Genomic DNA, 139,412 nt, shown 5'->3' with positions numbered 1-139,412 from the left:
TAAGACCGCCATTAGGCCATCGGTTGCATCGGTCTTGTCGCCGGAGTGGGTGGTGCAAAAGAAGGTGGGATATATCCGACAGGCTTGGGTAGTGGTCGGATAAGGAAGAGACGTTCTCCTTTTTCTGACGTGAAAATGGGGGATCTTTGGTAGTGGTCTACCAACTGGTCGATAGAATGGAACCTAATTCGAATGTTAATCAGAATGTAATTGGACGACTATGAAATGAATATAATCCGATCTTACCTCCGCTGACCGATGACATACAAAGCTCCTTCGACGTGGACTCGGAAATGCTTATTGCGACCGGGTGCTTTCAGAGACACGGAGTAATCTCCAACCTATTATTTACAAATGAATTAGTAAACGTAAACTCTAAAATAGTTTTTTTAAAAAACAAATTACGTTGGTTTCAGATGATCGCACAAGAAAGTCTCCATCTTGACCATACTGATTAAGTAGATTATCGCATTCAGCTCGGGTGATGGCTCCGTAAAACCAGGATTTTTCTTTCAGGTGAGGGAAATTAGGATCCTGGCTCAGGCTAGCAGATACGGCGGGAGGTGTATTCAAACTCAAGGCATCCAAACTTCGCCCCATGCCGTCTACTGCGTTACTTCCGTTGTTCGGCATTGGGGGCAAATTGCTGACAGGAGGCCCACCTGGAGCACCATTACCACCAGGTGCTCGTTGACGGAAAGGTTCGGTCAAAAAGTCGCTAATCTCCTAAAGAAACAAGAAGAACAAGTTTTATTGTAACGAGCATAACGTTACCAATAATTAATTAGTCACGACGAAATAATACCTGAACGTAGTTCTTTGGAATCAAACCAATTGAACCATTGGTGTTCCGGGCTCGATACCAATCCGGATCTGCAGGTGGACGATCAAGAATTTCAAGTCTCTCGCCTTTAACGAAGCTTAGTTCTTCGTTATTTTGTGCAGCAAAGCTGTAAAATATATCAAATACCAAAATAAATTTTAATCCAAATTAATGACTAAAATTCGGCTTACCTGTAAAGAGCAACTACGACATCCAAAACATTCTCGGCTGCTGAGTACATGTGTTCTCCCGCAGACATAACCATAGCTGATGCAGCCGGCGGTGCGACGCTTGCTGTCATGTTTGCTACAGGCTGCTGCTGCTGTTGTAATGAATCTGGGAGGGTATAATTTGATGGAAACCATCCAATTTGGTTTTGGTATTGACCTTTCCACCAACCATCACTGCTTTTTTCAAGCACGAGCACCTTTGTTCCTAATAGATGCATTGATTGAAGTGTTAGTAAACATACTAGGGGTGTCAATGTCAATTTGCAACAAGTTACCTTTCACAAGAGACAATTCATCAGTTTGCTGAGCAACATAATTGTAACGAACAAGCGCCCAGCCTTGGTGAGGCCCTGCATTGAGATCATGAGCTGGATAATGTGATGTATCAGGAGAAGGGCGCTTGATTACTACTGGAGAATCAACTTCTCTCACAGGAGAGCCACCGGGACTGTTGGAGGATTTGTTAATGCTATTCCCTTTTTTCACTCTCTTCTTGATTGAGTCAAATATAGATGGTTTCTCCTTCTTCACATAATTGCTAGGGACATATCCCCATTGGTGTTGAGAATTTTGAACTTTCCACCAATGTTTTGAGTCATCCAGCAATAGAAGTTTGTCATTCTTCCTTAAACTCAACTCCTGTGATCCTTGGGCAACATAATCATACTTTGCAATGACATAACAGTCTTCAATGGCTTTGCCTGAAACGAATGCAATAAACCAACATATAAACATCAACTAATGACAACTGCATAATGAGTCACCCTATAATAATAAACCAACATACCCATTTTTAGACTGCTAGACATTATGTTGTGCGACCCTTAGCGGACACCAATGAGCAATCACTGCCCAAAAATGCTTTGATTTTGAGCAATACTCAAGCTGAACGATGCAAATTCAATTCAATGACTCGTCTTTATCGATTTTAATCCTCGAAAAACTTTTCGTGGGCAGGGCCAGTTTTTAGTTAGCTGCCATGTTGAATACGATGCCTGCTGAGTTGCCATTTACTTTAAAGGCTAGAGCGGAGCTGACGAGAAATAAAATGTGAAATTTACATTGTAAAAAAAGTTTAGAATTTGTAGAGGATTGATCCATCAGTTGATGTTTATTTATTTTCCGGTAATCATATTCAGTTTACATTAAATTCGAAAATTTCTATGCGTTTCCAAATGCGGGTTTAAAATAACAAATAATTTGTCTTGAAAATGGTATTGTTTTATTGTGCATTGACGAATTAAGCGTGGCGCAATTTAATCAAGATATTATTCCATAATGTCGCGCTTTGCTCATAAAGTCCGATCGGGAATAATAACAACCTCTCAATACTCTTTCACCCTGATAACTTTCACGCCCATGCAAGAGCCTCCAGTTATCAATTATCATCACGGTTCCTGGTGAGAGACGAAACCGATATTCGTTTTCTTTTTTCTTTACGAGCGTCGCCATGGTTTTTAGATAACGATAATGGGTACCGACTTCCTCTTGTGGGATACTAGAAAGAGGCGACCGATCTAGCATGTTGAACCTGAATAAAGAATAAATTTAATTAAAATAGAAACGCATTTTTATTCAGACAAAAGTATCTTACCGAATCTGTTCCAACTTATGGCTCACTGGATGATGACGGAAGATGGGACCCCAAGAAGAGAAATGCTCACCTGGTTCAATATACTCGGATTCCATATTTACGTTGGACAAATAATCGTAGGCAGAAGGATCAAGCTGTTTTAACTGTTTAGCCACGTGAAATCCGTCTACCAAGAAAGATTCGCAACCCGTTCCATTGAAATGAGTACAATGAAAAACCAAAAGCCTAAAACAATGAACGGATAGGATAGAAAAGGATAAATTCAGTTCAAAAATTAAATCAACAAGAAAAGAGGGAAATCCATACCCTTGCGCTTCAGTAAAATAAGTGTTGTCTGTATGGGCTTCTAAATAGCCGTTCAGGTAACCCGTATCCTTATGGTCGAAATTGGTACCGGTTTCCCAAAACTTTCCAAAGACCGTGTGGGACATACGGCAGATACGCTCGATAACCGCGCTGGTGTCAAGTTTCGTTGGTGGTACTTGCTCTATTTTGACGAAGCCGTACTGAAAGACCCGGCGATATATTTCACGTAATATTTTATCATCACTCATCAGGCGTTGATGCGAAATGGGCTCTAAACCCAATAAATTCACGGTAGTTCCATCCCATGTAGTCAATCGGTCCGTCTCTTCTTGTAGTGCTTTGTACTTCCCGTCGTAAGTATTGCTAACAAGCCACGGGATTGAATAAGATGACTTATGCCCATCAGACCCTATGAAACAAAGCAAAATAGGAGAGAAAAAATTTGTAATTATTGAATTTCTTGTTCTATGCAGTTATCTCAAATGGGAGGACTTACAGCAAATGTGCAATAAACCGTCGCTCTGTGAATAAGTTGATATCGCAATTTGATCACTCAATTTCAGGATATCGTTGTTTCTTTGACAGGTGACGTCGTTATAGCATTCTGGACACCTGCATAAAGGGGAACATATATCGAACAAGCTCCACGTCACCTTTGGCGCGCTGCCGACCGCTCAAATAGAAAAAAAATGCTCCGGATGTGATATTTTTATAATAACTTACCTACAGTGGTCTCGAAGCCAGATGGGATGCAGCTTCAGTGGTTCGCTAGTGTTGGGTAAATGCACATTCAGCAATTTTGGCCGGTCATAATGCTCGTTTTCTAGTAATTGAAAGCTTGGTTGATTATTATGTTGACCATAATTTTAAAAAATGAGAAAAATAAATCTGAAAAAAATCTCTTTACAAATTTCCATCGAATAATCATAGAAAATAATTGACTCTATATATTAATCATTCTGTATTTAATATGAGTTTAGAAAGCAAATAATATTTTATAACTGAAAGAAATTTTTTTATGCTATTGAAAATGAATAACATAGCGATGACGATTACCGAAAATTACTGATTTAGGTATAAGATCATTCTGGGGTGTAACTTACAATAAAAATGTCCCGCTATGTCGTGAGATAAAGACCGGATCTCACAAAAGAACTGTTAAATCTATAGTTCTATACTAGACCTACCTTGAATCTGAAGGTTACTTCCAGAAGAATATTTGCACAATATTTTCAAGGGGACTCTTTTAGTAGGCAGTAAAGTATTCTTTAAAAATCCAGAAGGCAATTTGGGCAGGATGGTTTTGAATTTTAAGATACTCATTTCTAAGCATCAAATAATAATGTTATAGCTTGTTTCTACTTGGGTGTTCACTTACAACTAAAACTGTAAGTTCACTGCCACTGTATCTACATCTGGATTATATGGCAGTTTTATTCAATGACCTAATAAAGATATCAAACATTTGGTCAAAGAACCAAACAAATTATCAGAAGCAATTCACCTTTGGAACTTGGAAGGGGGGCAAAGAACGCAACAATATGTGACGCACAGAAGGTATTTTACCCACAGATAGGCATGACAAGTGATACAATAACTTCTTAATACCCTTGAATGGACACGTAGATTAATAGCTGTTGAAGGTTATCTAGAACTACAAACTTAGTTTGGGAAAATACCTTTGACAAGGTTTTTACTTTAATCCACTTTCAAATTTTTTCACGTTCAGGATATGCAGACGAAAATGAGATGGCGGTATTTACTAATTACTATTCCTGTTCTGTATGTGTTGCAAACTTGCCGCTTCTACAAATGAATCCGTACTGCACAGTCGGCACTCTATAGTCAGACTGTCAAGAGTTTTTAAAAACATTTTTTTTGCTTAAACAACAAAATCAACTACAGGGCGTGATCAGGCTTTATCTATGCTTGTTAAATATTTAAAGGGGTTCGTTGTAAATCTTCTGTTTATCCTCTGTTCATCATGCTGTGAGTTTCTAAGCGAATATGAAATTATAAGACTAATATGTGCTTAATACGGTTGTAGTGTCCCAGTTCGCTTATAAGAATTAAGCAGTTAATTTAAGTTTAAGTAATATCTAATGGGAAAAAATGATACGGCATTCAGTCTGGTAACAATACTTCAAGTCAAAATTGAACCCCGTAATATTTTGTCAATCCATGGATCAAAGGTAATGTTATTTAATATTGATCGTAATGATGTAGTCGATAAAGATAAGCGGACCCGTTGTTTAGTCCCGCAGCCATGTAGCCTCCATTGGGAGAGAAATCCATCGTGTTTATACGAGCAGTGCCCTTATTCCGGATTGGGAAATTCTTGAAGACCGTCATTGATGGAAAGTGAGCCAGTCTGACGGCATTTTCTTTTTCGGAGGAAAATATGGATACAATTTCAGAACTTGGATGAAAGGTAATGCCGGATATCTTCGTCACTAAATTCAGAATCACTGCAAAATAATAAAAAAAAATTATTTCACGGAGAGATTTTGGCAAAGAGAAATAGGCATTTACCTTTATCGGGTTTCGGGAGTGAATTATTTTCTAGCTGACTAGTGTTGTACAAGTTAACAACACCAGAAGAAGAACCACAAGCGAGATACTGCTGTGTGGGTGAAATAGCAATAGACGTTCCCTTAATACACCCATCATCTACGAACTTATGGACACACACTTTAGCGTTCATATCCCACACATAAACTTCACCATTTTCTGGGAGAAAAAAATATTATTATTTAAAATTTTGAATGATTCGAGTATTTTTTTTTTACCTCCATGACTATACAATCTAGTGCCATCTATGTTAAAAGTCAAGGCATGCACTTCTCCATTCATTTTTAAAGATGTAATCCATTCCTTAGAACGTGCGCTCATTAAATGAATATATCCATATTGACCTTGATAAGCTATTAGCTTCCCGTCGGGTGAAAGAACGAAGTCCTGTAAAATACAACCGAATAAACACTTTTAGACACTTGACTTGCAACATTAGAAATGAAAATTTTTTACTTTGTACGATCCCTTTTCCATTTGCTTGTTATGGGGAATGATTGTGTTCCTTCCATTCACCAAGTTATGTACTTGAATATTGCCTGTCACGCTCGAGGAAGCTATGACTTCTTCCCCATTCGCCGAGAAGCGAGCCTTGTGAATGGGAAATTCCTTGAAGGTGATTGACTGAATTTTAGCATTCAAAGATCCGCCAACCTAAATTTAAAAAATAATAATTACTTATAAGTAACTCACATAGCATATGACAAGTGTAATATAACATACCTGGAAAAGTGTAAGTACTCCAGAATTTCCTCCTACAAGAGCAACACTTTGCTTTTTATGGAATTCGACAGAACTGATAACGCGTCCTTCTGCTCTAGTTTCTTTATTGATATCTAACATTCGCGAAAATTTAATTATTTCTTGCGGCAACGAAATAGAATCCTTCCTTAAAAGATCTGTGGCGGTCTAGATATAAAGTGACAAAATAGTATCATTAAGAAGATCATGCAACTCCAGTTACAATTTAAGTTTTACTTTGGTCAGATCCTCTTTTTCATCGTCACTGTCCTGGTCTTTTTTTCCCTTTTTATTCTGTAGTTGAGCCCATTTAGGAGTAACCTGACCATGAATAGATGCAAACCTTTTCTCCAGGACCTGTTTGTATACAGTTTCTGAAGTGGCCTTTTCACCAACCAGTCCCTTTTCTTTTTGAAACTGTACATTTTTACACCTATTAAAATACAAATAAATCAATATAAAATGACAAAACAATTACTTTAATAAATAGTGTGATATCTTACTTTAAATCTTCATCATCTTCATCAACCCAGACTGCTTGCCTTCCTGCTGTTGAACTTAAACCTAGATTTTTACCATAGACATCTTCTGGAAGGGAATCTTTCGCTTCACTAGATGCTTTGTTGGAGATTTGTTTTCTCAATTTTTTTTTGGAAGCAGAACTTTTGCTCGTATCTTTTTTAGACTGGGGTTCTTGTTCCAGTTTCTTAAACAATTCCCCAAATAGCAACTCTTCCAGTCTCTTTTCTTCTCTTTCCCTATAGTCAATGCCCAAGACTTGAGGTTTGGATTGTTTCAATTTCTTACTTTTTGGCTCCTCATGAAGATCTTCATTTTCATCAACATTTGGTAAATCATATCCATCCAGGGCTCCAAGATCCAACTGAAACTCTGTAGACTCAACTTTTAGTTGCTCGTCATTCTTCGCTGGTTTCGGTTTTGAACTTTTTTTTTTAAATGTGCGTCCCATCTTAAGTGTTATTTCTTCGTTTGTTGCACCTTAATAAACACGTGCTTGATGGCTTGGGTGCTTCTAAACTTGTAATTTTCAATTTGAACTAAATTCGTCTGCAACAGTCATTCCAAACTCCACATCCACTTTATCTGAAATAGGTAAATAGTGGGAGCAAATCCCAAGTTGGCTAGACTGGACAAGACTGGACTCGCCAGGGACTCGCAGGAATGACTGATGAAGTAATTGGTTAGCAAATTAACCATAAAAATAATGAGGTAATATGATTTATTACTTTTGTATATTATCAAATAGACACCAACGAAAATTACTTCTGAATCTGAATTTTATGACTTGTCCGGCTGCATTCTAGTTTCGCGCATTCTGATTAGTAGGCCTACAGCAACCTACTAATGTATCCTACCAAGTTACATTCCCTCTGATATTTTTCAATGAAAAAAGAATCTTAAACTCTACGATATGAGACTTTAATTTTTTTATTTCCGTTGGTGAATGAAATATTTGAAATAAGAATAAGAATAAACGCGCAAACATCTACAGATCATAGAATTGGAATTTAGAAAAGTGATTAGTTAAGAATAGTGTGTCGATCATAAATATGTCGACGTTGTTCTTGAACAGTTTTCTTCCACTTATCAGTAGTTTGGCCAACACGGTTGAGCACACCTGCTCCACTTGCCCTTAAAGGTTGAGAATGGGTTTCACTTTCATCCTGTAGGATAAATTAGTTAAAAAGATGATTGAAGGAAGAAAAGGGAGAAATTTATAGAATACCTCTTCATTATTATGTTCTTGATATTGTGTAGTGGTTTTCTTGTTGAGAAGGGGATCAAGACAAACAAGAAACAGCATGTATATGACTAGTAGAGATATTATCCAGATAACAATAATTACAACAACCTGAAATTTAAAAAAATTAATATTAGAATAGTCTACAATACATTATGTCAACAGTTTTTTTGCCTTGATTGTTGTTGTGTTCCTGCTTTCGTATTTGCATTCACATCGTGGACAAAATTCTTTTTCCTTTCCCTTGATATCATCCCCTACCCTTGGGAGCACAACATTTGTACAATCACATTTGTTAGGTGGAACATTTTCAATGTAAAGTTTTCTATGTGACTGAGTTCCGTTTACTACGGCGGTATCTGGACAAATGCACTTGCATCTGACATCCTCATACTGTGCATTCACCTATTAGGACAAAAACAAACAAAACTAAAATCATTAAATTTCTAAGCAATGTTTTCTTAATAGTAAACATAAAAATCAATACATCACTGATGAATGAGAAGATGAAAAGGACGAAAAAAGAAAGAAACAAACTCTTTCGAAGTGTCATAATTGCAGCAAAATCCGATACTGATTTGTCGGAAACAAAACAGCTGACAGACTGTCGACCACAGCTTGTGGCGCCAACTGGTTTGCTATTTAAAAAAATAAAAAAACACTGTAATTATGTTCAACGAGGAAATGGGTCGTTCAACATGTATTACAACAATAAAAATTTAAACGTTACTGTGTAAGAGAAATTTAATGACTTATTCTTTTTAGTTCTAAATAAACTTTTCTCCATTTCCGCCACTTAGGAGCCCCCATCTGACAACACTGTTTTGTTCCTAGCGCGCCATCTCGAAATTCTACTGTTACCTAAAAACGTGCCCAACTCTGTCGGCTGCGAACTGCGAAGTTTGGAGGACGTTGTACTCGAAGTAGTGGAAAAGATTGTGTTAAAAGAATCAAGAATTCAAACTATCTGAGTGCACTGGAATATATAGGTATGGCCCATTTCAATCTCATTTAAAATTATGAACTGCTAATGCTAATTGCGGATTTTTTGTGATTTTTCCGAAATCCCAGAAATCGTGGGACGTTCATTTTCAGAAGAAAACGATGGCGGATGATTTACCTTTTCGAGCAGAATATGCAAAGACGGGTCGAGCTAGTTGCAAGAAATGCAAAGAAAACATTCCTCAAGGCACTCTACGACTTGCTGTAATCTTTCAGGTAACATTTAATTTTTTATTGTTTGGTTCAGGACTTTGTACTCTAGTACAGTATTGTTGTTTTAGGCTGCCAAATTTGATGGAAAAATGGTTTCGTGGTACCACTTTGATTGCTTTTTTGAAAGGCAACGGCCCAAATCAGCTGGTGACATTGAACATTTTGATCAATTGCGCTGGGAAGATCAAGAGAAAATTAATCAGATGCTCAAAAGTAAAACATTACTAATATTGCTATACATTGTATTTAGTTGATTTCTAACTATTTCCTTTTTCCAAAGAAATCAGTGAAGGTGGGATTGCTGAACCAAGTAAAAAAGGAAAAGGCAAGGGGAAAACAGCTAAAGTTGCTGAACCCTTTTCTGATTTTCTAATTGAGTATGCAAAATCTGGGAGAGCTGCATGTCGAGGCTGCTTAGAAAAAATTGCAAAAGTATTATAATCATTAAGTGCAAGTTCTAAGACGATCCATGTTCAAACATGTCTATAATGTTCAAATTGTAGGATGAATTGAGGATATCAAAGAAAGGATACGACACCAAAGGAGGCATGAGACATGGACAAATGTTGGATATGTGGTACCACGTCAAATGTTTTAAAGAGCGACGAGAAGAATTAGAATTTGTTAGCGGAGTGGATACAATCCCTGGATTTAAAGATCTAACTGCCGACGACAAAAAAGTTCTCTCAAAAGAACTCCCTGCTCTTTCCGCTAAGTATTGACAAGAATCGAAATTTGGAAAATCATGTATTATAACGGTTTCTTTTTTCAGCAAACGAAAAGTTGACGGGGATGCTGTCGACGGACCTTCGGATGCAAAGAAGATAAAGAAAGAAGAAAAAGAAAATGAACAGCTCAAGGAAGAGATCAAGAAGCAAAATAAAATTCAGTTTAAATACAGAGACCAGTTGGAATCTCTGACAAAACAAGAACTCCAGATTCTGCTGGAATACAATGATCAGCAAATTCCTTCTGGAACATCTGAAGTACTTGCACTTTTTATTAATATTTTTATTTTCTTCTGAGTGTTAATCAATATGTCGCATAGTTAAACTATATGCAGCTATTTATCTTTTTAGATGTTGGACCTTCTTGCCGATGTAATGGCGTTTGGAGCTTTGCTTCCATGCAATGAATGCAAAAGTGGACAGTTTTTCTACAAGTGATTAAAATAATAGAAATTTCAAGTCGGTAAGCCTTACCTATATAGATTTTCGTCTTCTTCTGCAACAGGAGTGGCATGGGTTATCAATGCTCTGGAAACATGAGTGGCTGGACGAAGTGCCCCAACTCGACAACAACTCCCGAAAGGAAACCATTCAAAGTTCCATCGGACCTCTCGGAAAATTACTCATTTTTGTAATAAGGCTGTTGTTGCCATACATTAAGTTACTTTCTAAACTTTATTCTTCTATAGGAAAAAGTACAAATATGTTCCCGGACAGAGGGTAATCCCAGCGCTAACTCGCACTATTCGTATGAATCCAACCGAAGAAGTGAACGTGAAAAAAGAAAAGTAGCTATTTACTCAACTGGATAACGTGCTAGTTCTGTCTATTAATGTTTTCTTTTTCTATTAGATCCGATTCGAAACGCCCACCCACACTAGAAGGCTTGAAATTCATTCTTGATTCCAAGCTTGAAAAGTCTAAAGAAAAAGTCGAAGCTGAAATAAAAAAATTACTAGGTTCTGTAGGTTCGCGCGTTACCGAAAAAATTGCAGCCGTAATTTCCACGAAAGGTTAGAAATTTGAGTGGGTAGTTTCTCTTATGAGATTAAGCCTTTATATGTGGTATTACTGTTTTACAGACAATTTAAAAGAAAAGGATTCAAAGTTGAAGAAAGCGTCTGAACTCGGTATTCATGTTGTAGACCTTAGCTTTTTGGATGCAATCAAAGCAAGCACTGGCGAATCTGCCTCATCCATTATAACGAAGAAAAACATCGCACCATGGGATTGCCACAGTGTAAATATTTTTCTTTTATTGCCCTAATTTTTGAGATTTTTTTTTAAACTGTAATAAATCTAGATCGAGAAGCGTCTTGGTTTGGACGAGTCGGGTGCCACGAAATCTTCTGGAAAATCGAAAGGCTCAGGTTGGTTGGACTGTTTATTACTTTTAATGTTTCCCAGTAAAAACTGTAGTATAACAATGGGGGAGTCATACGCTTTAAACTTGCAAGTAAATCAAGTTCAAGGTCACAACTCAATCCTAAATTAATTGAGTCGTCTGATGACTATGAAGGGATCCAAGTCTGCCCTCATAGACAGATACGCGACTAACATATTTGTTGATTTATTTCACGCTAAAAACGAAGCTGAATCTCGTAACTAAATTGTGTTTTCGTTTGCAGAAAAATCTGGTTCAGGCATGTCAGATAAACTGAAGCTGAAACTTAAAGGAGGAGGGGTAGTTGATCCCGATTCTGGTTTGGAAGATAAAGCACATGTCCTGAAGACGAAAAATGGTCTGTACAGCGTTGTACTTGGGATCGTTGACATTCAAGGTGGAAGAAATTCTTACTACAAACTTCAAATTCTTGAACACGACAAAGGAAACAAGTAAATTGGCTTCGCTTCCCTCAGTGGCAATTGTAGATAACAACTATAATTTTTTTTTTTTTTTAAATTCGACAGGTGGCATGTATTCCGTGCTTGGGGTCGAGTTGGTACAACGATTGGAGATACCAAGCTAACTAAGATGGATACCAAACAAGAAGCAATAGAGGATTTTGTTGCTCTGTACGAGGAGAAAACTGGGAACCTTTGGGAAAATCGAGATAATTTTGAGAAGCAGCCCGGAAAACTCTACCCTCTAGATATTGACTACGGAGAGGTATTTTCTATTTTTCTTGTGTCTTTTTGAAATTATGTAATGACATCAATTTTTTTAAATGTGATTTCCACACTTACAGTCAGAAACAGATTCACGTATGACGATCGCCAATTCGACATCGAAGCTTCACCGATCTATTCAAGAATTGGTCTGCATGTTATTTGATGTCGAAGCCATGAAACGGACGATGGTAGAATTCGAATTAGATCTAACCAAGATGCCTCTTGGTAAACTGAGCAAGAAACAGCTGGAAAAGGCGTACGGGATTTTAAGTCAGGCTCAGGAAATGTTGGATTCGAAAGATGTATCGAAGACTAAATTCCTCGATATCTCGAATCAGTTCTACACACTCATTCCGCACGACTTTGGAAGAAAAACTCCGCCTGTTCTTAGCGATAACGAAATCATTAAGGTAATGGATTAACTCATTGTCCTTCCAGCATGATGTAGTATAATCTCGATTTGTTTTCTAGTCTAAACTGGAGATGCTTGAGAGCTTGATGGAAATCGAGGTGGCCTTCAGCTTGCTGAAAGCCGGCGATGCTGTCAAGGATAAGGATCCCATCGATGCCCACTATGAGAAGCTTAACACTGAAATTGAAGTAACAATATTTATTCCTTTCATGTTTTGTATTGCGTATCATTCCTTATTTTAAATTATCTCTAGGTTTTGGACAAGTCTTCCGAAGAATTTAGTGTTATTCAAACGTATGCAAAGAATACTCACGCATCAACTCATACTCAATATACTCTCGAAGTGGAAGAAGTAAGTAGAAGAGAAGTAGTTTCACGTTAGGACTAGCAGTTAACCTTTTCGTTTTCTTTCCCAGGTATTCAAGGTGGTTCGGAAAGGAGAATCGAAAAGATTCCGTCCGTTCTCCAAATTACCCAATCGCAAGCTCTTGTGGCACGGATCTCGTGTTTCCAATATGGCTGGTATCCTATCTCAAGGGTTGCGTATTGCCCCACCTGAGGTAAAATTATATTTATTTGTTATATATTTGACTTTTTTCTTGATTAACTATCGTCCTTTCTTTATTTTGGGTGAATTTCGATAGGCTCCAGTCACTGGTAATTTCTTCTTGGCTACTCAACTACATCGCGATGATCAAATTTGTTAATGCTTTTGTTGTTTTTAGGCTACATGTTTGGCAAAGGTATTTATTTTGCTGACATGGTTTCAAAGTCTGCCAACTATTGCGTCACTTCAAAGAGCAATCCTGTTGGTATGTTGTTACTCTGTGACGTAGCGCTGGGCAAAAGGTATAACTTTGTAACTTACACTCCCTCTAAATTTCTAATTGAAATGTCGATTTTTTAAATTAGTTACGAGCGCAAGGAAGCCGATTACATTGAGAAACTGAAAAAAGATTATCAGAGTGTTCTCGGAGTCGGCAAGACTGAGCCTAATCCCGATGAATTTAAGGTAATTAATTCAAACTTTGGTCTCGTACATGAATGGAGCACTAAACAGCTTATCGTTCGATAATAGATGTTGGGCAACGTCAAAGTTCCACTCGGCAAACCTGCTGCCACGAAAGTTAAGGGATCGTCGTTACTGTACAATGAGTACATTGTCTATGATGTCGCACAGGTAATCAACTTCATTACAATGACGATTTTTGTGTCAAAATCTGATTTTGATGTTTGGCTTTAGGTGAACATCAAGTATCTTATCAAAACAAAATTCCACTACAAGTGAAAAGACATTTTTGAACTCCAAACGTTTTGTTAATCACAGAACCATTTCGCATTTTAAGTTTTACCAATGATCGATCAAATTCCCTCCTGTTTTTCCCTAATTAATTTGTTCTGTTCCTACCTTGAAGTTAAACAAGTTTCTTGACAGCAAACCTTAAGACGTTGTTTTTTTTTATTTTGATGTACAGTACGTATAAAGGATAGCTGCCAGGCTGCAACTGGTAAGAATGATCCTTTATTTCTTTAAATCCTGTCCATCGAAGCGTACTGTAAATCGCAGTCTCCGTCAAGTCGTTTTTCTTTTCCACGTGCTCTTCATCTAGATCTGGTTGGCGAGTGTTTATATCCTCTCACTGTTTCTCTCACTTTCCTTGTTTCCGTTCTCATATCCGGATGTTATCTTCATCGGTCCCTGCGATACCGTTAACAATGTTGACGTTTGAGATCGAAACAACTTGGCGGTGACGGGTGTCGTACTACTCGATTGTTTCGGACCTATTCTCAGCCGCCAGATTTGAACGATGGGAGAATCTTAAAAGTCGTGACAGTTTCCAATGTATTCGATGAAGATGTTACGTAACAGAGATGTATCAACAAAGAGGAGACGGGCAACAGAAATAGCGGCAGCCTTGGCATATTATTGTACACGCGATGGGGAGGGTCGTCTCGGGCTTCTCTGAACTAGGAATCGAATATATTCTGTATAAATATATACACTATGAATGCAGGAATGGGGAGAAAGAACAACACGCTGCAAAGACGATGATGATGAGCGAGAAACTCGATGGAACAACCTAAAAGAGGGGGGGGGGGAATGAAACATCAGCAGCAACAGTCTTTTCAAAAGTTTGGGGTATTCGTTGAAAAGATGATAGTGATTAGGATGACGACTCGACAGTGCAGTGAAGAAGAGAAATGCCGAGAGCTTTTAATTGGTTGCCATTGTGTATACATTAGTAGTACTGTGTCACTCGTCCGCACCAGAGTTGCGTATCATAAACATTTGCTGCCGGAATCGGAACAAGGAAAGGGGGGGGGGAAGAAGGGAATCGTGAAGATCTGATCTAAACTTGTTAGTTCTTCCTACATTTTCAACAACCTCGTCGCCTATCCTTTTCTCATTTTGGCGGAGGATTATATATCCAGTTTTTAGTTTTTTTTTTTTTGTTTCGATGAGTCAAAGTGAAGTGAAAAAGGTCTGGGGTAAAAATATGAATGAACAATTTACAAAGCGAAATCGACCGGCAATCATTGGAAACATTCACCGATTGCCGGAGTGACTTTGCTGTTTGTATTTTTTCTTCTCTTTTTTTGTTTTCTATTGATCCACTTGTCGTTTGATGATCGCGCGATGCCGTCTCTCGTCGAGAAGATGAAACAACAGAGAGTCGAGATTGGTATACAACAAAAAAAAATAACGTAACAAAACAAACAAGCCACTTTGGCTCAGCCGACTTATTATTGTGTGTAGGAACTTTTTTTTTATCTTCTTCTTCTTCTTTTGTGACAGACTGTCGCTTTTCTCCGTTTTCTTTCGGGTCGGCCCGGCTGGAAACCCGTTCATCTGTTGAGCGATGACTTGAGGGTCCACAGCAGCAGCAACACTGCCAAGTGAAATAACCCGAATGTCATCACTCCCGGCGCACCTATTATCACCGGATTACAGGATTAATTATTATAATTTGATTGTTAATTAATTGACAGTTGATGTATACCTTGACTCGAGGAAGAAGGAACTTCTTTTTGGTGACTTACGGGGCGAGAGAGATTGGTGCTGGAATCGCGCGGAGCGTCGCTCATGTCTTTTTGGACGTGGGCGGAGTTTTAATGAAGTGTGCATTAGCGTTTTGATAAATTTAACAGAGTTTTCAGTGTGGGCGAAGAGCCAAGAAAACTGGGGGGAGATTATGAAAATAGAAAAGATATAATAGAACCTACTTTTTGTCCCGGCGCTGTTGCCGTTTGCCACCTGCTTGCCCGTCTGTAAATCTTCTGTCGATTCTAAACAACCAGATTGGTATAAATTAGACACGAACCACAATTGTTTTTATTATGAGCTTTATTTTTCGACTAATTCTTTACTGTACCTGTGCTAGTCAAGACTTCACTCTTGGTCGTTTCGCCGGTCTGCTGGACGGTTTTCACCAAGTGGCCCGTCCGATCAGTTTCTGTATAAACAAACGGTTGAATTGGTGAGTTTATTTTTTTTTTATTAGATAAAAAAAAATAACTACAGTGATGGTTTTATGTCACGTAAAAGCTCATATGATTTGACAGCAGTAACGGCAGTTGCCATAGTTGTTCTTTTTGCGATCCCAATAACGATAATAATAATTCATTTTTTTACAGTTGGAAGAACCCGGAAATGGCATTCGGCCTTCTATACAGCGGAAATCCCGACATGGACTGCGTAGTCTGCGTATTGTAAGGTCCGGAATCAGAATTCGTCATCCGACGCGGAAGGGAAAGCGGAACGGGAGTCTAGTCTGATTATCCACCAACCAACGACAGAGTAATATTCCCTTTTTAGTGAGCAATTCCTCGCGCCCATCTTATCCAGCAAGTTGATGGATTATTATTACGAACCTATTTGTGTTCGACAAGGCTGGTGACTTTGTGTATGGACAGTCACAGGCTCCTAGTAGCCTACGTATATCGGCACTCTATAGTGGAGCGAAGAGAGCGCGGGACCCATTATATTACATTGATATCTAGGCCACAAAAAGTTGATTCACTTGCTGGGCGTCTCTTTTCCTCTTTTGACTCTTTGCTCTTGATCTCTTGTCTGTGTCCGAGAAGCCCCCCCGCCATGGATAATAGATGGTACGAGCGGGGCCGGAGGGTAAAAGAGAGAGAAAAGAGAAAAAAGTGGAGGACGCAAGGAGCGGTATATAGCAGACGGAGCAAGCTAAACTCGATCAAGCAGGATGCTCTTCCCATGGGTCGGCCCCCATTAGGAGCTGCGCGCCGCTATAGACTGGTATATCAGTCCCGTGCGCTGTTCGTCTTTCTCTATCTCTCTCTCGACTGCGAACCAAGTGAAGCGAAATAAATATCAGAAGAACCTTCCTCCTACACGGACCGAAAAGAAAATAAAAAAGAAAAGCAAGCGAAAAAAAAAAAGAAGTAGAGAGGTATAACCTAAAGGCTTTATTTCGGCTCCTAGATGTAGCTGGAAGAAAGAAAGAAATTCAGACAAGAGAAACAAAACGACAGTTGACTCACGTGAAGCGCAATGAGATTTTAGCTCTAGCTCCTTGACTTTTTCTTATTTCTTTTTTGGCTCCTCTTCTTTTTCAAAGGATCTTTCTTTTGACTCTTTTTATTATTATTATTTTCTTTTTTGCTTTGGCTTCTTTCAGCTCTTGTCTTCTTCTTCTTCTTCTTTCTACATTCAATTCCGACAGCAAAGGTCTGGAGTACTAACGAGAGCCGTGCTGATGTTGTCATGCCCTTTTGCCTCTACCCGCGCGCTCCTCGGCGATGGATATCTTTCACTTGCGTATGTCTTCTGGTGTACTCTTCAACGGGATATACGCTAGATACTACCACTCTATAGACTTATATATATTAGACTGATGTGCACGCTCACATCTGAAAAAGTGTGAAGAATTCGGAGCTTTATCTTTCGACTCCCCCCTCTCTCTCCACCAGGAAATTCGTCGTTCCTCTGGGCAACCTCCCCCCACGTCTTTCTGTGTGCCACGACGGAGTAATCTGATTCAGTCGCCACTTCACTTTTGTTTCTTTATACCAGTTCTTCTTTCTTCTCTCTCTTGTTAGCCCTCATGTTTCCTCCTCTGTGTGTGTGTATGTTAACAAAAAGAAAAGAAAACTTATTGCCCTTTTGTATTCACGGAGAACGTCCGTCTTATGAATATCCAGCGTCTGTTTTTTTTCCTGGTGCGGAGTTGGGAGAAAACGGAATCGGCACGGCTGCACGTAAGATGCTTGGCTTGGATGTCTACTACATCTATTACGTTGGCGCTCATTTTCCCGTGTGTACCAGGGAATAAATCGTCGGGGATCACTTCAAGCGGAGGATGGAACGACCGCTGTTTAATCGCATTGTCAACGAGCTATTAAGGAAATAAGGAAGGAAGCGGGAGATCTCTCCCAGTCGTATCAAGGGGGGACTATATAACCTCTCGTCGTTGATCGATTATGATTCTCAATTTCTGCTCGACTATCTTTACTGCCGGCCGAGGGATCGGCTGAACGACATGCGCCACTTGGGCGACGAGTTTTTAGTTCCAGGAAAATGATGAGCCAAACTCAACTTAGACACACTCGACGGAGCTGATTGATCCGGACTCTCTAGTCAAGACAGCCGTATGTTTATTGCTCTTATATACCGTCGTCGTCGTCGTCCTTTTGTTCTAGTTTGAAGCGAATTTACAATAAATGATGAGCAGAACCGCTCGCTTGTTTTCACCCCTCATCCGACAGCGAAACAGCCAGACGTAATGGGCCCATTATTCATTCATTCAAAACGATGATTCTACAAATCGGAAATGACATTCGAATCGGTTCCGTCTCATCATCGCAAATGCATACGAATATACCCTTTTTGGGGTGAACAGTTTATAAATGAATTTCTTGCTCATTTGATGATGTGTGTGGCTGGGAGCTCTGGACACTTTCCACTTGGTAATGATTTTTTGATTTCGGCGCTTCTTAAATACCTTCCCCCCCTTGTCCTCTCTCCCTCCCTCCTCCCAGTTTGCACAGATAGATTGTCTGTGTGTATAGGACTATACGCAGACAATGTATATAGACACTCCATCAGCCGTGTGATGATGAAGCTCGTGCACTGCTGCACACATACTATCCCCCCCCCCCACCCAACTCCCGCTCCACCCCGGCGTCCACCTATAGACTTGCGCCCGAGCTGCGACGGTGGTAATTAAGGCAAATGAGAGTTAACAAAGAGACAGACAGGGAGAGTGATAAGAACAGGAAGACCCTGTTATGTGAAATTCCTGGACGTTTATACATACACACACTCAGACACACAGTTTGACGGAAACTCTCGGCTCTACACTGCTGCTCATGTCAAGAGAGGCTAAAGAGTTGAACAAACATGACATTATCAACTTGTATGCGTTGGTGTATACGTGTGTGTATGTGCCAAACTGGTTCATATCTTTGTATCAACATTTCCGCCGGCGATTTCATATTCCCGTGAATCAGGAAATGAGCCTATTGGATTGCGATTACGACGAATTTGATGAAGAGCCGTAATAATCAGCAGGCCGTCCTATCCACACATCATCAATATGCTCGACGTCAACAGGGGGAGGAGAAAGAGAGATCGGATAGCGGCTGTACACACGTATAACGAGCCTGTGTGTAGAGATATCAATAACAATTTTTCTTTTTTTTTTCCCTCTCCCATTCTTTATTTTTTCTTTATTTCCTCGTACGTCAATCGGCGGATGTAACGGTTGAAAGGGAAGACCGGGAGGCCGAAAGGGGGAAATTGGGAAATAAAAGTCCATGTAGGCCTGTAGATCCCATAGTGTATAGACGTATATCCAGTACGAACAGAGAGAGAGAGACATATCCGTTCGATATAAGGTCGTTACTCTCGTTAGCCCTACAGATATCGGATCCAAGCCGCAGCGTTGACATCGACAATGCCGAGGGTCGGCGGATCAGTTTAACACAGACCCGATGATGTTGTAGATTTACATTCGTAATATATCAATTTTGGAATCCAATAGAAATACAAAAGGGCCGATTAACGGTCTGTGACGCGACCTTTTTTTACGATCATCGTCGTACGTATATATAATTGGCCTATATAAAAGAAGCGCTCGCATGCAGCGGCTTATACATGATAGACGGATCAGTCGACAAAAAAATTATTGAATCGCTGCTTTTTTTTTAAAACCCGGATCGCTTATTATTTTCGCCGCCCTTATCCGCGCACTCTTCTCGGTGATGAATCGATAAATATTCCGCTAGCTGGCTCCTTGCTGTATACACGCATTCAAAACGGGGAATCCGGTCTTCTCTCTCTAGCTGCTGGATGCTGTTGTCTGTTGTTGTATATTATCCTCTTTTGATTCCCATGAGCTGTCGGAAGCGATCAGAATGGCCCATTGTATCCTGACACACACCGACCGTAGTAGTACAGACAGCCTCGGCGTCTTGTCTTCATTATTCACATATCGCAATGAATTATTGAAGAAGATTCTTAAGACCTTTGGATGCTGCTCGGTTTTATACGAAAATCGAGAGAGAGAGAGTAGTTTCTGGCTTTTTTTTATTTTCACGATCCGCTGCAAACATCAGGCAGACGTGTGGTGGTACAACGTAGTCGTAATCGTACGTTACATATACACACAGCCCGCGCATCTATAATGGAGAGAGTTTAAGACTTCCGACGTGTTCGCCGATGGAGTTTCCTCCTCCTCCCCCTGCTGTTACCCGGGCCGGGCGACGTCAATTCCGACTTGCTGTGTCAAGTCTCGTTATACCGCTGCGACTATTCGACACGCTTTAGGCCGTGAAACGACGTCAACCTCTCGAGACTTGGTTGCTGTCGACAATAACCTTCTTCGCACAGCTCGAGAGAGTTAAAGCTCCGCGTTTATCTGTGCATGGTGTTCTTGTATATAGGCCTGGCTGCGTGTGTGTGTATAACGTCGGTAAATATGTGTGCGCAACACATGTACTCGAAAGTGTACTTCACTGTATATCTATAGAAATGCGATGGAAGGGCAGCAGCAGTTGGGCGGAGCTTCAATTTTTTACGGAAGCGGCCGATATCAACCGCGCCCTTGATCGATTTTCAATCAAAGGCGCGTGACTCGAAATCCCTGGGTGATGTATGTGTATAAGGCAGTCGCTATATAGGGTCAGTCACTCAATGCGCATCGGTTTCCATCTCTTTTTCACGGTCCGTTTTCAATTTTAAATGGGCGGATGGGGGAGGGGGAGTGAGCGAAAAGTCAATGAAATCAACTCACGATAGATCTTGATGGTGCCGTCCGTCTCTCCGCGCGGGTTCTTGGCGACGCAGCGGTATCTTTTCATTCATTGCCGCATTGAATGAAAAAAAAAAAAAATTCAATTTCAATGTTAATTTTTCCTTATCGAATTAAGTGCTGACACATAAAAAAAAAGGAAATGAAATAGAAACTCACGGTCCGTAATCTCTGACGGTCAGGTGGCGAATGGTCAATTTCAAATGGGTCATGTAAGACGAGGGGTTCATGTTGGGAGTCGAGAACGGGGCATCTCCGGCAATGTTTTCTATAAAGAATATATAGTTTAATTATTATTGTGAGATAATCTACGTATTTTTGTAATTTTTACTTTTCTTGTCGTGAAATCCTCCGTTGTTGGAGGAGACCGTGTAGGAGGAGCGAGTTCCGTTGGACATGTGCTGTTGCTGGACTGCGGCTGTAACTCCGTTGATGCTCTCGATCCTGTACTTTGTCGGATCGTGAAGGACTTGGCCGTCCGGTCTTGCCCAGTAGTGCAGCGCAGCCGGGTGAGCTTCCAGCCAACATTCAATCGTCACTGTGGCGCCCAGTGGAGAGCCCACCAACTGCTGCGGTACCCAGACCATCGGCGGGACTGTCCATCATTTAAAAAATAAAAAAATTGAAATGGTATCGTATAACCATCGTATCTTATAGCCAAAGTCGTTAGACGAGAGAAATTTATCACACAACAGTTTCCAACGTTATCTAACGTCTGACGGCACTCTCAGTTGCCAGAGCAATTAAATATAGGAGGAGGTGGGAGTTCAAACTATTTAGTATTTAATAATAATGAATCAATACGTATTAAGTCTGCAAGCTCCCTTATGCCATTTGCGATTTGGGGATGTTCAACTTGAAATGCCCTCGGGATACGATCATTACGAATTCACTGTGATGCGCAATGTCGCTGTCTGCTCCCATTTTCGTACCGTTCCGCCCGTCCTCTTCATTCGCCCCCGTTTACGATACATCTCCAGCAGCCCCTTTTGGCAAAATAACGCACACAGAAATATATCTAGAGCTGGTTCTCCGAGTAGGACGTCATTTGATTCCACGGAACTCAAATACCGCACTGCTCCGCCCCTGGTAAATACCGTACGAACTAGACTCGACAACTTTTTGCCTTTCTTAATTCTCTTGAAGTTTTTTTCATTTGTTTTGTTTTTCGCCGCCAAATGCGCTGATCTTTTCCGCCAAGTCTCATCCGGTCTTCCGCGGATGTTCATATCAGATCAACCCCAACGGAACAAAAAAACTATTTCCCTTCCGTTAGTCTAGCGTCTCTCCCGTTTGCAAAGTGAAAAGTGTATGTGAGTTGTGGGCAAAAGAAAAAATTCCCATTCAAAAATCAAACAAATCCCTTTGGAAAGAAGCAAACCCAAAACTAAACACGGCCGTCTGTTGCTAAAAAAATGAGCGTCTGCAGGGCACATGTGTGTCAAGCCGCTAAGCGGCTTTAGTAGTTACGTTATTCAACGAGACGAGTTTACAAATAAAAAGCGTCGAAAAGTCAACATAGAGTCAACATAGAGAGTCGAGAGATAGAGAGAGAGAGAGAGCAATCCTGTAATGTAAGTTGAATGTCTGAGCAAATAATAAGAGAGAGAGATGAGAGATGTGAGACTCACAGTCGACGCTGACATAGATCCTCTTGCTGACCGTCGGGGGTACACCGTTGGAGGCGATGCAGAGGTAGACTCCCATATCCAGTCGGCTGATTTTCTGCAGTTCCAAGCTCGAGCCTTCCACTTCCGTGCCTTATTATTACATCAATAAAGCCAGCTGGTTATACACATTTAGTTTTAGACTTTGGAAAATCTGGCCAGCTCTAATAATACATATATTATACGTCATTATCTTGATCAACATCAACTCGACCGCCGGAGATTGACATTAGCGGGTTAGATGTCTACTCTCGTCTCAGAAGAGCACAGCACACACACAAAACAACATACGGCCAAACAAAGAAAAACAAAGGGAAAAACTTGTAGTACTAACTGGAGAAGCTCTTGTTGGTGGAGATTTTGCGGCCGTCCTCCCGGCGCCACTTGACCGAAGGCGTCGGCGACCCACGAGCCTGGCAGGTAAGGCTCAAGTCGCTGCCTTCTCGCACGATCACGTCCGAGCTGCTGGCGCTGTCCTCAATCGTCGGTGGCACTGTGCGTAGTCACATTCGTCGTATTTTTAATTCATTTCGGAAATGACATTTTTCGGTAAAAGTCACCAAAATGGCGCGCGTTTCAAATATAAGGAAAAGGCCTTTTTTATAAACAAATAATCAGATTAAATCTTACCGACGATGTTGAGATAAGCCGACTGGGTTTTCGCCTGGGCCGTGTTGATCTGACAAAGGTAACGTCCTCGATCGGCTTCTTGGACATCGTTCAGGTGTAAATGCCACGTCCGGTGATTCTCGTGAGACACTGAAACCGCCAGAACAAGTCCGCGTTGCATTAATTGTTATGGAATTTCATTCAGATGTGTATAGGCCTACCTCCGACTCGAGGATTTCGCGTAATTACTTGATTGTACACCGTCAATATGGCGGACCGTTCGAAATGAATCCAAGCCACCTACATGGAAAAAAGTTTCGCCGTCGTTCCAAATAAGAAACATTCAAGTTTGAATCAAATTTGGCCATCGACATTCAATTTAAAGAGAGAAAGTGCAAGAAAAATGAAACAAAAAACAAAAACAAACAAACAAAGAAATTGAATCGACGAAAGGAATAAAACAATTTTGAAGTAGCTGGTCTTATAGTCTTATTGATCAAGTGAGCAGCGCTCAAGGAATACGAGATGGGTAGTATATATACAGCAGAGTCTCTAAAAGGAGGGGGGGCATCGATTTGTCAAACTGCTGTCCGATAATGGGCTGTTTGAAATTGTTAAGAGAGAGAAACCCTTCCGCGAGTGCGAGTGTTGATGGCCGACTATAGAATAAGAGTCTACGAGGAAGACGTGAAGGAGTTGAGGATAGAGCGCCGGCAAAGTGCTGAACTGCTGCTGCTGTTGGCCGGACAGAAGCCGAATGCGCGTTCTGTTAAAGGCAGCAGCAAACTAAGTTATCTACTCTGCTCAGCAATATACGTAAGAGGGCAAGGCAGAGGAGACTGATGCTGGGAGGAATAAGGACAGCGGGAGCAGAGAGTCGTGGGGCAGCTGATTCGAATGTTCAACAAAAGACGGACAGCCCAGCAGTGTGTGTGTGTGTGTGTGTCGTATGGTGTATACATATACTGTGTGTATACTCTCCCGGGGGGACTTGATAGTTTGGATGGAAGAGAAAGGAAGAGAATAGAAACGAGTCAGAGTGAGAAGTTGCACAGGCGGGCAGAAGATTCGAATCGGGCCCACGCCCATGAAGTGTCGACGACAGCAAAGAATGACCAAGTCTAAAACGTCAATCATTTGATTGAGGGGGAATAGTCTATATAGGCCGCGGTTCATGCAGTTTGAGGCTATATAGACAGGCGGGTGGACTGGGGGGCGGACGGACGGGAGGGGAGCGAGTTGAAAGTCTAAAATGTCTAACAAAAAGAAAAAAGGGAAATATAAAAGTCAAAAGAGCAGAAGAAGAAGAAGAATAAAAGAGAAAGAGACTTTGTAACTGGTGCCCAAGTGTCGAACGTGACAGGAGAACTTGACGTCTCGGCCGACGGGTACCGTGATGTTCTGTACTGCGTCCACGAATTCCGGCTCCAAGTGGCCGCTCACTGTGAATGTCAAACAGAAATTGTCTTTTACATTTGTCGATGTCGTCGCCTCCTTTTTTACTTTTCGCTTCTGTGTTTGGTATTCAATTCTTAGATTTCTTTTCTTTTCAAGACTTTGAAATTCGCTTGAAATTCACGAAGAAAAAAAAATCCAGCGACAATAGAAGGAAGGAAATAGATCATATACGTATATACACATGCGGCGGCCATACAAAATGATTGTACGTATTCACATTATTGTAGACTCTAGAACCGTAGAACGTAGGTCTAATATGTATAATTGTATAAATGAAAATACTAGAAAGGGTGAAACCTTTGGACGGCCAATTAATGTAAAAACAATGTCGTAAAGTAGAAGGAATCACCTTCAAAAGAAACGAGGGACAGGTTTCCATGGCAATGCACGTCAACCACAAAGTACAGCAAATTGTAAAGCATTTTATTCCGGTGGAAGGTTCATTTGTTTCGAAAAAAAAAAGGTTATAACCTAAAATTAAATGTCGCTATAAAATGAAATAAAGACTGGGGCGCACTACATACTTGGAAATTCTGCGCAACAAGACTATAAAGGAACAAGGAAACATTTTCGCCAAAGTTTCGTAAAAAGATTATCGAGAGGAGATTTATCTTTCAGAATGAGCGGGATAAAAATAATAGGCTATAGAATATTAGCCAGAAAGAGCTTAGTACCTATATCTAGACTTTATTTTGTTTTAGATTTTGGACCGTTTTGGACGTCATGTACGACGTATAGATCGTTGAAAGATGTATAGATTCGCATCATTCGTCGCAGTCGAGCGCAAATAGATGGGCACACGGGAGAGCAACACATTTAGTCGTAACATATAAGCCACAGAACATGTGTGTACACCCAGATGAGAGAGAAACACGGAGAGAAACTAATCGCATTTGAATAATTAATCGACTGCAGAACGAGCTGACGCACAGTTGGAGCTAGATAGAAAGCAAGTTGCCATCTGCCATCAGGTCGCCAGGGAAAACAATAATATCTTGTGAGGGCGAGAGAGATGCGCTAGGTGAAGTTGAAGACTGGGTGGGTGGAGTACCGGCCTCGTTTTCGTTTAGCCTATTGCGTTGTCATGGTCAAACAATATGTATGCTACACCGGGCGTATATATAAATTCGAGCCAAACACGTCCTATTTACTGTTCAGTTTACATAAGTTGGAATGCCATTGACTTTAATAGGGGGGCCTATATTTCCAACATGCGTTGATCTCGTTTATTTTTTAGTTATTTAAACATAGTCAATTCAAAACAGACGAATTGCGTCGGGGAACAAAAATTTCGTCTTTATTTGATAAGAAACAATTTTGATACTGAAAACGTTCATGGGAATTGAGAGCTCACGCTTCAATTCGCCAATTACATCATTCCATTTTACCTGGGCGCTGCTGTGCGCCCCGTGTAATTGAACAACAAACGAGACGGACTGATGGGTACCGCGTACAAGAAGAAGAAGAAGAAGAAGAAAAAGTTTCTCCAATGAAACGATGGATAATAGACTCTTCTTTTCTGACGATCAATAAGACTTCTATTCATAATGGGCTGTAACGGAATCCACCGTCTAAACCTCTAGAGGTTGGTGTATTATGCCTCGAGTGTACACACCTAACGAGTAGCAGAGCAAGGAGAAGAGGGCTATATAGCCAGCTAGCTTCTGGAAAAAGGACGTGGTAGAAGCGCCAGGAGTCAGAAGAGGCAGTCGAGGAGTAACAAGATCTTTGAAGATAACAAGGACACTGAGACCTGCTCCTCTTCTTATACGTATATATATAAATACTACTACTACCCTACTTCTATACTCTACTACGAGACTCTAATGTCGGCTATTATGTACACCCAACGTTTGGGGTATGGGGCCAACATCGGGTCATCACCCCCCTCTTTTGTTCTGGGACCCGGCGGTGAATTTCCCTCATATACTAGCGATATTTTTACACAGTATTCATCTATACTTTTGTAGTTGGAAGTCAAGAACTCAAGAGTCACCTAGCTACCCTTCCTTTTAATTTCTCTACATCCCCATGGTCTTTTTGGGTTCCACTTTTTGGCCGTCTCTTTTTGCGCACTTGGCGACGGGACTTATCTCTCAACTCGCACCACTCCAACATGTTCCCTTTTCATCGCCCAGACTCCCTTCTTATTTCTTTTTCCTACTTGTGCACAGCAAAAGAAGGAGGACGCGGTTCTCCGACGGCAATCAGAATCTGCGTTCCCTGTGCGCTGATGCCGGAGACCGAACGACATGGTTCCGAATGGCCGGTTGCGAGTGCGGCTTTTCCGAATCAATTGTCGATATACTATAGTATACTCCTGATGAAATCAAAAAGGATGCGTATAGTACTATATAGTAGATATATATACACACACACTCTGGCAGACACAGGCTATATAGTCTACGAGATTATGTGCGGATGCAGCGGTCATCCATACGCAAGCAATAAAAAAAAAGGGAATGCGCAATCGAATTTCGATTCTTCCATGTGCGATCCGTTCCCGGTCTATTCGGACACACACACGGTATCAACGTCGATCGCGGCCAATTTCACGAACTAGTGAACCGAGGAGCCGCCCGGCCTCTGAGTTCGCCTCGCCGGTCCACAGGTATACACACGTCGAGGAAGAGGAGCAGCAGCCTCATTCCGCACGAGCGCATGCAGCAGACGACGGTTCACGGTCATTGCGCTATAGCAGTTGACGTTCTTTTTTGGGGTATTGCGTATCTCCAATGATTTTCTATTTATTGGCTTTTCATTGCTCTTTCCCGGAATTGTCACATCAATAAAAGAAAGCTGGCTACACATTGGCAAGACTAATACAACAGCGATATCCTCTTCAATTGACGTAATACGTATGTTCTAGAAGGCTTTGGCAGCGATCACATCTTTAAACCCTTGATCGAAAGATCACTCCTTTGATCATCTGTGGAACTTGATCGTATAGGCTGGAGGAAGATTGACGACTGTTGCAGGACGAAGCCAAACAACAGGACATAACAAACATTTAGCCAAAAATCTAAAACATTTTTCTGTGAACTGCTGAAAATGTTGTACCGAGCGCTAATGAGTTTTTGAATTCTTGACAGCTGCTTTGAAAGCTGTAAGAAAGTGATCACTGAATTATATCCACATGACGTAATTTATTATGATTCACTAGTATTTAAGCAATTTACTTGCATAACTGTTTATTTTTATCGTCTTAGGATGTCTTGAGAGGTTTATCAAAGTCCAAGCGCAAATTATTACGTGGAAAAGAAAACATTCAATATTTCCGTCGGGTAACGCGTATACGGCGTTAAAAAAAACTGATTTTCCTTAACCCACGAGAGCTAGTTGGGAGCCAAAGAAACTAATACAGATATTGGCATTTGGGAGGACTCTAATAATACACAGCGATCCTCGTCAATTGCTTTAATATGATGGAAGGCTTTTGCAGGATTACACATCTAGCTTCTCCTTTAGTCTTGCGGCTCTGTTTGGTTTTGTATCTTAGTATATAACTTGAGGACCATAGCGTCGCCAAGCTCTTTGTCATTTCGAACGCGTTTTAACGACCCGGATGAAGTGCGATGATGGCTCCTGCGCTGCGCTCCTTGTTTGCGGCTTATAATGCAACCTTGATGTGGCTGATGCTGCTGCTGCTCACAGTTTAGCTTGATAAGTCATCGCGCGTAAGTTGTATAATATATCACACATTCCCGGCTGCTGGCTGCTGAGAGGAAGAAGAAGAAGAAAGAAAAGAATAGAAGATAGAAGAAGGTGATGATGAAAGATAGATGCGGCTGCTTGGGCTCCGCGGGAGGAGGAGGCCAAAGATGATTTTAGTATGCGGGGCGCGCGTGACGCGAAGCTGCTGCTGGTGAGGACACGCTCAGCGGATTTCTAATATGTTACACCCGATAGATCCTAGAGATTCCTCTTCTTCTTTCCAGCGCGGCGCAAGGATCACTTTCAAACGTGTAACAGACGCCCGTCGATTTGTCAAAGCTTTTCATCCTTGCGCCTTTTTGCCTTTTTCGGTGTCATATTTTTCATTTTTTTCTCTTTTCTTTTCTTGAAAACATTTTGAGATGGAACAGAATCTTTTGTTGTGATTATGGGAATAAAGCAAACGGCTAGACACGGAAGGATTCGTGTGACATTTTTCGTTATTTACAAGGGAATTCCACCGATCCAGCCGAGCGAAACAAATTTGTATCGTTCGTTTATTTCCCTTTTTTTCGTTTATCCTTCGCGCTAACAAATGACTTGCTCATGTGTGTATAACCTTTTTGAATTCGTCATTTATTGGTATCCCGGCTGAGATGCTGTGTGATGTGTATACATTTTTGACACAAATGTTTTTTTTTTATTCCCCGCGTTTCCCTTTTAATTCAAACCAACAAACGCTGCTGCTGTGTGCGTGTTGTCAATTTTCTATTTGCGGAGATTCTTCAGTCTGAGAGAAGATGTTCAAATGTTTAGTGAGGCCTCTCTCTCTCTCTCCTTCCTAGCGTGGATATCTTTGGCGACGTCAGAGAAGAAGTGGTTTTCGACGCTCAACTTGATAGTGTGTATAATGGTGCGCGGAGGAGTGGAGAGGACTCTCCAGTATCAATCAAATGGAGCCCTTCAAGCGCCTCACTCCCCTCTCTTTTCTCCTCTAGCTCCTTCACGATTGATTGAACTCTGGCGATAGCGCAACAAACGGTAGTTGGAGATTGATTCCTTTCTATTTCGGCGAGGATTTTGACGACTTTTTTTTTGGTATTATTGTGTAATGGGCGGAGACGGGAAGGGAGTAACAGTATATAGAGTGTGTCTTGGGCTCTTGGCTTATACGAGAGGAATAACCTGCGTGAAAGTGACGAGGTTATATATACCGGCGACAGATTTCGGTATATATAGGTGCCGTACAAGTGACCACGAATCACGACGAATAGAGACTGCGATCGAATTGATTGATATATACCTTCATCAAATCCCGGAATAACTATGTATATTATAGCGTCATATAAAGGCTTATAGATATAATATCTAGAGCATTTGCATAGATGAATGCGATCCTGCCCTGCAGTGGCTGATCGAATTGGGAAAATAAAAAGAGTCTCGAAAAGATTAGGGAATGACTTGAAATTTCCAGTTGCGCTTTCTCGCCTATATGGGGCCTTTTATTCGACGCAAAATCGGCTCATTTCCATCTGCCTATATGGATTAGATTATCATTGTCAAACTCTATTGAATGTCGGTATTGAGAAACGGTTTTTTGTGTGTTGCTGGTGAAGAGAAAAAGGAAAAAAACTGGTGAGCGTATACATCGATCGCCATTGGGCCATTCGGCATCAGTCAGACGAGTCCCAGTCAAATGTATCTATAATGGAGAGACGTTTGGGTTTGGCATATTGCGTGCAAACCGCCATAACGCGCCCCATTTCTCTCTATTAGGCCGACACCCGATCCTTCCACGACTGAGTGGATGGGGATATCGTGGCTGGCTGCATCTGCATCATCCCGCCACCGGCAATAGGTCAAAATTCTTCGCTCCGAATAACATGTGCAGACAGCGACCGAGTGCCACGACGCATCAGCGGCGAAATGAAAAGGTTATGAGATGCGATGATAGGGAGTATCATAGCAGCCTAGCTCGCCATCACTGCCTAATCTAATAGTCATCGATTTTAAGCGGACACAGAGCGTATAGTACATACGCCAGACTAGCTATCTATATGGGCGCAGCGCAAAGAAGCGGGTGGTTGGCTTTAATCATCATCCTCCTGTCGGGTGGAGCCATTTCCGCCAAAACATAAATCGGAAATCTTGATAAAATGATCTCCTTCATGAAGTCGATCGTCTATATGCGTCAATTGAAAATTGATTGATCCTCTATACTATATACGAAAACATGTCGGCGCTGTTTATACCTGTCACGATCTAATACAGATTGCAAAAGGGTCATTTCCTTTGATGATTATGGCAAACGCAATTGCATTATTATGTTGTATGCTGTATTATAATAGTACACGTCCTGTTTCACGTTTAATTAAACGAAAGTATTGCATAGTTTTCCGGTGCTCAGTCTTTTGTTTGTGCATTATTCCTCTCGATTTCCCTTAACGTTCAAGCGGCTGTTGCTACGAAGAACAAGGAGAGAGGCACGTCCAGCCCTTCAATCTCCTCCCAAGTTAGCCACTGCTGCGCATATTGCACAGCAGTTAGCTTCTTTTTTTCTTCGCCTGTTTCTTTCTCTTCTTCTACTTTTCCTTTATTTTTAAGACGATGTCTAGTGATACTAGAGAGCGGAGAGGAGCTATTCCTTACAGCCGATGGCCACTCAGGCAAGGAGCTTTGATGGGCTCGTGGGGAGGCATGAAACCATTTACGGGTGCCGCAACGCCAATCAAAGGCTCCCGGTTATATCTATACTTGTGTAACTCGGATAGACAGAGAGAGAGTAGCTAGCGAATGTTAGCCCTCGAGAAAATCGCCCCCGCGTCATTTGAAATACCGGGCGCGCTTATTCCGCCCTACTTAGATTTATGTATTATATAGCCGCGGCAGTTGCCGTCTGCTTGGGTTGTTGATACAACCAATTCCACCCACACTACCGAGCAATTAAACATTCTACGTACGTATATTAAGGTACTATAATGCCAGCATCACTCTATATGCATAATATCTATACGCCGCTGGCGGATATGGGCGAATACCTATAACAACTCGTCAAAGTTCAACATGTATGACCGCGTTTCAATATTAGTCAAACGTCTAATTAGTCCGGATACTAAATACGAACCCGACCGGATCTAACGAGCGCAACCCACGGAATACATATAAGGATGGAATCAATTCGAAAGAAAAACAGAAATAACATTTTGCATGGCCTCTGATGGATTACCTGCTGGAGATGTGGCGAGTAACAGGAGACCGACGGCGAGGAAATAGATCGTCGTCGTCGTCTTCATTTTGTAGAATCAAAACTTTTTCTTCCTTTTTCTTTTTTGACTTGTGCTGTGCGGGGGAAAAGAAAAAAGGCTGCGGCTGATGTTCCGCGTGTGGGCGCTATGTACCGACGACACGCAGCCTACCGACGCTCGCGGCTTCAGACGTCGTCGTGTCGCTTTTTGGGATTTAACAGTTCAATCGGGGGCGACGGTTTTTGTACGGAGGCGCTGTATCAATATATCAAGAGAAGTTGATCTCTCTCTTCTGCGACTCGGTGTATAGATGTGTAAGCACTGGGCTGTGTGACAACTCGACTCCTGACGGGCCGAGAGACTGGTAGTGAATGGAGTCTGGCCTCCGTCGGCTGCCTCTCTATATGGCGCGCACACACGGAACTCGAAAGCGCGGAGCCGCTCAGATGGAAAGGGAGGAGCCAGTTAGGATGGAAGCTCCTGCTTTTTAGCTGTGCATAATAGCATGCATACATATAGTGTATAGAGAGAGAGACCATGCAGCAGCTTCTCTTTTACATCTACGACTGTATACATCTTAAATAGAGGCAGAAGAAGTGGCCCATCGCCTATTATGCCCACTAAATCGTTTGCTTTTATCGACAGTCGAGCTTCGGATTGGGCAACTTTCCTTTTTCCTTTTTCTTGACTTTTCCTCCTCATCACTTGAACCGAAACGGGGAAAAAAAACAAGATCTCATCATCAACTTCTGCTGTTGTTGGGCTCCTTGGCGCACTGGATTTCAGACGAACGTTATATTCTAGCTCTACATCTATATATACTAGTACATAAGGAATTTCCATAATAATCAGATCGTGATTGAGATGTAGGCCTATATCCCGCGGCTTTTCATTCCCCCCCTATCGCCTGTGATAACGAAGAGAACAGCCATTTCCGACGACTCAACAGGCAAAAAGCGTGCTGCTCCTTCCGGCTTTCTCTTGCTGTGTACACACATAATCGGGGCGCGATATATGTGTGTTGCGTCCCGGCGTCTATATAGACTCCTCTTGTTCTGGCTGATGCCTTGATTTCTCGTACATATTATATCTGCAATCTCCAGACAGCCAGGCTAATAGGCTTGCCGCTATACACACATAGAGAGCTATTTTCTAAAAAAGAACATGTGCTGCTGCTGTGTTGTTTTTTCGGTCGATTTCGGTTAGAAATACTTCGTGATCGCGCACGATCGGACGGGATCATCACTGTTGTTCCGGCTCCGTCCTCCTTGTCATCAGCTCATATGATCAGTGAAACGAAATCGAGTGTAGAACCGGTGACGCACTTTATGGATGGTTGCTGTCATCTTAAAAAGTATCAAGATATCGTCGGACCCGTCGATCTTCGGAAAATAGAGTCGAAAGGCATCGACGTAGAAACGACATTAATGGGCTGTCAGGGATGTCGCCATCGACTCGGTTGGGTTCAAAAAGTCAAGCGCGCAACTTTTTGATCCAAATTCAGATTGGAATAACCAGCATATTACATTTAGTTCAGAATCTATACTGGCTTATAATAGTTGAGTGGAAATGTTTTCTAATTAATGTTAGATAAGGGAAGATTGAATGACAACAGCGGGGCTGTGTTCATTTGATCCGGACGCAAATTGGCGGACGGACAACATATTATACAAGCCACCGCATCAGTCAAAAAGCCAAGACACACGAACCATGCACCTTTCCTTTATGCCATATCAAACATATAGGCTATACACAAAATATATATAACCTATATAGCATCATGTCCTATAGCTCCCCGTGCTCGGCTGGATGCGATAGATGTGCATATAGCCTCTTGTTGAAACCATAGATGAGTGCAGGATCTGGCTGCTGCTGGTATAGTGTGACAGCCAAGATGGCACGAGATAGATATACGTGCTCCGGTTGTATATATACCTACTCTAGACGACTGTATATATATATGTGCTCCACTGTTGTGTGTGTTGTATATACACATACGTATACACACACCACCCGCTGCTCTATTCTCCTCTTTATACATTTGTGATGGGCTACAAGAGTCTTTTCAACGCTCAACGATGGATGATGATAAAGCACAGAGGACCGGAAACACTCGCATGGCCACGCAACTGTGATCACCGTGATTCGCCACGGACGACCCACGGTGCAAGATGACAGCGGAATATCTAAAACCACACCGTGTGTGTGTGTACCACGACCCACCTTTTCAAGCCCGCTAAACATTTGTAGTCGCTGGATATAGTCGACGACGTGAATGTGTGCACAATTGGACAGCATCTAGATGACGTCGCGGTCTATTATTCTCGTCTATACTCGATGACTCAATCTGACGTGTATACACCTACACTCCTGTTACTCGGAAGAGAAAATGAAAAAAGAAAAGAAAAGAAAAAGTGAACGGTAGTTTGTCGCTAAATTAGCTTTGCTTTCGTTAATTTGTTTATCATTTTTCTCAGGCGCTACTGCTTAGATGACTAATGAGTATTTTTGGACATTGTTTTATTTTGATGACCGCACAGTCGCACACTGCATGGAAATCTACGTCATTTTTCCTGTGTTTTATTACATAACTGTGAACTGGTCATTGTTGTTGTTGCTGTTTGGAAGGAAGATATTAGAAATGAATGAGGAGTCATCGCGATCAAGTCCAATGACCATTGTGGATGGAACGGATGTTGGCCGGCAGCTAGGCCACAATGACGATGTCAAATGGTGTCATTTTTCAATGGTAGGAAAGATGAGAAGCAAATGCCCCTACACAGCAAGTGCGACTGTGTCATATCTATCTGGCTTCCCTAAAGCCTCTCCTGTACTTTGTATTATTTGTACCATATATAGACGGCGACTTATTCTCTTGTCTCGCGGCCAACTTATATTCACGTTAAAGTCATTTTTGTTTCCTCCCTTTTTTTCATTTTTGGCATTTTATTTTAAATTCTTTTCCTGCCTGGCCTTACCTTTATACGTCTTTGACGACTTCAAAATAAGGAACTTTTATTTCGGCAGTCCGATCACGTGTCGACCGTTGCTTCTTGACTACGGGCTTATGGTCGATTCGCCGGCGCTCGTCTCCGTCGCTAGGCGCTTCAGGATTGGAACCCCCCCCCCCCCCCCCCCCCCAAAAAAAACAACAAACTTTTTATTTTTGTCAATCTTTTCTCACATATGGGATACATAACCTTTACATACAGGTTTAAAAGCTTATCTACTCTTCCCCCCATCATCTCAAGCTATAAATGGGATCGTTGGATCGTCATATTTTTTTTTTGTATTTGCTTCATTTCCTTTTTGTTATATAATAGGTCAATCTTGAACAAAATTTTTAATCCGGTCAATAATTCTCTTACATAGGAAGGAAAAGTTTGCCATGGAAAAGGCCTTTTTTCAAAGAAGGGCGCGATAAAAGAGTACGCAAGAACGCAACTGCGCATCATGCATGCTGAGGTTAGATAAGAATACGAAGAATAGGTATTTGAAATATAAAGATATCTCTCTCTCTCTCTCTCTCTCTCTCGAAAAAATCTCCTAAGTTGACCCGAACCAAACGCTCCGTTGTTCGCCCAATATATCCTTTTTGGCTTGTTTGCTCGCCCAGACGGAAAGCAGCGTCTATGGAGAGAGAACTTACTACTGTTTCTTCTTCTTTTATTTTATACTGTGGGCTTTTTTTCCCACGCGTTATATCCTCAAAGTCATGGATTATTCAAAACGCCACTCGCTGACCGACAGCACATGTCCGCGCGACGGCAAACCCTGGGAAGAGGAGAGCTAGAGGACCTGCGGACCGTATACAACTAATACACAGAGAGGCGGAAGCAGAAAGAGAAACATCAGTGAGGGGACCCAAGGAAAAGAAAAGCCAAGACTTGATGTTGGCAAACTGCTGACCAGAACAGAATCAAAAGACCAACAGCCAGTACAAGCAAAGGAGTCCGTGTAGAAATAAAATCACGTAGATCCTAGCTAGCTGGTATAGTAGGTACACACACAGAGTATAAAACTATATACAGTCTCTGCTGCTCTCTCTCTCTCTCTTATTTTCTCTTTTTCTCGGACATCTTTAAATGAAACACATGTAATATAGGGCTCCGACAGTTGACGGTGGAGTTCTTTGCTGAATTCTTGTTAGAATAAAAGTTTGAAAATTGTCGGAAACGCGGACGCGAGTTGAACTAGACGTTGGGATAGTCTGCGTTTTTCTAGCGAACTTTTCTCTCTTTCTTTTAGAGTTGAAATGCTGTGCATGTGTCTAACTGCAAGATGCAAACTGAAAGGCATATTATTACATACGGTGCATGTATCTATGCGCAAGTCTCATCCCCTCTGGATATATATATCAACTTGAAATCCATATAAAATCGGAACGATGTACTATATGAGCAAGTCGGTCTAGAAGCCGCGACTCTCATCACTTGGCATTCAATGGCGACAATAAACCAAAAAAAGAACAGAAGAATAAAGGGCCTATCTTTCTTTCATTTTGCGCGTCGATTCAAAATGCTGTTCGATATAATAGCGTGGGTCGTGTATACATGCACAGGGCAGTGTAAAGAACACACGGAAGATATATGTCAAAAGGGCTGCGCGCATAACACTACAGGCGCCACTATGCACGGTCGGTTCAAGTTGTCACGTATATTCTAAACGGCACCGAGGCGTGCGCCCGGCCACTCGACGCAGCTCTACAACAGCACGGAACATCATATCGCTATCTGTGGCGCGTGCCAGAACTGTGTGCGCCAGACGACAGGGAGGGACTCCTCCTCATCGACACACCGAAAACACGCGGAGGCAACAACACAACAAGCTATATAGTGGGGTCATCATCGATAGACCGTGAACAGGTGCGGGGTGTTGGGCGCGGTAGATGCGAAATGAAACGGAAAGGAAGCGACAGCTGCTGCTGCAGTTCATTCCAAAGCGCCGCTATAGAGGACACGTGGTGGCGGTGAGATGCCAGCGGGGGCTTTTTGATGTCGTCAACTCGATAACACTTAAGACACTCGGCGCTGCCGTCGTCATCCCGGCCAGAGAGTCAAACGGGAAAAACTTGACTTGAAAATCCAATCAGTTTTTTTTGTCTTTTTCTTATTTTTGTTTGTTCCGAGGAAAACGAGGAAAAATGTTCTTCCATGATGCGCGCTGTTGTTTATAGGCCAATATGGATAATGATGTTGCGCATCGAGTCTAATATAGCGCGCACGAGGGATGGATGCGTCTCGGAGGTTATGTCAAAAATAAGGACAGGGGGACGATTCTTTCGTATAAAAGAGAAAAAAAAGATAGAAAATGAATGCAATATGCAAGCAAATCGCATCTTTGGCGGCGAGCGCGCTTGAATCGGCAAGCGCGGCCAACGCGACGAGAGCGGCAATCCGCGGACAGCATCAGGGACGTGAATTTGCGCTTTTCCATGTACAGCGAGGCACAAAAGTTCGATGGAGATTGCAGTGCTGGTAAAAGTTGAACGGCGGCATGTTGCCTTTAGAACCGCAGACGGAGGGAAGCGACTATATGCTGGCGAGGTAGAGAAAAAGAACATGCAGCTGCTTCTTATTTCACAGCCGAAAACCACAGCAGCATAGCATGTGTATAGCAATATACTTGTAGCGGGCAACAGTATGCCGGACTGCTGGCAGATATAGCTCTAAAGGTCTTTGGTTGATTCCATTCGTGTATAGTCCCTCCTTTTCGGCATAGTATACTGGCTCATGTCCCGCAGCAGCATAGAGAAGCTAACCCTCTCCCGCAATGTACCCGCGCCCTACTCTTGTACTGAAAAAGATAAATGCATCATGTTGAACGCGCCGTCTTCAAAACTCAAAGGTCGTAAAGTTTCCGTCAACTTTCCCTCTCCTCGTATGTACATGTATAGCTCCATTAGATCCAGGATATAATGCCGGATGGACTTGTAGGGACCATTGAACAGAAATATATCTTCTCACGTTCTCTAGTTAGATCTAGGCTAGATGAGCGGAATAAAGCAAATTCTCTCTGATTTTGTAATTTCGGTATTTATTTATGTTTTCTTTAACGGGCCTGACGGCTCGGCTATGCTAAGGCCGTGTATTGGACTCTCAAAGTAGAATTCCAGTAAAAAGAATGGGCCTAGGAATCGGCAATGCACCAATGTCTAGCCATTGACCTTCTGTTGAAGGAGGAATCGGTGGGAAAACAAGAGGGCTTTGAGCGTGGATATCGATCGATAAACTTGTATAATTAAACGCATTCCAGCCAACAAAGTTCACAACCCGTATCTACATGATTGTCGATGAGACCCGCCAATCTTTCCTTCCTTTTATTTCTGCCTTGTTGGGTAGCCATCGTGCTGTATACCAGCTCCTTTTCTTTTCTTTTTCTTTTCCGCAAATGCCGCCAGCAAAGCAAAAGTACAGCTGCGCTCCAGACGGAAAATTCTTGATAGCCGATGTTTAGCATATCGAGCGTGATATATCCGTACATCTAGATTTCTTATATGCAGGGTGCTGTGGACCCAAGGAATTTTGAGAATCGGCTCCTGTACGGACCGCCAGGCTGAGATTAATGCCTCGCCGTGCTGGCCGGTATCAAAAGGAGTCGGTTGTATTGTGCTCTCTTGTTGTATTCTATTATATTACCGAGAACATCTTGATAGATAAAGATGGCCGTCTTGACGTCGAGTCAAGAGACTCGTAGCAAAGAAACATGGGGCGTCTTATATCCTGCGTGTACATGTTTGTAGTTACGGGATGATCACCTAATAAGATGGACTCATTTTATCAAATTATCGCCCTATTTATTACATGCAGCTGTGGGCGTCTGTGCCTTTCTTCAGGGGAAAACACTCAGCGGCATCCGATGACATTGCCATTTCAATAAATCAGATGGAATCAAGAAAAATCGCCAACTGACGGGTTTTAGATGGGGCTGAATATTGAATCAAGATATCTTTGCGATTCTATAGAGTAACAAGAAACTATTCACATGGAGCCAACAGCTATATATACTGGGTTCCGTTCGGTTCTATGTAACCATTGCAGCTGTGCAAGGATCTCTCACCCATCAGTGCTGCGTAAGAAACAAACAAGATCAGCAGAACAGCGCAAGGAAGAGAAGGGCAATTATTCGCCTTGATCTGGCCCCGGGGTCCACTTAGTCAGAACTCAGAACATCAGCAGCAGCGCTACCCAAAGACCCAGTATATACACACGCACCCCGGCAGTTGGCAATCGGCCGCACTGACTGGTAAAGAAAGGAGCGGTATATATCCTACGTTTTTCTACGTATATATAGACGATATATAGAAGCGCATCATCACGGTCAGAGCAACACTGCTGTTCGCCTACAGCGTCGTTCTGTGTTATGGAAAGAGACGGATGTTGAAGAGGTTATTGAGAGGGAAAAATCTTAGATATTAATACAAACATCATCTGCAGTTACATCGTTAACTGATAAGACCAGACACCCCGTAGGCATTTCAACTACTGTGAAGACAATGTATATGTTGCGTTGGCGCTTAATGATATAAATTTATTATAGAAACGATAAGTGTATAAAAACGTTCCTTTTATTTTTTGTGATTTTTTCTCTTCATGCAGAGCCCCCAGCTTTTGGTTTGAAACCTCATCCAGCAAGTGCTCGAAATGAAATGTTTACTTTTTGTTGATTGCTGATCATGTCAAGTACATTTTCAACAACTGTTTTTTACCGTTTTTTACTTAAAAAAAGGCATTCTAAATCGTTCTAAATAGTAACTTTCAGTTACAGAACGCTAGAACTCTATAGTGTATTACAGATAATACAGAATATATATAATAGGAAAGTGAAAAACATTTTTTGCAAAACCAAATTTACCAGGGTTTTGTTTATTGCAAACTCTGTCAACTATAGGTACTTAAACGAAAGGGGTTAAAACCCATCAAAGAATTTCGATTGGAAATGGTCAGGATTTTGAATTCAAAATGTCTGTCTCAAGATAAATTAATTAATTGGGGACTTTGCCCCCACTCCTTCGCTTTTTCCAATGTTAATTCCTACGTATCAAGTCCCATCTGTATCGATATACAAGGCCTTGATACATAGGAAACAAGGAAAAAGCGAAGGAGTGGACAGAAAAGGGGGCGAAAAGCACATATTCGGCAGTCGGCAACGCCGAATAAAATGCCTGAAAAATATGTCGAAATGGGGGTATCACGAAAATCGTGATATCTAGGACATCTTAAAGAATTATTAAAAATCCTTTTGGATTCTGAAAGAGGGATAAAAGGGCTACATTTTGTATAATTAGTTTTTAATAGAAGCCGAATATACGCATAAAAGCGATGTAGTCGGAGGGGGACTGTTTGGGTTTTCGTGATATTTCACGATTTTCAACCGTGATTATCTCGTGAACGGGAAAAGATAAAAATCCGGACTTTATTCCGTTGGAATTGCCTTGCGATTCTGAACAGAATATACCTAGTCCGGATTTTTAGAGTCCTTTTCCGGATTACGATCCGAAAAGTACCTTCACCAGAAAGTGGGTATTTTGGTCTGGTTGAGTGGGAGATCGCTTGTTGTTGGTTAAGATAATTTAAACACACTCCACTAGATGGCCTTCGTGCATGTGTGTACGTCCGTGTGTGCGACGTCTATGTGCGTCACTATAGAAACGTCTAAGAACGTCGTAGTCGTAGAACCAAGTCGCACACAGTCTCTCTCTCTTGAAATTTACTAACTCTGTGTATTCAAGTGAACCCAATCACTAGTGTCCCTGTGTGTAGAACTAAAAGGTAATCAAGTGTTGTATTAAATATGTGTGTAACGTATTTGTGTGTAATCAAGTCCGCCCTAATGTTGATGGCAGAGAGATGCCCTAATGTTGATGGCAGAGAGAAGCCCACATACTGTTTGTGATGGCTAGCTTAAATAAAGAAAGTAAAATGAAACGCCCTTGTTATTTCTATCACCAACACTTGTTTATTCTACAACACGATTGCCCCATTTCACATTCAAAGGTAAAGATGAATCAACTTCGAATTTCTTATTATCAACACCCGTTAATTTTAACAACTCTATTTGACGGGAGAATTTTTCTTACTACACTTATTCTAATAGCAGAAATACTTGCACCGGAATCCACAAGTGCAATTAATTCACCAACATTCTCAACAAATACCTTTACAAACGGGAGTGGAGGTCGACAGGGTATGTGGGCGTAGCCGGTGAGCAAGCACAGACCCTGCCCCTAGCTTCCGGCTGTATCTTTTCCCGATTTTGTTGAGCAGTACTGGGAGATGTGGCCAACCACTCCACAGTTGTAGCATTTCCTTTTGCTTTGGTCGACCAATCCTCCTCCGCCACGCTCACCTCCGCCTACTCAGCCACGATAACCTCCGCCTCCTCCACGTCCGGCACCACGACTCTCAATCGCCAACTTATTGAATTGTGCAGTCAGTTGGTTAACTAGCTGGTTGCCAAATGTTTCTAGAGTGGTGTTCAGAACAGGAACAGGAGGTAAGAGTGGTGTTCAGAACAGGAACAGGAGGTATAGTCGTTGTGCTCGGTGAAGCTGCTGGTGGAGCTAGTGGCGGAGCTATTGGTGGTGGGAAAACACGCGAAGCAACACCAAGTGCCTCTAATGCACGAATCAATTGGATAAATTCCGTGACGTTCGCTGGCCTGTTCGCTGTTATGGCTGACACATGTTGCCAATTAACGAGGCCATCTATAAGGAAAGCTACCATCTTCTCGTCGTTAAGGGGGATAGGGGCAACACGTAATAATTTATGCTTATCTGAGGCGCACTTGATACATGATTCATCGACTTTCTGTCATATCTCTTCTATCAACCTGAGCCATTCACTAACATGCAAACGGGGTGAAAAATTTGTAGTGAACGCCTCAGACCAATCAGCCTAGGTTACGTGTGCATGGCCTATGTGGATATGCCAATCTAACGCTGTCTTCAACAGACGACTTGCTGCTACTTGAATACGCTGTGCTTCTGTTCATCTTTATGCCACGGCTACTTTATCTACAAAATCTTGAGGAAAATCCATTAATTTACCCTCAAAACACGAAATAGACTTGACGGCTGCCACTGCTACACGGGGTGTTGGTACTGCTGCTGCTGCTGCGGTACCTACGGCGTTGTTTGCCAGCTGCTGTACCAAGCTCACCGATTGCACAAGCTACTGGTCTAAGGCGTTTAAGAGCTGAGTCGCTTGATTTTGGGCAGCTTGTGTGATGACAATAATAGCTACAGCGGTTACTTCGAAGATAACAGACACACTTGTATTAGAATACATGCATATTATACATCAGTGACCATACAGATGAAGATATCCAGGTAAAAAATGAGAAGTGATACAGTCGGTAGACATTATAGGGTAGAACAATGATATAATAGGTTCGTCTGCTAATACAAAGTTACAATGTAGTACTGAGCATTAAATATTGAGTATAAATATAATATATTAATATTGAGTAATGAAATATTTATTCGAACTCCACCTTTTACCGAATTTAGTTCCTCTATAGTAATATCAGAACAGAATAATCCCCTCATAAATTTGAGTCAAACGTTAAAAAGAATGGGGATCGTGGCTGAGTGACGTACGAGGCAATTCACATCGCAGTTTCGCGTGTCAATTGTTTTGATGTCCGCCATTTTCTGAGGTTGTTTTGCGTTGTCAGTATCCGCTGAAAGTGTGTTTTTCCAATACAAAGCGAATTTTGTGAATAAGTGTTATTTTTTAAATTTTTTTTTGTGTCAGTTAATTGCTACGTATCTTGGTTAGTATGCGTAGCAATTTGTGCCTCGAGATCACATTCCTTGTATTAAAAAAAATGTTTTCCCCTTTTTTTTATTTTTTTTTCGCTACCAAATCTTCAGAGAATCGGCCCGAGGGAAGAAAAGGGAGAAAAGAAAAGTATGAAAAAGGGGGGAACCAATACTTTCCCCGATAGAGAAGAGAGACCTGACCGCAAACTTTTTTCAACTAGATTTCACCGGTCCGGACGTCGGTCTCGTCGCTCATCTCACGCTCTCGCGAACAGCGATTTTTATCTGGACTAAGGCGCCACCCAAAACATGTCCCATCAACGCTCACTATTCACTAATTTTCAACCCATTTAACCGGGACTAAGATGGATAAGAGAAATTGGACAGTCGTGTCGAGATCCTCCAGACAGGAAACATCATCATCACGTCGTTGGCGGAAGGAGCTCACCAAACCATCACTCTTCTCGACGCCCTTATACGCTCCCAGCCTCGGAATAAACCCAGTCTCCGTTGGATCTCATAGCCAAAGGAGGAGATCAGGATGAAAAAATCGCGATACGCTTCAAACTAAGGTTCTATTGGTTCCTAAAGATGTTTAATCTTCCTATTGTTTTCATAAATCTCTCCCCCTCCAATTTATTTTTACTCACCTTGTATCTCTATATCCAAGGTTATAGCCTGCAGCGATAGCATATACAGCGTTATTAATATATCTATATCAATAGCCTACTGCGTTAAAAATCCACCCCTTTTTCCTCCTACAAAATATAGTCACCCAACCCTGAGGGGAAGTCACCAGTACGACGTTAGACTAATGTTAAGATAGCAACCGATTCAGTACCGATAGTGAGCTATTGCGAAGTGGTTATCAGTTAAACACCAGTTGTGATTTATTTAAATTTTTCTTAAAGAGACACTTAATTGACATTCGGATTAAAAAGAATTAAAGATGTTGTTTCTTTCTTCTTTTTTTTTTATTTTTCTATTTTTTTTACTCTTGACGTTTCTGATGAACTCCCCTTTAAAATTACCGCCAGTCAACATTTTGAACCTTATCTTTCCTGCGTGAAATGAATCTGAAAACAGGCCGACCAAATAGAAATGTAAACGAAGCGGATGGGGCATGCGATAATGAATGGCTGATGATTGACATTCGGGTGGATTTCTCTATTCAACGATGTCAGAATTTGACAATCAAAATCCGCCTTCGTGCTACCATTTATTTGACTCTTCATCCCTAAAATTGCTGGGGAAAATTTTTTTTGATGGATGAGAAAAATGTATTGATTAAAGGCTGCTTCGAGATTTTCTATAAGCTTTTGCAGATTTACGTTTTGAGTAATCGTTTTCATTATGATTCATCTACATGCCGTAGAGGGAATAGGCACATTGTCTGTGGTAATTTACACCTGTCTTAATAATGTTTCAAACGATTTCCCAATCATTTGTGTTCTTAAGACTAACCGACTTATTTGAATAACGAACTAAAAGGTGGAACAACTCTATTCTAACTTTCTGAATATTATGAGACGTTCATTATTAATCGTTGAGTAGTAACGGATTACGATTATTTCTGTGATATATACTTGTCTGAAACTGTTTCATTTTGCCAGTTTTTATTTTTCTCAGTCAGGGTTCATTAAATAGCTAAATTGTAGAAACCATGCAGATCAGGCCTGTTTTTGTACCACGCAACTTTGTTTGTAGATGAACAATCAATAACAAGAAACATTTTCAATTCAGCGTATATATTCTACAGAGAAAAAAAGTAAAATTTAACATAAGGAACCAAAAAAGCAAACTTCTGATATGTTATAAATGAATATCTTACTTAAAACAAAAAATAAAATTAATTTAAGGCAATATTTTTTTCTAATCTACGAACAGGAATATAAGGAACATTTTTTATTTTTGACGTTTTGTTTGCTTAGCACAGCGAAAACTTCCGTCAACTTCAAACCACTTTGCTTTTGGATTGCCGAAACAGTGGCAAAGTATCTCATTTGCGGGATTTATCCAGTAGTATTGACAATTTATTTGTTCTTTGATGTTTTTTAATTAATTGAGAAAACTTGTTCCCAATCGACAAATATCCAGGAAAAGGGTCGTTTTTTTGCATTTACTATTTTTTCTAACTGATTTGTCGATGCGTTGTGAACAATTCGTCGGGAAATTGATCGTTGCCGTTCCTGTTCCTTCCGCTTTTTCTCAGCTTTCTCCAATTGCATGTTTCGTTCCTTAAGAATTGCGATTTCTTCGAGTTCATAATTTTATAATTCACCAATGACGGCTTGATAATTTATGGACCAAATCTTTTCCTCCATTTGAGAGTTCCTATATTGAAGAATTTATTAGTGCCAACTAGAGAAATGATTATGAAATAAAAAATGGTTACCAAATATTTCTGACGAAATCTTTCAATCATCGTTTTGGTGTTGTAGAAATTGTTGGCAATTACTTCACTAACTTTAAATGCTGCGCCTTATGGAGTGTAGTGGGAAATGCAACCTTTCCTTATCAAAAGTTGTTTATTTTCTTTTTTAATCCATCACGGGGTCAATCCATGTGAAATCGACCAAAGCGTGTGGCGACCAAGTCGCCGATTTTGTTCAAAATTTTACTAGTTATAGGTCTATATGTTAAGTTTTATATGTGCAAAGCATTTTTTAAAAATAAAATACAACAAAAATTATGTAATATTTAATTTTTAACGTTTTTATTTTTCCGCGTTTTGCGCGTTTTCTGTTTTCCAGTTTAATTTCCTCAGTTTTCGTTATATATTCTTAAAAATTACTTGAAAGTGAAATTGTAGTGTAAGAAACAAAGTTCACTTTTTAAAACTAAAAATTTAATTACAATTAAGTTTTTGTTAAAGAATTAAGTGTAAAATGGACCCTTAAGTGTAATTCAGATTGCTAGAAACCCCCCTGGAATTTAAGAGATCCGATTATGCGAAATGAAAGTTGATATCGTCAACTATATTCCTTGAAAGAATCGCCGAGGTTTTTTTAAAAAATTGATCATGCTGTGTCCATTCAAAGATTAGCCATTTTTAGGATTGTTTCGTGTTTTCTCGGCCATTTTTCATAGAGTGCGCGTCGTCAAAAACCGCCAAGGGCATAAAAGGGGGAAAGTGATAGAAGGGTTGTGTCCATCACTTTCCCCCTTTTTTGCCCAAAGGAGGAGAGATACCTTTTACCAAATCTCACGTAAAAGTCGTTCGAGATGGATACCTGCTACTTACTGGCAAACGCGTCGGCGAAACTCTATACCGACTCAACTTTTTTAATACGAATACCAGAGATGCCAGCCCACATCCAGTCGTCGCATCACTCTCAGCTCTCACGGAATCATCTCCAAATTCCATTCAAGAGTGGCATCAACGCCTTGCACATCTAAACTACCAAACCGTTATCAAAATGGCACACAGTGACGCAGTAGTCGGGCTCAACCTCCCAACCGGAGCTCAGCTCCCAACAGAGAGCTGTCATGACAACACAGGATTCTTGATTGCTTTGAAGGATATGACGGTAAATATACTGTGATGTGTGTAATCACATCTTCTAAAAAATTTTAACTAAAAAGCGACATCAGATCTTTCAGTATGGATGATGCGCTATATAAATGTTACAATACAATACAATACAATGATTCTGCCGCGGGTAAACTGAAGCGGAAATCGTTCAACCTAAGCTCCACACCCAAATCCTCCCGTATTGATCAATTAATCTCTTGGGACGTACGGGGCCCTGTCAAAGTCCCAAGTATCAGAGAAGCTTTGTACTGCTCCAATTTTCGAGACGACTGCAGTGACTATCAAGCTGCATATTTCCTGAAGGCAAATTCAGAGGTCGCCGTGCAGAGATTTTATCAATCTACTTCACACACAGACTCGGGAGCTGGAAACATTTATGAGAACCGACGGTGGAACGGAATACGGGTCGAATGAACTCGAGTCGTGGCTCCGAAAGAATGGAATCAGACACGAGACCACCGTCTTCCACACACCGCAGCAAAATAGACTAGCAGAGTTAATTAACCACACTTTATTTGAAGGTGTCAGCACACTCTTCACCTCCAACAAATCTTCTTCCAATCCAATGACTGTGCAAATCAACGTGGAAATCTTTCCCCAGATCGGCGCATGCACCCCCGATTTGGCATACCCCCGATTTGGCGCACCCAGAAACCAAATCATATACTCTTTCACAGAAAAATGATGCAATATGTGATCTCGAAGATGCGGCAAACCACGGGCAAGCAACGGAAGTCGACCTCGTCAGACCATCACCATCGCTCCCATATCAACATGCACAACAAACTACGCCGACCACACCGCCAGCAAAGAAGCGGAGATCAGTTCGTATTCGAACCACCGAGGAAGAATCTCAAGTGATTTGCACTTCCTCACTACCAACCCTTCGTCGCTCCTCCCGCGCGCCACAACCAAAGCAGCATGCACGCAGCTTTCACAGTTGATACTGCTCTCACCCTGGTGGAAGATCCGGACCAGTACCAGGATGCCATGACCAGTAACAAGTCTTCAGTATGTAAGGCAGCCACTCAGAGGGAATACGATTCGCTAATAAAAAACCAGACATGGGAAATCATGTCGCTTCCCACCAATTGCTCGTTGTACGGGCTCGGTGGACCTTTAAGATCTAGCCGGCGTTCAAGGCGTCTGAGAAAATCTACAAAGCCCGCTTCGTCACTAAGGTGTATTCTCAATGTCCTAGCATCGACTACAAGGAATCTGAAATCTACACTCCCGTATTAAAACATGACTCTTTCCGCGTCATGTGCTCCATTGCCGCGGTCCACGATCTTGAATTATTTCACCTGGACGTACAGACTGCGTTCCTATACGGCGATTTGGACGATGAGCTATACGTAGAGCAGCCCGAAAGCTTCGTCGAACTCGATAACGAACATTTAGTCAATAGAAACATTTTCGGACCACGCGTCGATCGAAATTGCTTAAGGGGGCGTGAGCGTTCTGCCTTTCTGTGTCGGCCGAGCGTGAATGAAAGCTAAGAGTCCGAAAAAGAAATAGAAGTGAGGAGGATAGGTGAAATTTCGCCCGTTCTAGGGAGCGTGCAAAGAACAATAAGTGTAAAACTTTTACGACTCAGCTCAAGGATAGAAAGGTCAGCGGCAGCATAAACATAAAATAAGGAGAGGACAGTGTTGGGTTTCTACGTATTAACATGTCTGGTTGCCGACGGTGACTGGTTGTATATCCCTTTTAACAGGTTGGCGACCAGCGGGTAGGATAATGGCCACGCGATTAGCCGGATTGAATTGTTCCACATCAGAGGGTGACTCTCCCCCAAAGGAGAGTCAACAAGTCTGGACTGGGGTGAAGCACCCGGGGAGCGTCGTAAGAAACTTCCATGACTGTGGGGAACCAGGGTTAACAAGGCCAAAATGGTGTTACGAGGACTGCGTCCGCCTCCTCTCTTAACAACTTTGACAGGACAGATTGAATTATGTTTAACTGGGGGAAGCAAAAACCGGCCAGGTTCTTCCAGCTGAAGTTGAAGGCGTCCACCTTCCGCGATAGAGGTTGGGGAAACCACTTCACGAAACGAGGGAGCTGTCGGTTGCATTCTGACGCAAAAAGCTCCACTTGGACTTCTCATATTGACTGGATGCTCCTGAACGCCTGGGAGAACAACATTCAATCACCTGAAGAGAGGGGACGTCGTGACTCAGCCAATTTATTCAAGACACCTGGGACAAAAAGATATAATAGCGTTCAAACACAAGTTCCTACCCTCGCACCAATTAAGCAATACGAAGAGCGATTGACCAAAGAGTTTTTGATCTACAATCAGCAAACTTCTTTGACTTGGCATCAAGAATATCAGAAAAGCTGGAATCAACGGATAAATTAGAAGAGTCAGAGTCTGAGCTAGAACTCGAATCCGAAACTGAACTTGACATAGAACCGAGAACGTTTTGATCTCTTAGATTAAGGAGACATGTTAACTAAGCGAGAGCGAAAGAAGATCTGAAGTTCTCTGTCTAAACATGTTCAGATGGCGTTTCAATTACGCCTACGTTTTTCCGTTCCCCACCTTTTTGGCCTTTCGGCCTATTCATGTTTGCTGATAAGCACTGAATTATACAAGGTCACACACAAGTTTATGTCGAACGTATTTTACAATACAATTTCGTAGATATCCGATATGTATTTCAAAAGATATGCAAGTATTCCAGGTATCAGCAGTTTTGTGTTTTCAAAACTTCCTGGTTATGCTATTACATTGTCGGCCTTCCCGCTGTTAACACATTATATGCACAAACACAGAAAGACGATCAGCGTGGGGAATTAACCAATCAGTTTCTTAGAAGTGATTGTTGGTTTTTTGGTACTCGTTAATAGTTTTTTGGTACTCGTTAATAGTTTTTTGGTAGTGGGTTTAGTAGAAGATAGCTTGGAGGTGGTTGGTTTAGCAGAAGTGGGTTTGGCAGTGGTAGATTTAACAGAATTGGGTTTGGGAGTGGTCCGTATAGTAGAAGTGGGTTTGGAGGTGGTTGTAGTTGCAACTCCACAACAAGTCGCTACTTGTTTGGCAAAAACATCCAACGCGGGGAAGAAGTCGTGGCTCACTGGCAAAATTTCGGAGGCAGGCAAAATAAAACCATACGTGTCAGTGTCCGCAAGTTCAAAAGTATAACTATACTTGATGCCAATAGATTTGGCCCAGTCGTCCGAACCACCTTAACAGAAACACACTCCAACTGAATTAATAATATTTACATTAGTAATTACGTTAATTATAAAATACCTGCAGCTGCATAAAGTAGAGCGGCTGAATTACCAACGGAAAATTTGTATTTAACGAATTTAGAAACTGCTTTGTTGGCAAGTGCCAACATATCGTTATAGTCAGGTGGATAAGCAACGTCATACCCCCATGGAATTAGTGCGTACTGTCCATAGCTATGCAGGGTAAGGTAAAGCTTAAAAAAGCAGTATTTAAATTTATGCATTTGAACTCATAAAAGTACGAAATTTTAAAAATGTTACTTTGATTTGATTGGCCTTTCCCAAAATGAAATTTGAAGTGGCATTTGTTTCAGGTTCGGAGAAAGCTTTGGTCCCTTTGTAAATATCGGAACATGGATTTGTGCTGGTGCCAAGACCACCCCACTACATAATTGGTGTTAAACGGGAATTAAGACTAGACTTAACTAGAGCTTTTAAGGCTTAGAAAATATTTTTTTTTAAATTAATTTTTTTCTAAAATATTTGGTAAATATATGAATAATTGTCATTTCGTGCGCTGAGACTTTGTTAAAAATTACTTTGTGATCCCACCCGTTAAATTGTTCTAATTTTAACTGACTGTCCATTAAAAAAGTTTTCATGTTTTAAAAAGAATAATAACCTAGCCTTAGTTATAAAAGCCTTAAAAAATCTCTACTGTAGCCTAAGCTTAAAATTGGTCAAAATAGTAAATTGAATCAAAATTTCCATGGTTAGGAATAGAAAGCTTACTTTATAACCAAAGTTGCGATTGGGGTCAACGCCTCGACAGCTTGATGAACTTGTCAACGAACGAGTTTTACGCCAAAGCCGATCAGTAACAAATGTATACTCATAACCTTTTAAGAAGAAGTAATTAAAAAAATCTATTAATTGCAGTAGAAAATGTGTGGATACCATCTGGATTCACGACGGGCATTATGTACCAGTCGACATTTGTCAGAAGTTTGGCATTTGCTGGCACTTCCACAAGTTGTTGAATAAAATAACTAGCAACTGCTGGAGCAATCCACTCACGAGCGTGAATTCCTAACGTTTTTAAAGTTTCAAAACTAAATATTATAGTGTATCTTACTGAAGACGATAATGAGACAATAGTCTACCTGCATCGATCCAGATAGCGGAGTTTTTGCCAGGAGACGAAGAGTTTGAAATGCGAAGAACGTATAGCGGTCGTTTTTCGTAAGAGGTGCCAATGTTAATTAAGGAAACAAGGCTTGGATAAGTGACAGCCAGATAATTCATGTAACCGTATATGTCACTCAAGCGATGGTAGCTAGTCCAGGTCATATTATAAGCTGTTGAGAAATACATAATATATCATTATTTCATTATTTTGATTTGATTTCAAGGCCCATTTGATGCCTAGAGATCTAATTAAGACGAAGAAACAAGAGCTGTTGCTGGGTCCCGCAAGGGGCACGAGGTAACAAAAATGATTAATATGCCGCGACAAAAAGGCGAAATAATTGTTTCACAAAATTGTCATATCATATCCCAATCAATAAACTCAGGAAAGGAAACCCTTTTTGTTAGCGGTTGGAACACCCATAAACATTTCAATAAAATTAGACCCCCCTAAATAAGATAAAATTCATAAACTCAAACTTTAACTAAAAATGTCTACTGAAAGGGTTTTGTCATTCTGCATGCGCAGGCAAATCTGGTGTGCAAATACGAATAGGGACATATTTTTTAATATTTTTTTGCCTTTTCTGTTTTTTTTTTATCTTGAAAGTCGCTTTTTTATTCCTGCCTAGTGGAGTGGTGGATCTATGGTTAAAATAAGAACTAATAATTCTGATCAGGAAACTTCTAACTTTGGTAAAATTTCATCTTTTGTAGTCATATGAAGTAAAACTAAATTGGAACATTACATCTAGTCAGAAATGAATTATCTCCTAAAATATAAATAAAATTTAAGGTGAACAGATTGAATAATCAATAATTTAAGTTACAAAAATTCAAGCATTCATTACGTGCTGTTTTGGAATTGCGGATAGTTGCGTTCGAATTTTGGTTGTTGATTGCCTTCTGTAAGTCACCGATTGTGACGGCATATGGAATATTAGCAACATCCAATTTATTTTCCAATTTGATCTTTAATTCAGGCGGAATCAACAAATCCATGGAGGTATTATCCAATTTTGCTTCATTCAAAATTGTCAAACCTTTTTTCAAATGATCAGTATAGAAAATTTGGTAAAGTTTTAAAAATATATAAGAATTACCGTATGTTTCACAAATTTCCATAAGGATCTGGTTTTCTTCATTTGTGCTTGGTGTTATTCTCCACACTTGAAATTTGGAATAGGAAACCACATTGTTTTCTGTTGGGGAAGCTGGAAAGGTGACAACAAACCCGGTCAGGGTGACAAAAAAACCAAAAAGTATTCCTAGTGACATTCTGTTGATGTAAGTTGGACAAACAAAATTGCAATCGAATATAAACATTTTCTGTAGGGAACTTTTTGATTTTACAATTCAATCTTTTTATTAAAAATATTATAGGTCTATTCTGCATTAAATTTCATTACATCCTTCCTAAACTTTCTAAAATATATATTAAAAAAAAAATTAAATATTCCTTGAAAACGTTTTTTTAATGTTCAAATTTTCTATCTCAATTTTTTCCAAAAATTGCGCTAATAACACTAAAAGGAAAAAAATTTCGCCCACTCAGCTGCTGTTGAAAATTAGTTAGTGCATGGATGATCCCAACGCTCAGTAAATTGACTTTAAAAAAAAAATAAACATATAACTAAGCCTTATCCATAGTAGAACAAGTTATCTCTGAGATATCTTAAAGACAGTAAATCATCTTCTACTAAGCTATCTTTACAGTAGTCTATTGTCAGGCATGAAACATATCTACTCGGATATCTTTAATTTATCTTTGACATGTATATGACAGTGACTTAATATATCATTTCTTCATATTAATTACCCCTTTCGTTGTATATTTCATTTTTCATTTGTAATAACTACTTGGGGGAGACCGGAGTAACGCGGGACAGGTTTTTTTTCTCGCATATCTCCCGATTTAATAACCCTATTTTATTAATTTTTTACATTTGTAGCTGTGTATTTCACATTCAAAGGTACCCCCCCCCATATTTTTATTTAATTAAAGAGTAAACCGTTTACCCGTCGGAGACGGCTAAAGTTTAAAAAAAATTGTGGGTGGCCTATTTTGAGGGGTAAGTGAGGACACTAGGGTGGGTAGGGTGGGACGTTTGCTTTATAAGCCTTAAAATTTGTTAAATTTTGTTTAAATTGAAATCGTGTTTCCCCACATCGATTCTATATGTATGTAAAAAAATTAATGAATTATCGTGTATTTAAAAATTTTTATTTTACGAAAAAAGCTTATCTCCGCCCTCAAATCTTTCTGCCCATCTGAACTGCAGTAAAATTTGCTGCCCCAAATTTCTCAAAACATCTCTTTTTTATGTCTATATTTCCTAAAATAATGGGTCAAAAATTCAATTTTTTTGTAAACGATAAAGAAATGAATAAAGTTTCTATCCATGTAATTTTTTTTTAATTTTTACCGTAAAACCTTACATGGCGGCGGAAAATTTTACAAGCGAAAAACCGTTTTTTTTAAATTTTGTCAATAACTCCTACAGTTATTGGCAAAAACACACCAAACTTGAACCCCGATTAGATAACATGTTTTTACATGTTACACTAAAAATAATTAAATTTATTAATATTTTCTATTTTCCCCTTCACTGTCCCTCTTGACACGGTGTCCCGGTATCATAATAAAATTTTAAAAATAAAACGCTGATTTTGGGCGATTTTTTAATTATATTTTTGTGTTTTTCTCGCGTCGCATGGAGCGTATCCTGCCCCGAGGGAAGAATAGAAGAGGGAAATGCGCCGAACCCCATTGTTCTTCCCTGTTCTCGTTCCTCCATTCTTCCCCCGGGCAAGCGCCCCTGCACCACGTAAATTAATGGCCTTTTTTAAAAACAAATCGCCAAAAATTAGCGTTTCAATAAAAAAATTTTAAACTTTGCCCAATTGTAGATGACTACTAGTACAGTCAATCTGTAAAAAATGCATAAAACGTGAAACTAAATTTCGATTTTCTTATATTAAAAGATGTAATTTTTAGGAGAATCTGCAGTTCAAAAGCTCCCGAGAAATTCGTTGGGGAAGATATTAAAATTAATAAAAAACGATAGGATGAAAAAACAAATTTTCATTTCATTTATTGTGAAAATATTTCTAGTTTTTTATGAAAACCAATAAATGAGCTTTGTTAATCAACTAATTTCCTACATTATAAAGTAAGTTTTAACTTATAATACCCTGTCCATTAACGGGATGTTCTTATACTTAGGGCTCGGCCTAAAAATTACCCTTCATCTGATTAAAAAATAAAAAAAAATTGTCGAATCAACACCCTAATGACAACGTCAAAAAATTTCGTCAGTTTATTCCGACGAAAATTGGATTTTTGGGAGCGCCGAGAAAATTTTCTTTTTCCATAAGGTTCTGTCGTGCGTTCCCATACTTTAGGTACCCACTGTATAAGAACCAAAAAATTATCTATAGTGTAGATATGCTTCGGTAGATATAGCACGTATATTTTTAAAATTTATTTGGTAAAGTAAAAGTGTTAAAATTACACTTATTTATTCAAGAGTAAATCATAAAGTGTAACTGGTAAGAATTCGCAAAATAACATTTAAAAATTAACAGTTATTGAATGATACATTTGAAACTTGCCGTAAATGGTTAAATAGTCGTCTTTGGAAAGTGATTTGGCAAACGAATGTCTTTTCGTGTAGTAGCTACAAACTGCAATGAATTATACACACAGCAACATCCCCTTCTTATTCTTTTCGACTACAGCATTTTCAGCTATGCACCTGTTGTTGTTTCTTTTAAACTAAAATGACGTTCGTATCCGTTACAGATGTGATGCTCCTAGACTAGTCGGCCACAGCCAGCTTACGACAGACGTCAATGCATTGTCCACACCCCACATACTGTATCATCATTTCGAATAAAAAATGGATTATCTGCAGTTGAATCTAGCATGTGTTTGGCTAGTTGAACACTTGCGTAGATATAATATACTAACGGTATGTATTTTCTAAGGTGTTTGGGAGTTTTAAGGTGCAGGGGAGACCAGGACTAGGTTATAAGGGGATTGACTTAAACTTCTGAAAAAAATAATAAAGTACGTTGTTGGATAACGACTCAAAAGCTGGACATGGTTTACTCAAATGATCAGGGAGAATTCTAATTTTCAAAAGAAGTTGTAAACTAGCTTGATACGTGACGAGATAAACGAGAAAAATGAGGTCATAACTGAAATATTTTTCAAAACGACGAAATGACGACGATAGACAAAAACATAAAAATGTATTGATCACACCTGAATTATAATTTTTCTGTAAAAAAAAATATGAGGAGAAACGACCATTTTACCTAACTTAGCCCATAGTACACTGTCCCAAAAAGAAGTTGATTCTTTAAAAATGCCCCATTGTGAACAAACCACTTGACATGAAATTTATATTAATAAACAGAGTATTTTTATTTTATTTTTCAAAAATATAGAATGGGTCATTCCATCCTAACTTAAATTTTTCCGTCGCGGAAAAAAACAGAATATTCTGTTTACAGCACGTTTCCTATAGACCGAACATGTACTGTGTAAATTATCAAATATTTTAAGCAAACAGGAAGCTGGATAATCGAAATTGAAGTTTCCTTTTTTTCTGTAATTTTTTTTTTCTTAACGGAATCGAAAAACAAACTAATTTAAAAATTTGAAATAATTCAGGCTTTCTGGTTCTATTTTCGAAAATTAAATTATCTTTTAATAAGTTACCATAATTCTGATTTAAAGTTTTCAACTTTAAATGAATTTTGATGAAATCTCTAGTGCGGGCTTGCGGCAGAGATTTGAAATTTTTAACAGCAGGTATATAACAACAGCATAATTCTCCATAAAAAGTTTCATTTTGGGCCAGATTGTCGTGAATTAGTTATGATTTATTTAAATTTAGAAGTTAGCCCTATCCTTTAACACCCTTGCGCAACTCCCAAAATGCATATCCATTGGGGCTCCTCCTTCTAGAACTTTTGTTATATGTTAAAGGATAGGAATGGATCAGTTAGACATCCTGTGTTGCGCATTCTCCGCAAATGCGAAAATCTCATTTGTGTCCAAGTTGGTCTCTGTCGCCTACAGCGTCTTATGGGAAAACCAACTTCTCCTCGGTAAAAAAATTGTTTTCTTATCTATGACTCTGATTTCCTCCCCTTTTCTTCCAAGTGAATACTTTATTCATTTCTCTATTACCTAATTTTTATTTCTAACCCCAATTCGATCTAATTAATTTTTAAACGCTCTCAGCAGTGTTACTACATCTCAAAATCTTCCTCCACGAGGAGAGAAAGGATTGTCTTTCCCCCAAATAGCAATCTTTTCCCGCCTCATAGACGAAAAAGAAAAGGTAAAGATGTCGATGAGGAGGCTAGTTATCTTTGTATAAAGACATTGTTCCCGTTTCTGGTTTTTTAACCACACCCAACTGCGGTGCGCATTTATACATCAGTAATTAAATTCCTCCCTCTTCCCTCCCTAAAATCAGGAAGAAAATTAATATGGGAGGGATCAGGGATGGGAGAAAAGAAAAATAAAACAAAATTATTATAACAATCGGATTTGGGCCAAGATCTCGGCCCACATTCATTTTCCCCATCTTGGCCCATCTCGGCACAGATTCATTTTCCACAACTCGGCCCAGATCTCGGCCCAAAAGGGGTGGATCTCTGCCCAAAATTGGGCGGAGCCTGAAGAGAGCCGTTCGGACCTTTATAAGCGGCCTCTGGTAGGCCTAAAGGTACCATTCTTCACTGGGACGTGCAACGAGACGGATGCCTGCTGAGTCTCTACCCACTAGATCTCGGACCACTGGATCTCGGCCAACTTGGATCTCGGACCATTTGGATCTCGGCCCACCTGGATCTCGGCCCACCTGGATCTCGGCCCACTCGGTTCTTATAAGAGCCAAAAAATTAGAAAGGCAACTTGCTCCGCAGAAAGGCAACTTGCTCCGCAGAAAGGCAACTTGTTCCGCAGAAAGGCAACTGGCCTGACCAAAAAGGCAATTGCCTTTTTGGACTCACCTTTTTTTAAATTTGCCTTTCTGACTACCAAGGATAAAAACAAAATTTATTAATTTATTCTCTATTATTTTTTATTTTAGATTAAAATTTCTGCTTCATGAAAAATACGGAATAATAATCGCATTCAGACCGCCTTTTCATCCGACGTCATTATTGTTAATTACATAGATTTTCGTTTTGTCTTCAAATAGTATTAAGGTCTCTATGCTTGGTGACAAGTTTCCCTGCAGCAAACTTCTCGGGCGGCGATTGATCCTTCTTCCCTATAGACCATTTGAAAGTCTCAAAGTATGGGCAGAGCAAAAAGTCTGCAACAAAAATTTGCTGTGGCAGTCAGACCAGCCATAACTACGGTGCACACTAGTCACAAGTCGCACGACTTTTTACTCTGCGGATACCTTTAGAATTTAAAAGGGAAATAACCAGCTATAGTTATGGCTAACTCGGGATTTTATGGTTCGGTATATAACGAAACCGTATGGAGATAGACCTAACGAAAGCAGCGTACTCAATGGTAAATTTTAATGGACTATTATTCATAGGCCTACTATTATAATATCATTTTCTGATTCACATTTTCTGCTCGCACTTAACAGGATTTCCATGTTTGTTGCATGATACAGAAGATGAACGCAACGAAGAGTAGTAATCTGTCTAAAAGCTGCTGTGATTACTTGACTAAAGGCAATAGGATTCTCATCGAAATTCTCGAAATGCTATAATACATTTTTCTTTCAAATTGTATGGTCATTGTTACTGCATTTAACAAACCCGGAAAAAGACACTGCGTGTATCATTAATCCGCTTGCTTATGAGAGAGCGAAAGCATCCCGGCCGTCTCTCAATCTGTTGATTTATTTACTTTTTGGACGGCGGGACCACATCCAGTCGGTATCAGTCAACTTGAATATTGTAACTACTGTTTAGGATTTGAAGGTCGCGCACGTTAAATCTTTGATGTTTAAATTCTCGAATATGTTTACGTGCTGAATAAAATTAATATAGGCTAGAAACTGTAACTTTATATTCATCTCTATCATTTCATTACATATTCAAGATTTTAGACCATGGTGACCGTGGCGTACAATTTATAATTATTAGCTACAGGGTTCATTCTATAAAGATTTCCGTTTCTCGTTTTAAGGACATTCGCTTATTTATTGGTTGTGTTTTCAGATTCTAATTTCTTGTTTTATTAATTTATATCCAAACTCGACAGAGTTTAATTTCACATCATGTATGGTGTCCAGACAGTACGCGAATAAGAGAAAAAATTTTATTGTGAAAAAAGTTTAGCTCGTCCCAAAAAAACAAAATAAAAAATCTAAAAAAAAATGTTTCCTATACAATGTCACATTATACCAAGAACAATAAACAACGATTGAAACGGTTGGAAAACGTGATGTAACAAGGAGTCTTATGTTGGCTCATCAAGAGTGTTTTGGTATCAGTTAACTGAAGAAAAGGAAATGGAAAGTTCTTGTTCAAATCAACACTCTTGTACTTGATGTCATCGAGGAATTGCTGGTCGGGTGTGGAGATACGACATCCTTTCTGAGTCGCGTTTTCTAGTCGCACTTACCAGGATTTCCATGTTTGTTGTTTTACTGACACGGAAGTCGAACCTATAATGTGATGAGAATAATTTTCTGTCTAAATGCTGTAAAATAACGCTCAATACCTGACCAAAGGCAAATAGACTGACCATCGAAATTCTCTAAAAGCTCATATATTTTTCTTTAAAATGTTATGCTCAACGAAATTATTATTAAATAACAACAACCTTAAAAAAAACACTAAATGTATCATTCATCCTTCTTGTTTATGAGAGAGCGAAAACATCTCGTTTCTCAATCTGTTGATTTTTAGATAGGCAGAGATATAGGACCGGTCGAAATATGCCCCGAAGAAATAGGACCCTTCGAAAAAGGACCAATTTAAATATTTTTAAGTGGGCCTTTTGCTCCCTTTTATTTCTAAGTTCCACAAGAAACTTAAGAAATTTAAAAAAAATTCTAACTTATTCTCCATGAGAGAGAAGGTGGAAGAATTGTCACTACTTCCGCCACCCTTTACATACTTTGCCGTAGCTCAAACCATGATGAGTGAAATTCACATATTGCCTTCTTGTTATTTATATTCTAGTTTAATTTTTTTCGTATTCTACTTTATTTTTCCAGAGCACTAGTTTTTTTCTGTGGGCTTGATGGGAGTAGGCTATTTACCAAGACTTCCTGTTCCTTACCAAGACCGCGTTTCCCACCCTTAACCCGTTCTGAAGTTATCCCCCTTCAAAGTACCCTAAATTGTAAATAGCTCTACGGAGCGTTCCCAAACTTAGGCTCGATTAAACCTACCCTTCCCTTGATAGGAAAAATCTAAAAAAAATCGGCTTAATGCTACCCATAATGGCTACGGCCAAAAAAAAATCGTCGCAATCCGACGAAAATTTGATGTTTGGGAACGCCCGAAAAAAACGCCTTTTTCCATAAGGTTCTCTCGCGCGTTCCCAAACTTTAGGTAGGTACTGTAAGGTTAAGAGTTGTCTTCAGAATTAGAGACTTGTCAAACGATTGTCTTTTAATAAACATGATATCAGTTTGTAAAAACTCTGCCAAAACTAACTAAATTTTACCCTCGTCCCACTTCATCTACGCCTACACCTGAACCTACAGCCTCCATTTCAACGAGCAACAGTAACGCCCGAGATTCTGAGAAGTCAGCCGATGATATTGATTTATCAATATCACTAACCATCGATAGTGATAATGGAGCTGATAGTGATGATTCATCTGACGACAGGATGTCTCTTTCAAGTGTTTATTCTAATGCTAGTCGCCCCTGTTCCACTCTTGTCAACGTGACCGACTCCGAATGTGTTTTAATGAATATGGATTGTAATCAATCATCTGATCCCGGCTTGTGGCTTCAGCCCTTTTCATCCGAACTAGTTGACTTTTAGATTGAAAAGGGTCCAATTGCTTGTCAAAATAATGACGAAGGCTCTCTTGAAAAAAGGTGGGAAAAGGGCCCGCGATACAAATTTTTCCCAGGGCCCGCCGAAATCTAATCCGACGCTGTTTTTTATGGTAATCGCTGCAAACTGCAATGAATTATAGACACATAAATATTTTGTTAACATTCTCTTCAAAAACAGCATTTATCCAACTATTGTTCGCTCTATCCAACCTGTTGCTTTTTCTTTAGAACCAAAATGACATCCATAATACAGATATGACACACGGCCGTATAATATGGAATAAAAAAAACGGATTATCTGCAGTTGAATCTAGCATGTGTTGGCACTGTTGGCTATGTAACTGAACACTTGCACAAATAAAAAATGTCTTTTTTTTGTGTATTTATGGAAAATTGTGCTTTACTCTGTTTATTGGTGGTAACCTAGATGTTCTTTTGCAGGTAATACTACTATTCTACTACTCTACCAAATAAAAACACAAGTTAATTTTACTATTACTAAATACCATTAAAAATTACTACGTCAAATATAAACGGAAGGAGTGCGAGGAATTTTGCTTTTGGCTGCTAAGCCTATATAATAGCGATTAAAATTTCAGAAAAAATATGGATTTTGGTTTTGGTTTTTGCCAATGTGGCAGTCTTCCTCTAACACCCAAGCGGTTTAAATATCAACGCCCCCCTCTTTGTCCTTAGGTTCTATTGGGGAAACCTAACTCAAATCCAGCCTTAGCTTTCGAAAAGAGGGTGATCTCTTTATCCCTTCAAGTATAGTCCCAGGTAGCAATCGTATATCGTATTGATGTTCCAAAAAAGTCATTTTGATATCCCTTTTATGACATTAAAAGTCGAATTTGGGATATCATTTTGACATTCCACGTGTCACTCTTTTATATGTCCAAAAGACATCCAAATTATCATGTCAAGTTTATGATACCTTTGGATGTTTAAATAAAATACATTAGATGCATTTATATACGTCTAAATACATTAAATATTAGTAGGCGATACCTTATATATCACATATCCACTTTAAATAACATAAATAGTATGAATTTCATGAATAACAATGAGAAAAAACAATGTTCTCTCACGAGTATCGTACTCGGATCTCCAGCATTTCAGACGGCTCTTCTACCAATAAGCTATTACCATTAAACTTGTTTAGGAAAACGTACGAAGGTATTATAATTATTACGGAATTGGAACTTAAAATTTTTTTGTAATTGAAGATTTCTTTGGGGATACGATAGGATTGGTCGAAGTGAATGCACTCCGCAACGTCCAATGGAAATCCAATACGGACGTTGCGGAGTGCATTCACTTCGACCAATCGAAATCATTTTTTTCTTTTTCCTATGCGCAAAGCACATGAGGCGAGCCAAATACAAATCTGCTGTTCACGGCACCCCTTCACACAGCAACGCGCCGCTAGGGTGTCGGCTTGACCCATACCTTTAGATACTAATCTAATAAGATCTATATTTGCAACGGTTCCAGAGAAAATTTTTGAGAGGGGGAGTTAACATGGATTTCGTGCTAATTTTCGTTTGATCCTGTCTGTGGTGAGTGAGCGTAGTCAAACTTTTATTGTTACGTATTTTAATGAAAATACGTCACATTTAACAACGAGTCTACGACTCAACCAGGCAAAATTTGGAGGTTTTGATTTTGTGGAAAATAGCGACTAGGCTTCGGAGCGAATGGCAATGTAGACCATTTTACAAGTGGTCCGCAACTCAAATTTACTTTTTATTTATATTTTGTTTTTTTTTTTAAATTTTTCCTTGCTTTATTTTCCTTTTTTACTTTTGAGATAGGCTTTCCTTCAAGTGAAAATAAAAGGGTAGGGAGGGTAAGAGTAGGGATGGGTAGGGGGGGGGGGTTCGTTCGCGGCTTCGCGCGCGCCCTTCATATAGCCTGTAAGTAAATTTCCTTTTTTTTCCTTTTTTCACTTTTTTTTTACTTTTTTACCTTTTTATTGTAGTAAATTTGAGTTGCGTTCCCCTTGCCATTTTATTTTAAATTCAACGGAAAATTGAATGGCGCAATCGGCGACTTCGAAGCTATTATAATTTTTTAGATATGACTTAAAACCGGGGGTAGTAAGAAATCGTTAAACTTTTTGGGGTTTTTACAGCAATTTCTGCCGAATGAGACGATCTAACAAAATATAATTTTTAGAAATGACGAGCTAGTCCCATTAAAATATTCTAAGCCGTTTTGTTACAGTACCCACTCTAAGTTTGGAAACACGACGAGTGTTTCCGCGCTTTTAACACTGAGTCCACCACTCAAAGAGGTAAAAAATGGGGGTTTTGGGGGTTTACAATTTTTGGAAAAGGGTGACTAAGGCATCGCAGCCAGTCCCCGTATAAACCATTTTGTGCGGAATTTTACGGAAAACCTTATGGGTGAAATCCGCAATGTTCTAGCTAGCATAGTTTTTACGTTATTTAATGAAAACTAAGGGACCCCCCAGAAATTGTAGCGTTTTTCTGATTTTTGACATCAGTTTTCGGGCAAACTAGACTTTTAAAAAAATCTTATTTTTCAGAATGAAAGATTTTGCCCCCCTCTAGAGACATCTCGCCCCGTTTTTTTAACGTTTATTAGCATGGAGATATTGGCAATTGAAAATCTTGAAAATTTTTCGTCATTTTCTGAAGATTTTCACCATTGACAGACGTCATTTCGCCACGCCATCTAGCGGCCGATTAAAAAAACAAACAAAGGAAGATCTATTCTTCTGGCCAATAATTTTTTTTCGAACTCCAGCCATCGATAGCCAACCAAGCCCAGCTGTTAAAATCGATTCCATTCTTTTCTCAACAATCAATGAAAAAAATGGGGGGGGGGGTCCCTTAGTTTTTATTAAATAACTTTAAAACTATGCTAGCTAGAACATGACGAATTTCACCATTGGGTTTCCGTAAAATTCCACACAAAATGGTTTATACGGGGACTGGCTGCGATGCCTTGGTCACCTTTTCCAAAAAATGTAAACCCCCAAAACCCCCAATTTTGGCCTCTTTTCGTGGTGGACTCAGTGTTAACACGGCAGCTTACGGGTCAAAGTGATGTTCCCCTTTTCACGTTTGAGTTATCGCAAAGAAAACTTGAAAAATACTCTTGTATTAGAGGGAATAACAAGCTTTCACCATGTTTTTTTTTAAATCATGGTCAGTAGCACTTTACTCGCAAATTAGTAGATTTTAAGTTTGGAAACATTGGCGCTTCCGCCATTTGTTTCTAGGGTGTGGCACTTAAAAAATTGCCAAAAATTCAAATTTGCGAATTTTTACTTGAAACTTGCACAAAAGGTAGATGACATAGTCATCTACAATTGAGTAAAGTTCCAATTTTTTTTAATTAAACGCTGATTTTTGGCGATTGCATTTTTGCGACAAGCAAACGAAAGCAGCCTATGGTATTTTTAATGGACTATTCTTCATACTATTATAAATCCACTTCGTGCAGGACTTTCAGGATTTCTTTGTTATTTTGTTTTTTATTTATAATTTAATTTAACTCGTTAATTTTGAAACGCGAAGATCACTTTCGTTCAATTAACGTAAGGGAGAATTTGTCGCTAGGTGGCGAGTTTTGGTTGGATGGAGTGGGTGGGTGGAGAAGAGGGGGTGTAGAGCCAATGACTACTTAAGAACCACCGGAGGCGTTTTAGTGCCAATAAAGTTTTAGAACTTGGTTTGGAAACGGCTTAAAGGCCATGTAATTTTCTGGTTCAATTTTCTACTCGCACTTAACATGATTTCCATGATTTTTTTTTAACTGATACAGAAGTCGAACGGCTGAATGCTACGTGATGAGACCCGTGATGAAAGTAGTTTTCTGTCTAAATGCTGCTGTGATTACTTGACTAAAGGCAATTTTAGGCTGCTCATCGAAATCCTCTAAACGCTAAAATATATTTTTCTTTGAAATTGCATGCTTAATGTCAATATTTAACAAAACCTGAAAAATTACGTGTATCATTAGTTCTCTTGCTTATGAGAAAGCGAAAGCATCCCGTCAGTCTCTCAATCTGTTTATTTTTGGACTTTTGGACGGCGGGACCACACCCAGTCAGTCTCAGTCAACTTGAATATTGTAACTACTGTTTAGGATTTGAAGGTCACGCACAATAAATTTTCGATGTTTCAATTCTCGAATATGTTAACGTGCTGAACAAACAGATAGAGGCTAGAAACTGTACCTATATATTCATCTCTCTCATTTAATTAAATATTCATAAGATTTTAGACCGTGGCGTTCTGGCGTACACTTTATAATTAGCTACAGGCTTCATGCTAGCTATATAGATTCTCGTTTGCAGGACTTGTGAATGCTGCAACTGAATTACATAAGTTTATTATAATTGGTTGAGTTTTCATATTCTTTTCTTGTTTTATTAATTTATATCCGAACTCGGCAGAGTTTAATTTCACACTTACTAGAATTTCCATGTTTGTTGTTTGACTGATACAGAAGTCGAATGTCATGTAAAAGGTCATGAGAATAATTTTCTGTCTAAATGCTGTCAATTCGCTTAATACTTGACCAATTAAGGCAATAGACTGCCCATGTAAATTCTCTAAACGCTCTATAATATATTTTTCTTTCAAATAATATGCTCAACGTAATTATTATTAAATAACAACCTTGAAAAAAGACACTGTGTGTATCTTTTATCCTTCTTGCTTATCAGAGACCGAAAGCATCTTGTTTCTCAATCTGTTGATTTTTGGAAGGCGGGACCGAACCAAGTCAGTCAACTTGAATATTGTATAGCTACTATTTAGGAAATTGAAGGTTGCGCTCGTTATATCTTCGGTGTTTCAATTCGTAAATATTTTAACTTGAACGAAACAGTCAAAAGCTAGAAACTGCAACTGGGTATTCATCCCTCACTTCATTACATATTCGAGATTTTACGGCGTAACGACCGGGCGTGACGTACAAGTTTTTATTAGCCACAGGCTTCATGGTATGTATAGGTTTCCGTTTCTCGTTCCTTTGAAGGGCATTCACTTGGTTGTGTTTTTAGATGCTAACTTCTTGGTTAATTACCCCACTCGGTCAAGACTTTAACACTCCCCAGATAGGAATTTTTCTCCCAAGGCGGGACCAAAACCGTGCGGTTGGTGCGCTGGGCACAGGGGAATCTCTAATATGTCCCATTGCGAGCCCTTATTTGAATGCGTTACTCATTTTTCATCTTGTCGGATACGTCATTTTTTACTCCCTCTCGTAGAAGTCTCTGATGCGTCCCGTTTTTATTTTTTGGCTCCTTCTTGACACTTAGAAAATTTCGGAGAAACTGTCTTTGTGTTTTCACGGCAAAGTTTGATTCTAAAATCTTATTATAACCTTTATCTTCAAAACTTTAAACATGAATTCGTGGCCCATATGTATAGTACTGGCTTCTCACCACTACGATCCGGGTTCGACCCCGGTTCAGGTTCCATATTTCTTCAACAGCGCTGTTAGTATGCAGTCGATTTATGAAGTGTGTCCAGTAACCCTTTGCATACTTTGACAAATAAACTTTTCGTCCGGATATCCGGATCAGCGTTCGTGAAAAAATGTCGGCACAGCAAACACTCATAAGAAAAAGAAGAGTAAAGAAAAAGGAACGAAATTCAGAGTCCAGAAAAAGATTTATTATTAATGACTTCTTGAGATCCTTTTTCCGTCCCAAGTACGTCTAATGTCCATCCAATGGGACGGGATAAGGACCGCTATGAGATCTCGGCGAAGCGGACATTGGCCATACGTAAAAGACGTCCTAGGAATGTAAACTTGGGAATCTGCTATGTGCCAAGTACATCTCAGACGTCTCAAAGTGACGTGTTTTGTGCGTCTATGGGACTGCAGTGTGCTATCTGGGTCAATATCTCAAATCTCGCAAGACTTTTACATCAAGTAATGGCCTCTTATAAAGGTAATAATTATTTTTGATGATCTCCAAACAGCACGCGAATAAGAGAACAAATTTAAGTGAAAAATTTGACATTGTGAATAAAAGCTCGTCGTTTTCAAAAACAAAACCAAAAATGTAATTCCTTCCAAGCCAATTTCCAATACAATTTCACATGACCAAGAACAATAACAAACGATTGAAACGGATGCTGGGCAACATGATTTAAAAAGGAGTCGAATGCTGCATCAAGTGCTTTGTTTCGGTATTAGTTAACCATAGAAAGGGAAAGCAGTTGGGTAAGTTGGGTAGTAACCAGAATAAGGGAGGGCAGCATAGGGATAATAAGGGTAGGTCTTGACGGATGTGACACGGGTGTGACTGGAACAACAGACTGGTCAGGTTGACCATTCTGGTTCAAATCGAATCAGAAACAAACCTGGCACTTAGTGGGGCTAGCAGCGGGTTCGGCAGCTCTCTTGGTTGCGGCCTCTTTGACGGGCTAAGCGTGTTCAATCTTGGCAGCAGCTACTTCAGGGATATCTTCGGGAGCCACAGGCAAGGTGGACACAACACGGAAACCGTTAACGGCATCGGCGACGTAGTTGACACGAACTAATCCTTCGGGTCCCATATCATATATGTTAGAACCGAATTGATTGCCGAAAATGTCACGGTAGTTGGAAGCAGCCTGTCCGGGGTAAGCATAGCCATAAGAGGCCTGTCCCAGCACATCTTGAGCGTGAAACTGGCTGATGGCGGGATAGCCGTAGAAACCAGGGTAGTACTGGGCGGAGGCGCAAGCCAAGAAGATGCTAAGGATCTGCATCAAACAAAAGGTTGGTATTTTTAGGTAAATCACTATTTTTTGAACATTTGAGAACAATAGGGTAACTTACCAAGACTTTCATGTTGATGCTAGTATGAGACAGATGCTGCAGACCAAATGACGAGTTTGTTTCTTGATCGCCCTTTTATACAGTAATATCAAGCAAAACTTAACCAGAGGCTATATATATTACACCCTAAGTTAATACGAATGTTTCCGTGTGCATCATTAGTTGGCTTTCACTGGCGAATCAAAGTGACCTTAAAGACTTCCAAGCGTTATACTACGTGGCAGTCATCTCTGTATAAACACATTGATCCATTTCTGATTTTTAAGATACCACACCCAGTTGTGGTGCGCGTTTGTATACCAGTTTCAGATGGCGATTTGCAAAACAATTCCCCTTCCCCTCCCAAAAAGGAAGAGAATTAATATGGAAGGGATGGGACAAAAGTTGAGAATTCAAAGATTGTGTTATCCCTTTTTTTTCTTTTTTTATATTTTTAATAGAAATTGAAAGTCTATAATTTATTCACTACGACGAGTAACCTGAGCCCTGTTCAAATCCGGGGAATTTTGGTATAGCATAAAGTAGGACTGTTTTGCTATTCGCTTTCCTGTAGCTTAATCATCTGCCCGTAATAAGTTTAAGCGTGGGAAATCTGCCCAGTACTTGAAGATTTCGTCATCACGGCGATGCTATAGACATCTGGTGGTGATACTGGTTGTTGCGTCATCAAAGATTGTGTCATCACGGCGACGACATCTGGTGGTGATTTGTTTGGGCATGTTTGGGCATGTTCCATTTGGGGGGGAGGAGCCTGTGTCTGTGTCAACACAGGCTGCTGTTTTATAATATATAGATTCTTTATTTTAATTTATTTATTTCATGTCGAAATTCCTCTATTGTTTCTTGAAAAATATTAATTTTCTCGTTTGGACAGCTGTTGATCAGATGGTATTATTTTCACTGTCTGTCTGGACTCATCACATCGATTTTAACATTGTCATCAAATAGTATTAAGTTTTCAAGGCTCAGTGACAGGTTTTCCTTTGGCGACGAGAACAACTTCTTGGACGGTGATTGTTGCATCTTCCTTTAGCCGGAAATGCTCAGCTTTGGTTAATTACTTCGATAGTATCTGATCCGGTATAGACGAAGTCGCATGAAGCTAGACCTAGTTTATCATGATGCTTAGCGTGATATTGGTTTGGAAAAGAGGCTGGATAACCAACGTAGCCGGTAGTAGCTAAAACGGGCCCTATTGGTGATGCACTGACATAGGATAAGAATAAGAATAAGCAAACGAAAGCAGCGTACCCACTAGTAATATTAATATATTATACTATTATTCTCATTATTTAAAACACCCTTTTCTTAATCGCACTTTCTATTCGCACTTACCAGGATTTCCATGTTTGTTGTTTTACTGACACAGAAGTCGAACGTATAATCACGTATAATGTCATGAGAATAATTTTCTGTCTAAATGCTGTCAAATCGCTAAGTACTTGACCAAAGGCAATAGAATACTCATCGAAATTCTCTAAAAGCTCTATAATATTTTTTTCCTTTAAATGTTATGCTCAACGTAATTTTTTTAAATAACAAAAACCTAAAAAAATACTGTGTGTATCTATAATTCTTCTTGCTTATTTAATTAGAGACCAAAAGCAACTCATTTCTAAAACTGTTGATTTTTGGACGGCGGGACCGCACCCAGTCAGTCAACTTGAATATTGTATACGATTGTATAGCTACTATTTAGGAAATTGAAGGTTGCGCACGTTATATCTTCGGTGTTTAATTCGTAAATATTTTTACTTGACGAAATAGCCAAAGGCTAGAAACTGCAACTGGGTATTCATCCCTCACTTCATTACATATTCGAGATTTTACGGCGTAACGACGGGGCGTGACGTACAAGTTTTTATTAGCCACAGGCTTCATGGTATGTATAGGTTTCCGTTTCTCGTTCATTTGAAGAGCATTCCATTGGTTGTGTTTTTAGATGCTAACTTCTTGGTTAATTACCCCACTCGGTCAAGACTTTAACACTCAATATCTTAAATCTCGCAAGACTTTTACATCAAATAATGGTCTCTTATAACATAATAATTATTATTGATGATCTCCAAACAGCACGCGAATAAGAGAACAAATTTAAGTGAAAAATTTGAAATTGTGAATAAAAGCTCGTCGTTTTCAAAAACAAAACCAAAAATGTAATTCCTTCCAAGCCAATTTCCAATACAATTTCACATTACCAAAAACAATAACAAACGATTGAAACGGATGCTGGGCAACATGATTTAAAAAGGAGTCGAATGCTGCATCAAGTGCTTTGTTTCGGTATTAGTTAACCATAGAAAGGGAAAGCAGTTGGGTAAGTTGGGTAGTAACCAGAATAAGGGAGGGCAGCATAGTGATAATAAGGGTAGGTCTTGACGGATGTGACACGGGTGTGACTGGAACAACAGACTGGTCAGGTTGACCGTTCTGGTTCAAATCGAATCAGAAACAAACCTGGCACTTAGTGGGGCTAGCAGCGGGTTCGGCAGCTCTCTTGGTTGCGGCCTCTTTGACGGGTTTAGCGTGTTCAATCTTGGCAGCAGCTACTTCAGGGATAACTTCGGGAGCCACAGGCAAGGTGGACACAACACGGAAACCGTTAACGGCATCGGCGACGTAGTTGACACGAACTAATCCTTCGGGTCCCATATCATATATGTTAGAACCGAATTGATTGCCGAAAATGTCACGGTAGTTGGAAGCAGCCTGTCCGGGGTAAGCATAGCCATAAGAGGCCTGTCCCAGCACATCTTGAGCGTGAAACTGGCTGATGGCGGGATAGCCGTAGAAACCAGGGTAGTACTGGGCGGAGGCGCAAGCCAAGAAGATGCTAAGGATCTGCATCAAACAAAAGGTTGGTATTTTTAGGTAAATCACTATTTTTTGAATATTTGAGAACAATAGGGTAACTTACCAAGACTTTCATGTTGATGCTAGTATGAGACAGATGCTGCAGACCAAATGACGAGTTTGTTTCTCGATCGCCCTTTTATACAGTAATATCAAGCAAAACTTAACCAGAGGCTATATATATTACACCCTAAGTTAATACGAATGTTTCCGTGTGCATCATTAGTTGGCTTTCACTGGCGAATCAAAGTGACCTTAAAGACTTCCAAGCGTTATACTACGTGGCAGTCATCTCTGTATAAACACATTGATCCATTTCTGATTTTTAAGATACCACACCCAGTTGTGGTGCGCGTTTGTATACCAGTTTCAGATGGCGATTTGCAAAACAATTCCCCTTCCCCTCCCAAAAAGGAAGAGAATTAATATGGAAGGGATGGGACAAAAGTTGAGAATTCAAAGATTGTGTTATCCCTTTTTTTTCTTTTTTTATATTTTTAATAGAAATTGAAAGTCTATAATTTATTCACTACGACGAGTAACCTGAGCCCTGTTCAAATCCGGGGAATTTTGGTCTAGCATAAAGTCGGACTGTTTTGCTATTCGCTTTCCTGTAGCTTAATCATCTGCCCGTAATAAGTTTAAGCGTGGGAAATCTGCCCAGTAGGCCTACTTGAAGATTTCGTCATCACGGCGATGCTATAGACATCTGGTGGTGATGCTGGTTGTTGCTTCATCAAATATTGCGTCATCACAGCGACGACATCTGGTGTTGGGTATGTTTGGGCATGTTCCATTTTGGGGGAGGAGCCTGTTTCTGTGTCAACACAGGCTCCTCCCCCAAAAGCTTGCTGTTTTATTATATACAGTACCCACCAAACTATTAGGTACACCCCCCTATTTTCAGTGCATTCTTATGGCACTACGTGTCCTAGAAAAAATGCAATAACTCTTGAACCGCTTAAGCTAGATTTTTTTCCTTTTGGCCCTGAGTAGATCTAATGATGATCTACATTTTTCTACACATGAAGTTGTCGTAGGATTAACCCCCACGGCACTACGGTATCGTTCAGTTTATTAGGTACACCCGTTTTCCCCCCATATGGGCCGTGTTAAATACGGCGTTTTCAAAAATTTACAAAAAATACTAAAAATCAAGCTAACATTTTTTTCTTTGTGCCAAAAGATGCAGAATTCTTCACTCTATACGAATACAAAGAATGATTTACAATAAAACAAACTCAGAGAACCCTTCCCTATACCCTAAAGTTTTCCACTTCAAAATTTGTACTTTTTACTACACACTTGCACTGTCGCCCCCATAGGCATTAGAAATTTCGAGAAATTTTGAAATGGAAAACTTTGAGGTATAGGGAAGGGTTCTCTGAGTTGGTTTTATTGTAAATCATTCTTTATATTCGTATAGAGTGAGGAATTCTGCATCTTTTGGCACAAAGAAAAAGATTTTAGCTTGATTTTTAGTATTTTTTTTTAATTTTTGAAAACGCCGTATTTAACACGGCCCATATGGGGGGAAAACGGGTGTACCTAATAAACTGAACGATACCGTAGCGCCGTGGGGGTTAATCCTACGACAACTTCATGTGTAGAAAAAATGTAGATCATCATTAGATCTACTCAGGGCCAAAAGGAAAAAAATCTAGCCCAAGCGGTTCAAGAGTTATTGCATTTTTTCTAGGACACGTAGTGCCATAAGAATGCACTGAAAATAGGGGGGTGTACCTAATAGTTTTGTGGGTACTGTATAGACGAGTAACCTAAGCCCCGGTCAAATCCGGGGAACTTTTTTCTAGCGTAAAGTCGGACTGTTTTGCTATTCGCTTTTCTGTAGCTTAATCATCTGCCCGTAATAGATTTTATCGTAGGAAATCTGCCCAGTACCTTACTTAAAGATTTCGTCATCACGGCGAAGCTATCTGGTGGTGATGCTGGTTGTTGCGTCATCAAAGATTGCGTCATCACGGCGACCACATCTGGTGGTGATTGGCATGTTTGGGCATGTTCCATTTTGGGGGAGGAGCCTGTGTTGACACAGACACAGGCTCCTCCCCCAAAAGCTTGCTGTTTTATTATGTATGGATTCTTTATTTTAATTCATTTATTTCATGTCAAAATTCCTCTATTGTTTCTTGAAAAATATTAATTTTCTCATTTGGACAGCTGTTGATCAGACGGTATTATTTTCACTGTCTGTCTGGACTTATCACATCGATTTTAACATTGTCATCAAATAGTATTAAGTTTTCAAGGCTCAGTGACAGGTTTTCCTTTGGCGACGAGAACAACTTCTTGGACGGCGATTGTTGCATCTTCCTTTAGCCGGAAATGCTCAGCTTTGGTTAATTACTTCGATAGTATCTGATCCGGTATAGACGAAGTCGCATGAAGCTAGACCTAGTTTATCATGATACTTAGCGTGATATTGGTTTGGAAAAGAGGCTGGATAACCAACGTAGCCGGTAGTAGCTAAAACGGGCCCTATTGGTGATGCACTGACATAGGATAAGAATAAGAATAAGCAAACGAAAGCAGCGTACCCACTAGTAATATTAATATATTATACTATTATTCTCATTATTTAAAACACCCTTTTCTTAATCGCACTTTCTATTCGCACTTACCAGGATTTCCATGTTTGTTGTTTTACTGACACAGAAGTCGAACGTATAATCACGTATAATGTCATGAGAATAATTTTCTGTCTAAATGCTGTCAAATCGCTAAATACTTGACCAAAGGCAATAGAATACTCATCGAAATTCTCTAAAAGCTCTATAATATTTTTTTCCTTTAAATGTTATGCTCAACGTAATTTTTTTAAATAACAAAAACCTAAAAAAAAACACTGTGTGTATCTTTAATTCTTCTTGCTTATTTAATTAGAGACCAAAAGCAACTCATTTCTAAAACTGTTGATTTTTGGACGGCGGGACCGCACCCAGTCAGTCAACTTGAATATTGTATACGATTGTATAGCTACTATTTAGGAAATTGAAGGTTGCGCACGTTATACAGTCCCCTCCATAAGTATGGGATCACCCCGCGCCGTTCCATAAGGCGGCGTGTATTTTTCTAGTTGGTTTGTAAGGCCCGGTCTGGGGTGCTTACAGAGAGTACGCGGAGAGGAGTAGCAAAGGGTAAGCGCTTGTATTGCGTGTCCTATCGACAAGGGGGAGTACAGCAGAGAGCGACACATAGTGATACATACAGATTATATAGGGAGCTGGATCGAGGCCGAAAGTGATCCCGCTGGATCATCTTCTTGGTTGAGCTGGACCAGCGCCTTGGTTGAGCTGGACCAGCGGGTTGGTTGAGCTGGGCCGGTATTCCGAGCTGACCGCCGAGTCAGCGTGCAGCGTCGGCGTTTCCGGTGTATGGCATTCCAGTGTGAGTCACGGGGGTGACATTAGCTGCCGGTGTTGACGTCACGGCTGTGACGTAGGCGGAGGTGGTGGCCATCGCTGGAGGGGCGGGGCTAGTAGCCACCGCGGGGCAAGTCGGCTCCGCGGGGCATTACATAGCCGCCTTCTTTGAAGGCGACTCCCGGAGTCGGCTTAACTCGACATATTAAAAGAATAAGCATAGGAAGAAGCAAAAAGAAGGAGAAAGAAAACAAAACACTTGAAAACGTGTGAAGAGAAAGGGGACGATGAGGAGGGAAGAGAGTGAGAAGAGAGAGAGAGAAAAAAAATGGGAAACGAGTGGGGGGACACCAGATGAGAAAGAATGCATGGGGAATATCGGTTAGGGCTGTTTGGAAATAAAGGGATTTGTCAAAAATGTGGCACATTATACAACTTTGGAGAAAAATTGGAACAACCTGAATAAGGTGTAAGGGGGATCATAAAAATAAACGACATTGGGGAATTAAGAACTAAAAGAAAGTAGGGAATCTAGGAGTGGCAACTATAAAAAAAGGTTGTCTCCTGCTGGCGACGATGTCTTCCCTCCCCTTCCTTTTTTAAATTTCACGGGCCCCCGTGCATTGGGATTGGACGTGGCCGTTTAGGCCGCACTTTGGGCACGTCGGGCCGGCTATTGAACGTGCGGGCGGACGGTACGGGCGGACTGCCAATGTCTTCGGCCAAGAGAAGCACATATCTGGAAATTTTAATTGGAAGTCGACGCTCCGCATATAATCTAAGCCTAACATGATGGGGGTAGTGATCTTGGAGATCAACACACAAAAATTCGGGTTGTTGGGAAGTGGCATGTTGATCTTTCCAGTGATGGGAAAATGTGACCTAGTCACGCAGTCGTAATACCGGTCCGGGCCGTCGTACGGTACGACAGCCGTTTCCGACTTGGATGCGTAAACCGGTGACGCAAGGGAGACACCGAGCCCGGTGGCCCACACCGGTTTTGGGTACAGTAATTTTTCGTCTCCCGGCATGGGGAAGAGGGGGTTTGAATGTTCCTCTTCGTCTATCGTTATCGTACCTTTCATTGAGATAATGGAATCCATTCCCATTATCAATGATGCTCCAATTTGTTCGTCTTGCACGACGTATGCTGTTGACGAAATTGGTTGAGTTTTCGTCGTGATAGTTAGACGTGTTTCCCACAAAAGTGGAAACACGCGGGCCGTTGCCGGGTCGACGAATGTTACGTCCGGGCCATATACTGGATGTAGGACGCATTTTAACCCTTCCGCCACGGATTTGCGGATGAGGGTTATCGCCAAATTTGTGGCGAAGTAAGCGATCACGCGGATGTTGTTCACCACCACTGGCACGTAAAATTTGGTCTCCATTTCTGGGGATTAATTTTGATTGTTATTTGTTTGAAAAAGGTGTTGAAGGGAGGAGACACTGTAAGCACTGTAATCGTTTTAGAGTATCCGTCGGGAAAAAATGGGGCTTTTGGCACCAATTTTTATGCTGGCACTGTACGTGTCAAAGATTTCGAATTACTGAGGCTGCAGAAAGGTGTGAAGAAGGGCACAGATGAGCGAGGGTGAGAGAGAGAAGACATGTAGATAGGCACAAAACTTAAACTATTTGGAGGGCAAAGAGATAGGAAGACGAGAAAAAAAAATGAAAAGGAGGAGAGAGAAAAAAAAATGATTTGCACTAAGCAAGTTCAGGAATTCCTTCCGCGAATTTTGGATTTTAAAATTTTTTGGGTCGAGCACCTGGTACAAGGCCATATTCCCAGCTTGCGTAGAGACTGGGATCCCCCCCCTTTTTATTAAGAGAGAAAAAAAAATTGAAACTACTAGTAAAAACCCTGTGCGTATGAGCACTTTCCCTTCCCTTTTTCCCGTCATTAAGCTCAATGCTATTTGAGTTTGTTTGTTATTTTTTTTTCGTTTTTTGCGCTTCCATCGAAGCATTAAAAGGATTCCCACTTTGCTGTCCATCGCGGGCTCTTGTGATGGCTCCTTCAATCAAGAGGGTGAAGCGTGGCTGGATTGCAATTTGTCGCGCGAATTTTGTTGTCGCGATGCATGGTGATCAAGGGAACTCGTCTCGTAATTCCTCACTTTATTTTTCGTTTTGTTTTTTCTTTGATGGCTTAACCAACGTTCTGTAATGGCCAATAACCCTTGCCCGAAAAGAAAATTAATTAAAAAAAATTTTTTTTTTCTTTTAAACCACCTCGTTTTGGAGCAGACGCGAGAGTAAAAAAAAACGTTTAAGAAAAAATGCGCGTTTCCTTTTGTTATTGCCATGGTGGAGACTCAACGATTACCATTTTACCCACATCTGTTGTACTCAACCACTGTTTTTATTTCCGCTAATTGGTGGTGGTTGAATTCCCGTTTCGTACTTTTCGGAAAGGAGTCGTAACCCCCAGATTTGTCGCGAGAGAAAAAAAAATTAGAAAAACTCATGAATATCGGCTTGTTCTGTGTTTTCGATATCTATTTTTTTTTCTTTTTCTTTCCTACAATGAATCGCTGCAGTGACCCTGTACCCAAGCAATTCAAGGTGCGAGCACCCGCTGGTCACACTTTCCAAGAGTCCCTAAACTGCCAGCGCCTTTCATTGTTGGCGGAGCCGTTTGCCCGATATACACAGTCTATCTATCCCACTGACGTTCGCCGACAGCCAAATTAGGCGAACGCCTAGGGAGGCAATTATCGTCCCTTTTTCTTTTGCGAAAAATCCCCATAATTTCACTTTATTCGTCCTGTCTCTGGCTTATGATACCATCCTGGCCGCTGTACCTGTTGACAGCGCCAACCTAGCATCACAGTGGGCAGAAACAGTACGCGAAGAAAAAGAAAAACTCTTGTTTTTCGTCATCTTCATTTCCCTCCCATTCATTTTGAATTGATTCCCAACCCCATAAAACCCCACAACAAAAAAAAAATAATAATAATAAAGACGTGAGCCAACCATTGGATCGCGAATTTTTTTCGTTTTGTTTCCGTCTTTCCCTTCATTGATTCCATGACCAACTGGATCCAACACGGAATATTGACGTAAATCCCGTAAAAAAAAAATAGTGGGGGAGGTTGTCTCATCCCCTTTTCCTTTTAACTATTCACAGTTTCTTCACCCCTCCCTTTTTTCGAAATAGTGCGGCACTGGCACATAGTTTTCCCTTCCCTTTTTGGCAACCCGTTGATTAACTCCCGGCATGCCTGCTTTATCGTTAACTTATTGTTTTACTTTTCGCAGGGCGAATATCCTTCTTCAATCCGTCTTGTTAATTTGCTGTTGACAGGGGTCTATTGACAACGGGATAACATGTACTAGACGTATTCTTGGGGTATACTTAATACATCTCCCATGGGAAATAAAATGGTTGGGGTGGATTGGAGACATTTCAACTTTATTGGGCAACTTGCCCCACCCGAAGCGTCCCTTACCCCATTTTTATTTCTTACTTCATGTCAACTCATGGAATTAAATCCGTATTTCCCCTCTTTTCCCTTGGACTTTAGTGATACGTTTCTCCCGTAATTTACACTGTAAATGCTTTTTCTTTCGTTACGTCTCCTTATGCAAAAAATAAAATAAAATAAAATTCACAAAAACAACTTTAGAGATGGAATTTGATTGGGGAACTAATTGCAACGAAATGCTTTTCGTAAAGAGGGAGAGAAAAAAAAAATATCAAAACTCCCGAAGTTGGTCGTTATTTAACCCGTCTGTCTTACCGACCATACAAAGGTCGGAGGGGCGTGTCGCTATCTTACTTTCGGTTTCCTGTCCAATTACTGGAAATCAAACTTGCGGTTTTACACAATTGTGACTTACGTATGCAAAATATAAAAGAGGGCAGCGACATTGTCATGCCGTGTTTACTTTGCTATTTGTACGTGCAGTAAGAAAACAAACACGAATAAATCACGAAACGAATCATGCCGTGTTTACTTTGCTATTTTTAATTTCTCTAACCCGTTTCGTTAAACACCGATTCGCCTTTAACATTTCCCCCCCCTTTTTTTTAGGCGGAGAAAATAGAGAGAAAGCTTGTTTACTGTCAGCTTTCTTTTTTTTTTTCGTTTGTATACCTCTTTAGTTCGTTTATGACGAACATCGATTCGTCGCTTAATAAGTGTGCAGGTGTGTGCTTTATTCAACGGATTGTTTTGTTTGTTTGTTTTTTTATGCTGTGTCAAGTCACATCCTCTTTGTTTCGTGTCAGTAGCATTCCCTTATCTTTTCTTTTCCGTGTTGCACTCTGTCATTCAACGGTCTTTTACATTATCCGTCGCCCAGCGTGCACTGGATCGATTTTACCACTTTTCGAGACGGCGATTTCGCGAGCGTATTTTCTACATTTCCATTAACTTTTTCCCAAAAAGAAACATTCTGGGAATGAAAGATCAGAGAGATAGGGGGAAGTGAAAAAATTGACATTTGTAGGCGTAGGCCTATGTCAAAAAAAAAAAAAAAAAAATAAGATATGAAAAATGGGTGACGAGAGAGAGAGGAAGGGGAAAAAAAACGTTGAAATAGGAAAGAGGGACAGGGGAAAAACGACAAATAGGCGAGAGAAGGTATTCACCGCGGTAAGTATATAAAAAAAAATAACTTTCAAAGAAGAGAGGGAGAAGAGAAGGGGAAAAAAAAATGAGAGAGAGAAGGAAACCAAAAACGTTTTCTTGTTCAAGGTATAAATTTTCTCTTTTCTACTTTTTTGTTCTCTTTCCATATCTTTCTTAAAAAAAAATAAATTGTCCATTACAGGGTGAGGACTGGCATGTTTGAGTCCGAATCAGTTGATTCATCGGAATTAAAATCAAGGGGGTCGTTATTCTCGTTATTTAAGTCAACCGTTTCGGGCGGTATATTAAAATATATTGTTCTAGTTTGGACGGGGATCTGTTGGGCTCTAACAAATGCCATTTCTAAATTTCGGATACACTCTTTAGTTTCCAGATCAGCAAATAAATCGCAATATTGCGAAGCGTTTAACCCTGCCAAATCTACTCTCGATAGCAAGTCCGTCCCTGCGGCAAATTGCCACTCTAATTGGACCGCTGCGGCCTGTCTATTCCCTGACATGATTGCTATCATTAAAGGTGTCCTCCCTCGACAATCCTGTGCTGTGACAGTCGCTCCCCTTTTACAAATTTCAAAAATTACGCTAGAATTTTTAGCTGCAGATGCCAAATGCAATGCGGTCTCGCCGGCTACATTGCACATTGACACCTCCGAGCAATGCTCCAAAATATGTTTAAGTATTACTATTGAAGGCCCGGCACATGCGAGAAGCAACAAGGTATTGCCAGCCTTGTCTACGACGTGCGGGTCAGCATTATGGCGCCACAATATTTCCATAGCCATTTCGTTACCAATGGCGATCGCGGCAGCCAGTGGGCTGCGGCCATCGTCATTCACAAAATTTATATGCGGTTTTCGTGCCAATAATTTTATCGTTGCGAGATTTTTGGATCTCACCGCGATATTTAAAGGCGTATTTCCGTCTTTTTCTTTTCCCTCAGGTCTATACCCGAGTTGCAGGAAATAATGCACCATACGACTGCTGTCATATCTGACGGCAGCCATAAATGGAGTGTTCCCATCTTGGTCCAAAATAGTCATATCGATTCTTAGAATATTACGGCATAATAGTCTCGCTAAATTTGGGCTATTGCTAATTGAAAGGAGATGCATGGCGGTTCTTCCTACGGCATTCGGGATATTGAAGTTCGCGTACGCGTGAGCGAGCGAGTCAATAGCCCTATCTGACGAGTTAAGAACCGCGTAATGCATTGCTGTATTACCGTTTGCGTCCTGCGCGTCGACATCAGCGCCTAAAGCAGTGAGAGACGTGATGGCGCGGATTGCGCTGTTCTGCGCCGCGACAATCAGCGGCGTCTCCATTCTGTTGTTCCGGCAATTTACCCCGGGTCCCGGCGAAACGTTTGCCAAATCCCTATAGCAATTGTTTTTGGCGACCCGGTGAAGCACACTATCGCCGTTCAACGGCTCACAGTTAACACGAACATCGTTGATTTTTCTTGAGTCACTCATTTCACAAACTTTTGGATGTACACTACACGCGATGAAGTCTCGGAGCACACTGACAAAGTCTGTCGAGAACTATCGAGCAGCTTTTCGTTAATTGTTTAATAGCCTGCTGAATGGGCAGAAATGCGATAAGCATTTCGAAATGTATTTTGTTGAAGCGGGGTAGTATATTGCTGTGTTTCCGATTTTTATTTGTCTTGGGTGACTACTCCGTCAGCACATTATTTTGCCTTCGTCTACGTTCTTGCACTCCCACAGCGAAATGTGTCAAGATTTCTTGTAGTCCTCCAACCCGTGATTTATACTTCCATAGAAGAAAAATCACACAGATGGCGAGAATGACAACTGAAACTACTGTAATAAATGATGCTTTAATTTTCGCTGCCCAATTGCTGAAGCTCCAGAAACGCGATTCCTCTTTTTCGTTAACTAAAATCGCTGACAAGCTTCTTGTATTGGACTCGTGGATTTTATTTACGATTTCGTTGACAGCATTAATTTGTTCGTATTCCGGCCTCTCAAGAATATCGTGGGAATTTAACAAATATTGAGCCTCATTATCTTCTAGCTCAGTAAACTTTGATGTAAGTTTGAGCGTCGAGAGATGGGCTGTTGGTTGTATCGCACTCCATTCATTTTCTTTCCACATGTACAGGTTTCCATTTAAATTGATGAAACTATTCGCCCAAAAACATTCCTCAAATGGATGTAAAGAAAACCCATCTTTGCCTATAGTATAGTTTTTTAATTTAGGTTCCGGTCCGCACTTCGTTTTTTCCATTCCGATCGAGACATTTTCTAATTTGCACTGTTGCACTAAAAAGTAATCCCCGTACATTTTAAGTCGTTGACACATAGGTAGATTATTTGCGCGCGCTGCTAATAGTCCGTTTTGCTCCGCGAGCAACATTAAAGTATATCTGCGCACTTGCAGATTACCGCAATATATCTTTTTTATTTCTTTTTCTAATACGTTTTCACTGACTATGGCTTGATGTTCCATGTATTGATGATGCTGCAGTAGGAGTGGTTGACCGTCGTTCATCTTCCGTTTTATAGGAATATTGGGGTGGCCAAATATCCATTTCTGGTTTTTCTCCTGATTGCAATCGGTTAATGAAGGCTGTAGGCCTACTTTTGCTGTAAGACAACCTTCGCGGCCGTCGACCATACCGGTAATTTCTAACGTCTCGCTATTCCAGCGAAAATTAAATTGTTGTCTACATCGTGATGATTTCACATGAAAATAGGTGGGCTTTGGCTTGTCCGTCGGGATCTTTTCTTTTCTTTTGGGGAGAACGGTAGCGAGAATAGTCGATATCGCATATAACGCCGCTGGCGCCATACAATTTGCATGCACTAAACCAAGTTCTTTGTTATTTATTGCAATTTCATTACCTATTAAAATGAATTCGTGTGGTTTTTGACCATCACACGGCGCATTTTGCATATTAATATCAAGACAAATTTTGGTTTCCACATTGTAAATGTGAGACCAATTTTGTGCGGTTATATGGAGGTATGCGGCGTCAAGGTTTTTTAGTTTACGTAATGGACGTTTACAAATATTTTCTAAATTTTCGTGATAAAAGAATTCTAGTTGAGCCGTATTATCTACTAATTTAAGTGAACTTGTGTCGACTTTTGTGACCAAACCTGTCCCATTTTTAAGTTCTTTCAACCGGCATTGATCAGATATGTTTGCTTTTGATGCGTCCCATACAATAATTGAATTGTGATGTCGCACAAAAGATACATCTGAGTTATTTGTCAGAATGCCATATGGGGAACTAATAGGACAATTTAAGCAATCTTTTCTTAGCGTTATTCTCTGTAGCAGGCAGTTAATTATACCGTATTCTTTTGTCTGCATCCAAGCTCCCTCACCCACTGGTGAAGCTGTAAATGCAGAAGAATCTTGCGCGCCTTCCATCCCGTTTTCAAAACATCTATGGTGCTGTACCATTTCCCAACATTCTTTTTCAGCCATAGGCCGAGAAGAAGTCGTAAATGTCGTATCATATCCCCCGAAAAAGAATCCTTCTATTTTCTTCGTTTTTATCCATGTTCGACAAACAAAACCATCCCAATGAGCATGTGGCTCTTCTTTAATGAAAAATGTATACTTCTTTATAACGGGTGTCTCAGCTATCGATTCCTGGCAATATGACGGAAGCTCCGCGTCCAATAGTCCAATCGTTTTAGGCTTGTTGCAATCACAAATTATGATATTTATGCTTGCAACCGAGGTGACGAATAAGACTGATGACAGTAGTCCGAGCGCGATTTTACAATCCATCTATAATATTTACGTTTGTTAATATTGCAATCTTTTTGGGAGGTTAATTTTCGTTCTTAAATTATATCTAGGTTCATTTACTACTACATTCTTTTGCTTTACAAATCGCGCTCGTTCTGTGTCTTGCTTTTCATCCGTTTCTTCCTTTCCCTTTTCTTCCGTAGCTGTTGCTGTCGCCTCCAGGCTTGTGCGGCCTTGAAACTTCTTCATTCTGTCAGCATGTGCTACCATCAGCTTTTTTCCATCGTCCGATATTATTCTGTAGCTGACGTTTCCTTTCTTTTCCTTTACTGTATACGGTCCTTCCCAACGATTATTGAATTTGCCTGGGGTGATGGCTAGCTGTTTTAATAATACTTTTTCCCCTACCTTAAACTCTATTCTTTTTGTATTCCTATCATAATAAAATTTCTGCTTTTCCTTTGCTTCTATCAATCTTTCTTTCGCGATTCTCAAGGCATCATACCATTGCTGTGAAAATAACATAGTAACATCCGTTAAATTCCGGTTCCGCGCGGGCGGCATTAAATCGCTTGGCTCTCGCGCCTCTCTTCCATACATTAAATAAAATGGGCTATAACCTGTGCTCGAATGGACTGCAGTATTATAAGCAAAAGCGGCTACATCTAAAAATTCTGTCCATCGATTAGGCTCGTCTTTAACATAACAAGAAATTGTATCAGCAAGAGTCCTATTGACGCGCTCGACCACCCCGTCGCATTGTGGACGGTAGGCCGACGTTCGAATAGCTTTAATTCCACATTGTTTATACAAGCATTCCATTAATTTAGACATAAAATTTTGTCCTTGATCTGTCAGTACTGTCTCTGGAACGCCATGACGCGTTATAATATTTACAATAAAAGCTTTTGCTACAGATTCTGCTGTTTCGTCTGGCATTGATGCAACTGTCACATATCTAGTTAAATATTCGCCCATTACTAAAATATATTTATGATCATTTATTCCTGACGGTGTCAGTGGGCCCATAATATCCATAGCCATACATTGCCATACATGATTTGGTGGGGGAATTGGGTTTAAAGGAGACTTATTATCTCCACCTCCTTTACGTTTAACGCATAATTCACAATTTCTTATATATTCTCTAATTTCTTTTACCATACGAGGCCATTTAAATCTTCTTTGGATTCTTGCTGTCGTTTTCTTTACTCCCAAATGTCCCGCGAATGGACTATCATGAAATCGTAATAATATCTTTTCTCTTAAAACTTGTGGGACCAATATTCTTCCGTCGGCTGTGCCGAGTAAACCATTATTCAATTCTTTAATTTGTTCGTCTTCATCGACGTCGCTATCGCTATCTTCTTCTTCGCTAATCCGACGCTTCCTCGCGTTTTGTCTTGGTTCGTTTTCAACTAAATATTCTTCCATGAGCTCTTTTTGTCGCTGTTGATCGCGTAAATATCTTCTTTTCATTTCTAAACAAAATTTATCCTTTCCTTGCTCTAGCGCAAATGTTTCTGTAGTCAATGCTTTTATGCTGTGTGTCTGGCCAGACGTTTCGACTACTTCTTTCTGCTCTGGTATTCTGCTTAACCCGTCGGCATTTTGGTTAGCTATACCAGGCCTAAAAACCGTTTGAAAGTCAAATTCATTGGCGAATAACGCCCATCTGATTACTTTTCTCGACATATTTTCTGTTATCTTTGGGAAACCTTTCAGAGCTTCATGATCTGTTTCTACCGTAAATTTCGTACCATACAAATAATGATAAAATGTTTTTAACGCATGATATATCGCATATGCTTCCTTGTCTGTCGTGTGCCACTTTTCTTGCGTTTCGTCTAATTGCTGCGACGCGTATGCTACGGCATATTCCACTTTTTCTCCGTTCACTATTTTTCGTTGTGCTAGAACTGATCCTACGGCAAATCCCGATGCGTCCGTTTGGACAATGAACTCGAGGTCGAAATCTGGGAAACGTAAAATCGGATTTTCTAACAAACAATTCTTCAAAAATTGAAACGCATTTTCTTCTTCGGGGCCCCATCTAAATTCTTCTTTCTGTCTCGTCAATATCGTAAGTGCTCTCGCTTTATTCGCGTAATCCCATATAAACTTTCTGTAATATCCTGATAATCCCAAAAAACTTTTCACATGATTTTTATTCTGCGGTGTCGGATAATTTCTAATCGCTTCCGTTAACTTCGGGTCTGGCCTCAAGCCATCCTCTGATATAATATGTCCCAAATATTTTACTGCCTTTTGCAAAAATAAACATTTCGATAACTTTATTTTCAATCCACCCTCCCTTAACAGATTTAGTACGCATTGAATATGTCTCATGTGGTCTTCAATTGTTCTAGAATAAATAATTACGTCGTCCAAGTAAACTAGCGCACATTTGTGAATAACTGGTTGTAATAAATTATTCATTAAACGCTGAAACGTTGCTGGTGCATTCGTCAATCCGAATGGCATACGATTAAATTCATAATGACCCTGACTTGTTGTAAATGCTGTTTTATGCTTGTCGGCTTCCTCAATTTCTATTTGCCAATACCCGCTGATCAGGTCGAGTGTTGAGAAATAACGAGCGCCTAACAAATAATCTTTTGTTTCGTCGACGATTGGTATAGGGTATTTGTCTTTTGTCGTTTCCGTATTCAAATTGCGAAAGTCAATACAAAAGCGTTTAGTGCCATCCTTCTTGTCGGTGAGATGGATGGGTGAGCTATACGGACTTGAGCTAGGCCTAATTATGTTATGCTTCAACATTTCGTCCACTTCTTTTTCTATTAGTGATAAATGAGCCCTGGCTTGCCGTCTAGGTCGCATGTAAATAACTTTTCCTGTCGTCTCTATTTTATGTTTAATGCCGTTGGCTTGGCCTAATTCACACAATTTATCGGCGATTACATCTTTATTTAATTCTAGCAATTGGTCTATCTTATTTCTATACATTTCACAGTTTACATCTTCAATAATTATTTTCGATTGCGATATTTCAACGTTATCTGACATATTCTCCCTGATTTTTGCACTTGTTGCCACTGAGGCATTCAGTTTCTGAATTAAATTTGAATATTCATTTCCTAAGGTACTTGTGTCCGCGATAAACGAAAAACTTTTGCCATTAATTTTGTAAGTTACCCGACGGGTTTCTCCATTTAAGGCAATCGCATTTTCAGTTACAAAATCTATTACTAATATACATGTTTCAGTTAACTTGGGCACTATAAAAAATTTCTGTCTGATACATTCCGCATTATTATCTAAGCTAATATTTAAGTCGTATACTCCCGAGATATCCATACTTTCGCCACAAATACTGCGAAGGTTATCATTACTGCTTATTTCATTCAATTTTGCTGCATTACTCAATCTGTTAAAGAAATATTCTGACATTGCACTAACGGAAGCTCCCGTATCTATCAAAGCATACGTAGTAGTATTGTCTATTCTAACTGGTACATGAAAAAGTTGGTACTTTGTATTTACATTATTCGAATTATTCGTCGCTTTTACTGTCTCCTGCCGTTCGGTGGGGCGTTTCGATAGTCTTGGCTGTAACGACTGCCGTTCTGTTCCCTGTTCTGATTGAACTGCCTGCCGTATGAATTGTTGCTGCGGTCGTATCGTTCGCTGCTCTGACCCCGATAGTGATTTTGTTGGTCGCCATTCGGCCTTCAATTTCGGCCAGATCTTTCGGAATTTTGCCTTCCGTCTTGCGAGAAACGCTGTCCATCGCGTTGTCGATTTTGCTGTTGTTGACCACGACCGGACCAACATTCTCTACTTATATGCCCTTTCTTTCCGCAGTTATAACAAGTTATTCTAGTATCCTGATTATTATTATTTCGAGTTGGCGTCTGAACCCTTGCTCCTTCCACTGGCCTATTAGATCTGTTATAAGTAAATGGACTTACGCTACGACTTCGTTGATTATCCGGAAAACGAACGGTTTTCGGGAAATTTGATTGCGCGTTGTTGTATGTGTTGAAGGCTGCAATAACTGCGGGGTCTCCCAAATCGACTGGTGTTGAAGCCGTCGGTGGTGAGACCGGTTTCGTCGACAGTTTGTTTATCAACCCTTCCAGCTCTTTTATTTTCGCCGCGTTTTTCTCGTTTTCTTGCGATATTACTGAAACTGCAGAAGTTATATCTTTACTCTGTGCTATCTTCTTTACCTCAGTTACTTTTTCGCATTCGATCGCTGTCTGCGCAGTATTAGCGTATGTCGCATCGGCTTCTACTCTGTTCCATACTAATGTAGCTATTTCTCTGCGTAGGCCTGACAGTAATATTTCTTTTTTCATATCGTCTCTTACTAGAACCACATTAGCGTCATTGCTAGAAGCTGGGCCCGCTCCATAAGCTATCCTATACATATCATCTATTCTAGTTTGAAAATCTCTTACTCGTTCCCCTGGTTCCTGTTTTAAATCTTTTAATTCTCCTTTTTTAATAGCTTTTGTTGTGTTATCATGCAATCCGTTAATCAGTAATGCTTTCCATGCATCATAATCCTCACGCTGTGCAGCTGTCAATGAATCGTTAAAATTAGCTGCAGATTTAATTAATTTTTCCTGAAAAAATAATATCTTTTGTTGTTCATTCCATCCCGCCAATCTAGCAGTTCTTTCGGCTATTTTAAACCATTCTTCTATAACTAGGGGGCAATTACTTTCTCCTGAAAAAATTGGAATATTTTCTATCTTTCTTTGAGCTGCTAAGTTACGCATGCCTAGTACTAGTGCGTCTGTGTTATCGTTGGCCGCCGCTGTCAGTTGATCGATGGCTGCCTGTGTTAAAGCCATCTCTTCGCTTGGGAATATTAAATCGAGATCAAAAGTACTAAGGGTATCGTCGTCGCTATTCCACCCTCTAAAGCCTGTTGCTTCGTTTAATTCTTCAGAATAACTATTCCAATCGAAATCTGGCGACAGATCTCTTCTCCACAACTGGTCTAAAGATCTCGCCCTATGCCTTAAGTCTGGCGTGCCAGTTCGCTGTTCTTCTCTCAAACGTTGGATTATATCATTTATTGGTAGTTGAATAAATTCATCGACTCTATCAAAAACACTAGTATTTGTCTCTGTTTCTCCTGTTGGCCTCCACTTAATTTCTTCAGTAACTCTTGGTATCGGTGGTATACCACCTGTTGCCTCTGCAAGTAAATCAGGCCCTACTGGTGTCCGAGATGATTTACCTTTTTTACTAAGTTTCTTTAAATAAACTGTTATGCCTGCTGGTAATACGAATTGTTGTACTTGAATCTTAGTAGCAAATTTACAAATAGGAAAATTTGGGGTCGACAGATCGTCGAATTTAATTTCTAATGTTCGTATATCATTACCTAATCTGTCCCCTCTAGCTTGCAAGCACCGCCTTGCGTGACCTGTTGTTGCCCTGTCGTCCCGTATTGATTGAATTATTTTGTCTCTTGCAAAATTTAACTGGAGTAATTTTACTGCTATTTTTTGTTTACAATATACTACGTCTGATTCTTCCAAATATTTAAAGTTAGGACTAATATCGGGTCGTTCACCGTTTCCATGTAACGTACTAACAAAATATGTATGTTGGTCAAAATTCGGATTCATCCGTTCTTACCTTAAGATTCCAGGCGTCGACAAGGCACGTTCACCAATTGTAAGGCCCGGTCTGGGGTGCTTACAGAGAGTACGCGGAGAGGAGTAGCAAAGGGTAAGCGCTTGTATTGCGTGTCCTATCGACAAGGGGGAGTACAGCAGAGAGCGACACATAGTGATACATACAGATTATATAGGGAACTGGATCGAGGCCGAAAGTGATCCCGCTGGATCATCTTCTTGGTTGAGCTGGACCAGCGCCTTGGTTGAGCTGGACCAGCGGGTTGGTTGAGCTGGGCCGGTATTCCGAGCTGACCGCCGAGTCAGTGTGCAGCGTCGGCGTTTCCGGTGTATGGCATTCCAGTGTGAGTCACGGGGGTGACATTAGCTGCCGGTGTTGACGTCACGGCTGTGACGTAGGCGGAGGTGGTGGCCATCGCTGGAGGGGCGGGGCTAGTAGCCACCGCGGGGCAAGTCGGCTCCGCGGGGCATTACAGGTTTTTCGGGTGGTAAAAAGTGAAAAAATGACATAAATTCACAAAACTTGGAATTTATGTCATTTTACCTCTTTTGTTTTGTCTGAATTTTTTTCAGATTTTTTCGTTCATGGGATAGGCCTCTAAAAGTGGCTCCGAAAGTATCGGATCACTCCGACGCCAACCATGTTATCTTATGACCCAAACTTGTTTTTCACATAGCTTTTTATATATTTAATTTTTAAGAAGGAATTTTTATTTTCAAACCGTGTATACACTACCCTTTCATAAACTAACTGTGAGTTTTGCATAATGATCCGAATTTTTTTCGAATTTTCCCAGATTTATTCGTTTCCCGAGTTTCTGAAATCAGAGACTGCAGAAGACTTCATTTACGGTTTACAACCTCTATCAGCTGGCGTAGGCAGGAAAATTAGTGTCGTTTTCATACGCCCCTTAAGTAAAAAAGGTAGCAGAGCGCCAGTGGTGTATAGAAACGACACTAATTTTCCTGCCTACGCCGGCGAACGAATAAATCTGGAAAAATTCGAAAAAAATTCGGATCATTATGCAAAACTCACAGTTAGTTTATGAAAGGGTAGTGTATACACGGTTTGAAAATAAAAATTCCTTCTTAAAAATTAAATATATAAAAAGCTATGTGAAAAACAAGTTCGGGTCATAAGATAACATGGTTGGCGTCGGAATGATCCGATACTTTCGGAGCCACTTTTAGAGGCCTATCCCACGAACGAAAAAATCTGAAAAAAATTCAGACAAAACAAAAGGGGTAAAATGACATAAATTCCAAGTTTTGTGAATTTATGTCATTTTTTCACTTTTTACCACCCGAAAAACCAACTAGAAAAATACACGCCGCCTTATGGAACGGCGCGGGGTGATCCCATACTTATGGAGGGGACTGTATCTTCGGTGTTTAATTCGTAAATATTTTTACTTGACGAAATAGCCAAAGGCTAGAAACTGCAACTGGGTATTCATCCCTCACTTCATTACATATTCGAGATTTTACGGCGTAACGACCGGGCGTGACGTACAAGTTTTTATTAGCCACAGGCTTCATGGTATGTATAGGTTTCCGTTTCTCGTTCATTTGAAGAGCATTCCATTGGTTGTGTTTTTAGATGCTAACTTCTTGGTTAATTACCCCACTCGGTCAAGACTTTAACACTCAATATCTCAAATCTCGCAAGACTTTTACATCAAATAATGGTCTCTTATAAAGGTAATAATTATTATTGATGATCTCCAAACAGCACGCGAATAAGAGAACAAATTTAAGTGAAAAATTTGAAATTGTGAATAAAAGCTCGTCGTTTTCAAAAACAAAACCAAAAATGTAATTCCTTCCAAGCCAATTTCCAATACAATTTCACATTACCAAAAACAATAACAAACGATTGAAACGGATGCTGGGCAACATGATTTAAAAAGGAGTCGAATGCTGCATCAAGTGCTTTGTTTCGGTATTAGTTAACCATAGAAAGGGAAAGCAGTTGGGTAAGTTGGGTAGTAACCAGAATAAGGGAGGGCAGCATAGTGATAATAAGGGTAGGTCTTGACGGATGTGACACGGGTGTGACTGGAACAACAGACTGGTCAGGTTGACCGTTCTGGTTCAAATCGAATCAGAAACAAACCTGGCACTTAGTGGGGCTAGCAGCGGGTTCGGCAGCTCTCTTGGTTGCGGCCTCTTTGACGGGTTTAGCGTGTTCAATCTTGGCAGCAGCTACTTCAGGGATAACTTCGGGAGCCACAGGCAAGGTGGACACAACACGGAAACCGTTAACGGCATCGGCGACGTAGTTGACACGAACTAATCCTTCGGGTCCCATATCATATATGTTAGAACCGAATTGATTGCCGAAAATGTCACGGTAGTTGGAAGCAGCCTGTCCGGGGTAAGCATAGCCATAAGAGGCCTGTCCCAGCACATCTTGAGCGTGAAACTGGCTGATGGCGGGATAGCCGTAGAAACCAGGGTAGTACTGGGCGGAGGCGCAAGCCAAGAAGATGCTAAGGATCTGCATCAAACAAAAGGTTGGTATTTTTAGGTAAATCACTATTTTTTGAACATTTGAGAACAATAGGGTAACTTACCAAGACTTTCATGTTGATGCTAGTATGAGACAGATGCTGCAGACCAAATGACGAGTTTGTTTCTCGATCGCCCTTTTATACAGTAATATCAAGCAAAACTTAATCAGAGGCTATATATATTACACCCTAAGTTAATACGAATGTTTCCGTGTGCATCATTAGTTGGCTTTCACTGGCGAATCAAAGTGACCTTAAAGACTTCCAAGCGTTATACTACGTGGCAGTCATCTCTGTATAAACACATTGATCCATTTCTGATTTTTAAGATACCACACCCAGTTGTGGTGCGCGTTTGTATACCAGTTTCAGATGGCGATTTGCAAAACAATTCCCCTTCCCCTCCCAAAAAGGAAGAGAATTAATATGGAAGGGATGGGACAAAAGTTGAGAATTCAAAGATTGTGTTATCCCTTTTTTTTCTTTTTTTATATTTTTAATAGAAATTGAAAGTCTATAATTTATTCACTACGACGAGTAACCTGAGCCCTGTTCAAATCCGGGGAATTTTGGTATAGCATAAAGTCGGACTGTTTTGCTATTCGCTTTCCTGTAGCTTAATCATCTGCCCGTAATAAGTTTAAGCGTGGGAAATCTGCCCAGTACTTGAAGATTTCGTCATCACGGCGATGCTATAGACATCTGGTGGTGATGCTGGTTGTTGCGTCATCAAAGATTGCGTCATCACAGCGACGACATCTGGTGTTGGGTATGTTTGGGCATGTTCCATTTTGGGGGAGGAGCCTGTGTTGACACAGACACAGGCTCCTCCCCCAAAAGCTTGCTGTTTTATTATATATAGATTCTTTATTTTAATTCATTTATTTCATGTCGAAATTCCTCTATTGTTTCTTGAAAAATATTAATTTTCTCGTTTGGACAGCTGTTGATCAGACGGTATTATTTTCACTGTCTGTCTGGACTCATCACATCGATTTTAACGTTGTCATCAAATAGTATTAAGTTTTGAAGGCTCAGTGACAGGTTTTCCTTTGGCGACGAGAACAACTTCTTGGACGGCGATTGTTGCATCTTCCTTTAGCCGGAAATGCTCAGCTTTGGTTAATTACTTCGATAGTATCTGATCCGGTATAGACGAAGTCGCATGAAGCTAGACCTAGTTTATCATGATGCTTAGCGTGATATTGGTTTGGAAAAGAGGCTGGATAACCAACGTAGCCAGTAGTAGCTAAAACGGGCCCTATTGGTGATGCACTGACATAGGATAAGAATAAGAATAAGCAAACGAAAGCAGCGTACCCACTAGTAATATTAATATATTATACTATTATTCTCATTATTTAAAACACCCTTTTCTTAATCGCACTTTCTATTCGCACTTACCAGGATTTCCATGTTTGTTGTTTTACTGACACAGAAGTCGAACGTATAATCACGTATAATGTCATGAGAATAATTTTCTGTCTAAATGCTGTCAAATCGCTAAATACTTGACCAAAGGCAATAGAATACTCATCGAAATTCTCTAAAAGCTCTATAATATTTTTTTCCTTTAAATGTTATGCTCAACGTAATTATTATTAAATAACAACCTTGAAAAAAGACACTGTGTGTATCTTTTATCCTTCTTGCTTATCAGAGACCGAAAGCATCTTGTTTCTCAATCTGTTGATTTTTGGACGGGGGGACCGCACCCAGTCAGTCAACTTGAATATTGTATAGCTACTATTTAGGAAATTGAAGGTTGCGCACGTTATATCTTCGGTGTTTAATTCGTAAATATTTTTACTTGAACGAAACAGCCAAAGGCTAGAAATTGCAACTGGGTACTATTCATCCCTCACTTCATTACATATTCGAGATTTTACCGCGTAACGACCGTGACCGGCGTGACGTACAAGCTGTTATTAGCCACAGGCTTCATACTATATTTAGAATCCCGTTTCTCGTTCTTTTGAAGGGCATTTACTTCTTTCAATTGGTTGCGTTTTTAGATGCTAACTTCTTGTTTAATTACTCAACTCGGCAGACTTAAATTTAACATCAAATAATGGTCTCTTCCAATGGTAATTATTATTATTAGTGATGCCCAAGACAGCACGCGAATAAGAGAACAAATTTAAGTGAAAAAATTTTTAGTCTGAATAAAAGCTCTGCTCGTTTTCATAAACAAAACAAAAAATGTAATTTCTTCCAAGCCAATTTCCAATACAATTTCACATTACCAAGAACAATAACAAACGATTGAAACGGATGCTGGGCAACATGATTTAAAAAGGAGTCGAATGCTGCATCAAGTGCTTTGTTTCGGTATTAGTTAACCATAGAAAGGGAAAGCAGTTGGGTAAGTTGGGTAGTAACCAGAGTAAGGGAGGGCAGCATAGGGATAATAAGGGTAGGTCTTAAGAACGGGTGTGACTGGAACAACAGCCTGGTCAGGTTGACCGTTCTGGTTCAAATCGACACTCTTGTACTTGAGGTCATCGAGGAATTGCTGGTCAGGTGCGGGGACAGCGATAACCTGGCGCTTCTTGCGGGAGCTCTCAACTGCAGTGGGGGCAGCGAAAGGGGCAGCGAAAGGATAAGTGTAACCATAAGGGGCGTATGGGTAAGCAAGAGGGGTGATAACGTCGAAGCTCTTTTCCTTGAGGTCGAATTTGGTGGTATCAGCTGGGGTCTTGGCGGAAGGATCAGCCTCGGCAGTGACGGTCTTCAAGGTAGTCTTGGCAACCAAGGGAGCGGGAGCAACGTAGTTGTAGTAAGGGGCGGTGTAGGGAAGAGCATAAGGCAGAGCAGAAGGGTAGAAAGGAACCTGGCGCTTAGTGCGGCTAGCAGCGGGTTCAGCAGCTTTCTTGGTTGCGGCCTCTTTGACGAGTTTAGCGTGTTCAATCTTGGCAGCAGCTACTTCGGGGGTATCTTCGGGAGCAACAGGCAAGTTGTTGGACACAACGCGGAAACCGTTAACGGCATCGGCAACGTAGTTGACACGAACTTCTCCTTTGGGTCCCATGTAAGCGTAAGAACCGACTTGGTTGCCGAAAATGTCACGGTAGTTGGAAGCAGCCTGTCCGGGGTAAGCATAGCCATAAGAGGCCTGTCCCAGCACATCTTGAGCGTGGAACTGGCTGGTGGCGGGATAGCCGTAGAAACCAGGGTAGTACTGGGCGGAGGCGCAAGCCAAGAAGATGCTAAGGATCTGCATCAACAAAAGGTTGGTATTTTTAAGTCAATCACTAGTTTTTGTTTGTGGGTTTGATGGGAGAAGGCTACTTACCAAGACTTTCATGTTGATGCTAGTATGAGACAAATGCTGCAGACCAAGTGACGAGTTTGTTTCTCGATCGCCCTTTTATACTGTAATATCAAGCAAAAGTTATCCAGAGGCTATAGACTACACCCAAAGTTGTGAAATTTCCTTATTTACATTCTTATTTTGATTCTGCAGCCAATGTATAATTTTACTGAAGATTTGAAATAACCTTGAAAACTTGTGTGATGCGTGGCAATCATCGGTGTACAAACACATTGATCCCGTTTCTGGTTTGTCAAGGTAACCACACCCAACTGGTGTGTGCGTTTATTGACTAGTTAATTTTATGCCGGTTTTCTCCGGTTTCCTCAATTGGTTCCAACTTGGCAAGCTACAGTTTCAATAAAGATAATCTACGTGTTCTTCCCGGGGTTCTTCCGTGTAAAATTTTTTTTTTAAATTTATTTAAGGGAGGAAAACAAAATTACGCTTCGAACTAATTTTAAGAACTTGGAGAACATTCAGCGATCAATTTATAAAAGTAAACGCGCATGATAAGTAAATTTCTTCTTAATTCTCAACATTTTGTAGTTATACTGTATGTTCCACAATTTCATTGTTTTATTAGGTTCGGATTAAAAATGGCTAAAATAATTTTATAGAAATAATTTGTTTGATCTGCGGCACGATGTAGGTACTGTATGACACCAAAACAAATAATAAAACACAAACAAATAAGTATCTTCTTAAACATTGGTTCTCATTCACACATATCATGTAATCATATCGTATTATATTTGCATGATTGATTGGTAGGCTAAATTGGGAAAAGATCTACAATAAATAGTTAGTACTGTGATAGAAGCTCAAAGTAATTAGCACAGCTTAAAATTCCATTCAGAAAAGAAATTGTATGAAACACTGCTGGTTATTTTGTTATGTAATGTAATGTAATGTACGTTATTTTATGGTTATGGGCATTACCAGATCCGTGTCATTTCAAATTCCCGAACATTGAGTAAAACTCGAATCGATTCGTCATATAGAGCGAAAAAATGTTATTCCATTCCAAACCAATTTCACAAAAAATTTATGACATTTTAAAAAACTTCATTTTCAGAAAAATTGTAGCCTACAGACGAGATGTTGTGCATGTACTGTAAACTTGTTCATGTTGTCCAGCAAATCAAAACGTGTCCAACCGTTTAATAGTATTAGAATCCCTTGACCTGGGGATAGCTGGCATTCGGATAAGTGTAACCGTAAGGTGCGTAATAAGGGTAGGCAACGGGAGTGACAACATCGAAGCTCTTTTCCTTGAGGTCGAATTTGGTGGTATCAGCTGGGGTCTTGGCGGAAGGATCAGCCTCGGCAGTGACGGTCTTCAAGGTTGGTTTCAAGGTTGGCAAACAACGGAACAGGGGCAACTCAAGGAGCGACGTGTTTAACAGCGGGAAGAGCACCGGTGTAGTATGCCGGGGGGCAGGGAGTGTAAGACAGAGCGGCGGGGTAGACGGGAACCTGGCGCTTGGTGCGGCTAGCGGAGGCCTCCTTTTGCCCGCCTTTCGCAGAGCGAAAAGCTTAACCTTTGCCTCAGCGACTTCGGGCGTTTCCTTAACGGGTTCGGTAGACTTGATAGCTCGACGGCGGGGGCAACAGGAGCTTTTTCGGGCAAGTAAGTTGGACGCAACGCGGAATATCCCCTTCTGTCGGCGGTGTAGAAGACCATGACTTCCTTTCCTACCGGGTTGATATAGGCTTACCGAAAACATCGCCGTAGTGGGAAGCAACCTGTCCGGGGTGGGAAAATCCGTAAGAGACCTGTTCGAGAACATCTCGAGCGTGGTATTGGCTAGTGAAACCAGGGCCACAATAGCCAAGGTAGTATTGGGCAGTGGCGCAAACCAAGAAGATGCTAAGAATCTATATACATTACAAAACAGCGTTCTTGAGTGAATCGCAATAACCTTGAAAAAAAAAACCGGTTGAAATTTTGCAGTTGCATTGTATGCTTGCTTCTTCATTTTAAGTTTAGTCTGTGCATTTTCTCAAACCACACCCATGGAATAAGTTACTTTCTGAAGCAAGCGATTGTTAGTCTTTAAAATAAAGTAACAATACAACAAATTTCACGGAATCTTATAAATTATGGCTGATTGTATTACATCCTTATTTGGACATAATTCAATATGGAAGAGCCCATTATTATATCGCTCTGCAAATTTTCAACAGTCAAAGCTATGTTACAAATGTCAAAGATTTTTCTTTTTATAAAAACAATCCGACTCCAACTTGAATTATTTCTTTTTCTCTTCATTCTACACATATTGAGTTAGCAAAGCGACAACATGTGTGAATTTACCTCCAGGGGTTGTATGTTGTTCTGTTACGTTTCTGTAAAAGAATAATAGCGACTTTTTTATATGAGGATCAAGAAATCGCGATAACCTTGACTACAAACTGGTTGACAGACTGACGTCAAACACCTTTGTCCATTGCCCTTTCCTTCAAACTAACAACCGCCACAAACACTAATGATAAGAACAAGACCCGTCTTTTTCACAGCCCACGGCGGCCCGCGTCATTTCACTCAATCTTGGTTGTTATTGTTATTGCGAGTTCATTGACATGTTGTACATTAACATTGACTGGAAAAACGGTTACACAAATCAGTGTTCACACTCTCGTTATTTTACCATCTCGTTCGGTTCCAAATGTAGTTGTATCATTGTCTATTCTTTTGACAACTACTACATTTTTTGAGCCGGTTTGAGCCGAATGAAATAATGAACTCTAATATCGATGCGATTTATGGAGTGCTTTAGAATTGTATATGGTGTTCATTCTTGATGTTAACATAATACTTCACCAAAACAGATTACCATCATTTTATGTGTTGCGGGAAAAAATATCGGAGAAATGCTAGAATTGCAACTGATCAGCATTTAGTCGGAGGTTTAAGTTGATAATCCAATGGAGTATTTGAGCTCACTATCAATCCAGATCAAGTGCGTATTTAACCCAATAATCCGTTTCCCCTTTTACCCCAATTTATTTACTCCTTAACTATTTCAATAAAAACCTCAACCCAAAGCTACTGTTTTTTTTTTTGTTTTTTTTTATTGGTTTCAACTACAAAACAAACTCAAATTAAACAATTTCGCAAATACCTCCAGCAGCAGTAATCAGAGATGAAAGTTTCTCTGCTTCGTCCTTTTGAATATCTGCTCGTACAACTGCAGGGAGAGTTTCTACAAATTTCTTTGCCTATAGGAAAAATAAGAACATTAACATTTGACAACACACACATTTCAAAAATTAAATATATTACTTGAACAAGGTTCATTCCTTCAACAATGTTTTTAATTTCTTTGATTAAAGCTATTTTCTTGGTTTCATCAAATTTGGTGAGTTTGACTGTAAAAATGGTTTGAACTTTTGCCTTAGGAGCTTCTTCTTCCTCCTAGAGTAAAATAATAGGAAATAAATTAGAGATGAAGGAAAATGTGTAAAATATTCAGGATAATCACTTCGTTTGGTTGAACTGGGCCTGCAGCAGGACCTGCACCATATGCCATTACTGGGGCATCAGGAATCTTAAGAGTTGTTTTTAAGACTTGGTTTAATTCTGCAACATCAAGGAGGGTAAGCTGGGAAATGTCGTTGACGATCCTTTGTATTTTCTCGGCCGACGCCGCTTGAGTTATCGTACGAAACCGAATGATGCTGCTGGAAATGACAGCCTTTTGCCTGTTGGGATTCAATAAGTTGTTACACGATCTATGATGCATTAAATTGCATAAATACCTCACAACAGACCGCAAATAAAAGATTTTTGTGGAGATCATTTTCGGTTTGTTGTTTTTTTTTCAGTTGAGAGTTTGTCACGTTTTTCGGCTGAGAAATAGCAGACAAACTAGAATTACACGCATGATGGCATGAAGTGTAAATTGAGGAGGTGCGACTCGTCCGTTCACCATGAGAGGACAGCGTCATCTATCGGACGGTGGGTTCGTTTTTCCTTGGGGAAACTCGAATGGGATGTTGTGTTATCACGGAAAAAAAATAACTGACGCGCGACGGTGATTCCAACTACATAAATCACTATTGGGTATTGGAGAAAAGCGTAAATTTAAAAAAAAAAAAACTCAACATTAATTTCAGTTGAAGGGGTTAAATGAGGGAAGTTTCATCGGAGCAGCATCATTCTATAGGCGATGTATTGACCGCTTTGCAACAATCAGCGCACCACTAAACGAACTACTCAAAAAGAACGGAATCTGGTGTTGGGAGAAACCACAGGAATCAGCCTTTCAAAAACTAAAAGAAGCCATGGTGAACGAACCGACGCTAGCTCTGCCCTGTGAATGAGGAGAATAGATACTACAAGCTCAATAGTCAATCCCGTACTCTCGGACTGTGGGAGCAGTGCTACTCCAGAAAATATGCGGAGAAGTGCGCCCATCAGCAGAAGACTTGACCCAGCAGAATTTAACTACAAACCATAACACAGCGGGTGTGTTTGGAATGGATGGAGTAGGGGGAGGCAAAGCAGGTTAGTAACACATGTCGATATCTTAGCTCCGTTTTTCACTCCACTGCCAATATTGAGTCGCGATATTGGCAACAGCTCCAGAGAAAATTTACGAGAGCGGGAGTCAACATGGCAGTGGCTATAAGTACCATTATTCTATAGCTCTGGTATAGACCTGCAACCTTGTCTGCAACCATTAATACATAACAAACGGCTATCATCTGTCATCACCTATTGACAGAAACTTATTACTTGACTATAAGGGGGAAATGAAATGATTTCTATTCAACATTTCTTGTATTTACGTTAATTAAATAATTAGTATAATAAAATGTGTTGTTACAGTCACGGAAAAGAAGTAGGCCTATCAACAGTATCAATAAGCTGACGAAGAATTCTAAATTTCTACTGCAGTTTTTAGTTTCTTTAAGACAGTCAACATTTTGAATGAGCCGCAGGAACGACTATTGTATATTTTTTTTTACATACAGTAACTGGGAAGTTATTTCTCACTAGGCTACATAATATAAACCGTGTCTATGAGCTGTTAAATTTTTACCTATTACACGAGAAGAACCAAATCACCTCTGTGAAACTAGTAATGATTGAAGAAATCAATAATAGTTGAACGAGATCAAATTTTACCAATTTGGGTGAACTACTAGATTGGCCTCTATGGAAAGATAGGTTTTTGTAAATGACGTCTTGTGCGGGTTTTTTACTGCTAGTAAAAACATCAGCTTCATCAGAGGAGGTGTGTTGATAGAGTGTCACCGACCTATAAGCTTCCGTCGTGACCATATTAGAAGTTTGACTAAATAGTTTATTGCTGGGGCTATTAGTTCTGGCCGGCCTCTGTTTCCATGGCGCTGTTTCAGTTGCAATGCTGGTCCATTCAACAGTTGTTGACTGTGTCGTTGTAGTCAGTGGAGTGTGTACTGCGAATGAAACAATATGCAAATGGAATAGGCATATTTATTGTATGTTAATGAAAATAAAGTAAAAAATATAATCCAACGTACTATAGAGGCGGATTGTTGCTTCGCTCTTTCCCGCTTGGCACCGGTAGAGACCGGCATCTTCCTCACGTAGATTTAGAATAGCCAACGTCATCTTAATAGTGTAGATGTTGATATTTTGTACCGTCAAAGAATAGCGTTGTGTTGAACCGAGTGAGTAATCTTTCGTATGCAGGGAATTGTAACGCATTATATAAAAGTGGTAATAGATTCAATATGTAACAATGTCATTTTAAAAGATCAAACTTACTGCCTTTGTACCAGAAGAGGTGATGAGTCATGGGCGAAGCTTCAACAATACACTCCAGCCCTACGCCATTGACTCCAGCGGGAGCTCCCACTAATGGTTTTTCTGCCCGGATGGTAGTCGGGACTAGACAAGAAGAATAAAAAGAACAATGTTATCTCTATAAAAATTGAATTGATCATTCTCAATGAGTCCACGAAATGACACCCTGCTCCATTCTGACTTCTCTTTATTTCATTATCTTATTCGAAAAGGCTTTTTGCTGGTTTCAAATTGAATAGGAGCCGGTTAGCGACAGATCTTTTTGTTGTTGTTGAATGTTGTTATCATTCAAATTGCGGCAGGAATCTGCATGGACGACACGTCATTCAATATACTAGCTCAGAGAGGCGGGGCCAAAAAACGTCGATTTCAAACGGAATTGTGTGCGAAAATCAAACCATGACTGATGTTTGTGCCGTCTTCTCGCTTCCATGTTATGTTCGGCATGGGCTGGCCGCTGGCCTGACAATGGAGGTCAACCGATTCATTCTCTCGGATTTGCCTGATACTCGGCGTAGCCTCGTCGTCAATATTGGGCGGTTCCATAACCGATAAATAAGCCATCTGTTGATTAATATCAAAATTTAGTAAATGCTGCGCATGTCTTGTATTGTCATGCACATGCACACAATGCAAACAGGACTTGAGCAAGAAATTAGACTAATGGCAGTGAGCATACTTGACTCTTCATCGGGTCCGTGTTGATTTGAGCCATGTAGTAACCAGCGTCGTCGGGTTGGGCGCTCTTGATGATCCTTTTGTCCGTATCGCCATGTCACAAAATGAGACGACGGATATAGAAAAGAAAATAGCATTTAGAAATGGGAGAACAAGTTCGAATTGCGCTATCGCCATCGTCTTGGTATTGTATCAGCTATTATTGTGACTCTTGTCGTCGTCGAGAAGATTGGAGTGTATACAGGACATGGGCTTATAGTGAAAAGACCACTCACAGTTTCCAAACGGGCGAGCCGGGAATATTCTCAACCGAGACGCGAGTATTTAGAGTCACCACTCGCCTGCCAGTTGCCTGAATGGCTTTCGTGTCCACCTTCACCCAGCCAACCTGGCAACGAACAGTTAGGAATTCGATTAGAAACTATTCTTCGCCCCCTTGGCCCATACTCTCATTGCTCAAAATAAAGGTTATATGTACAAGTTCTCACCGTGTAGTCGTTCAAGTGGGCGACGGAACAAGATAGGATAGTATCTCTTCCCTGAGCTATCGTCACGTTGCCTATTTGGTCAATAAACTCTGGCTCCGGTTCCTCTCCATCTGTCGCTTTATTTTTATTTGTTTCGTTTCAATCGAATCATCAACATCAGCAATTTGATCCTTTCCGACTTCACAGTCTCCTCTGTCAGTCTCTTGACTCGGAAATGTGAGCGCCGCTACCGTAATCAAAAAAAGAAATACTTACCGGTAAGATCGGGTGATAATCTCATTATAGCGTCGTCACTAAAAGGGTCCAGCACCAACAGAAATGAATTAGCGAACTCATGTCGTCCTGAAAATCTTGCGTGATTTTTTAGAGACGATATTAGACGAGAGTTTTGCTCAATTATCCTACTCATCGAGTCATATCATAAAAGGGCTCTCGATGGATGTACCCACACGCTGATAAATAGAAGTTATGACAGAGCCAAAGTGCTGACGAAATAATCGCAATATAAGTTGACTAAAAGATTTCAAGTAAATCGAGAAAAATTAATTTTAAAAAATGTACAGTGGGTACCGAAAGTATCCGTACGGCTGAGAGGATCAGTAGGGAAAACGCGTTTTTCAAAACGCTCCCATTAATTGAATTTTCGGTAGAATTCAATAAAAATTTTTTCTAAGGTTAATATTAGGGTGGAGTTTCATGTGATTTTTTTTGAGAATTTTTCAGCAACGCGATATGTGGTTTTTATCGCGTTGCGTAAGTATCCGTACGGCCGAGAGGCCTAGTAGGGAATGGGCTTACTTTGGAGGCCTGTCATTCGGTATCTACGTAATATTATAGGGTGGGAAATTTCTTAAAAAAAAGAGCTGCATTAGCTCTATCTGTGGTCATAAGATCACATTTTTTAAGTTTCATTTATAGTAATGAAATCAAAAATGAAAACACGAATTATAAGTTTTCCGTTATCTTCCCCTCGATTCCCCATCACCAGTGTTGCCATATCAAAAAATATTTACCGTTTCTCTTTCTCCCTCTTCCGTCCAAGGGATGAAAGAGATTTTTTGATATGGCAACACTGGTGATGGGGAATCAAGGGGAAGAAAACGGAAAACTTATAATTCGTGTTTTCATTTTATGATAGGAGGTATAGAAATTTGGTCTTGAGTCATTCCATATCAAGTCGAATTTTTCCGTCGCAAAAAAAATAGATTTGCACCATTTATTTACTGTGGGTTCTTATTGTTATTAAGATTACTTTTGCCAAAGGAAAATTTTCCGGTCCGCAGGAGCTGAGGAATAAAATATAAATCCCCGAAATTTCCCCTTTTTTAATTTTTTAGATGCGTGTTTTTGATTTATTTAACATTTGGCCTATTAATTTTTTTTTAAAGGGAAAAAAGCGAAAAGAAAGAGAAAGTTTTTCTCTTTCTTTTGGTTTTCGTCCGGAAAAACACATTTCTCCCGTCTATCCCAAAAATTGATCCCGAGATTAAAATTTTGATTGAATTTTGACAAAATCTGGCTGCTTGGACGGCCTTCATTTTTTTAAGAGTAATAGAAATATTTGTAATGAGCAACGATATAAAAAATCACGCTTAACCCGCTTTTAGTTTAAAAGTTAAAATTTTTTGAAAACCGTATTTTTTTTTCGTGTTTTCACCACGCGCGGAGTTGCGGCCGTGCTTGACTCCGGATGCGTACTGACGACAAGTCGAGCGGATGGTTGGAGATTTGAGGAGCGACTGCTGGAGTAACAGAAAAAGCTGGAGCGGAAGTAGTATATACGTCGAGAGGCACAGCAAGGAGGTAGTATCAACACCAGCCAGCGCGGTGGCAACGGCAGATTGCACGCGGAGGTTCACCGACATTGCAGCCCGGGATTTTCATCGGATGGGGAGGAGACACAGCATCACCTTTTGTGTTCTACAGTCCAGTCTAGTCGTAAAACATATGTGATACCGATGAGTTCGCTATATCTCCTATAGACTTGCCAACGATGAGGATGAGACGGACAAGTATGACTGCGCAACTGGTGATGCCGGCGCTTGTTCTTTTTTATTTATTTCCTTTCTTTCTTGGTATCTAGGAATAATGCATTCTATTGGAAGGGCACAGGAGAGGATAGAAGCGGTGTGCAGCTATAAAGGGCAACAGCCCTTTTTTTCTTTAGGGGAGAGGGGGGGGCTAGTTGGCAGGTGGGGTTAGTAGGCATTTTGCTAGTTAGACCCCTTACAGACCAAAACTAATCAAGCTTTTTACACCAAATATAAAAGACAACACCCAAATTGCTCATACAAAATTTCAAAAGTATACGACTTCCCCAACAATTCAATTGCAACGCCAAAAGTCAGGCCTGGAACAGCGTTCGCTCTGACCACATCGGCGTTGACCTAGAGCTCTGCTTCCTAAATAACGCTCTCTCTGTTACAAATGTGAATCTTAAACTACTCTCACACAAGCCGTCTAACACGTCCTTTGTTGACGTCACTCTGGCTGGGGACTCCGTCTCCCTCCATTGTTGGCAATACCCGGCCTATCCGTCTCTCTCGGACCACCCTTTTATCTCTTTCCGGGTGCCCTTTGGTTGTCGTGTTGCCCCGCCTGCACGTACTGAGTTCCGACTTCCGTCTCCTCCCAACTGCAACATGCCTCTTCTTCTCTCAAACCTTGAAGCCTCCCTCGGTACCATGGTCAGCCCCAGTACTATACAGACGTTTACTTCTCCTCAGGATATCGAAGCATTCATTGCAAATTTGACTGACTCTATCAAGTCGGCTGCTCTGAAAAGTAAACTCCCATTTCATCCCTCCCGAGCCCCTGCTAGGATGCCCTGGTGGTCCGATAGTATGTGGTCTCTGCGTAAAAAGCTGAAAGTCGCCTACAAACTCAGTCGTGAGTCTCCCTCTCAAGGGAATAGAGACGCGTACAGTCACCTCAAAGCCGAATACCAAAGGACCCTAAGAGCAGGAAAAAAAGAAAGCTGGAACCTAAACGGAGATATTTTTGGAGAGTTAAAAAAGTTGACGCTATCCACCCCAGTAAACAATCATCCTTCAGAACTAATAATTGATGGAGTTTCCATTACCGACCCAAAGGACATCCTTTCTGCCTTCATCTCGCACTTCTTCCCGACTAACCCTCCAGATGACTAATTTCACAAATCCGCTCTGCTCTCCTCAACTACCTTCTGCGAAGCACCTCTCTCCTCTACAGAATATCTTGTCCTCCCTTCGGAAGTTAAGCAGGCCTTCGATAGTGTGCGTCTCTCTAAGTCCGCCGGCTCGGATAAAATCTCGTCCATCTGGCTAAGCCATTCCTTCGATTTAATCAAATTCCATTTAGCGGCCCTCTTCTCGGCTTGCTTTAACCTCGACTACTTTCCTAATTGCTGGAAAACCGCCTCTATCGTCATCCTTAAAAAAAAACAATAAACCGAATTACCTTCACCCTAACTGTTTCAGACCAATCAGTATTATCAACAGCCTCTCTAAACTGTTTGAGAAAATCATTCTTGCTAAACTCAAGACTTTGGCTGCTACGCACTCTTGGTTCAGCCCCAGTCAGCATGGTTTCAGGGCAGGTCTATCCACAGAAACGGCCTCCCTCTCTCTTATTAAGTTAATCGAAGGCAACAAAAAAAATAAGATGGTCACTTGTTGTGCTTTTTTAGACATTAAGTCAGCTTTCGACGCGACCTGGCACCCAGCCATTCTGAACAGCCTAATTAAAAAAGGCTGCCCCCAGTTCTTAGTAAAAATTCTGGGTGACTTCCTCAGCTCTCGCTCAAGCATTTTGAAAAACGTTTCGGCCTCCTTCACTGCCAACACTGAGCTCGGTTGTCCACAAGGCAGTGTCCTCTCACCGTTTCTTTGGAACATTCTTATAGAGGAACTGCTAAGCCTTAGTTTCCCCTTTCTCTTCTTTATTTTGGCGTATGCAGATGACATTGTTCTCTGCGCTATGGACAAAAACTTTGATACTGCTCTTGCCAACCTTCAAGCAATGTGTGATTCCGCTGTAGCATGGGGTCGTTCGGTCAAACTAACTTTCAACGGCTTAAAATCCGTCTTCATGGTCTTCTCCTCGAAACGAACCCTGTCGGCTTTGCCCTTGAAGGTTGACAACGTATGTGTTGCTCGTTCCCACTCATGCCTGTACCTTGGTCTAACCATCGATGACAAACTCAGCTGGAACACCCACATATCTAACAAATGCGCTGCGGTAAAAAAAACTGTTGTTCCTCATTCTAAAATGCTGTCGGCTGTCTTGGGGCCTCTCGCGCAATGCAATTTCTCTTCTATATAAAACAACCGTGATTCCCACTATACTATACAACTGCTCTGTTTGGGCTTCGGCCATCCGCAGGAAGCGTGTAATTGCAGCCCTGAAATCCGCCCAACGCCCTTTTGCGCTGACCATTGGCCGACTGTTCAAATCCACGTCTACTGACGCGGCCCTTATTCTCGCCAACATCCTCCCTCTGCACCTCAAAATCATCGAAACGGTTCTAAAGAGATCCATCTCTACCATAGCTGCTCTTCTGCCACCCTCGTCGTTACAAGTTGCTGGCGGTATCTCTGCCAAAATTCTGGCGTCTGAAGCTCCAGCAGGCATAACCCTTGGTCCGCACAGGAAAAGAATGTTGCGGTCAGAAATGCTTTCCCTTTGGAATGCAGCCTGGCAAAATGCAAATACGGGTGCCCAGACCCGCTTGTTCTTTCCCTCAGTGGAATCCGCCTCGATTTTGTCCTCTTCTAAATTACCTTTCTTTCTCTGCAGCTTTCTCTCGGGCCACTGCGGTCTAAACAATTTTCTTTTTAAAATCAAAAGGTCCCCGTCACCACTCTGCCCCTGCCTGTCAGGGGAAGTGGAAGACGCAGCGCACATTTTATTTGTCTGTGTAAGTCACGTCGCACACCGAGTACGCCTTATTGATTCTGCGGCTGAGCTAAAGCTTCTTGTCCAGTCCCACTAGACGCCTTCTTCCAATCGAAAACTCTATATATGGTCTGCGTTTGTCAAATTCCTATGTTCCATCAAAAGACTATAACCGCCATTACCTTTCCCATCCTTTTATATTTTATTCTGTTCTCTTAGTTGCGTTTTTGGCCGCTCCTTTTGTTTCTATTTTCTGGCGTATTCGACCCTGTTGTCACCCTCTGGCTCTAGCGGGCGTCTTAACAGGACCGTGACCGTAAGAGTCGTCCGTTGCTTCGCGGTGCTGGTGACATCCAAATCTGCATCTCGTCGCTCCGGACCATCTGGGGGGTCGGCAGTGGCGTCTTTTTATTCTCTTTAGTCTTTTTAGTTTTTTTACTCGGTCTTTCAGCCGGAATGCTCTCCCCTGCCTAATTATGTCGCGTGCCGCTCCGCTCCACTCTTTCCAGAATTCCAGTTCTACTTTCGATCTTCTGCCTAATTTTTCTTGTCGGTTCCCTCTCTCTTCTCCCATCCTCCTCTCTTATCTTTATTTTATCTCTACTTCATAATAATTTGACTCTTGTATTTTACCATGCCTATGACAATAAATTGGTAACATTCGCCTTCGGCGAATACACACCTCATAAAAAAAACGACTTCCCCAACAGGAGTTATAGCAAAAAGAAAAAAAACAGCAAAAAGTTTATTTGGGCCTCTCAGCACTTTTCATTTTTCTCATAGTATAAAACTCTAAGAGTGTCAGAAAGCCCATTAGAAAAAAAGAATTAATGTTTGTCTTATTTTTAAAAGAAACCCGACATTTATAAATTAAAAAGTTATTTAGTTATAAATTTATTTGTTCGAAAAGCACCCTGTGGGGTTAGTTGTCAGAAATTTTGAAGGGCATGTTGACCTACGACTTACCCCGTTGTTGGGGCAAGTTGACAGACTTTTTTTTTCAATTTTTCACAATTTCCTGTAAATGAAAATTGTAAACAAATACGATCAATTCATAGAGAATTGAAATCTGAATCTGATTCATTCATTCATTTTACCAGTAGTGTACTAAAAAAATTCAAAAAAATTCAGGAAAAATGCATCTGACAACTAGCCCCTCTCTCCCCCTATCAGCAATTAATCCGTCCCATATTGTCATGAAAAAATCGGGCGATTTAATCAATGTGCTGTTCAGGTGCCTGGTCTTTTCCTTTCTGTATAATAATAATCTGGCGCTTCTTGCGGGAGCTCTCAACAGCAGTGGGGGCAGCGAAAGGATAAGTGTAACCATAAGGGGCGTAGGGGTAGGCCACAGGAGTGACAACGTCGAAGCTCTTTTCCTTGAGGTCGAATTTGGTGGTATCAGCTGGGGTCTTGGCGGAAGGATCAGCCTCGGCAGTGACGGTCTTCAAGGTAGTCTTGGCAACCAAGGGAGCGGGAGCAACGTAGTTGTAGTAAGGGGCGGTGTAGGGAAGAGCATAAGGCAGAGCAGAAGGGTAGAAAGGAACCTGGCGCTTAGTGCGGCTAGCAGCGGGTTCGGCAGCTTTCTTGGTTGCGGCCTCTTTGACGAGTTTAGCGTGTTCAATCTTGGCAGCAGCTACTTCGGGGGTATCTTCGGGAGCAACAGGCAAGTTGTTGGACACAACGCGGAAACCGTTAACGGCATCGGCGACGTAGTTGACACGAACTTCTCCTTTGGGTCCCATGTAAGCGTATGAACCGACTTGGTTGCCGAAAATGTCACGGTAGTTGGAAGCAGCCTGTCCGGGGTAAGCATAGCCATAAGAGGCCTGTCCCAGCACATCTTGAGCGTGGAACTGGCTGGTGGCGGGATAGCCGTAGAAACCAGGGTAGTACTGGGCGGAGGCGCAAGCCAAGAAGATGCTAAGAATCTGCATCATCAACAAAAGGTTAGTATTTTTAAGTCAATCACTAGTTTTTGTTTGTGGGGTTGATGGGAGAAGGCTACTTACCAAGACTTTCATGTTGATGCTAGTATGAAACAGATGCTGCAGACCAAGTGACGAGTTTGTTTCTCGATGGCACTTTTATACTGTAATATCAAGCAAAAGTTATCCAGAGGCTATAGACTACACCCAAAGTTGTGAAATTTCCTTATTTACATTCTTATTTTGATTCCGCAGCCAATGTATACTTTTACTGAAGATTTGAAATAACCTTGAAAACTTGTGTGATGCGTGGCAATCATCGGTGTACAAACACATTGATCCCGTTTCTGGTTTGTCAAGATAACCACACCCAACTGGTGTGTGCGTTTATTGTCTAGTTAATGATATGCCGGTTTTCTCCGGTTTCCTCAATTGGTTCCAACTTGGCAAGCTACAGTTTCAATAAATATAATCTAGGTGTTCTTCCCGAGGTTCTTCCGTATTAAGTTTTTTAAAATTATTATTTAAGGGAGAAAAACAAAATTACGCTTCGAACTATTTTTGGGAACTTGGGAAACGTTCAGCGACCTATCACAATTATTTTAGAGATTATAGCGGATCAAGTTATAAAAGTAAACGCGCATGATATGATAAGTAAATTTCTTCTTAGTTTTCAACATTTTGTAGTTAAACTGTATGTTTCACAATTTCATTGTTCTATTAGGTTCGGATAAATATGGCTAAAATAATTTTATAGAAATAATTAAAGATGCAGATGAAAATAATAAATATCTTCTTTAAATAACATGTGTTAGGTTCTCATTCACACATATCATGTAATCATATCGCATTACATTTAATTGATTGGTAAATGGGGAAAAGATCTTCAATAGTTAGTACTGCGATAGAAGCTCAAAGTAATTAGCACAATGTTAAAATTCAATTCAGAAATGAAATTGCATGAAACACTGCTGGTTATGTTTTGGGCATTACAAGATCCATGTCATTCCAAATTCCCGAACATTGAGTAAAACTCGAATCGATTCGTCATATAGTGCGAAAAAATTTCATTCCGAACCAATTTCACAAAAAATGTCATTTTTAACAAACTTAATTATCAGAAAAATCGTACAGACGAGATGTTTTGCATATACTGTTAACTTGTTGATGTTGTCCAGCAAATCCAAGGCGATCCAAGGTGTCTAATCGTTTAATAGCCGCGTAAAATCCGTTGATCTGGGGATAGCTAGCATTCGGATAAGTGCGTAAGGTGCGTAATAAGGGTAGCCACGTGTAGACAACGGGAGTGACAACATCGAAGCTCTTTTCCTTGAGGTCAAACTTGGTGGTAGGCCTATCAGCTGGGGCCTTGGCGGAAGGATCAGCCGATCAGCCTCGGCAGTGAAAGGGTCTTCAAGGTTGGTTTCAAGGTTGGCAAACAACGGAACAGGGGCAACTTAAGGAGCGACGTGTTTAACAGCGGGAAGAGCACCGGGGTAGTATGCCGGGGTGCAGGGAGTGTAAGACAGAGCAGCGCGGGGTAGACAGGAACCTGACACTTGGTGCGGCTAGCGGAGACCTCCTTTTGCCCGCCTTTTGCAGAGAGAAAAGCTTAACCTTTGCCTCAGCGACTTCGGGATTTTGCTTAACGGGTTCGAGAGACTTGAGAGTTCGACGGCTAGAGCAACAGGAGCTTTTTCGGGCAAGTAGTTGGACGCATCGCGGAATATCCCCTTCTGTCAGCGGTGTAGAAGACCATGACTTCCTTTCCTACCGGGTTGATAAATATAGGCTTACCGAATACATCGCCGTAGTGGGAAGTAACCTGTCCGGGGTGGGAAAATCCGTAATAAGCGATCTGTTCGAGAACACCCGAAGCATAGAATTGGCTAGTGAAACTAGGGCAATAATAGCCAAGGTGGTATTGGGCAGTGGCGTAAACCAAGAATATGCTAAGAATCTATGTACATTACAAAATAGCGTTCTTGAATGAATCGCAATAACCTTGAAAAAAATGGTTGAAATTTTGCAATTGTTTTTTTTGCTTGCTTCTCCATTTTAATAAGTTTAGTCTGTGCATTTCTCAAACCACACCCATGAAATAAGTTACTTTCTGAAGCAAGCGATTGTTAATAGTCTTTAAAATAAAGTAACAATACAACACATTTAACGGAATCTTATAAATTATGGTTGAATGTATATTATATCCTTATTTGGACGTAATTCAATATGGAAGAGCCCATTATTATTATATCGCTCTTCAAATTTTCAACAGTCAAAGGTATGTAACAAATGTCCAAGATTTTTCTTTTTATAAAAACAATCCGACTCCAACTTGAATTATTCCTTTTTCTCTTCATTCTACACATATTGAGTTAGCAGAGCGACAACATGTGTGAATTTACCTCCAGGGGTTGTATGCAGTTGTATGTTGTTCTGTTACGTTTCTGTAAAAGAATAATAGCGACTTTTTTTTATGAGGATCAAAAAATCGCGATAACCTTGACTACAAACTGGTTGACAGATAGACTTCAAACACCTTTGTCCATTGCCCTTTCCTTCAAACTAACAACCGCCACAAACACTGTTGTCAAGAACAAGACCCGTCTTTTTCACAGCCCACGGCCGCCCGCGTCATTTCACTCAATCTTGGTTGTTATTGTTATTGCGAGTTCATTGACATGTTGTACATTAACATTAACTGGAAAAACGGTTACACAAATCGTGTTCACACTCTCGTTATTTTACCATCTCGTTCGGTTCCAAATGTAGTTGTATCATTGTCTATTCTTTCGACAACTACTACATTTTTTGAGCAGGTTTGAGCCGAATAAAATAGTGAACTCTAATATCGATGCGATTTATGGAGTGCGATGGAGTGCTTTAGAATTGCATATGGTGTTCATTCTTGATGTTAACATAATACTTCACCAAAACAGATTACCATAATTTTATGTGTTGCGGGAAAAAATATCGAAGAAATGCTAGAATTGCAACTGATCAGCATTTAGTCGGAGGTTTAAGTTTATAATTAAATGGAGTTTTTGAGCTCGCTATTAATCCAGATCAAGTGCGTATTTAACCCAATAATCCGTTTCCCCTTTTACCCCAATTTATTTACTCCTTAACTATTTCAATAAAAACCAAAACCTAAAGCTACTGTTTTTTTTTTTGTTTTTTTTTATTGGTTTCAACTACAAAACAAACTCAAATTAAACAATTTCGCAAATACCTCCAGCAGCAGTAATCAGAGATGAAAGTTTCTCTGCTTCGTCCTTTTGAATATCTGCTCGTACAACTGCAGGGAGAGTTTCTACAAATTTCTTTGCCTATAGGAAAAATAAGAACATTAACATTTGACAACACACACATTTCAAAAATTAAATATATTACTTGAACAAGGTTCATTCCTTCAACAATATTTTAATTTCTTTGATTAAAGCTATTTTCTTCGTTTCATCAAATTTGGTGAGTTTGACTGTAAAAACGGTTTGAACTTTCGTCTTAGGAGCTTCTTCTTCCTCCTAGAGTAAAATAATAGGAAATAAATTAGAGATGAAGGAAAATGTGTAAATATTTAAGATAATCACTTCGTTTGGTTGAACTGGGCCTGCAGCAGGACCTGCACCATATGCCATTACTGGGGCATCAGGAATCTTAAGAGTTGTTTTTAAGACTTGGTTTAATTCTGCAACATCAAGGAGGGTAAGCTGGGAAATGTCGTTGACGATCCTTTGTATTTTCTCGGCCGACGCCGCTTGAGTGAATGATGCTGCTGGAAATGACAGCCTTTTGCCTGTTGGGATTCAATAAGTTGTTACACGATCTATGATGCATTAAATTGCATAAATACCTCACAACAGACCGCAAAAATAAAAGATTTTTATGGAGATCATTTTCGATTTGTTGTTGTTTTTTTTTTCAGTTGAGAGTTTGGTTTGTACACGTTTTTCGGCTGGGAAATAGCAGACAAACTAGAATTACACGCAGGAAGGGGAAATTGAGGAGGTGCGACTCGTCCGTTCACCATGAGAGGACAGCGTCAATGCGTCATCTATCGGACGGTGGGTATTCTTTGGGGAAACTCGGATGGGGTGTTATCACGGAAAAATAATTAAAAATATCATTATAATAGAATTTTTAGGGTGTTTCCAACTACATGAATCACTATTATTGAAATGCGTAGATTAAAAAGATAACTCAATATTAATTTCAGTAGGAGGGGCTAAATGGGGGCAGTTTCATCGGAGCCGCGGGAGCCGCATCATTTTATAGGCGTTTTATTGACCGCTTTGCAGCAATCAGCGCACCACTAAACGAACTACTAAAAAAAAACGGAATCTGGCGTTGGGAGGAACCACAGGAATCAGCCTTTCAAAAACTAAAAGAAGCCATGGTGAACAAACCGCGTTAGCTCTGCCCTGTGAAGGAGGAGAGATACTACAAGCATTAATCTCGTACTCTCGGACTGGGAGCAGTGCTACTCCAGAAAATCTATACGGAGAAGTGCGCCCAGTAACGAACATCAGCAGAAGACTTGACCCAGCAGAATTTAACTACAAACCATACCACAACGGGTGTGGTTGGAGTGAAGGGAGTAGGGAGTAGGGAAGACAAGGGTTAGTAACACATATTGATATCTTAGCTCCGTTTTTCACTCCACACTCCACTGCCAATATTAAGTCGCGATATTGGCAACAGCTCCAGAGAAATTTACGAGAGCGGGAGTCAACATGGCAGTGGCTATAAGTACCATTATTCTATAGCTCTGGCATAGACCTGCAACCTTGTCTTATTCAACCATACATAATAAACGGCTATTATCACCTATTGACAGAAAGTTATTACTTGACTATAAGGGGGTAATAAAATTATTTCTATTCAACATTTCTTGTATTTACGTTAATTAAATAATTAGCATAATAAAATGTGTTGTTTGGTTTGTTTGTTTTGGCGAAAACAAAATTGATCAATTCTTTACCTAGAATATTTCTTGGCAAAATACCTGATTTCTCGCTCGCAAAATATACAGTCACGGAAAAGAAGTAGGCCTATCAACAGTATCAATAAGCTGACGAAGAATTCTAAATTTCTACTGCAGTTTTTAGTTTCTTTAAGACAGTCAACATTTTGAATGAGCCGCAGGAACGACTATTGTATATTTTTTTTTACATACAGTAACTGGGAAGTTATTTCTCACTAGGCTACATAATATAAACCGTGTCTATGAGCTGTTCAAATTTTTACCTATTACACGAGAAGAACCAAATCACCTCTGTGAAACTAGTAATAATTGAAGGAATCAGTAATAGTTGAACGAGACTAAATTTTGCCAATTTTGGTGAACTACTAGATTGGCCTCTATGAAAAGATAGGTTTTTGTAAATGACGTCTTGCGCGGGTTTTTTACTGCTAGTAAAAACATCAGCTTCATCAGAGGATGTGTGTTGATAGAGTGTCACCGACCTATAAGCTTCCGTCGTGACCATATTAGAAGTTTGACTAAATAGTTTATTGCTGGGGCTATTAGTTCTGGCCGGCCTTTGTTTCCATGGCGCTGTTTCAGTTGCAATGCTGGTCCATTCAACAGTTGTTGACTGTGTCGTTGTAGTCAGTGGAGTGTGTACTGCGAATGAAACAATATGCAAATGGAATAGGCATATTTATTGTATGTTAATGAAAATAAAATAAAAAATATAATCCTACGTACTATAGAGGCGGATTGTTGCTTCACTCTTTCCCGCTTGGCACCGGTAGAGACCGGCATCCTCCTCACGTAGATTTAGAATAGCCAACGTCATCTTAATAGTGTAGATGTTGATCTTTTGAACCGTCAAAGAATAGCGCTGTGTTGAGCCGATTGAGTAATCTTTCGTATGCAGGGAATTATAACGCATTATATAAAAGTGTTAATAGATTCAATACCTGTAACAATGTCATTTTAAAAGATCAAACTTACTGCCTTTGTACCAGAAGAGGTGATGAGTCATGGGCGAGGCTTCAACAATACACTCCAGCCCTACGCCATTGACTCCAGCGGGAGCTCCCACTAATGGTTTTTCTGCCCGAATGGTAGTCGGGACTAGACAAGGAGAATAAAAAGAACAATGTTATCTCTATTAAAATTGAATTAATCATTCTTAATGAGTCCACGAAATGACACCCTGCTCCATTCTGACTTCTCTTTATTTCATTATCTTATTCGAAAAGGCTTTTTGCTGGTTTCAAATTGAATAGAGGCGGGCTCTTTTGAAATCCTCGACAGTCGATTTGCAAACCCCTTTCTTATGGTATTGATGGATTCACGAGAAAGCGATGTGATCGATAGCTATGTAGATATATACGTATGGCTATGAGACTGTAGGCTGCTTGGTAGACGCGTCAACTCACATAAAACGACGAGCTGGATACGTTTGCTGACTGCCGGTAGTACTCCATTGGAAGCGATACAAAGGTAAGTTCCCATTGAGGAACGTCCGGTCGAAGCGATGCAAAATCGGCCGTAACCCTTGGGGAGTGTGCCGGTTAGCGACAGATCTTTTTGCTGCTGTTGAATGTTGTTATCATTCAAATGGCGGCAGGAATCTGCATGGACGACACGTCATTCAATATACTAGCTCAGAGAGGCGGGGCCGAAAAACGTCGATTTCAAACGGAATTGTGTGCGAAAATCAAACCATGACTGATGTTTGTGCCGTCTTCTCGCTTCCATGTTATGTTCGGCATGGGCTGGCCGCTGGCCTGACAATGGAGGTCAACCGATTCATTCTCTCGGATTTGCCTGATACTCGGCGTCGCCTCGTCGTCAATATTGGGCGGTTCCATAACCGATAAATAAGCCATCTGTTGATTAACATCAAAATTTAGTAAATGCTGCGCATGTCTTTTGTATTGTCATGCACACAATGCAAACATGACTTGAGCAAGAAATCAGACTAATGGTAGTGTGCATACTTGACTCTTCATCGGGTCCGTGTTGATTTGAGCCATGTAGTAACCAGCGTCGTCGGGTTGGGCGCTCTTGATGATCCTTTTGTCCGTATCGCCATGTCACAAAATGAGACGACAGATATAGAAAATAAAATAGCATTTAGAAATGGGAGAACAAGTTCGAATTGCGCTATCGCCATCGTCTTGGTATTGTATCAGCTATTATTGTGACTCTTGTCGTCGTCGAGAAGATTAGAGTGTATACAGGACATGGTCTAATAGTGAAAAGGCCACTCACAGTTTCCAAACGGGCGAGCCGGGAATATTCTCGACCGAGACGCGAGTATTTAGAGTCACCACTCGCCTGCCAGTTGCCTGAATGGCTTTCGTGTCCACCTTCACCCAGCCAACCTGGCAACGAACAGTTAGGAATTCGATTAGAAACTATTCTTCGCCCCCCCCCCCCCTTGGCTCATACTCTCATTGCTCAAAATAAAGGTTACATATGTACAAGTTCTCACCGTGTAGTCGTTCAAGTGGGCGACGGAACAAGATAGGATAGCATCTCTTCCCTGAGCTATCGTCACGTTGCCTATTTGGTCAATAAACTCTGGCTCCGGTTCCTCTCCATCTGTCGCTTTTTTTTTTGTTTCGTTTCAATCAAATCATCAACACCAGCAATTTGATCCTTTCCGACTTCACAGTCTCTCCTCTGTCAGTCTCTTGACTCGGAAATGTGAGCGCCGCAACCGTAATCAAAAAAAGAAATACTTACCGGTAAGAGCGGCGGGTGATAATCTCACTAGCGTCGTCACTAAAAGGGTCCAGCACCAACAGAAACGAATTAGCGAACTCATGTCGTCCTGAAAATCCTGCGTGATTAAGAGACGGGAGCTTTGCTCAATTATCCTATCTATTCATCGAGTTATATCATAAAAGGCTCTCTCGATGGATATACTCACACGCTGATGAATAGAAGTTATGACAGAACTGAAGTGCTGACGAAATATTCGCAATATAAGTTGACTAAAAGATTTCAAGTAAATCGAGAAAAATTTATTTTAAAAAAATGTAAATTGACAAATTTTGTTTTAAACTTTTACTTACTAAACACTTGAATATTCTTCCTGAGTGGCGCTGTTAAACAATGACGGTCAAATTCGAATTCCTATATCGAAATTTGGTCTTAAGATTTTGATTGAAGCTGCGGCCGTGCTTGACTCCGGATACGTACTGACGACAAGTCGAGCGGATGGTTGGAGATTTGAGGAGCGACTGCTGGAGCAACAGAAAAATCCAGAGCGGAAGTAGTATATACGGCGAGAGGCACAAGGAGGTAGTATCAACACCAGCCAGCGCGGTGGCAGCGGCAGATTGCACGCGGAGGTTCGACATTGCAACCCGGGATTTTCATCGGATGGGGAGGAGACACAGCATCACCTTTTGTGTTCTACAGTCCAGTCTAGTCCGGGTAAAACATATGTGATACCGATGAGTCCGCTATATCTCCTCTAGACTTGCCAACGATGAGGATGAGACGGACAAGTGTATGACTGCGCAACTGGTGATGCCGGCGCTTATTCTTTTCTATTCCCTAGCTCTTATTCCCTTTCTTTCTTCGTATCTAGCAATAATGCATTCTATTGGAAAAGGGCACAGGGAGAGGAGAAGCGGTGTGTAAGCTATAAAGCGCACCCGCCCTTTTTTCTTTATTATTGTCTGAACTATATCAAAAGGAGATTATATAGGCCTATTCAGAGAGCGGTGGGTGGCCGCTGCCACTCACAATAACAGGTCAAACACTCGATCACTTCACCCCCAACTCGTCCACCGCGACATATCCGATTTTTAAAAATGCAACCAAACTTGAACAAATCGATTTGTTATCCAAGTAGATGTGGGCCCTCCTTTTCGGTTTCTATACATATATCTAATATATCGGGATCATGCCATCATGTCTAACTCAATATAGCAACTATATCGAGAAAAAAAAAAGTTGCAATTTCTTTGTTTTTCTCTCGTCGCCGGGCTGCTCATCGCTCGACTTATCGATTTCTGTTTTTCCCGGTGTCTGCAAGGGGAAAATCGACTCGACGACACAAAATCCAGCCAACATATTACACAGGTTTCGACAACACGTGTCCATGAACGAGCGAGGAAAAATCTCGGCCGGCAATTGCGCCCGCGTATGGATGGGGGGGGGGGGGGGATGAGCGGCCCACGCGCTCCCTATCTTTGATTGTGATGACGAGATCATCGGATGTCAAACTAGTGGTGTTAGACTCCCCATTTACACGCCGCCGCGCTGCTGATGGGTTCTTCTATCCTGATACGAGATTTTTCTCGATCGTTCAACGTTGTCAATGGCGACACAAAGTCTTTGGCCTTATATTCCTTCCGGAATCGAAAGGGGGGCGATGTAGATATAAACAGAATGAACAAAAAAGAAAAAAAGGATATGGACGGAAAAGAAGAGAATATATGTATACACACGAGACGAAGGAGCGCGCGGATTCAAGTGCGGACGTCGCCGCCCGTAGCCTCTTGTTCGAGTGGACGGCAAACTGATGCGGACCCCATCAAAATCGTCCCCCCTTGCCATATACCGCGCTACTGCTGCCGGACATCCGTGTATATAGCGAGCCGCACTAGCAGCTCCGAGCTTTTTTGCTTTTTCTCCCCTTCGCCAGTTCTCTCCAGTCGCAAGATTGGATCTCTATTATATATCTATACAAATCGCGGCAAGAGGTTTTCGAAAGAGATAGTCTAGCCTACCACTAGTGGGGATGGAGGTATATAGATGGTACGCGCACTATATGGGCCTACACACACTCATAAGGCTGGCGACGAAATATCTAAAAATCGGGGCTCTTTTCTCTTTCCTCTTCGTCTCCTTTTCTAGCATTTTCAGTCGGGCCCAATTGTAGACAGTCAGCCGAGCCCCATTTAAAAGAAATGGAGAGCCACCACAAGAGAGAGAGAGAGTAGGTAGAGTAGAGAATACGAATGAAAGAAAAGAAAGATAAAAAAAGGAGTATAAATATAGTTCTCTCTTTCCCAGCGTCCTCCATTCTCCCAATATCTGCAGCGGGACTTATAGGCTTAGAGATTCGTCTAAAAGTTCATCGTCATCAAATGTATAGATATAATATAGGAATAAGTAAAAATAGCCCGGAAGAAAACTTAGACTTTCTATACCTATCTAGGAAAATTAGAGCGCAGGCGACGTGTTTCATCCCAACGACTCCCGGAAGATGATTACAGTCAGCAGATCGCGAGCTGCGCTATTCAAAAACGAAAGACGCTTGCAATGGATACACTGGAATAAACGGCGAAGTATACAATAAGAAATAGATGGTGGACAAATGGATTATATTTATGTCATAATAAATATTGATGAATAATCACGATTTAAATGTAACGGCAGAATGGAATGAAGTGGGGCAAAGACAGAACGAGGCTGAGGACACAGACGAATGAAGTCGAAGAAAGTAGCGGAAGAAAGTGGAGAGATCCGGCGGATCCGTTGCGGTGGCCGCTCCGCCAAGCGCTCTTCTCTGTCGTTGTCAACTGGTAGTGCAAAGTGTCGCGACCTGCCGGCGCCGCCGACAAGCCGTCGCCTTGCTGCTGCTGCTGCTGATGCTCTTCCTCGTCATCGTCTCCTTCCGAGAGATCGTCCACTTCATTGTCCTGATGCTGCTGCTGTCGCCTCTGCTGCTGTTGCTGCCGATGGTGCTGGTTGTGATCCAGCCCGTTATTAGTCTCTTCCAGATCTTCAGCGTAGTCGATTGATCGTTTCGTCGTTGCCCGGGCAGCCGGCCAAGAGTTACTTTCGTAGACGTGAATGCGACCTTCCACTTCGCCAAGCGAATTCTTTGCAATGCACCGGTACTTGCCTACGGGTTCATTGGAATAATAAATCAAAAAACGGATAAGTATTTGGTGGAATGTTATTAAAAATCTCATTGGCACAGGGATGATAATAATACCGATATCAGATTTTTCGAAAGAGTGGACAGTCAGAGCCATCCGGGAAGCGAAAATCGAGTCCCGCACTTCAGACACGCCGAATTTGCTGCCAGAGATGATTAATTCACCTGCATAACGAAATCCATAATAGAAATTGGACAGCAAAAATGATAAAAATGATCTCCTGAACGTACCGTCTCCTCTAATCCAGTAGTTTACTGAGCGCGGGAACGCCTCGACGTTGCACTCCATGGTGAAATTATTGCCCTGCGTCGACCAGATCAGCTGATTGGGGACGTTGATTACCGGATTGACTGTGCCGACAATTTATTTAGTATAATTTTAAATTTTTTCTTCTTTAGCTTTTTTCTAGTATTTTTTAAAGTTTTTTCAAATTGAAAAAAATACGTACAGTTGATGTTGACGGCGATTCGCCGTGAAGCGGCTGGTGGAATGCCATTGGACGCCGTGCAGACGTAGATGCCCATGTCGAGCCGGCTGATTCTAATCAACGATAACGTCTCACCCTCGTAAGTTGCAACTGTCGAATTCAATTTAAAAATAAACATTTTACTTTGCGACATAGTAGAACATTTCTTCCTTCAAATATTGACACAATTCGAAAGTAATTGGTCCGTCTCATCAAGTCCTTTTTTTATTTGAGAGAAAGAAAAAGGAAAATCGATGGGCTAACAGCTAGATAGGAAAATCTCGACTGTTTTTTTGTTTGAACAACTATATGCCTACTAATTTCAATTTTCATATTGGGGCTGGCTAATTTTCTGATTCGAGAACAATTCTTGTTGACAGGCAAACAGAGAAACAAAAAACAAGTTTGATTTTAATTTCGTTCTAGTGTCTCTGATTGAAATGGTGGCTGATATATAAGCTACTATACTGTTTGTCCAGACTTTTGTTCCCGTTTTCTTTTGTTTCCCCTTTCTCTCGTTCTTTCGCTGGCTTTTGTTTGGCTTTTTCTTTCTTTTTCTTTTTAATACATGAATGGGTGGATGAGCAGAGATCCACTGCTGAAAGAGAAAATAAGAAATTTACCCAAAAAGAGAATCTATTATTAGCGCCTCATCAAATCGAGTTGGCTCAGCCCCGGGTTTTGTTGTTTAGATCTCTATCGTGGAAAAGCCCTCGAGGGGAGGGGATGTTTACTCATTCTATCGGAGATAATGACAGGCGATGCAATCACAATAGTCGCGCGCGGCCGCGATGGAATTGTTTTGTGCAGTTGCATACTGTCTCGACTCTGGAACGTCTATAGCTCGTGTCAATCGATTCAATTTCTGCTGTTCGGTTGCTAAATAATTCTCGACTCGGACCAGTCGCATCTGCTTCCGATTCAGTCGAAATGAAATAATAATCGGGCCTTATCGGTTTATGTGCGCGAATCAATTTCGGCCAAACTGTACCGCGGACACATTTCCCAGAAGCAGGAGACCTCTAGCGTTGAACGAGGGGACTCAGAGAGAAAGATAGAGTGGGAACGTTTAGAAAAATAATCCGAAGGAATAATAATTTAAAGCGGAATTAAAAATCTAAAAATGAAGAATTAGAATTACATCGGAGACGTTCCCCATTGACGGTCCGCATAGTAATGTCCTCTCCGTCTTCGCGATGCCAACGAACTACAGGTGTCGGATCACCTGGATCAAGAGGGCGATGAATAAATAATACGTTAAGATGGTGACGTTTGAATTGTTTAGTCGTACTACATATGAATAGGTAAATTTCACCTTTGGCCTTGCAGCCCAGTTTGATGGAACTGCCTTCGGAAGTCATGACGTCGTTAGTTCCGCTGTCAGTGGGTTCTATTTCTGGCGGAACAACCACTCTCAGGTAGGCAACCTGATGAAAAAAAAGAAAGAAAAGAAACGTATGAGCGATTCAGGTTCTAGTTAAATCTATAGTCAATGAAGGGAGCAAGCTTTTTCGTTTAGTCCTGATCGTGGCAGCTATATAGTACTACGGCCACGGGTCGCCCGCACTATTCAATTATACAGTTGAAACTTGGAAGTATAGTTTAGACATCAGAAGCTGAGACTTCCCTAGCAACCATCAACTAAGAACTGACTATATTACATAGGAAGGACGCATCTCTAACAGAAAGTAGACTGCTTCAGTAGCCTTGTGACATATCTAGAGATGGATGTGTAGGCTATAGATGGAAATGAAAAGCGCGCGCAAATCACATCATTCAATTATGCAGTTCAATCTCGGGGAATCGCCGCGCGCGCGCTCGACTGGCTGCTGCTGCTGCTGTGGTGGTGTATACTGCCTGTGCGGATCATCTCATTTACTGATGGCTATATACATAATGATGGTCCACAGGCAGCAATATAGAGCCAACCAGCCAGTAGCCCAGCCAGCAGCCCAGCCAGTATAGCGCAGCCAAATACATAAGGGAGACGAACATCTAGGGCGCCGCAGAGTTCGTGGGGCAGGAAGCACTTTGTTCCAATCAGCGTGACATCCGGTTGCCTTAATCATGATTCAAAGCGCTTTGATGAAATGATGGAATCAAGGCGATATACGTTTAGAAGTCCAGAAATGGCAAAGGCCAAATAGAGGGGAGAACTTTGGAGGGATATGAACTAATAAGAAGTGGGTTTTTTCCAGCAGCCCAAAAGAACCAAAGTAGCCCAGCAGGGCTGAGCATATATTATCGCCAGTTTATAAAAGATGAAGCTATTGCTAACATATACTTATAATACCTGACTTTTCATGGGGTCCGTGTTGATTTGGCACATGAATAGTCCTTCGTCTTCGCGCTGGACGTCGGCGATGACCAGCTGCCAGACAGAGTGGCCAAAGTGGCGCACCGACACCCTGGTATTGTGCGTGATGACGTGCGTGTGGATGGCTTGAATGGCTTTCGAGTCCGACTTGATCCAGCCGACTTTGTAGCCGCCGAGATGGGCGACGTGACACGACAGGACGGCCTCGGCGCCCAGCGTCACAGTTTGGTTGGGTAGAGGCCGCTCAAATTCCGGCAAATAACGGCTCTCCGTCTCTGTTGACATTTGAAGTTGGCAGCAAGACAGTCAGTCAGAATACAATACCAAAAACAAAAAATAAAGTAAAAATTAGAACTGATGGACTGCGGAACAAGACAAAATGTTGGCCAAGAGTTTTAGTTCCATCAATACAATTTTACAGATATACTTTGACTTTATTCAAAATGTAAAGCGGATGAAAAATTTATGAGCTTCTTAGAATTTGTAGACGTAATTAACCCAATGATTTTGGGGAACTATATATTATAGATATGTAAGAATCGATGATGTGGGTAGTGCGGGAATCACACGAGCCTGGTAATCACCCTATACTTTTGGAATTTATTTCTTGATGACGTAGACTATTAGATATTTATGTGATTGCGGGTTATTGAATGAATAAAACATCGGATTTGTAATATTGAACGCCGAATTCGTTCACGGAACATCCAACTTTCAGCAGCATTACGGAGCTATACACAATTGATTCGTTGTTGGGGGGACGAGAATAACCTTCAAATGTCAGGAAAAAGTTATCGGTCGAGAGCCAGCACGATTGCTCGTTGTGAAATCATTGGTTTTCACGCATATCATCAGTTTGTCTGATGGTCGCGAGATTCAACTTCTTTCTCGCATTCAAATAATCGACTGCCCGGTGAGAATTCTAACTTTCTTCACTCAGCAGGAGATAAATAGTCCACATGGCTAGTATATTTATCGAGCTCAACATCAAATATTATGATTTAAATGCATGAGATTCACTTAGATAAAGTCAAGTTGAGTGGAACTTTTTAAAGCTCTCTCAAATTTTCGATCGTTTCAATTGAGAAAATCGACGAAATTCTTTTGCAATTCACGCGAGGACACAGCAATCTTCGCCCCGCGCTCTTCTCGCCCTTTTCTGTCTCTCCACTCTGTTGGCTCTATTTGTAATATGTTTGTATGTATAAACTGTATCTATAGCATGTCGCCCGCGCTGTAAAGCATTCCGCGTGGTTTCACATCATCCGCTCGAAAGATGGAAAAAAAACGGAGGAAATACTATTCTGGATTCTTTTTCTTTCCCTTTTCTTGCCACAACAATACGCCGCGCCACCCTATGACTATTCTCTCTTTTTCCCCCCCCTCCGCCGGCAGCATCATCCGCTCGAGTACATCCAGCATCACGTTCCGCTCCCACCCCACTCGCTAATGTTTTAATTGAATAGCGGCAGCGGGCGGGCAGGCGGGCGGCAGTATCCTGCAGTCTAGCTCGGGAGCCGAACAAGTTGGAGTTGGAAAAACAAGTCGCGACGCGACTCATCAGATTGAGTGCACACAGCGCAATATTGGAGGGCTATATTATATGCTGCTATCTACTTCATTTGCCTCCCGTCTATCTCCCGCAATCTTCCAACCGTCAGCACACTCCCTCCCCCTCCGCCCCATGCCTTTTTTCCAGCCCGTCGTTCAAATGTTTTTCAAGGAATTTTCCATCAATTTCCCGCACCGTTTGAATTTGCCGCGTAAATACTACTTCGAGAGCCACCGCTCTATCTATATGTTACATCATCTATAATCTCTTGAGGGATAGTTGAAATATCTTTACCTGCCATGGAGATGAAGAGCCACGGTAAGAGAATGAAGGGCAAGGTCCATCTAGAGGTGAATGATGCGCTCCAATCCATCCTTATCATGTTTCTGCGTCGGTTATCCGGTAAACAGACAGTCAAAGAGGAAGCAGAACAAGAAAAAAAGGATACAGTACATAGTAGTAGTAGTAGCCAGTAGTCGGTATATGTTGTTTGTTTGCAGTCAGGTTGTTTGAGCTCGGTTATAGATATGCTGTCACACTATTGAAGAACTCAGCAATCTTCAACTGTTGGATGAGCGCTATTATGTATGTACAAGAGTAATATCCGCTGGCTGAGAGAGAGCGGACGATTGAGCTCTCGTCTTCTTTAGTGGCGCGGTGGCTAAAAGGACATCCGCTCTCGATGAGCGTCGAGAGGGCTATTGTCACCAACAAGCGACCGCCACCACAGAGAAGCATTTCACTCTCTCAGCAACGAGCTATATACGCTTCCAAACTCTTGCTATGCGACTCTCTCTCTAGCTTTTCTCTTCTGTTGGTTGCTCATCTCTTTCTTATTCTCCTCTTCTCTTTTCATTCGCGCTTTCTCTCTCTCGTCTGTTTATCTCCTTCGCCTCTCGCTCACCCACCCGACCCCCCCACCGACGACGACGACGACGACTCATTGCTATTGCAGCACCGAGATGCGCCAGATCTGTTTGATATAGGTTTGACTGGAAAGTTGCGTGTTGACGTTGATCATCGCGCTCTGATGAATATTCCACGTTTACGTGTCTACAGCCAACTGTGCACACATACAAAGCTGCTGGCAGCGAAGAGACAGACAGGGAAATAGAGAAATAGAGAGAGGAATATATTGAAATACTGTCGGTCAATCGGTGAACCAACTGAACCGTGCTGACCCTGGTGATCTGTACGTGCTGTTTGGACTGCTGCAACTGGCGCTCCTCCGAGTATATAATACTAGATGTATACGTACTGCAGTGGGATGGATAGATCTAAGTATTAGGACTTATTGGGAAAATAGGGAAAAGAAATAAGAAAAGAAAGAAAGAAGAAGGAAATAACTGAGAAAGATGACAGTTGAGCTATGCCATGAGTAACGACTGCACGGCTGTGTGAATCATTAGTGTGATAGTTTTCTCTCATCTCCCCCTTCGTCTTCTATCTCTCCTGATGCTGCTGCTGCTGCTGGTGTCTGAGTCTTGATGCTTTTCCCCCCGCGATGTGTCCTGGATGGATATGTTCCATGCTAAGCATCTCCATGCATTTCTGAACACGCAGATATGATATGATACGCCCTGCCTGCTGGCCCTCATATCTCTCTATTGCTGTAATATAGCCGCGCTTCCATCCACCCCCCAGACGATCCTTATATTCCAAAAGAAAATTCTTCTCCATTTATTTAGTTCGCTCTTGGCTGATGCTGACAGCTTGTGACGCTGAATGACCCATAGAGTCCCCTCTATATCCCTCCTTTCCCTCCAGTTGAACACGAACGGAAAAAAAAGGAGCCCCCCCTCCCAGTTTTTCAATGTCGCCAGCGTTGACAACGTTCACGACTCTCTCTATCCGCTATTCTGCTTTGATATATATTTAGGATTGTGCGCGCCCAGATATGCGGGAATGGACAAGCCAACTGTAAATGACTGCGCATAGACTCGCATATTATCAATTGCAATCATAACGCGGGTGGCGCGCGGATTTAGCAGCAGCACGACTGATTGACATTCCCGCTGCTTCAACGATTCCCGATTCTCTCTCTCTCTGCCGGGCGTTTTGCTGTAGCTGCTTTGCTGGCTTATTCCCGGCAACCGATGGGTGACGAGACGTGCCAGTCATTCCTAATGCATCGGTTCAAATGGCGACCGGTGTTATGGGACATCAGTTGGCCGAAGGAATCTCGTCTCTCGATCGGCGCGCAGAATAGCGGGGTATGGTATATGGCGACCGATATTGCAATATTCAAACAAACAACAACAGCAGCTGACGTCCGTCAATATTATGACTCGATTCGCGGGTGCATCCGCGTCCGCGGCGGGCGGCAGTGGCGGCCGGCCGGCGACAGTAATGAATGAATTCAGATATGATGTGGGGGATCGATTTCAAGATTTATGAGTTCTAATACTCTGCGACTGCTGTATTACCTTGTTTGTCGTGCGTTGCTCTTGTGTGAATTTCGGCGGACGATAGCGGCTGCGGATCGCCCAATTTTTTCCTCCTGGTCTTGAGTGAGCAGCAGCACAGCACTCGCCGTCCGGTATAGTTAATAATGCGGCGCGCTGTTTGTTCCAGAGTATAGGGACCTTTGCGGAATTCCGTCGCACCAACACTGAGGGGGCATAGACCGTATAGTCTATGGATGAACGCTCATCATCGTCACCACCGCGTAATGGACGATCAATCAAGTCACGGTGGGGAAAAATAACTATAAACGATGGCCGAGAGTAGTAGTATTGTACGAGTTGTTGATGCGGCAGCCTCTCGCTTCTGGAGATTTGTGGAAAGACGATGATGATGTTTTCGTGCGTCCCGATCGTTTCTTCTTTGGAAAGAGAAAGAGAGAGAGATTGGGAGGAGAGGGAGCGAGCGTGATCCAAGACGTCCGTTGCCTCGACAACGAATAAGGCGACCAACTAGTCGGACCCGTCAGCTTATAGGCCACGCTCCTTGCTGCTGAACTCTGGTGGTGGTATAGTTGCCCAACGTCCTCGGGACTGCCGAGCGAGCGAGGAGCGAAAATACTCAGACACACACACACACACAAGAAAACATTTCCCGGCAGCAACTCCCCCGCCCAGCTTCTCTCACTTTTTTTGTTTTTTTCTTTTTTTGCTTGCGCTGCGCTGCTGCTGGCTCTGTGTGTTATGCGCCCGATATTCCTATAGATATATATCCCGCTCTCGTCTATTCTCCGCCTCTTTTCAACTCTAAACTTGCTGCCCCTATCACACACGGAGAGGTCTGTTGCAAAGCGACGGCGCAACCATCAATCTGTTACGGATCTCTATTATATTATCAGAGGCAGAAGTTGCGCGCACCCCCGTTGGTGTCGAAAAAAGGAAAGAAGAAGAATAGTTAAAAAAAAGAAGAATCGAATCACTTGCGAAAATATGCCGGCCTCCGCCCTATTTAATGTTTCTAGCTCAATAATAAAAAGTCTTGTTTTGTCGTTTTTCGTCTTATTTATTTCTTTCCTTTATTTTTTGTTTTTTTTTTAAAGAATAAACGTCGTCGGGTTCGTCGGCTCCTTGAACGGCCAATTGAATGGATTTCTTTGCTCTCTCTAGGGTGCCCTTTGTTTTCTATATGTACTTCTCGGACATGCTCCACAAGGGTTATGTTGCAGATGTCGGGCGAGCAATGGGAGGATAGGAGAACCGCGGCAGAGAACCAGCAGAGAGAAATAAGAAAAAAAAGAAAAAGGGGGAAATAAAGAACCGCTTAACTCGATTCAAATTCAATCCGACTGTAAGTGATTCGCGCAATCGCCATGAAATGAAATTTACGGAACAGAAACAAACAAACAAAAAAAGAGTGGGCTGTTTATTCAGGAAAAAAAAGGAAAAAAAGTTCCAGACAGTAAAACAAGCAAAGACTTGCTTGGCTTTTTGAAAGATGAGCAACTGGGAATTCGGTCGTCTGCTTCTCTTTTTGCTGGGCTATATTATAGAGTCATATATTTTGATTCTTCATGTCCAGGGATATTTTTTTAGACTCTCGTCCTTGCTGGATATGGATGTATACTTCTTCGCTTTTGACGGATGAAAATATTAGAGCGTGTCGTCAAAACCGTCCAAAAAACTTTCTTCTTTGAACATTTTGGGTTTAAAAAAAAAGTTGATTTTATTTCTCTCTTGAAATTGATAATAATCTAATCATGGTGTGAAAAAAAAAGTAAAATGAGAACAATGTTCAAGGCCTCGGTTTGGTTGTAAAAAAAAAAGAAATGATTCTGAACAGCGCCGGTCTAGTCCGTTTATATTCCGCAGCTTTTATTTTTTTTTTTTTAGGAGCTATCCGTCTTTTTGATTCCGATTCAATCATGCCCATGATATTGCTGTGTGTGTGTGTATAGAGCCTATGTAGCCTATAGACATGGTCGGCCGCGCCCGGGTTGTGACATTTATAAAAAGGCAACAGATTTTTTCTCTGCTGAGCTATTTTGGGTTTTTTGTTATTCTTTTTTATTTTTCATCCTCTTATCAGACATGTACATATATGTACATTTGATGCAGCGTATTATCTCCTCGTTTCCTCGTCCACATTGAAAATGTTATAGCATCACATTTGTCTCCGAATTCAATCAAGCGCGAAAGGGAAACACACACACACGGCCTTTTCCATTGTGTTTGCCATCCGCCGTCGTCGTCGTCGGGCGATGCTGAGGATGACGGCGTTTTTCTTGTTGCCTTAACACACACACAAGGGGAAAAAGTCTTCAATAATAGCGCCCAGAAGGCCTAGTAGACTATATATCTATCTTCTATATATCTACCCTCAATCTGCACTCGTCGTTGAGTATCTTTGCTCAGCAGTGATGATGTATAACGTGGCCGACCGACCGACCGACCGAAGAGACGAGAAGAGAAAAAAATAAAAAAAAGGAGGGAGACCAAAAGAGTTTCGACTTTGAAGCGAAGAAAAGAAGCCAAGAGGTCCACATCCCTGGAGCTATATCAAGAGAAGAAAGAAAGAAAGAAAGAAGAGAAAACACAAACCTCGGCCTCTATTACTTTTTTTTTTTTTTTTTTTTTTTTTTGTGAAGAAATCGCATCTATCTATCGTCCCACAGCGTTCCGCTTTTGATCCGCCAGTTCTATACACACGGAGCGTTTTGAAAATCGATTCGTTTTTTCTTCATCATCATCATCATCATCTTCCTTCTTTTTTTTTTTTTTCCTTTTTTTTTTCTTTCTGCCTCATCGACTTATATATATAAAGAGAGAGAGGGATATATGTTTGTGGACACAGTGGTGCGCGCTGGGGGGATCGAGTCAAGCGTCTGATGGTATTATCGCGGCGCAAGAGGGAGACTATACGGCAAGAAGAAGAAGATGGACAAACTCTTTTTTATTTTTGCTTTTTTCTTTTCTTTTTCTTTGGGTTTGCCTTTTTCTTTTCATCATCGCTCACACACAGACACAATTCCGGTGTAGATACTTACACCAACCGCTGCTGCCGCCATCAGCTTAGATCTATGTCAAAACCCGATAGTTCCTGTACACAAGGTCCTATAGCTCTTTTTGATAATTCATACCATCTCTGTCGTTCAGCGCCCGGTCTAATCCGCTGTGTGTGTGTCTCTCCTTATACACGTATAAAAGAAAGACAAGAAAAAAGAAGTGACTTTCATGTGTTGAAGGCTTTAAGCCACGCTTCTTTTTGGAGCCCGCTTCGGCAAATGTTTTCTATTGTCTTGTATAAAAGTGTGCGCGGCCACTGTATGGATGGCATTTCTATACAGAACGAGAATACAGGAAGAGACGAGATCCAGTGACGACGACCTTACCGAATCACACGAGGGGCAGCACTCGTTTCGCCTGATAAATAATCCAAGTGGTAAACTATACATACCTATTCCGGAGAGGAGAGACGAGTTTTGAAGTCAAGCGCTTTACTTTTTAGTTGTGTGACCTTTTTTTCTATCATCCATCCATTCATTCAACGGACTTTATGATTTTCCTCGGCCGATTTTTTATTCAACTATTCAACTTTCATTCCTTGAATCCTGCGTGCTGTTTGATAAGGAATCACGTCGAGATAGAGAGAAAACGAAACGGATATCATCCTTGAAATCAAGATCTGGACATTTCCCCTCCGTTATATTATTTTCTTTTCAATTGGAATTGGTTCCGTTGTGGCGTCTACGTATATGTCTGCGACCTTTACTCGATTCCACCGGGATCGCCCTGGGAGCCAAAGTTAAGTTTGTTGTTCATTCCTCCGCATCCTTTTCAAGAGCAGCAGACCTGCACAAAATAGCCCGGGTCTGTTGCGCAGTAAAGTCTATACTATATATAACAAAAAGAATGGACCTCCATAGTCCATACAAGTTTCGATGTCCTTTTTGTCTCTTTTCTTTTCTTTCTCGCTGATGGGAAGACGAAAAGGAATCAGCAACTACGAAATTGATATATCTAGAAGAGAACGCAGAGAGAGAATCTATTTGGACAAAATCGAAAGTCTGAAGAAGACGACTCGGCTGCTGTAGTTATAATATGTCTCCCAGATTGTACAGATGAAGTCTCTGACCTCTTCCAGTCTTATTCTACAAGTCGCGCTCTCTCGGCTTCGACGTGCAGCCGAAGCCCACGCCTATTCAGTGATTGGACGCACAGACGAAGCGATACATTGTACAGACTATATAGGCCAGTATGTGTGTACGTACTATACTATATACTGCGTAGACCATTGAGTCCCGCGGGAGCAACTATATGACTAAGATACTAGCTATAGTGTATGGGACTGCTGCTTTCTCTATTCCTTGTACGAAATACTACAACATAATGTCGATCTCGATCTTTCTTTGAGACATAGAATGAACTGCTACATACCAATCCAGTGGTATATTTATTTGTTCTTTACAACTATTAGATCAAGATGATATACCCCAGATGTTGTATAATCTTGCAAAGGATTTTTATTTTTCCATTCCATTTGAGCGGATAATCAGCAGTCACATTTCGTCCGGATGTTTTTTGGAGTGAATAGAAAATTGATTTCGTCACTTGTGCACTTGACGAAGAAAATATGCGCGGAAGCGGTTGTCTGTATAATAGTGGAAAGTTATTCAATAAAAGAAAGTCTATTTCTTTCCAAGTAGCTTGTAGAGAGATATATGTACATCCGAGTGAGTGAGAGAGGAGCCCGAAAAAAAAAAAAGATGAACATGTAACGCAATTACGCATGTCGAGACAGATGTGATGGATCGATGACCATCCAGTGGCGGCACAGCATCATCGCGGATGTAATCACATTAAAGTCATCGTCCCTTAAGCTCTTTACTCTTCATCTGTCTCTTTTCCTCAGCATATCTCTAGCTCCCGCTGGCTGCTCGCACAATTGTTGTATGGCCGGCATCAAGTTCTGGACTTTTCAGCAAAGCGCTGGAACTTCTCCCTCTTTTTTTCCTTCTTTGGCCTTCTTCCTGTTTGCCATCCAGCGGCACTGAAAAACGGAAATCCATTAGGACTTGTGGGTCGTCACTTTCCTTCAGCCTCCCTCACAACCAGCAGAGAGACAGCCGCACACAGCAGCAGCGTGGAGTTTTTTTTTCTTTTTTCCTAAGTGAAAAGCGATGAGAAGCGAAATAGAGTATATATTTAATACAGACTTTTAGAGATATATTTTCCCTAGATAGCGCTGTATTTCTTTTTGTTGTTATTTGTTTGATGCTTCCCTTGTATGTATCGAAATATAGCTACAACAGCGGAAGAGGCTGCTGGAAACGGATGAGAGATGTGAAACGGCTTGGTGGAGAGAAAAGAGGGGGCCAAAGCGGATGGCCAACTATATTGCCGGATTTTATGGAGCGAAGAACTCGATTAAGCTCCTCCCTTTTGCTTTCGATATCGTTAACCATCATAGCCTAGATTTCCTCCCGCGTCCGTCCTCTCGATGTCATCCTCCCCCCCATCCTTCGCCACCCTCTACCCACAGGCTTGAAAGTGTCCGTCCTATTTTTCTAAGATATTTGTGTTGTATTGATTATAAATGGCTGGTTTACTATATAATATCAGATCTATTACACGACAAACCCGAAAAATGGTTATCTTTTCGATTTTCTAGTGGGCGTCGTACAACATTTTGCGGCCGTGTGTCGAGGCGGATGTACATCTTTTACAATGTTCTTCTTTTTTGTGCACACCCATTCGCCATGGGGCCCCTGTGGATGTAAAATATCGTCGTGTTTGACGTGGTCTTTATCGTAAACATTGTGACAGATCATCAGCATGCGCATCTCTCCGCCGAATGATCAAACAAAAAAGAAAAAAGAAGAAGAAAAAAAACAAAAAAACAATAACGACAAAAAAAAACTCGAGATGCAGTTATAGTATTATATAGTATATCTATGTAGGGAAATGTGTGCGCGTCTAAAAGAGGCCCGCGCGATCTCCTTCATTCCCTTTAGCTAGCTAACAGCACTCTAGGCGAGTCTGGCTCTCTTTCGCTAGGACGGGGTATAAGGCTATAGAAAGGCGAAAGGGTCGAAATGACGCAATAAAGAAACAATAACACAACGAGAGTATAGCTACAACGAGAAAACTCCCGAATGAAATAAGAGCGGGGTAAAAGGGTCCGCTCTCTCAACTACACATATATTTACTGCGCCGGGAGAGAGCTAGAGCTCCATGGAAATGTTTTGAATCAAAAATATCAAATCTAAAATAAAAAAAAAAGCTAAGAGGCTGCTGCCGCTGTGTCGAGAATGTCGAAAATGTTCATTCGCTTTCGACCCATTGTTTTCTTATTTTGGTGGGCTTTTATGGCTTCAATATCCGGCGACGATGTTTTCCATACATGACGTGTCTAACTATTTCGAACACGTTTGTGTATACAAGCTATGGGCTTCTGTGTGGGGGTGGAAAATAATAATAAAAAGATGATTTCGTAGAAATGCATTTCCAACATCCACGCACTGCCGATGCTGGAATATAATCAGGATTTATTTTGCGGAGGTTGTGGTGGCCGTGGTGGTGTAGTCCATCACACATATGACAAGCAAAGTTTTTAGTTTCGTGCCGTCGCATACCAAAGTGTATATGTCTGTATGTTTGTATAAACTGCCCGCCACCGCTGCTGTTGCCGTCTCCTCCCAACTGCGATGTGATTTGCAGCTCGCGATGGATTCGGATGGATTCAGGCGAAAAGGAAGGACGTCCGAGAGCACGTCGTTGCGTCCCATCCGGAGAAGAAGTATGGCCCTAGATGTATACAGCAGGCTACTGTTGTAGACTCTCTCGTCTTTCTCTGAGGCTCCCCTCGGTTCGAACGCTATATGCAATGTAGCAATAGACATATATTATATTTCTTTATGTAAAAGTATTCCGTGTAATCGTATTAGGATTAGGTTTGATAATTCTTATACACACACACACAGTTGCGGGGGAGATGGGCGTGCAGCAAGTGTGTCCCCATATTCCCAATAGCTCTAGGCTCCTAGCCTCCGCTCGGATGAGGTTATTTTTTAGCCAACAAAAGGGGAACTTTGCAATCGAGCGGATCGCGATGGATCGCAACTAGACATGGGAATGCGTCTGCGGTGACGGGCCGTTTTGACGGGATCGGATCGGCCGCTGATGTGACGGGGATTGCGGATTTGTCCGTGACAGAACCAGCAGCGCGAATTTATAAACACGGCCAACGTTCTTTTGTATTCTCTCTCAATCTCTGTTCAGCTCTGTGTCTACCACCACCAAAAAGAGGCCAATAACATGCGTAAGCCTTCGTTACGTAACATGTTGAATTGTTGATAAACGCAGCGCGGGAGAGGGAGGGATGTATTATAGACACACGCGGCTCCTATATCCCGTGCGGTTGGACAAAGTTTGACTGATCTTTCATTCTGTTTGATGGCCTTTAATTGGTCGTTCTTGTAGGGTGTCCTTAAGTCCGTCGTATTGCGAGCGCGCGCGACGAGACAGTCGGATATAAATGCTGAATGATGTACAGCGACGAGCCGGAGGCATGAGAGGCCTATATATCGTCGCTTGCTGTCGTCACGTTTGTTCGACGTGACCGCAGTGACAAATATATTTACAGTACAGTACATACTATATTTCTTTTATTCTCAGAGTCTCAGACGGAAATGTGTAAAGGCTTTATACGCGTTGATTTATTTTTAAAAACGGTTTTGTCGTGTGTCATCCGCTCGAAAGTTTGATGACCTTTTCGGTATTTTTTGGGAGGCCCATTTTGAGTCAAATAGTAATTTACGACTCTCGATAAAAATTCTATTTTCGTGTTTCCGTCATATCGGGTAATTTGTGTCTCAGTGCGAAAGTGACGTAACGACACTATACTATACATGGCTCGCCCGCATGCAAAAATCTGACGTGATTTATTGTTTGGAAAGTTTGTCGGACATGCTTTTCCTACGGCGCTGTGTCCTGTGTTGTGTGGGTGCACAGTCAGCTGTCTGGTGTATTCAAATAGTCTCTCAGCTTTTTTTTGTCAAATAACAAAGTCGATCCTTCATCCTAATATGACGCAGACATGATATAGCTACAGGCTCTATACACATGCATACATCCCCTCTCTCCTAATCGGTTTACAAAATCTTCCTAGGACTTGGTATTTGTGGGAGTATAATCGGCCTTTGGGAGTTATACACATTTCCGAGGAGATATTGAGCTCGCGGTCGACTCCAAAGTGGCCGCCTATTGCGAGCGGATAAAGAGACTCAAAGCGGCGAACATTCACAGCGGCAGCCCCACACTAATACGCCAGATGAAAAATAAAAATGAATAAACAAGATTGAGGGAATCAAAAATTGAAAAAAAGGGTTTGGATCAAAAGAAGCCCAGCCGAACCACTACAGCACGAATCAAAAGAAGAAGAAGATTTGTCCTATCTCTCTTTTCTGTGTTGTCGCCGCTGGTGGGCGAGGATGAGGCGCGGAGGCCAGCAGCCGCACATATGTAATAAGGGCGTCCGTATAAGCGGAGGCATTTGGCGATTTCCAAAGATTTTCTTCTGCCACCCAACGCGCTACTCACGTCACCGATGGCTGCGCCATTCCGAACGACTGGCTCCTAATTCACGACGGCGAATATATAAAGCCAGGGAGGGCGAGGTTGGAACACGCCATTCTTCGTGTCTTTTGTTGTATCGCCTAAATTTAAAAACGCCGGCCCGGCCGCCGCCGCGCGGAAATGTCACGGCGTACACACGACAACGACGACGACGAAGGCAATTGCAATTGGAATAAAAAAAAACGTGCCACTGCCGCTTCGTTCTTCCGCCATCCACCGCCTTGAAGCCATTTGCATCGGTTACGTGATGTTCACACCGACGAATGGAAATAAGCGACCTGGTCCCCCCCTCCGGCAGCAGCAGCGGCAGCAGTTCAGTCAAGCCGATGTGACGGTGTTGCGGGAGCTGCGAGACGTGTGGAAAATTCGGCAGCGGATTTGAGTTTCACAAGAAGAATCATCATCTGACAAAATAACCCAGAAAAAGAAAAAAAAAAAAGAAGCGAGAGAGGGGAATCATCCAACATGTGTTCTTTATGGCATATAGCAGCGCTTCAGTCATATATAGGCTTTGCCACCGTTCTATATATGGTTGTATGTGTGTACGAAGAAAAAAAGTCTTTTCGTCTTTTCCTATATGCGCATCCGTACCGTGTACCGTCTGCAGGTTCTGTACAGAGGAGCACTGCGAGTTGTCGTCTGTTAGGCCTATACAGAACAGCACGTAGCGGTGAAATGGTAAGAAAAAGGAGCCTAGACCTTTCTTTCATCTTTTTCTCTTTACGGTTTTTTTTTTAGTCTTTCTTCGTCACTGCGGCCTACATGTTGGTTAGGCCTGTATAGTCTTCACTACTATAATCAGACTGACTAGACTCATTTACATCTACTGCCAATTGATGGATGGGCTTGTCTATATATTCCCATCAGCAGCCACGGCCTTTTATCCGCGCAACCCTTGTATAGATTCACGCTGAAGAAAATTCTGTGATCATCAGTCGAATAACCCTCCGTATATCCCGGCAGCGGAACGAATAAACGAATGATCTATCAGACACAGTCTTTGGTAGACTCTAAATATATGCTGATGATGAAGCCTGATAACTTGATGAGCTTATATAATATTGACTATATAATACCAAGAGTTATCATTGACCCGCATCAGTAGCGCCAACAGTCGAACTACATAAACATTCTTTCTTGAGCTATGAACGATGAACAGCACAGCATCGTGCGGAATCTCTCTCTCTCCGCATGATGGATCAAAAAAAGCCTCCAGTTTTCGATATTATGGCGCCGGATGTGTTCAGCCATATGTGATCTCTCTACCATCCAAAGACGGCTTGCTGCCTCGCGACCGCTATATGGTATAAACTCATTGAGAGTAGCCCATACACGCACCAGGAGGATTGTGCGGGAGATAAATAAATATAAAAAGAATATCTATAAATATATATAGAGCATATCGTTGCGTGGAAGAGTCAGGAAACAGCTCCAGGGCGAGACGAGACAGAGTCTGACGTAGAAAGTCTTTTTGGTGAATAAAGGGACGCGGATGGAGGGGGTGAAAGACTTAACGGCCGAAGGACACACAGCTAAAGGACGAGGGTGGCTCTGTATATTTATGTATATACAGTCTCTCCGTCTATGGATGCTGGATGGAGATTCATCAGCATTCCAAATGGAGTGAGTGAATGAATATAACGCAGCAGCAGCAGCAGCAGCAGCGGCAGCACAGCTAGTGAAAAGAAATAGAAGGAGTCACACAATCTGCCCTTGTCGGAGAGTTCAGCCGAGCATGGCGCACTGACGACAGACGGATGAGACTCCGGCAACTGCATCTTCTTCTTCTTCTTTTTCCTTTTGTGCTGCCGGCGGCTATGTGTGCTGTTGTATATAGTGGGTGGGACCCCCATATATAGTGTTGTCCCATAGTGGGGAAAAATTGTTCATGACATTGGCATACATACAAGACGCAGATATAGGAACATGATGGGCCGGCGGCCGGCCGAGTGGGGGGGGGGGGGGGAAAGGAAAAAGCGCTGAAAAATTTCACGCTGCTTGCCTTATTCGCCCTCCCGCGCAGCCTATAACAGAAGAGCTAGGCAATGCAGCGAGGATATGAGCGCGCGGCGGGAGTCGAGTGATTTATGTATATGGATGAGAGAGGGAATCCCCCCTTCATTTTCCTCGCTTTCAACTGTATGTATTTATTGCTCGTCTTCATGACACATGAAGACAAGGAGGGATTTCTTCGTTCGTCTCGGTCTGGGCGTTTTTTTCTTTTTCTTTTTGGTTTGTTGTTGCAGTTGTTGCACTTGACTGTTTTCTCGGCTTTAGCTTTTCTTATTCTGATGGCGGCCTATATGCATCTTGATTCTCTTGCGGTCGAGACAGTTGAGGAGACGCCGGGGCGGTTCTAAGAATATTTAGGAAATAATAAAACAAAAATACGGACGGGAAAAAGGGAGGAAACAAGTGGCCGCTGTTGCCGCTATATAATACTGCTCCGGGAGTGGCAAAGTTATTCCATTATAGAAATAATAAAAAAAAAAGGAAAAAAAAAAAAAACTTGAAGAAGATCTGGGACGAATCAAGAGAGAGAAAGCGAGAGCGATTGGAGTGTACATATATCTCTTTTTGCGGGTTAGTCCAAGAGGCAGCCCGAGTTTTTTTCTCCGGGTTGATGACTGTATATCATGAAGAGAAAAACAAAAGTTAGTAATAGAGTTGCTGGCAGAGGGGGAGAAATAAAAAGTTGCGCATCCCCCCCCCCCCCTTTCTTCCGCTGATGTTTTCGTTGTTGTATATTTATTATTAAGGGAGCCGAGAACCGCGCCCTGTTGATGCTCTTTCCCTTTCTGGCTGGATTTTCTTCCACCCTTTATTATATTAGACGGCCCCGTTTCAATGGAACCGCACGGGATTTTCAGCCGGACGATGAGTAGAGTCCTCTTATATTTTCCTTTTACTTCATTCTTCGTAGCCTGTGCTACTGTCTTTGCGTATAAACCATCCGAGTAGTGAAGCTCTTAAATAAGGGTGGACTTGATTGCGTCTCTTTCCTTAATTCTCATTCGCTTCCCCCGACTATTGTCTAATCTGGGACCCCTTTTTTGTTTTCTCTTTTTTCTTATATCATACAATATATAACGTTACTGATGTACTGTCTCGTTTTCTTTTTTTTTTCTCCCGTTTCTTTTGTATATTTGCCCGAATGTTAGTAAGTGTATACTGGGGGGTTCGAGCCCGGATCGGGTTCCTTCCAAATTCTATACATAATGGAATTCGCAGTCCATTTCCATTCTCATGTAGCACGAAGATGACTTTGTGGTAATGTACAGAAATTATATTTGGGTCGGGCCTTTATCACTTATTATTCATTAAACAACTGGAAATATTAAAAACAAGAAATTAGAATTTTAGATTTTGAATAGTATCTATCCGCATATCCATTTGGTATCATTAGCGTTCTAGGCTATTAGGCAGCATTAATTTAATTTCATTAGAAAAAAAAAACAAGACCAGAAAAAAAAAATTATAATAAGGAACTACATTGGGAATCTATTTTGTTGTTTTGAGTCTTTAATTGCATTGCCATCGACGGGACTCGATGCGGAGGGTTGTAGGGGATGTATATAAATAGTTAGACGCTAACCATAATTGCATCCCGCGGCTGGTGCATGGCGGTGTTTGTGTGTATAAATTCGTCGGCGCTATGTGGGTGTGCGAGTGCAACCGCCGTAGGAGCGTTAATCGGCGGCCGCGGCGTCGGGCTAATCGCGCATCGCCAAACGGATTGGAGAGCTAATGCCGTCTGACACGTTAAGACCGTTAGCTAAGCGAGTGAATTATAAGCCAGAGACGGCGAAAACATGCACTGCCGTGCCTCTCTTCGTCTGCTTCCGGTGTACAGCACTACCACAACTACAACTACAACAACAACAGGGCCCGCCGCGTCCCGCTGTAAGAGCAACAACAGCCAAAGGGTAACGCAAGAAAGCCTTGTGAGCTGCGCTGTATCATAAGTCAAAATAAAAGACAATTTTTGCTCCCCCCTATACAGAGGCTGAGACGAGAAGCTAACCACCGGAACAGCAGCAGCAGTGATGGATTGCCGGTTGATTGTACAATTGAATTTGTGGCGTTCTCGGATCAATTAAAGCAGCAGCAACGGCAGCGGCAGCTCACGGTTGATTCATCCAACCAAATCACAGCAAAGAAACAAGACAAGAAGATTAAGTTTTTTGCTGCTTTGTATTCTCCCCTGCTGATGAACGCGCGCTACTTTAAAATGGGTCGAGCGAATTATCTATGTGCCTAGTCTCTAGATAACTATCCGTAAAATGGCAGAAAGAATTAACAAAATAAATACAGTTTAGTTGGATAAATGTGTTTATCTACAAGGTAATAGAAGGGAGAAAAAAAATGAATTGACAACTGATGCTACTCCTGTTATATATACCATAGCCTGGGCATAGGAGAACGATCTTAATCCCCTTCCGGCTTCCTTCATATTCCTCCTCCCATCATCCCCTCTCTTTCCATTCTATTCGCCTGTGTACAACTGGCTCATAAGGACCACAGGCAGTATCAGACGAGGGACGACAGTTTCCTATCGACCGAAATATAATGTCGAAAGGAAAATATCTATAGAGATCGGGAAGGAAGATTTAGACGTAACATATAATAGTATATACAGCCCAGCACACAGCCCCCAGCACACACACGGACACTACATAGCGGTTGAGCCGTCGTCCCTTGGCCGCCCAAAAGTCCCGGGCCTTTCCATTCGTCGCGTCTGAGCTGAATAGATAAAAGAAGAAGACGAAGAAGAAGAAGAGACCGTATCACGCTAAATCTTCTTCTTCTTTTTTTTTCCTTCCTTCTTTTTCTTCTATTGGGGATTGGATTTTCAGCTATTATAGACCCCCCTCCCACCCTCACCCCACCCCACACACATTTAGAAGCAGTAGCAGCAGCACCAAAGCTTGGGAAATATCTAATCAAAGTTGATCCGCCAGCAGCAGGAGCAGCCAGTTTTATAACTCCCTTCTATAGTTCCGTATAGTTCGTACCGTTTTCTTAACAAGAAATGATATTCGCTGGTGAATGTTTTAGCGTATGGGACTGGGTTAACTGGGTTTGAAATTCATTTCTTAAATTATATCACATGGAAAAGCAAAAGGATCTTCGGACATACGTAATATTGTCAACAGAAAGACAAAAGGAAAGGTAATGCTGGAATAACTATGCATCAGTGGATAGCTTAAAGGAGAAATAAAAAAAAAAAAAGGATCGCCAAAGAGCGATCGAGCATCAGGATTTTCCAGGAAGCGACTGACGTGTTGGGTATTTGGGTTGGGACACATACGTGTGATAGTTTTTCCTTTTTAAATTCGCACTGCATGATGGCCTTTGAGTCAATAACCGAATGCGTATCAAATGCACATGCGGGCAGAGGCAGCAGGTTCGTCGCTATTACATCCATACAGTCCACACATGCACATATAGAGACCAGATTCAAAAGGGGAGCTGTCAAAGCCACTGTGTGTGTGCGGGCTCACACACAGGAGCGTGCGACGCCAGCGTAGATATCAAGAGGTATATTCAGCGGCAGCAACTCATGCGTGTCAAACTGTAGGTAGTGTTTTTTTATGAATAATATTATGGAGCGCGTATATATACGTATATATATCGGCAATAACACACAATCGAAAACGTTCTTCGAAATCCTTTGTGAAGTGAAGTAGGAGTAATACATATATTGACACACATACTGGTGCCATATAGCTGTGCATAACCTTATTTTATCGATCTGTTTGAATGGTGTAGACTTTGCGCGCCCTTGGCGTTGCAAGTGCGCTGCTGAGACTCTTCCTCGAGGAGATATGTATTCGTTACAATATGCGATATAGTCTCTCGGCGCTACATAGGATATGTGATTTAAAGACGTGGCTGAAAGAAAAAGGAAAAAAAAAACGTTCATCTTGGCGTTTGATTATGCAACGATCCAACAATACACAGACGACCAACATCTTTATGCGTTTCATAAAACGCGCGCCGGTCAATTTATGTCATCAGAATATTTGGAAAGTGAAATTTATTTTCGCGAAGAGAATCCATTGAATTTGTATTGAAAATCCTTCACCCCTCCGTGACTGCTTCACCGTTCACAATTCGCCGTCTAAAACAACTTTCATCAAGAACGATTACCAGCACAGGGATATCGAGGGGTCTGAGGGATTTCATTGGATCTGTGAGCAGCACATATGAGTAGTGTAGTGTAATTAACTGTATGTACAGTTATCTGTGTTAACAATGTGACTCTTTCGCAATCAAACACAACTTTTTATAATGCTAAAGTAACAACATTCCAGACGGAAAATGAGGAAAATAACAAAGAACAAGAACAGAAGCTCCTATGAATAAACTGCAGAGAAAAGCCCCTTCCTTTTCTCTGATAAACTGGGATTGGATCATTTGTTAACATGTCACGCATGAGCAAACATTTTGACCAATTTTTAGCGACCGGTAAATTTTATAAAACGATGGCTAAGATGAGTGAAATAGAAGGTTCAAATCTTGACCAAACAATCTACGACATTTCTACAAAGTACAAACATAATTTTTTGTGATTTCGTATCGAACATTTTTTAAATTATTAATTATCATCAAATATCGATTTTTGTTATTATTCTTGTAATTGATAACGAATAGCTACAATCATAGTGACGTCGAGATAAAATTAAAATAAATTGATATTTGTTCAGAATGCCATTGTGAAATGTATCAATAGATGGTCGACCAACTTTAAATAGATAAGGCTGGTTTAAGTGGTGTGAAGCGGAATTATGTATTCTCGCAACCGCTAGTAACACAGCTCATTAAAACTTATGCCCAATAGGGTAACCCCCAATTCAGGGTAAACGTATCCCCGATTTTCAGACATTTTAGGGCGTAGCTTGTCAGATTTGTGAAGTGGAAACCGGAAACAGAACCATCTAGGCTCTCAAAAGTAGCTAAGGCTAAAAAAAAAAGGTTTAAACCCCAATATCCTTACTTTCTTTTAATTTAATTTGAATTCCAAATAGATGATTAAAAAGAAAAAAAATTATCTATCTTTTCTCTGTTTTTGAAATCTATAGCACAAACGGTATCGGAACAAATTGAATTTTAACGAAAAAAATCAATTTTTTAAATTTAAAAAACCAAAACTTTAGGATTTTTTATCTCCCACTCTGTAAACGGGAAAATTTGTTACCTTTACAGAAAATTTTATACAAACACAATGAACACACTGTAAAAAATAAAAAAATCGGTGATGTCGAGTGCCAAAATTAATTCGATTCCAGAGGAATGACCCAATTATGAAGAGAAACTGGAGATGATTTACGAAATGGGAAACATAAAACTAATAATGACACCGGCGAAACTCCACAAGCCGCCATGCAAGAGCAATAACGAATTTGTGTCCAATTTCCAATAATTGTCCAATCCAAATAAAACTGGCAACTCCGGACGTTAGCCTAGTCTATATTCAGAACAGGGG

At 41.1% G+C, this 139,412-nt stretch overlaps 16 protein-coding genes and 1 pseudogene across 19 annotated transcripts in view; 1 reads left to right on the top strand and 16 right to left on the bottom strand.

The window, feature by feature from the left end:
- Positions 1-2,043, bottom strand: part of LOC124321241 (cytoplasmic protein NCK1-like) — a 3,623-nt gene extending 1,580 nt beyond the window's left edge. Inside the window, exons 1-7 of the mRNA XM_046784147.1 lie at positions 1,841-2,043; positions 1,329-1,754; positions 1,015-1,258; positions 806-950; positions 406-726; positions 247-341; positions 1-183 (exon numbers count right to left, since the gene is read on the bottom strand). The exon at positions 1-183 is cut by the window's left edge and continues 1,580 nt beyond it. Of these exons, the coding sequence (XP_046640103.1) occupies positions 12-183; positions 247-341; positions 406-726; positions 806-950; positions 1,015-1,258; positions 1,329-1,754; positions 1,841-1,862 (1,425 nt within the window). The 5' untranslated portion in view covers positions 1,863-2,043 and the 3' untranslated portion in view covers positions 1-11. The remainder of the gene's footprint in view (positions 184-246; positions 342-405; positions 727-805; positions 951-1,014; positions 1,259-1,328; positions 1,755-1,840) is intronic.
- Positions 2,044-2,138: 95 nt separating this feature from the next.
- Positions 2,139-4,964, bottom strand: LOC124321256 (trimethyllysine dioxygenase, mitochondrial-like). 4 transcript variants are annotated; one of them, XM_046784168.1, is made up of 8 exons: positions 4,633-4,964; positions 4,458-4,562; positions 4,141-4,278; positions 3,677-3,776; positions 3,450-3,565; positions 2,954-3,362; positions 2,648-2,872; positions 2,139-2,584 (listed from the first exon to the last, which is right to left on the bottom strand). In XM_046784168.1, the coding sequence occupies exons 3-8, from the start codon at positions 4,274-4,276 to the stop codon at positions 2,314-2,316; spliced, it is 1,257 nt and encodes a 418-aa protein (XP_046640124.1). In that variant the 5' UTR covers positions 4,277-4,278; positions 4,458-4,562; positions 4,633-4,964; the 3' UTR covers positions 2,139-2,313. The 4 variants fall into 4 exon arrangements, with proteins under 4 accessions (XP_046640124.1, XP_046640121.1, XP_046640123.1 ...); XM_046784165.1 differs by having other exon boundaries at positions 4,141-4,398; positions 4,458-4,964; XM_046784167.1 differs by having other exon boundaries at positions 4,458-4,964.
- Positions 4,965-5,101: 137 nt separating this feature from the next.
- Positions 5,102-7,362, bottom strand: LOC124321255 (U3 small nucleolar RNA-associated protein 18 homolog). Its single transcript, XM_046784164.1, has 7 exons — positions 6,769-7,362; positions 6,503-6,698; positions 6,248-6,433; positions 5,981-6,178; positions 5,743-5,911; positions 5,486-5,683; positions 5,102-5,421 (listed from the first exon to the last, which is right to left on the bottom strand). The coding sequence occupies exons 1-7, from the start codon at positions 7,233-7,235 to the stop codon at positions 5,156-5,158; spliced, it is 1,680 nt and encodes a 559-aa protein (XP_046640120.1). The 5' UTR covers positions 7,236-7,362; the 3' UTR covers positions 5,102-5,155.
- A 336-nt stretch (positions 7,363-7,698) lies between these two features.
- On the bottom strand, positions 7,699-8,829 carry LOC124320905 (uncharacterized protein CG1161-like). The gene is made up of 5 exons (XM_046783809.1): positions 8,780-8,829; positions 8,515-8,665; positions 8,202-8,432; positions 8,013-8,138; positions 7,699-7,950 (listed from the first exon to the last, which is right to left on the bottom strand). The coding sequence occupies exons 1-5, from the start codon at positions 8,812-8,814 to the stop codon at positions 7,807-7,809; spliced, it is 687 nt and encodes a 228-aa protein (XP_046639765.1). The 5' UTR covers positions 8,815-8,829; the 3' UTR covers positions 7,699-7,806.
- A 41-nt stretch (positions 8,830-8,870) lies between these two features.
- On the top strand, positions 8,871-13,933 carry LOC124320903 (poly [ADP-ribose] polymerase 1-like). Its single transcript, XM_046783807.1, has 23 exons — positions 8,871-9,016; positions 9,099-9,245; positions 9,311-9,455; positions 9,523-9,674; positions 9,746-9,957; positions 10,015-10,228; positions 10,322-10,404; positions 10,476-10,601; positions 10,660-10,758; positions 10,823-10,983; positions 11,053-11,210; positions 11,274-11,340; positions 11,599-11,806; positions 11,882-12,080; positions 12,160-12,492; positions 12,554-12,682; positions 12,748-12,846; positions 12,911-13,054; positions 13,139-13,151; positions 13,220-13,343; positions 13,407-13,506; positions 13,573-13,674; positions 13,738-13,933. The coding sequence occupies exons 2-23, from the start codon at positions 9,132-9,134 to the stop codon at positions 13,780-13,782; spliced, it is 3,027 nt and encodes a 1,008-aa protein (XP_046639763.1). The 5' UTR covers positions 8,871-9,016; positions 9,099-9,131; the 3' UTR covers positions 13,783-13,933.
- On the bottom strand, positions 13,803-31,759 carry LOC124320904 (lachesin-like). The gene is made up of 13 exons (XM_046783808.1): positions 31,391-31,759; positions 24,382-24,494; positions 23,274-23,352; positions 23,074-23,202; positions 22,778-22,936; positions 22,408-22,536; positions 21,108-21,371; positions 20,936-21,044; positions 20,759-20,817; positions 15,869-15,949; positions 15,720-15,782; positions 15,497-15,583; positions 13,803-15,427 (listed from the first exon to the last, which is right to left on the bottom strand). Exons 1-13 carry the CDS (start codon positions 31,455-31,457, stop codon positions 15,342-15,344), a joined length of 1,425 nt encoding a protein of 474 aa, XP_046639764.1. The 5' UTR covers positions 31,458-31,759; the 3' UTR covers positions 13,803-15,341.
- A 16,582-nt stretch (positions 31,760-48,341) lies between these two features.
- LOC124328587 (carboxypeptidase B-like) lies at positions 48,342-53,844 on the bottom strand. The gene is made up of 9 exons (XM_046787444.1): positions 53,693-53,844; positions 51,181-51,356; positions 50,929-51,120; positions 50,053-50,247; positions 49,847-49,978; positions 49,682-49,788; positions 49,211-49,333; positions 48,969-49,143; positions 48,342-48,900 (listed from the first exon to the last, which is right to left on the bottom strand). Exons 2-9 carry the CDS (start codon positions 51,353-51,355, stop codon positions 48,509-48,511), a joined length of 1,491 nt encoding a protein of 496 aa, XP_046643400.1. The 5' UTR covers position 51,356; positions 53,693-53,844; the 3' UTR covers positions 48,342-48,508.
- An 11,285-nt stretch (positions 53,845-65,129) lies between these two features.
- Positions 65,130-65,974, bottom strand: LOC124320999 (cuticle protein 7-like). The gene is made up of 2 exons (XM_046783913.1): positions 65,909-65,974; positions 65,130-65,832 (listed from the first exon to the last, which is right to left on the bottom strand). The coding sequence occupies exons 1-2, from the start codon at positions 65,918-65,920 to the stop codon at positions 65,512-65,514; spliced, it is 333 nt and encodes a 110-aa protein (XP_046639869.1). The 5' UTR covers positions 65,921-65,974; the 3' UTR covers positions 65,130-65,511.
- A 2,072-nt stretch (positions 65,975-68,046) lies between these two features.
- LOC124329773 (cuticle protein 7-like) lies at positions 68,047-68,987 on the bottom strand. The gene is made up of 2 exons (XM_046788664.1): positions 68,826-68,987; positions 68,047-68,749 (listed from the first exon to the last, which is right to left on the bottom strand). Exons 1-2 carry the CDS (start codon positions 68,835-68,837, stop codon positions 68,354-68,356), a joined length of 408 nt encoding a protein of 135 aa, XP_046644620.1. The 5' UTR covers positions 68,838-68,987; the 3' UTR covers positions 68,047-68,353.
- Positions 68,988-87,891: 18,904 nt separating this feature from the next.
- On the bottom strand, positions 87,892-88,781 carry LOC124320995 (cuticle protein 7-like). The gene is made up of 2 exons (XM_046783908.1): positions 88,671-88,781; positions 87,892-88,594 (listed from the first exon to the last, which is right to left on the bottom strand). The coding sequence occupies exons 1-2, from the start codon at positions 88,680-88,682 to the stop codon at positions 88,199-88,201; spliced, it is 408 nt and encodes a 135-aa protein (XP_046639864.1). The 5' UTR covers positions 88,683-88,781; the 3' UTR covers positions 87,892-88,198.
- Positions 88,782-90,788: 2,007 nt separating this feature from the next.
- On the bottom strand, positions 90,789-92,013 carry LOC124320660 (cuticle protein-like). Its single transcript, XM_046783518.1, has 2 exons — positions 91,903-92,013; positions 90,789-91,824 (listed from the first exon to the last, which is right to left on the bottom strand). Exons 1-2 carry the CDS (start codon positions 91,912-91,914, stop codon positions 90,946-90,948), a joined length of 891 nt encoding a protein of 296 aa, XP_046639474.1. The 5' UTR covers positions 91,915-92,013; the 3' UTR covers positions 90,789-90,945.
- A 2,965-nt stretch (positions 92,014-94,978) lies between these two features.
- On the bottom strand, positions 94,979-95,847 carry LOC124320663 (39S ribosomal protein L12, mitochondrial-like). Its single transcript, XM_046783520.1, has 4 exons — positions 95,686-95,847; positions 95,409-95,628; positions 95,210-95,341; positions 94,979-95,145 (listed from the first exon to the last, which is right to left on the bottom strand). The coding sequence occupies exons 1-4, from the start codon at positions 95,724-95,726 to the stop codon at positions 95,029-95,031; spliced, it is 510 nt and encodes a 169-aa protein (XP_046639476.1). The 5' UTR covers positions 95,727-95,847; the 3' UTR covers positions 94,979-95,028.
- A 1,127-nt stretch (positions 95,848-96,974) lies between these two features.
- On the bottom strand, positions 96,975-98,698 carry LOC124321807 (lachesin-like). The gene is made up of 8 exons (XM_046784250.1): positions 98,674-98,698; positions 98,400-98,475; positions 98,119-98,284; positions 97,964-98,026; positions 97,682-97,804; positions 97,435-97,593; positions 97,058-97,350; positions 96,975-97,007 (listed from the first exon to the last, which is right to left on the bottom strand). The coding sequence occupies exons 2-8, from the start codon at positions 98,433-98,435 to the stop codon at positions 96,975-96,977; spliced, it is 873 nt and encodes a 290-aa protein (XP_046640206.1). The 5' UTR covers positions 98,436-98,475; positions 98,674-98,698.
- A 5,941-nt stretch (positions 98,699-104,639) lies between these two features.
- On the bottom strand, positions 104,640-105,800 carry LOC124320661 (cuticle protein 18.6-like). Its single transcript, XM_046783519.1, has 2 exons — positions 105,774-105,800; positions 104,640-105,692 (listed from the first exon to the last, which is right to left on the bottom strand). Exons 1-2 carry the CDS (start codon positions 105,783-105,785, stop codon positions 104,976-104,978), a joined length of 729 nt encoding a protein of 242 aa, XP_046639475.1. The 5' UTR covers positions 105,786-105,800; the 3' UTR covers positions 104,640-104,975.
- Positions 105,801-108,851: 3,051 nt separating this feature from the next.
- LOC124321791 lies at positions 108,852-109,585 on the bottom strand (annotated as a pseudogene).
- A 1,270-nt stretch (positions 109,586-110,855) lies between these two features.
- Positions 110,856-113,483, bottom strand: LOC124320659 (lachesin-like). The gene is made up of 9 exons (XM_046783517.1): positions 113,395-113,483; positions 113,141-113,256; positions 112,918-113,030; positions 112,644-112,719; positions 112,367-112,532; positions 112,080-112,274; positions 111,649-111,771; positions 111,400-111,558; positions 110,856-111,315 (listed from the first exon to the last, which is right to left on the bottom strand). Exons 1-9 carry the CDS (start codon positions 113,474-113,476, stop codon positions 110,933-110,935), a joined length of 1,413 nt encoding a protein of 470 aa, XP_046639473.1. The 5' UTR covers positions 113,477-113,483; the 3' UTR covers positions 110,856-110,932.
- A 2,499-nt stretch (positions 113,484-115,982) lies between these two features.
- Positions 115,983-123,988, bottom strand: LOC124320658 (lachesin-like). Its single transcript, XM_046783516.1, has 9 exons — positions 123,314-123,988; positions 121,182-121,273; positions 119,312-119,610; positions 118,334-118,445; positions 118,160-118,243; positions 117,001-117,129; positions 116,783-116,902; positions 116,609-116,716; positions 115,983-116,515 (listed from the first exon to the last, which is right to left on the bottom strand). Exons 2-9 carry the CDS (start codon positions 121,267-121,269, stop codon positions 116,031-116,033), a joined length of 1,425 nt encoding a protein of 474 aa, XP_046639472.1. The 5' UTR covers positions 121,270-121,273; positions 123,314-123,988; the 3' UTR covers positions 115,983-116,030.
- Between the last annotated feature and the right edge of the window lie 15,424 nt (positions 123,989-139,412).

Source organism: Daphnia pulicaria, chromosome 1 (assembly GCF_021234035.1).
Source record: "Daphnia pulicaria isolate SC F1-1A chromosome 1, SC_F0-13Bv2, whole genome shotgun sequence".
In the NCBI taxonomy this organism is placed as follows: domain Eukaryota; kingdom Metazoa; phylum Arthropoda; class Branchiopoda; order Diplostraca; family Daphniidae; genus Daphnia; species Daphnia pulicaria.
This window is presented reverse-complemented; position numbering and strand designations above follow the sequence as displayed.

Excerpts from the sequence above, each read along its gene's own strand:
- LOC124321256 (XM_046784165.1), bottom strand. The coding sequence starts at position 4,276 with ATGAGTATCTTAAAATTCAAAACCATCCTGCCCAAATTGCCTTCTGGA. Across the intron at positions 3,777-4,140 it reads AAGTAACCTTCAGATTCAAG|AAAACGAGCATTATGACCGG; the intron begins GTAGGTCTAGTA and ends TTCAATTACTAG. Across the intron at positions 3,363-3,449 it reads CGGTTTATTGCACATTTGCT|GGTCTGATGGGCATAAGTCA; the intron begins GTAAGTCCTCCC and ends TTTGTTTCATAG.
- LOC124321255 (XM_046784164.1), bottom strand. The coding sequence starts at position 7,235 with ATGGGACGCACATTTAAAAAAAAAAGTTCAAAACCGAAACCAGCGAAG. Across the intron at positions 5,912-5,980 it reads TGGAAAAGGGATCGTACAAA|GACTTCGTTCTTTCACCCGA; the intron begins GTAAAAAATTTT and ends TGTATTTTACAG. Across the intron at positions 5,684-5,742 it reads TAGATTGTATAGTCATGGAG|AAAATGGTGAAGTTTATGTG; the intron begins GTAAAAAAAAAA and ends TTTTTCTCCCAG.
- LOC124320905 (XM_046783809.1), bottom strand. The coding sequence starts at position 8,814 with ATGGAGAAAAGTTTATTTAGAACTAAAAAGAATAA. Across the intron at positions 8,666-8,779 it reads TTTAGAACTAAAAAGAATAA|CAAACCAGTTGGCGCCACAA; the intron begins GTCATTAAATTT and ends TTTTTTAAATAG. Across the intron at positions 8,433-8,514 it reads TCTTCTCATTCATCAGTGAT|GTGAATGCACAGTATGAGGA; the intron begins GTATTGATTTTT and ends TTGTCCTAATAG.
- LOC124320903 (XM_046783807.1), top strand. The coding sequence starts at position 9,132 with ATGGCGGATGATTTACCTTTTCGAGCAGAATATGCAAAGACGGGTCGA. Across the intron at positions 12,081-12,159 it reads TAGATATTGACTACGGAGAG|TCAGAAACAGATTCACGTAT; the intron begins GTATTTTCTATT and ends CCACACTTACAG. Across the intron at positions 12,493-12,553 it reads GCGATAACGAAATCATTAAG|TCTAAACTGGAGATGCTTGA; the intron begins GTAATGGATTAA and ends TTTGTTTTCTAG.
- LOC124320904 (XM_046783808.1), bottom strand. The coding sequence starts at position 31,457 with ATGAAGACGACGACGACGATCTATTTCCTCGCCGTCGGTCTCCTGTTA. Across the intron at positions 22,937-23,073 it reads GGCTTATCTCAACATCGTCG|TGCCACCGACGATTGAGGAC; the intron begins GTAAGATTTAAT and ends GACTACGCACAG. Across the intron at positions 15,584-15,719 it reads CAACAGCGCCGGGACAAAAA|ACATGAGCGACGCTCCGCGC; the intron begins GTAGGTTCTATT and ends ACGTCCAAAAAG.
- LOC124328587 (XM_046787444.1), bottom strand. The coding sequence starts at position 51,355 with ATGTCACTAGGAATACTTTTTGGTTTTTTTGTCACCCTGACCGGGTTT. Across the intron at positions 49,789-49,846 it reads GCCCGTCGTGAATCCAGATG|GTTATGAGTATACATTTGTT; the intron begins GTATCCACACAT and ends TCTTCTTAAAAG. Across the intron at positions 48,901-48,968 it reads TCTACTTTATGCAGCTGCAG|GTGGTTCGGACGACTGGGCC; the intron begins GTATTTTATAAT and ends GTTTCTGTTAAG.
- LOC124320663 (XM_046783520.1), bottom strand. The coding sequence starts at position 95,726 with ATGATCTCCACAAAAATCTTTTATTTGCGGTCTGTTGTGAG. Across the intron at positions 95,629-95,685 it reads TATTTGCGGTCTGTTGTGAG|GCAAAAGGCTGTCATTTCCA; the intron begins GTATTTATGCAA and ends GAATCCCAACAG. Across the intron at positions 95,342-95,408 it reads GCCCAGTTCAACCAAACGAA|GAGGAAGAAGAAGCTCCTAA; the intron begins GTGATTATCCTG and ends ATTTTACTCTAG.
- LOC124321807 (XM_046784250.1), bottom strand. The coding sequence starts at position 98,435 with ATGGCTCAAATCAACACGGACCCGATGAAGAGTCAA. Across the intron at positions 98,027-98,118 it reads CGGCACAAACATCAGTCATG|ATTCCTGCCGCAATTTGAAT; the intron begins GTTTGATTTTCG and ends TCGTCCATGCAG. Across the intron at positions 97,008-97,057 it reads CTAGTAGTTCACCCAAATTG|TTTCACAGAGGTGATTTGGT; the intron begins GTAAAATTTGAT and ends AATCATTACTAG.
- LOC124320659 (XM_046783517.1), bottom strand. The coding sequence starts at position 113,476 with ATGAGTTCGCTAATTCGTTTCTGTTGGTGCTGGACCCTTTTAGTGACG. Across the intron at positions 112,533-112,643 it reads CGGACCCGATGAAGAGTCAA|ATGGCTTATTTATCGGTTAT; the intron begins GTATGCACACTA and ends GTTAATCAACAG. Across the intron at positions 111,559-111,648 it reads CCTCTTCTGGTACAAAGGCA|ATTACTCAATCGGCTCAACA; the intron begins GTAAGTTTGATC and ends TGCATACGAAAG.
- LOC124320658 (XM_046783516.1), bottom strand. The coding sequence starts at position 121,269 with ATGATAAGGATGGATTGGAGCGCATCATTCACCTCTAGATGGACCTTG. Across the intron at positions 117,130-118,159 it reads CAATGGGGAACGTCTCCGAT|TTGCAACTTACGAGGGTGAG; the intron begins GTAATTCTAATT and ends TGAATTCGACAG. Across the intron at positions 116,717-116,782 it reads CTACTGGATTAGAGGAGACG|GTGAATTAATCATCTCTGGC; the intron begins GTACGTTCAGGA and ends TTCGTTATGCAG.